The 144,179-nt window shown below is 43.8% G+C and overlaps 1 protein-coding gene and 1 long non-coding RNA gene across 2 annotated transcripts; both read right to left on the bottom strand.

Annotated features, from left to right (window-relative positions):
- Nucleotides 1–31,077: 31,077 nt before the first annotated feature.
- Nucleotides 31,078–93,150, bottom strand: LOC142889834 (uncharacterized). Its single transcript, XM_076028490.1, has 7 exons — nt 93,018–93,150; nt 91,977–92,818; nt 90,919–91,232; nt 34,982–35,143; nt 34,208–34,381; nt 32,689–32,862; nt 31,078–31,366 (listed from the first exon to the last, which is right to left on the bottom strand). Exons 1-7 carry the CDS (start codon nt 93,148–93,150, stop codon nt 31,078–31,080), a joined length of 2,088 nt encoding a protein of 695 aa, XP_075884605.1.
- Nucleotides 93,151–103,533: 10,383 nt separating this feature from the next.
- LOC142889855 (uncharacterized) lies at nt 103,534–106,247 on the bottom strand. The gene is made up of 2 exons (XR_012927011.1): nt 106,163–106,247; nt 103,534–104,075 (listed from the first exon to the last, which is right to left on the bottom strand). It is a non-coding gene; the product is annotated as an uncharacterized LOC142889855 (long non-coding RNA).
- Nucleotides 106,248–144,179: the final 37,932 nt, after the last annotated feature.

The following is a 144,179-nucleotide window of genomic DNA, read 5'->3' on the forward strand; positions in this document are numbered from 1 at the left end:
CAGCTACACTGGAGTCCATTAGAACTGCCACAATCAAAGATCCACTATGTTGTGCACTCCAGACTTACATATTGAAAGGGTGGCCCACAGCTACACAAGCAGTAGCTCCAGAACTGCGACCTTTCTACTACTCTGACTACTGGGAACTAGATGAACTTTCAGACACAACTAGTGATGTTCTCTCTGACACGGGGCTTCGAACCACGCCCCACAACTCGGTAGGGTTTGTTTCTGAAGCACTGCTCCGGAGCTTGCTTCAAATCACGTGACTGATGACGTTTGAACCACTTCACTGCTTCATTCAGACTGAATCAGCTGGCTGGTTTGGTTCAGTGGGCGAGGCTTTGAAAGACTGGCAGGTCTCAGTTGAGTTTAAAATGGATGAAACGGCGCAATGCGTTGCCTATCTGGTCGATACCTTTTGGATTGATTTGATCAGCTTTCGTATTGCTTTCGGTTTGCTTTCTTATTGCTCTGCAACGGAACCAACCAGGAAGAGATCTCAAGTCTGGGAGCATTTTGAAATCGTGCCGCCGAACAAGGTCATTTGTTACAAGCGTATTACTCAACTTATTCATACAATAACAAATAAAAGCCCTGAAAATGCTGAGTCAGCTGTGCGCCGGTTAAAATCTGAGTGTGCGGCATTGTTGCGGAATGTACCGCATGAAGAGGAGCCGCCATCTACTTCGAGAGCACAGCCAGAACCAGCTGCATCTTCCCAAGGTACAAAAATTATAGAATTTGGATCAATAGACTTTATTTGTATTTTTTCATGTACGGACTAAACTTTATCTAATGTTTCATTTTCAGCCATTGACCTGTGGAAGATGTTGGACCGGGACACTGAAGAAGCGAGGGCATCCAGCAATGCTACTGCTGATGCCATAGTGGAGGTGCAGTGTTATCACAGGACCCTCTGGTGTACTGGATGACACACAAAGCTGTATACCCAAACCTATACAAGCTAGCAAATGAGTACCTGGTGGAAGATGACTGGGACAACAGTCAAACAGACAGCAGACTCGAGCACATAGTTGGTGACAGGAGGGAAGGGGCTTCAGAACTAGAACGGGCTCCAGTGTTGACTGATGTGCCAAGTGTCCCCCAATCTGGACATTTAGGCCTCAAGCAGACCAGAACCAGATCCAACATAAAACCTCCTGAGAGGTACCGCAAAGACTTTGTTGTTTAAACTTTCTGAAGAAGGAATGTCATCTCTTGTTTATTTCTGTGCCACTTTGTTCATGTGGACTGTTCATTTTTTTTTTTTTTTTGTTTAGGAGAGTGAACTAGTCATTTCTGTTTAACCTGTAGCCAGCTATTGTTGTTGCTGGCCACGTAACTCTCATCCGGTCACTATTGTCCATTTTCAACTGCTTTCTTTCCATATGTTAAAGGAGATGTTACGAGAGTTAACCACTAGATGGCAGCCAAGTTCCATGCAATATGCAGAGACATCTGGTGCGAGTTGATGACGTTGGCTTCCGGGTGTTTTACCTGATGAGCACTGTTATAACTTGCGGCCATACAATAAAAGTAGCGTATCTACAAAGATTGCCTGACTGTATAAAAGAAAGAACGAAACAAGGACAGGAGTTGGGGAAAGAACACCTCACCCCATCAACAACCACAGAATCAACGAGGCAAACGTCCCTGTCACTGTCCCGCCACAAGGGGCGAAACGTCAATGAATGGTAGTTCATGGTTGATGACCCTGCAGCTGACCCGTGGGCACCGAAAGAAGTGCGACAGGCAGCAATGCCAAGCAGGAAATGTCTCCTACCTGTACATTTACAGTAAGTCATAAAATAGCTATATTGCATTTATTTTTCAGTGTTTTAAGAGTCCTTTCATTAAAAAGCTAAATACCACGAAGACACATATTTTGTGGAAACACACCCACTCCCACATTCAGGTGGAGGTCCTCCACCCCCGCGAGATGTCCCGGTGTTGAAACTGTAGAAGGCGGCGACTCTCACTGGAAGTGTCGGGATTGTTCTTCGCTGTAGGGGAGCGCTCCTCGTGGAGCAACTCTACTTCCGGTGTAGGGAATGCGTTATGCAGCGTTTTCTTGCTTTGCATCGCTCCTCTGATGAAGTGAATGTTTTTATGTCCTGCAGCGTGTTGTTTTTTTGTTTTGTTTTTTTGCGTTTGCACCACGATCCTTTTTTTGTACCGTTTTAAACTTGTATTTGTGTTTTGTGACTTTGCGTCGTTTCCGTGCTCAAATACGCGATTGTCCCGTATTTGGCAACTAAAAAAGCTGTCCCGTAATGAACTGAGACGGGACGCACTTGACTTTGTCTCCACTCCGCCGCTCCGGCAACCCCAGTGTCCACGCTGAGAACTCTGTCCTCCGCAGTTCTTGGCATTTCGGCTCGCATTCCCAGAGGTGGGCAATGGGCATTCATTGCTGAATGTTTTAAAAAGCTTCTGGCGCGTGGTGGTGGGGTTTAAAGCGGGTGCACTGGGCTTGGACATTAGCGCAGCCGGAGGAAGAACCCTGGTTGCGGGTGCCCGTTCATCGGCAGGTGGTGCTGTGTGTGCGTGATGGTTGTGCGTTCACCGCTTGGCTGTTAAAGCCTGGAAACTTTCTCTGCCTTTTGGACTCATACGGTGCAGCTGGAAGAAAAAAAAAAAAAAAATCATCATTCTGAAAGCGTAGCGGTGCGCCGCCTAATAAAAGCTCTAAAATTATTAATTAATACGTTTCTGTTGAATTTTATTTTATGTGCTACATAGATTTCCTTGTGCGCTGAGAATGTGCAAGTAGTGCGCGATTGCGCAAGCAAGCAGCTTAGAGGGAACATTGGTTATGATGCAATAAAGTAAATAGACTATGAGTCAGTAAAGTACCCGTTCTCTACTTGTTCTGTAAAATAGTGGTGTGTGTGTGTGTGTGTGTGTGTGTGTGTGTGTGTGTGTGTGTGTGTGTGTGTGTGTGTGTGTGTGTGTGTGTCAGATAAATATCAGCTGTTTCCCACATTGACTGATGTGCTTTTGAAACTTTGATCTTGTCTTCATGGTGTTGACTTTCTAAATGTCTGTGGTGAATACATGGAGATCTTGACAGAAGAGAAATCTACTAACAAGCAGAGACTTTATCTGGATTGTCTTGTTGCTTTATTGCTTCAATTCAACACTTGATCATTGACTTGACATTGTTATGCAGTATAGACTGATGGTATATTTCATGACTTATTGATTGACTGTTGTCACATTGAGCCAACAAGCAGAATCAAAAGACAAAATTCTCTCACAATATTTACATGCATTCATCTGATTGTTGACAAACGGATCAACAGTCAGAAGGTTGATCAGATGGGTGAGTTGTTGAAAGGTCAAAGGTCAGGGCGGAAAGCTCCAGAGTGGAAACAGACCTCAGCTGTGTTTCCACAGTAATAAAGTTGTCATGTGGACTAATGACACATTATTAATCTGCGGGATGAATGTGCTGCAGAGGAAGAGAAACAACGTGGCACAAACATCCAGCAGGTGGACAACAGTCACCAGGAGCACCAACAGGAAGTAGCGTCCAGGCCCCGCCCACCCTGTGATTGACAGCCGGAGACACTGGGTAACAAACGTGAAGACAGAAGAAGAATCAAAGGTGAGAATTCAGCTCAGAGTCTCTCTGACGACTTCAGTCACACTTTCATCAACTCAGCTGAAGAACTTTCATCAACTCAGCTGAAGAACCTGAAGGAACATAAAGTCCAACATGTAGCGGCTGAGTGAAGGAGGTCTGGACTCTGTGGAGGAGCTCCATGGTTCCAGAGACGCTGTAGAAGGACAGAAGACCTGCTCTGTGGTCCAGGTACACTCGCACTCTGGAGGACCGAGGACCTGAGACACGAGTACTCATGTTGTTGTGACGAAACCAATATTCACCTGGGTAACAATATAAACTCCAGGATTTGTCATTTGCTGTGTCTCAATTCAGGTTCTGCACCCTTGAGGCCGAGTGTCCTCCGTCTGAAGGAAGCGTTCTTAGAGTTCCCAGCCTAGAAGGACGGACCAAACCGCCTCCCCGGTAACCACTCGGGACGGTCTAGCCTTCGGCGTATTTCCTCGTTTCGTCACCGCCGTTCCCTCTGGCTGGCCAACCCCGGAAGTGACGTTTCTATAGTATCACGCTAACCATTGGTTTGCCATCTAACGATGCCGTTGAATGTTCAAATAAATAAAATCCTACCTTAAAAACTGGATACTTTATGTGAAACGTCAATATTTAGATTTATATGTCGTGTCTTAACCAGTACATGCCGCTAATTTCAGCTGACTTCCCAGGATCCCACGATGCTTTGCAGCAGCACGCAAAGCATCATGGGATACCCAAGTACGCAAAGGATAGTAGCGGTGTATCCTTGGAATCGGCTAAAACGAGTGCGTATTTACAAGTGCGCATTTTCCTAAACACCCTCGGGAATTGGGACAAGCCTTTGCGCAGTGCGATGACGCAACTTCCTTTCAAAATGCGCACTTCAAGGATGCAGAACCTGAATTGAGACACAGGAATTGAATCCAAATCTACTTTCCTCTGACCTTCCTGCTCTGCCAATGTTCCTGTAGGCCACTGCTACACCAACCCCCTAAAATAAACCACAGAAGTCCCTCCCCCTTCTCCACTCAACCTCCCAGTAACATCGTCCAGTCAGACCTTCTCTACTCAGGACCTGCTTCTTGTCAGTGAATCTGTCTGGATGATCACAATAAGACTGAACTTCCTCCATGAATGTCACTTTTCTGTTCTCCTCAGATAATAACAGACGTTTGTGCACTGTGCAGAACTTGCTGTATTTCATCTCTCAGCTTGGTCCAGCTGCTGCCACGTCCTCAAAGTATCTCAGAGGACGGATCTCCAGGCTGGAGGAGTCTGGAGACGGACTGAGTGCTGGCAGTGAGGAGAACCTGTGGAGAAACTGGCTGTGGTCCAGTGTGTGTGAGATCTTCTCCAGCTCAGCGTCTCTCCTCTTCAGCTCCATCATCTCCTGCTCCAGCTTCTTCTCAAGCTCTTTGACTCCACTCACTGCTGCCCCCTGTGTGGATCTGACCTGCTGCTGCACCTCAGAGCGTCTTTTCTCCAGCAGACGGATCATCTGGGTGAGGATCTTCTCGCTGTCCTTCACTGCTTTATCAGCAGAGCCGTTGATGGACTCCACCCCCTTCAGGTCTTCCTCTGTGTGCTGGATCTTCTGCTGGATCTTCTGCCTGGTCTCCTCCAGCTCTCTCTGCCTCCCAGGCCTCTGTACTGCTGCTGACACTGTCTGATGACCTTTATGTTCATCCATACAGCATAAAGCACAGATGATCTTCTGATCAGTGCGGCAGAACATCTTCATCACCTCATCATGACGAGGGCAGATGTTCTCCTGGAGCTGCTGGCTGGGTTCCACCAGCTTGTGTCTCTGTAGGGGAGCAGCATCACGATGAGGCTGGAGGTGAGAGTCACAGTAGGAGGCCCGACAGACCAGACAGGACTTGAGGGCCTTCAGTTTCCTCCCAGTGCAGACATCACAGGCCACATCTCCAGCTCCAGCATAGCAGTGATCAGCAGGAGCATCTTGGAGTCCAGTCCCCCCCCCCCGCAAAGAAACTTGGCACGTTAACTTTGCCGACACGTTAGCGTAGCACGACAGCGATAGCGTGCTCCCCCCCCCGTCAACGTTAGCGCAATTTCCAACCAGCACTGCAGAGAGAAAGGCAATATCCAGGTGGAGTGAAAATACATCCCAGTGCCCACCATCACAGGCATATAGACGTAGATAAGATACATTTACATAAAATACCAGAATGTTTGTCAATTTTTCATTAAAACATATTTTATTTATTTAGTTAGATAAAAATGTTTCCTCCCAGCACAATATGTATTTGTTAATTTAACTCACATTCCTGCCATCATCTTAACACAATTCAGTGTCACTTTTAAGTTGGAAAAGCATAATAATTAAATTACTTAAATGGCACATTTCAAGTAAAACAGTTGCTATTTAGTCTATTTGTGGTGGTATGTGAGTTATACTTCCCATAAAAAGACTTCCTTTTACATCAAGAATATTTAAATTTTTCATAGATGACTCCCAAAGAGACAGACATATTCTGTCAAGTTCTAACCTGAAGACCACTCTGTCTGGTCCAAAAAGAATTATATTGAATTGAGAGCAGCTGTTCTTATTTTCTCTTTTTTGAGAGATTTGCTCAGATTTTCAGTTGACCTGTTGATTTGATTTCTCTGATTAAAATTAAAACAAAGTCTGATATTTGGCAGCTTGTTTAATTCTTATACATAGGTATAAAATACATTTTTTATAATAACATTCACGAGTTTTCGTTGTAAAAGTCATCATTTTCATATACACAAGTTGGACATCTAAAAGTATCGGTATCTGTATTGGTATCGGGATACTAGCCTTGGTATCACCTGGTATCGTATCGAAAGGAAAAATAGTGGTATCGCACATCCCTACTTCCACACACACACACACACACACCATACTGTAAATGGCTGCAGTTTCCTTTACAAAAGTGCTACAGACGTCATTCAAACATCCATGTGTTTGTCTCATCAAGACCTATATTTTACATTTGACAGCCACTTAAAAAAAAATGCAGGTCAAAAATATGCATCATTTGCATACACAGGCATATGATGATTAGACCTCTTCTCCCTCTTTGTCAACACACAAATGCCTGCAGTTTCCTTTAGAAAAGTGCTACAGACGTCATTCAAATACCTACGTGTTTGTCTCATCAAGGCCAATATTTTACATTTGACAGCATCCTCAAAAAAAAAAAATGGAGGTGAGAAATTTGCATCATTTGCATAGACTTCTTTCAGCAGATGTCGCCAGGCGTCGGCAGAGGACGGGGGTCAATTGCGGGCGTCAACAGGGGTCAGGCGTCATCGGGGGTCATCGGGCATCGCGTCGGCCACGGCGGCTCAGTCCCGCAAACGCTGCTTGCAGCTTTAATTTATTGTTTTGATTTAATTTAATTTATTAGTGTTAATGGCTGCTGAAAAAAGGGGATGAATAGTTCAAATTCGAGTTGAAAGTAAAATATACAAATGTTGGTAGTACTAGTAATCATTACTAAGTACAGTTATGCCCATCTGTTATCTTTGTTGGGCTTGAGTTTATGATTATTTTTTTTACCCTGTGCATCTTTTTTTTGTTAGTAGTACTTGTCATTGCTCCAACACGAATAAACATGTTGCGTCCCACTAGATGGCGCATTTGCCTTATTTACAAGCACCACGGTCATCGGAGCTGATCGCTGCCACTCTCAGCAGCGTGCGTCTACTAAGGTCTACTAAGATTCCACAATCTATTACACCTCGTGAGCAAAACAGGCTACAGGTAAAATTAAACATCTTCAGTTGAGCAACTCAGGCAATTTAAAGTGATTTAAAAACAAACAAACACTATAATACTAGGAAAAGAATCGTCTATATGTCAATAAATACAACAGATTGAGTATTCATAAAAAAAAAATGCTTACTTTCAATAAGAAAATCCAACAAACCAACAAGTGCAACACTAAAAAGCAAACCAACAATTAAAATAATGTTTAATTGCCTTAGCTTCGTCCCACACTTATCAGCTTAGCTACTAAGAATAACACACATTATTCACCTGGACAGAAGGAGGTTCTGAGGAACGTGTTGGTCCTGGAGCTTCCTGGTCAGGATGTTCGGGAGATCCCTTGGGCTCAATGTCTGCAGCGCCAACATATTTTAGAATTGCTCCTGCAGAGACAAAGCTCACTCGATCATCAAGCAAAACAGATCAGAAGCACATTTTCCTATTTTATTATTACAGTGATGTTGCAGTAATATAGGAAAATTAAAAATGTATTTGTTTTTAAATTAAACATTATGATTGCAGTGTCCCTTTAAAGCTTTTACCCAATTACAAAACTGTCACTTTTAAGAGTTGTTGGCATTACTTTACACACTGTACTAGTTAAAGTAATAAAACTAAGATAAATGACCCACTACCACAATAGTCTAAAATAGTCAACACCATGCCAAATAAAGTATTTCCATAAAATATTTCTTTGAATTATAAAACAGTAGCACATTTCTAATGAAGGGCCTACAAAATACAAACTAAGCTTAGTAAATTCATCCTAAGTTAAGGCTAAAATAACATTAAGAGTCAAATATGTGAGAGACAACTTCCACTGAACAATAACAGGGGACTGACTACAACAACAACTACAACATGCCCTCCCTCCCTCCCTCCCTGTTAGAATGTGAATGAACGGGTGTGGAGTCAATCAGTCATTCCCAAGGCAAGATAGGCCAACTTGACAGGATATGGTCAACTTTCATAAAACAAACAAAAACGCTGATTCATGACAAACAAATATTAGCCAGCCAGCTAACATTTATCCGACGCTAGCTAGCTGGCTAGCAGGACAAATAAACAAACTTGGGGGGGACAACAGCGTTTCACCTCCACCTCTCCTGCCCACATCACAAACAAATAACTTACCTTTCCCCTTTGCAAGTTTTTCTTGATCAGTTTTCTTTTCCTTCCGTTTTTCCGCACCGCTGGGATAAGTCCATTTTGATGCCTTCATGGTGTCTGTTTGTTTTTAATCCTCTCGCTAACGGGAACGAATGGTAGCTATCAATCATTCACATCATACCTGTCGGCGTCGCCGGCCTGCTACGTCACAACCTGCATGACAGTGCGGCAAGCCCCCAGAGTCCAAGATGGCGTCCCATTCCTTTCAATGAAGTTGCTCACCCAGCGCATGGCTCCCAAAAACCTTTTGACTTCCGCATTGATGGGATAATAGAGCATGTGCAGTTGTGTCAGTGTGGAGATCGTCACTGACAGACGTGCGCGCTCACGAACAGTACAAAATTCAACATGGAAATGAATTTTTTTTTTACGGAACAACTGACGATTGTTGTTTCAAAATTTTATCAATAATAATGATTATTATTATTATTATCATTATTATTGTTATTATTATTATTATTATTATTATTATTATTATTATTATTATTATTGTTATTATTATATTAATAAAATAGTATTATTATAATAATATACTATTATTTGTGTATTAAACAAGTGAGCAATGTGCCACTGAATAATAAATGATAATTCTTTGAAGCAACTCTCTATGGACCATAACAGCACTGCCACACATATTTTTTTTAATTAATAACCTCTTTAGAAAGCAGACAAAGTAATGAAATGATTGGTCTATTTATTTCATCAGAACTAAAAAAATAAAAAATAAAAACTCAACGATCTTGAAAGTTCCTCCCTTTCTCTTGCACCTGTCGATGTGTGTAGCTAACACAAATTTGCAAATATTTTGTTGTCCTCATGGAATTAAACAGTATACCATGTTAATTTATCAGCGAGTGATCTCTCTTTTCTTGCAATTCATCACTCTTAACATGTAATGCTGAATCATGAAAGCTATGGAGCAAAAAATAATAATTACATAAACCACGAGTGAAATAAAATGTGTCATTCATTCAATAAAGATTTCATTCATTCATTCATTCATCTTCTATACCCGCTTATTCCTATTCAGGGTCACGGGGGTCTGCTGGAGCCTATCCCAGCTGTCTTAGGGCGAAGGCAGGGTGACACCCTGGACAAGTCGCCAGTTCATCGCAGGGCCACATAGAGACAAACAACCATTCACACTCACATGCACACCTACGGACAATTTAGAACGTTCAATTGACCTCACATGCATGTTTTTGGAGTGTGGGAGGAAGCCGGAGAACCCGGAGAGAACCCACGCAGACACAGGGAGAACATGCAAACTCCACACAGAAAGGTCCCAGGTCCGGGCCCCGGAATCGAACCCACGACCTTCTTGCTGTGAGGCGGCAGCGCTTTTATTTCATTTAACAAAGCATATCATTATTTCATCATGCATTTAATTGTTTTGTGGTCCTGTGTTTTAGTGCTTCATAATTGTATTCTGTTGTCAAATTTGCCCATCAAAGTCAGATTAGTAATCCTGTACATCAGTTTAAGGAAAACCAATTCTAGGTAATGGATTGCAGATCTGGTAGTGACCTGTTACAATGGAAAGAAATGTATACATAATAAGTACGTCTGTGTGCCCGATATTTTAGCTAACACTAAACTTTCTGCACAACTGTCTGCATTGTGTTTAAGTTTAAATTAGTTAAATATGTTTGCATACCCAATTTTAAGTAAAATTACACAAAAAAAAATATTGTACATTTATTTTTGGAATGTTTTGCTTTTTACAGCTTTCCTTTTGGGGACAGAAAAAGGTTGCACAAATGGGTGGAAAATGTGAGAAGAAAAAACTGGATACCCAATGACAACTCCAGGCTGTGTGCTCTTCACTTTGAGGAGAAATCTTTCATTTTGCGTGGTGAGAGAAAGTGCCTAACTTCAACAGCTGTCCCAACCATTTTTAGTTTCTTCAAATCAGGTAAGAGCATGTCTACCAAACAAAAGGTAAGTGAGTCACACACACACACACACACACACACACACATGATTTTGATCAAATCTTTGACCGCACATATTCTAAAAAATGTAAAGAGGTGTCAGAGATCTTGGAAGAAGACAGTTTTCTCGTGATTCAGGAACCATGTGACAGCCATACTGTGTCTGATGTAGATGTAGAGGTCACAAATGATGTACAGATCACCAATGATGAAGAGGTCACAAATGATGAAGAGGTCAGAGCAACAATGAAGGGATTTTACATTGACTGTTCAGTTAACATGTTCAATGTTAAAATATTCACATGAAAAAAACTTGAAAATCATTACGGCAGACGTAAAAAAAAAAATTGTAAGAAAGTGTTGAAAGTTATCTTGAAATCATTTATGAGGATATTCATTATAATATTGATGAAGTGTTATTTCATGTTTTGTTGGCTGTTTCAAGGGTTTATTTTGTTTGTTGTGACACAATCTAAGGTTCAATTTGTAAAGAAATAAAAGTTCTTGTGAAAAAAGATAGTGGTCAAAGTGATATTAGTGTTATTTGTGTTTGTGTTTTTTGTAGTCGTGTCTGGATTTGTCCTGTTCGTTTCTGGTCTGTGTTTGTGTTCCCACTCTTGGCCTGCACCTTGTCGTGGTGAGTGGGCTTTTAACTAAGACAGGCCAATTATATATATTGTGTGAAGCCAGCAAAACAGTCATTATTATGAGAATTATAACTGAAGCACACTAAATAATACACCATCAGTCACATTTTGCTTTTCTGTTATTAATCTAATGTGTGTTATGTCAAGCCTCCACAGTGGCATGCTGCAGTCAGGATGAGACGAACAAGGTGAATGGATGGACGGATTGATGAGCCCAGCGAGCCTCCACCATCCACAGACAAACCAGTCCCATTTTCCACCCAGAAGGATGTCTCTTCCATCTATCTTTGCCTGCCAGGGAAATGCAACCAAACATAGTAATTACAGATGGTGTTGTCTCTGTTAAAGTGACACATGAAAAAAAAAAAAAAAAAACATATATATATATATATATATATATATATATATATATATATATATATATGTATATATATATATATATATATAAATATATATATATATATATATATATATATATATATATATATACATATATATATATACATATATATATATATATATATATATATATACACATTTTTTGCGGTTTTATATTAAAGCAGATAGTCAAACGTAAATGTAGCGTGGTAATGTTGCGAAGACACATTTATTTTTGTTTTTCTTTGTTTCTTTAGAAGCTTTTATTTTGGTTTTCTGTGGAAGCACAACAGACAACACACATGTTAACGTCCGCTACTACGTCATAGGTCTCACGAGCCACTTGAGAGACTTCCTCTCGAGCGTTATCTACTTTTTACATTTCAAAACACAGATCCATACCCGACTTCGACTTGAACTTATTAATCATGTCGTTTCCCACATTCAATCTTACTCGTATACATTTAAATATTCACATTTCTACTGAATAAACATCCCATAACGTTAAACGAACACTAACGTAACCGAGCGTCAACCCCGCCTCCTGGTAACCTAGCAACGGGCTAGCCGTTGTTTCCTCTTCGCTAGGTAATCACTCGGAGACGATACATTCAAAACGTAAATTTAACTCACATACCCTCGATCTCAGACTTCAATTACGAAACAGCCACACATACATTTGCTCTTATTTTCAACCATTTCCCCTTCTCACCTGTGGAAGCACAACAGATAACACAGACGTTAACGTCCGCTACGACGGTTCGCTCCACATAGGTCTCACGAGCCACTTGAGAGACCTCTCTAGTGTTATTCCCCGGGGCGAACACGACCTCCACTGATAGAAGTGGGTAACTGCATCCTGCTCACTGATCACTCTCACACACGCCACAAACCACAACAAAAGCAGGAACAGTGCTTTGCCACAATTATGCTACATAAACACGTCCTGGTCCCCTCTGGATCCTCTTTTCCGGTCCTCGCGATCACTCTCTTGGCTGCGGTGGGCATGGTTCTGCCTGCGGTGTCTTCCTTTGTCAGGGCATTCTCTGGCCCAGTGACCCATAGAGATGGACATATTAAAATAACGCGCAACGGAGACCTTTTTAAAAAGGGTAGTGCAGCAAATGCAGGGCTCCGGCTTTGCGCACCCCTGAACAAATACGTATTCCTTCGTATTTATATTTCTACCTTTTCGTTCACATTTTTTGTAAGTTAGAAGAATTTTAACTTTGTAAATAAAAGCACAGCAAAGAGATGTTTTCCTGATTTGTTTTTATTTGGGTAATTTCGCTGTTATTCTGCTGGAAACGGCGTGCAGCGGCATCAGCTTCCTCCACGGTCGGCACTTTAATGAGCGTGTGTATAACTGAAGACACCGTTCCTTTGCAAAACCTGTACACAAACTCACCCACCAGTCTGCTCCGAACCCGAATCCAACAAGAACGAGAGTTTGGGGTCCGTAGCGACGGCACAAAGCCTAGCATTGAAGTGTTGTTGTAGCCCTCCAACAGCAAACAACGTTCTTGTCTGCCTTTTAAAATAACCAGGAGCACAAGAAATAGGGTACACCTTATCTGCAAAGCAAGTAACACGTACATTATGAACTATCGTTCCATATCATAATAGATTTAATATGTCAACCGAAAGCAGCTGACCGGCTGAAAAGACTCACTCCACCCCCTAGTGTTGGGAGGAGGACCCGTCAATAATTTGAATTTCTCAGCTGCATGTATACGGGGACCAAGGTGAGAACTCCGATTGGACAAGAAAACCAAATGATTGCTTAGTCCGATTAAGCTCTGCATGTAAACGCACTGATTGATTAACATGGGCGCTGAATGGAAGCGTTTGGCGATTCGCAGCGCTTCGCTTCGCGGCGCTTCGCTTCGCGGCGCTTCGCTTCGCGGCGCTTCCGCGTCCTGTGTGAACCGGGCGTAACTTTTCAACATTTTGACGTGGCAGACGCGGGATGATCGTTTTCTATCAGGAGTGTGCACTACATAATCTGTATCGGAAAATTTGCGCTCCACGACATACGGACCAGAAAAACCAGCCTGCAAACCGGAACCGGGTAACGGCAACAATACCAACACACAACGCCTGTCTCAAAAACTCGAGCCACAGCTTTCTTGTCAAACTGCCGCTTCATTTTAGACTGGCTGGCGACAAGAGTTTTGTGAGCAGTTTCACAAGCACGATGCAAGCGTTCACGGAAAAAAAATTACGTCATCTAACACATTATTCTCTACTCGCTTCACATCGGAAAGCCACTTACCCCTTAACAGACGCGAGGGTCCTCTCACCGAACACTAAATCAGCTGGGCTGAACCTGAGGGACTCCCACACATACAATCGACGACTGAAGATACACTTTATGCTGCGGAACCATCACTGTGCTCATTTTAACCCCCCCCCCCACACACACACACACACACACTAAAATATACGAATTGCAGTAGGTTGGTTTTGTTGCTCTTGGTTGTCCGTTACTTTTTTGAGAGTTAGTAGTAGATAGATCCCTAGATAGTAAGTTTGATAGATGGATAGAAATAGATAAGTTAGTTAAAGTTACACACACGCACATATATATATATATATATATATATATATATATATATATATATATATATATATATATATATATATATATATATATACATATATATATTAACCTCTTTCAATGAACTCCAAAACATACATGGTCAAAATCCATATTATTATTATGTTGTTGTTTTTTTAAATGCTCATACAAAACAAAAAAAAAGTGTCACATCCACTTGTAGTGCATTATTTTTGCCAGCAAGCTTCTCTTGTTACGACTGACCACATTGACCCATATTTTCCATATACTCACCTGAATCAGTTACCCTGCAAGGGCAACGACCTTCCCCGAGGTGATCGGTGGAGTGACGCGCAACCAGCACGTGACCTCTACGACGAGCTTCCACCCACGGAAGTGCCATGGGAGGACACGGATTAAATAGTATGGCTTGTCCACCAGAAGGCTGTATTATAGTGTACATAATATAAAACTTCTGCCCAGTTCTGCTTGTATTGCAATGGTTGGTGTTCCTGAAGTTTCATTTTTCGTCCCTTTTTATTTTTTACATCCATGTTTGTGATGAAATAGTATTGTGAATCGCTAGCTCGCATTGCATGCTGGGAAACAGCGTCACACAAGGAAGTTTTGGCTTCGCTGACATGGTCCTGAAGGGAAGTGGGTTTTAGTGCACTGGAACGGGATGAATGTGTTCAATCAAGCAGTACAAACCTGATTAATTGTCTTAATACTTCACTTCGAATGGCCATATTTTTCCTAATGGAAGTGCTCTCTTTACGTTGGATTTTTCTCATAATTATTTGAAGTGTAGGCCTGTAGTTGATGAGGAATCACGGTGTGCTAACGCTACTCAAACAGCTTCGATGAAAAAAGGGAGTGTGATTTGGGTTTGTGGTACATTATGACAATCTTGGACTTGCAAGACTGAAGCGACGGTTCAATTCCCATCAACGTGTATTATATATGTGTTATTTAGCTCATCTATTCTACATTTTAAATAGATCACATTTGACATCTGACCCACTGAACACTTACTATTGAACATCTTTTTAAACTATGGGCTATTTAGTCTTGTTTTAGGATATAATATAATTCATTGCACAAACTGTCAGGCTAAGTATAGAGCTATAGTCTACTACAATCAGTCAATCAGTGCCAAAAAAGAGACATTGTCTTTATTTTTCATTTTTATTTTATTGTGTCAGCATTGAACCGTACAACCATGTAGTGTTGTCCAACAAGAATGCATGGCGAATCAAATCCCAAACAACCTATGAAACGATGAACACGTTTCTATTGCACTTCATCTTATTGAGCACTAGATGACCTCCTCGAGCACTGTGTCATTGAAGCCTCGAGTAATGAACCATTTTTTGAAACAAGTGTCGAAGCTTCAACAAAGCCTCCATCGGCCATCACTACCTACGGCTGCGTGCTCTAACACCATTTCAGAAGTGACTAACTGCAGACTTGGGAGCGGAGGAGGGATGACAGTCAGGCTGGCTCGACTGCTCCTCCTTCTCAGCCTGGCGCGTCCAATCAGCAGCCGACATCCAGGACCGCACCTGCAAGGCGTCATCCACTCTCTCTCTCTCACACACACAAAATAAATTGTGTTCAATCATGTTAAACTTGGTTGGGGCACAGCCATGGCTCTTTATATTTTATTTTTATTTTATTTTGTATTTTATTTTGAAGTTAGCGCTTTGCATTCTGGGCGATCCTCAGTACAGAGGAAGCCCATGAAGCAGGTGAGAAGGTCTCCTCCCTGCTGAGACAGAAATTAATGCAATAAGTTGAGCTATGCTTCATCTAACTGTGTTTCAGTGTTTAAATGTGTGCTGGTGTCTTTCATTTAATTTTTTTTTTTTTTTTTTTTTTTTTTTTTTTTAGCAAAGTTCGTTGTTTTTGTTTTTATTGCTATTAAAAACGATTAGCATGCTAGCATGTCCATTAGCAGCACAGAGCTCTCATACGGAGCACGTTGTCTCTGCAGGAGGTGACCAAGTTTCACGGAGCAAGTTATGGTTGTGTCCCATTCTGTTTCAGGTATGTGTGTGTAACTGGAAGAATGTTACAGTGTATAAAAATGGAGCTTTAGGGAGCGAATTATTGAAATTGCGAATGTCATTTTTTTGTATTTTGTAGAAAAATGTATTTTATTTTTAATATTATTTGTATTGTAGAAACAACAACTATACGATCACTACTTCAGTACAGAGGAAGCCCATGAAGCAGGAGGTGACCAAGTTTCACGGAGCAAGTTATGGTTGTGTCCCATTCTGTTTCAGAGAATAAACTGCTGCTCCACACCTGACTTCTGCAAGTCTTCATTATACAGCAAGCAGGACAGAATAGGAGAGGTCACATTGGTGCCGTGACTCGAGACTCTTTTGTTGTGCTACCGATGCTGCAGAGCAACCCGGGGACTGTTCTGCTGCTGCTGTTCATCTGCGGTCACTGAAGTCGGTCAGATGTGTTGCTTTTGTGCAGTGTTAGACATCAGATAGAGGGTTTATGTACTTTTATTTGATTTTTTTTTTTTTTTTTTTCAGTTTCCAGTCTAGGCCTTTTGTGGTTTCATCCTTTTGTTTTGTGGTATTGTGTTTTGTTAAGTTTTTGGAAAGATGAGTAATCCTCAGGGTAATGTTTTTGTAACTCCTTTTGGTGCTGGCAGAGGGAGGGGTTTTATGCATCCTTCAAGTTTACTGTTTGAGAGTCCTGTTCAGGGGGGTGGTGTAGTGTTGGGTAATCAGTGTACACCTGGGCGCCCCTTGCTCAGTACTGGTGTTATCCCTCCCCCCAACTCAGATGCAAACCCTCATGCCCTTGCTAGCCAGGGCACGCATTCCCCTGTCCCGGACAGGCACAGCATGTTATTGCACCTACCCCTGATGTTATTGCTGCTAGTATTGTAGGTCAGATGGGTGATGCATTGATTCAACAGGTCAGCCAGCGGGTGGCACAGGACATTATCTCTCACCTCAGTGCATCTGTCACTACCCCTTTACTCAGTGCTGCCCCTTCACCTGCCCATGCTGATATGCTAGCCAGTTCCCCTTTACATAGTGCTACCCCTCGACCTAGCCATGCAAATGTGTCTGCCACAAATGCTTTTGACGTGTCCCATTTGCAATATGTCCCTCATCGAAAGCTGAAGGAGCCCCCCTGCTTCAGAGGAGACAACTCAGACTCTGTTTCCGTCCAGGAGTGGGAGGAGCTCATGAGGAGTTTCATTAAGAGGGGGAATCTGCAACCTGAGGAACAAGCGGAGGAGATCCTTGTTCATCTTGGTGGCAAAGCAAAGGATATTGTCAGGTTTGGGACCAGGAACAGTGGTATTAACATCACCTGTAACCCCGATGCCATTTATGGTCTCTTGCGGAAGCACTTTGATTCTGTTCCGTGTTCACCACTCCCATTAGCAGACTTTTACACCACTCTTCCTGGGAAGGGTGAGGATGCCTTTGACTACTGGCTTAGACTGAACCGCGCTGTTGACTTGGCCATTGAACGTCTGAAGGAGCAAGGAAAGTCACTGAATGACTCAGTGATCCCAACAGCTGCACATCTGGATCATCAACAGGGAGAAATGACTCTGAATATGACATTTACACCATGGAAGAAATCAAATATTGATTCTTTATTCAGGCTGGAAAACTGCTGGTTGACAAAGCTCAGCTGTGATTGGCTGCTCTCAGCTCTGAAGTCCAACCCCTCCCACCTCAGAGAGCTGAACCTGAGTTGGAACCACCTTAAGGATTAGTCAGTGAAGGAGCTGAGTGGTTTTCTGCAGAGTCCAGACTGTAAACTGGAGACTCTGAGGTCAGTTCACCCTCTTCACTCTCCAACTTCTATCACTCTTGTTGTTGTCGTCATGATTTTCACTTCACTGCTGTTGGAAATTCAATTTGCAGTCACTGGTTTGTGTTTGAAATGAGTGGAACTGGGTTTGAAGCAGGGGTGTCCATTAGGTCAATCGTGTGGAGTCCTCGTCACTTCCAGCAGGTAGAATGGTTCAGGCAGGAACTCAGTGATCTTGGTCATAATGTACGATGTGCTGGATTTTGTTTTTATATGTGCTGGATTTTACAGTCAAAGGTAAATGAGACGAATCGGCTTCTGCACCGCTCAGATCAAATAAAGAGACATAAAGCAGATTTCATTTTAAATCTGAAACTATAATAATTGTTAAAATCAATGTATACTTCAGATACCTGCATTCTGTATGAGAGCAGACAGGGACAGCAAAAAGAGTTTAGCTGTTGTTTTCTTTAAATACACGCCAAACTACCGGGGTTGTTGCGTGAGCCTGCAATCCTGGCGTAAACTGACGGAGACGCCTCACTCACAAAATACGCTTCAAAGTCACGCACAGCAGAAGCACCGGAGATCCTGGGAGATGCTGCTAGCAAAACATCTGCGTTCCACACACACACACACACACACACACACACCGATTGTATAGTAGGTAGATCTTTTTGACTTGGTCATTTTAAAAGTAGCTCGCATGTTGAAAAAGTGTGAGCACCCCTGGTTTAAAGGTACAGAGTGTAAAATCCTGCCATCTGGTGGTCAGATTTCAGCGCTCATTCACTCACCCTCTCTCCTTTGTTGAGTGTCAGATTCTAAAGTCGACTTTTGACTTTGATTCTCAGAGTGAAGACACCCTGGAAAAACTCTCCATCATTATAAACTCTCCTTCATTTCTTCTTTATTCAGGTTGTGGAGGTGCAGTTTGTCAAAGCTCAGCTGTGATTGGCTGCTCTCAGCTCTGAAGTCCAACCCCTCCCACCTCAGACACTTGGACCTGAGTTGGAACCACCTTCAGGATTCAACAGTGAAGGAGCTGAGTGGTTTTCTGCAGGGTCCAGACTGTAAACTGGAGACTCTGAGGTCAGTTCACCCTCTTCACTCTACAACTTCTATCACTCTTGTTGTTGTTGTCATGATTTTCACTTCACTGCTGTTGGAAATTCAATTTGCAGACACTTTTTTTTTGATAATGAATGAAAGGGCGTGTTTTCATTGCCTCACCTCGCCTCGCCATGGTATGGTGTTAGGGTGTTTGCACTGGCCGCTGCACAGTTGTAGGGGGCGCTGTTTTGCTACCTCAATCCCCCAGGGTCCGAGCAAGACGAAGCGAGTTTAGTGGTGACGTAGCGACGAGCAGGGCACTGGATTGGCTCCGTGTCCGCGTCGATGTTCCCTGTCAGAGCGGACATCCACGCCAACTCCTTTGACACAGAACGTCCGTGTCAGGTACATTTTACCGTGAATACAAGTAGCTACTATTGGTGTTGTACAAATACATTTATGTGTATACAGTTTTTGAAAACAGCTTTTTCAATACATGTTTACTTTCGTCTTTTGGGGAGAGGCAGGCGAACCGGGAATGCCCTCGACGTCGCGAGTGTGTTCAACCATATTCGCGAAAACGACAAACGGCAAATGGCGAAGCGCTCGGTAAAGAAAACAAATCGAGTTGCTCCTGCGTGAGGCGCGGTAAGCTAGGGAACCCCAGGAGTCTTGAGGAGAGAAGAAATACTGATTCGTTGAGAGGACGTGGCTCTTGGCCGCGAGGAAGCCTCAAACACCGCGGCATATAACAAAGTCGTCCTTGGCTCGCGAGGGCAGCTATTTCAAATAAGGAGGCGTGTTTACTGTCTGTTTTTCTGTTTGTTTGTTTTTAAATAAACGCTATTTCCCGTTGTATCCGTCTCGTGTTTACTTTTGGTGAAAATATGAAGGTTGAACTACACATTTGCTCGCATGGAAAACGAAACAATAAATTATAAATGTTGCTGCATAAATGATCAACTGTGACTTCAGTGAGGGAAAGTGTTCTTTCTTGAACAGAAAAGCAACCACAGACCGAGCAGCAGGTATGAAACAACTTCTACTTTGTCCATCGCTGCGCTGTTGTGTATGGCACAGAAGTGATGCTGGGGAAAACATTGTCCCGCTTTACCGTGTCCACTCCGCCCACGGTCTCGTAATCACAGAGCCAATGAAAACGCAATCGTACCGAGGCGAACCGTGGTGAGGCGAGGCAATGAAAACACGCCCTAAACTGGGCTTGAAGGTACAGTGGGTAAAATCCTCCCATCTAGTGGTCAGATTGCCGACTGCTTTTGTTGCAGATTCTGAAGTCGACGTTTCACTTTGATGTTCAGAGTGATGACACCCTGGTAAAATTCCATCGTTATAAACTCCATCATTTCTTCTCTATTCAGGTTGGAGTACTGCTGGTTGTCAAAGCTCAGCTGTGATTGGCTGCTCTCAGCTCTGAAATCCAACCCCTCCCACCTCAGACACCGGGACCTGAGTCAGAACCAGCTGCAGGATTCATCAGTGAAGGAGCTGAGTGGTTTTCTGCAGAGTCCAGATTGTAAACTGGAGACTCTGAGGTCAGTTCACCCTCTTCACTCTACAACTTCTATCACTCTTGTTGTTGTCGTCATGATTTTCACTTCACTGCTGTTGGAAATTCAATTTGCAGACACTGGTTTGTGTTTGAAATGAGTGGAACTGGGTTTGAAGCAGGGGTGTCCATTAGGTCAATCGTGTGGAGTCCTCGTCACTTCCAGCAGGTAGAATGGTTCAGGCAGGAACTCAGTGATCTTGGTCATAATGTACGATGTGCTGGATTTTGTTTTTATATGTGCTGGATTTTACAGTCAAAGGTTAATGAGACGAATCGGCTTCTGCACCGCTCAGATCAAATAAAGGAGACATAAAGCAGATTTCATTTTAAATCTGAAACTATAATAATTGTTAAAATCAATGTATACTTCAGATACCTGCATTCTATATGAGAGCAGACAGGAACAGCAAAAAGAGTTTGGCTGTTGTTTTCTTTAACTACACGCCAAACTACCGGGGTTGTTGCGTGAGCTTGCAATCCTGGCGTAAACTGATGGAGACGCCTCACTCGCAAAATAAGCTTCAAAGTCACGCACAGCAGAAGCACCAGAGATCCTGGGAGATGCTGCTAGCAAAACATCTGCGTTCCACACACACACACACACACACACACACACACACACACACACACACACACACACACACACACACACACCGATTGTATAGTAGGTAGATCTTTTTGACTTGGCCATTTTAAAAGTAGCTTGCATGTTGAAAAAGTGTGAGCACCCCTGGTTTAAAGGTACAGAGTGTAAAATCCTGCCATCTGGTGGTCAGATTTCAGATTGCAGCGCTCATTCACTCACCCTCTCTCCTTTGTTGAGTGTCAGATTCTAAAGTCGACATTTGACTTTGATTCTAAACTCTCCATCATTTCTTCTCTATTCAGGTTGGAGGGCTGCAGGTTGTCAGAGCTCAGCTGTGATTGGCTGCTCTCAGCTCTGAAGTCCAACGACTCCCACCTCAGACACCTGGACCTGGGTCAGAACCAACTGCAGGATTCATCAGTGAAGGAGCTGAGTGGTTTTCTGCAGAGTCCAGACTGTAAACTGGAGACTCTGAGGTCAGTTCACCCTCTTCACTCTACAACTTCTATCACTCTTGTTATTGTTGTCATGATTTTCACTTCACTGCTGTTAGAAATTCAGTTTGCAGTCACTGGTTTGTGTTTGAAATGAGTGAAACTGGGTTTGAAACAGGGGTGCCCATTAGGTCGGAGAGAGAGAGAGAGAGAGAGAGAGAGAGAGAGAGAGAGAGAGAGAGAGAGAGAGAGAGAGAGAGAGAGAGAGAGAGAGAGAGAGAGAGAGAGAGAGAGAGAGAGAGAGCTTTAAGAGTGGAGTCCTCGTCACTTACAGCAGGTAGAATGGTTCAGGCAGGAAGTCAATGATTAGAAAACACGGTGGTTGTGGTTGATCTTGGGGTGAATTCCAATTCCTCCCTTAACCCTCAATCTCAACCCTCAATCTCAAAAATGCGCGCTCTCTGCTAGGTGCAAATGCTGTCCCGATTCTAAGAACGTCCAGTTGAGGGAGGAGATTAAGGGCTGTATCGCCCTCAATATTGAGATTCTCCGGGACCACCCTTGGCAGTGAGGGCTACCCAGAAGGCATTGCGTATTTTCGCCAAGACATCTTCGAAAAAGATGGCGACGAAAAAGCGAGCTACAAATGGAAGTATTTTCTTAGTTAATAAAGATATAAATATTACGAAACCATTTTATTGTCTTAGTTTAAGAGTTTTTTATGGATTATTGACATTGTTGTTGCGTAACATTTTTATTTTTTTTACTTTACGATGTTTGTCAGCCGGACCGGCGGTCCCGGCTTCACGTTACTTGTGTACCTCGTTGTGTAGCGACGGAGGACTTCTTCTTTTTCATCGTCTTTTTCTTCTTCTCCTTCTTCTTCGTCGTTGTCGTCTTCTTGACAGACTGGACTTAGCTTTGGCGTACGGCAGCCCCCCACAGTCTGAAGACGTAACTGCACTTAAGGGGTGTCCCATTTCTAAGCCCTTACACTTATTTTTGAGGGCCAAGATTGAGGGCCAAAGATTGAGGGTTAAGGGCGAGGGTTGAGATTGAGGAGTTAAGGGAGGAACTGGAATTGGCCCTTGGTCATAATGTCCGATGTGCTGAATTTTGTTTTGACGCCTCGCTCGGAAAATACGCTTCAAAGTCACGCACAGCAGAAGCACCGGAGATCCTGGGAGATGCTGCTAGCAAAACATGTGCGTTACACAAACACACACACACACACACACACACACACACACACACACACACACCGATTGTATAGTAGGTAGATCTTTTTGACTTGGTCATTTTAAAAGTAGCTTGCATGTTGAAAAAGTGTGAGCACCCCTGGTTTAAAGGTACAGAGTGTAAAATCCTGCCATCTGGTGGTCAGATTTCAGCGCTCATTCACTCACCCTCTCTCCTTTGTTGAGTGTCAGATTCTAAAGTCGACATTTCACTTTGATTTTCAGAGTGAAGACACCCTGGAAAAACTCTCCATCATTATAAACTCTCCATCATTTATGCTCTATTCAGGTTGGAGTATTGCAGGTTGTCAAAGCTCAGCTGTGATTGGCTGCTCTCAGCTCCGAAGTCCAACCCCTCCCACCTCAGACACCTGGACCTGAGTGAGAACCTGCTGCAGGATTCAGCAGTGAAGGAGCTGAGTGGTTTTCTGCAGAGTCCAGACTGTAAACTGGAGACTCTGAGGTCAGTTCACCCTCTTCACTCTACAACTTCTATCACTCTTGTTGTTGTCGTCATGATTTGCACTTGACTGCTGTTGGAAATTCAATTTGCAGACACTGGTTTGTGTTTGAAATGAATGAAACTGGGTTTAAAGGTACAGTGTGTAAAATCCTCCCATCTAGTGGTCAGCTTGCAGATTGCAGATTCTGAAGTGGACATTTCACTTTGATTTTCAGAGTGATGACACCCTGGAAAAACTCTCCATCATTATAAACTCTCCATCATTTATGCTCTATTCAGGTTGGAGTATTGTAGGTTGTCAAAGTTCAGCTGTGATTGGCTGCTCTCAGCTCCGAAGTCCAACCCCTCCCACCTCAGACACCTGGACCTGAGTGAGAACCTGCTGCAGGATTCAGCAGTGAAGCAGTGAAGGAGCTGAGTGGTTTTCTGCAGTGTGTAAAATCCTACCATCTAGTGGTCAGATTGCAGATTGCAGATTCTGAAGTGGACATTTCACTTTGAGTGATGACACCCTGGAAAAACTCTCCATCATTATAAACTCTTCATCATTTATTCTCTATTCAGGTTGTGGTGCTGCAGTTTGTCAGAGCTCAGCTGTGATTGGCTGCTCTCAGCTCTGAAGTCCAACCCCTCCCACCTCAGACACCTGGACGTGGATGGGAACCAGCTGCAGGATTCAGGAGTGAAGCCACTAATGGATCTTGTCCACAGCAGAGACTATCAACTGGAGAGTGTGAGGTTAGTACTGGTTTGGAACCATTGGATGATGGTTCCAGCACCAAAGCCAGTTGATCCCACAGCAGAGGTCCAGTGTTCCCAGTCACAGTGTGAGAGGAGGATGGTGACGTCCAGCTGCTCCTCATTCATCCAACATCTGCTGCCAAACTGCTTCTTCTCTCAGTTCACCACCCAATTATTGATCAGTTCATCTTCATCAGGCCTCAGTATCAGTCCAACACTCCATGGTCACATGACCTTCACATGTTCCACACTAGACATGTGACTGAGAGTCTGCTTCTTCTCACCAGTCACTCCACCATCTCCATCAACAGTCAGCGTCTCTGTGATGATGCGTTCAAGGACCGTGAGTCCTGACTCCTGCTGTCTCTTCTTATCTTTACAGGTGGAGGTGAGGGAGGATGAGGAGGAGACTGAAGTGGAGCGCTCCATCTAGTGGTGGCTGACAGAACTACAACAAGTGGAGCCAAACAGCAAGCTGTGTGTCATGACTAGTGATGGTGAGGTGAAGCCTCATGAGGCATTGAACCACTTGAGCCAACTGGTTCGAAGCTTCATGTGCACACGAAACCACCTACTGGCCAAATGTACAATCACAGGCAAGCTGTGTCTGAACCACATGTGATGCATTGAATTTTTGTGTCTGTTATGTCTGTTGGGAATGACTATGAATTGCAAAAAATGAATGACCAAATAATTACTGTACATAAATTATATATATATATATATATATTTTTTTTTTTTATTTATTTTTTTCTCACTTATTTATGATTATTTTTATGGGTACTGATGCCAGTGGTTATGGGGATGCTCCAAACAAATTTTGTTGTTAACTTTGTTCAACAATGAAAATAAATAAATAACTTGACTTGATAACTATGTGTATGATACATTTTTTTAATGTATTCTGTTTGTGCAATTTTTTTCTGAAAATGGCATGGGTGTAATCAGGCAGATGATAGTGAAAGTGATTGTGGGACTTGGAAAAGGGCATAGATCAGGGGTGCTCACACTTTTTCAACATGCAAGCTACTTTTAAAATGAGCAAGTCAAAAAGATCCACCTCCTATAAAACAGGAAAACATATTCATTCAGAAATATATTTGTAGTCCAATGATAAAGAAAGAAAGGATTAAATGGGTCAACATGTTCCCATGTGCATTTATGCTCATCATTGCACAGAAAACTCATGGTTTAAAATTGTTTAGGTTATATCTGCCTATGTTTTATTTTATCAATAAAAGTGTGTTTAAGTTAAGATGTTTTGCTGTATATTTTTGTGTTTTCCAGCGCATAGGTTAGGGATAATTGGTGTGTGTGTGTGTGTGTGTGTGTGTGTGTGTGTGTGTGTGTGTGTGTATATATATATATATATATATATACATATGTCCACTTTTCTGCTGCAGCTGGCCATTTTCCTTTTACACCGTCCAAATTTACAGCTCATTGCGCTGGGACGAATTCCAAATTGTGTGCAGATACAGGCCTACACTTCAAATAATTATGAGAAAAATCCAATGTCAAGAGAGCACCTCCATTAGGAAATAGTCAACATGAAATTTCGTCTTCTACTGACACCTGCTGGTCAAATTGAATAGTTGCAAATATTGTGAACAAGTTGTCATCTAATTCTAATCCTAAACAATATGGCCATTCGAAGTGAAGTATTAAGACAATTAATCAGGTTTGTACTGCTTGATTAAACACATTCATCCCGTTCCAGTGCACTAAAACCCACTTCCCTTCAGGACCGTGTCAGCGAAGCCAAAACTTCCTTGAGTGACGCTTTTTCCCAGCATGCAATGCGAGCTAGCGATTCACAATACTATTTCATCACAAACATGGATGTAAAAAAATAAAAAGGGACGAAAAATGAAACTTTAGGAACACCAACCAATACAATGCAATACAAGCAGAACTGGGCCGAAGTTTTATATTATGTACACCATAATACAGCCTTCTGTTGGACAAGCCATACTATTTAATCCGTGTCCTCCTACGGTACTTCCGTGGGAGGAAGCTCATCGTAGAGGTCACGTGCTGGATGACTCGTCACTCCACCAATCACCTCGGGGAAGTGAGTTAGTCAACGGAACAGTCGTAACTTCTGGAAATAATACGGTGAAAGTGGATGTGACACTCACTGAACCCAATTCAGACAACTCACCCTCCACCTTTTTTTGTTTTGTATGAGCATTTAAAAAAAACAACACCATAAATAATGTGGATTTTGACCATGTATGTTTTGGAGTTCATTGAAAGAGGTTAATAAAAATATATATATAATATATATATTATATATGTACATATATGTGCGAGTGTGTGTGTGTGTGTGTGTGTGTGTGTGTGTGTGTGTAACTTTAACTAACTTATCTATTTCTATCCATCTATCAAACTTACTATCTAGGGATCTTGATATTGTGTTGGCAGATGCATTATCACGTGTACATGTGGACGAGCTGCGAAATTCTTATTTCGGGGAACTGAGGGTTTTCTTGTTTAGTTTTGTTTGTCGGTATGTTAATAGGGTTTGGTTCTTAAGGGAGGGGGTGTTATGACCCACGGGTGGGTCTAGGTGCCTCTATGTTTGTGTCTGTGTGTGTGTGTGAGAGTGGATGACGCCTTGCAGGTGCGGTCCTGAATGTCGGCTGCTGATTGGACGCGCCACAGCTGAGAAGGAGGAGCAGTCGAGCCAGCCTGACGGTCATCCCTCCTCCGCTCCCAAGTCTGCAGTTAGTCACTTCTGAAATGGTGTTAGAGCACGCAGCCGTAGGGGTGGGCTGCCATTTTCTTTGTCCCCTCTTTTCTCCTGTTTATTAAGTATGTAGGGAGGTTAGCCTTTCTGTATTTGGCTTCTCTTTCTTTCTTTAGTTAGTTCTTAAGGCGAGCTAGTTGGAGTTTGTTTATTATTTTGGCCTGGGCCCACCCTGAAGCCTTTGCTGCCCACCGGTTAAGTTGTTTTGTTTCTTTCATTTACTGATTCATAAATGTTTTTGTTGAAAACCGCCAACTGCCGTGAGAAATTAATGAGGCTTGGGAGTGGGGGAAGGTGTGCCACACGTTGCGTCTCGGTCCCCCTCGACGGGACGTAACACGGAGTTTTCACCGTGACAGCAGGTTGAGCTCCTACCGTTTTACAAGTGACGTCGTCACGTTAGCCTGTTCCATCCCTGCTAAATTCTTTAAAGAACTACCGTTAGTAAAGTTTTAAATTATAATACACTCTACACTAATTGTAATTTCCTGCCCGTGGTTCTATATTGCAACAGTTGACGGCTCATATCAGCAGATAAGCAGCAACAATCTGGGCATTGCGGGTGATTCCTAAATATGTCATTTCTTATTAATTAGCCCATAAGTGTTGTACACCAGTGTGACACCAAATGCTTGTTGCTGACAGCAGTGAAGAAATGACACTCTAGTGGTTCTGCACATTAGTATAAATAGAGTGATTCTCTATCATTACATGACAGGACGGCGGCACTCTGACAGATTCCATGAACCTGGACACTGATGATCCAGACTCCGGTCCAGATGAGCCAACAGGCCACAGTGGAAACGGGTCAGAACATGGACTGGCTGCTGAAAGGATACAGGTAGGTGGCGCTGTCATCCCAAGTTGTGTGGTCTGGAGGATCAGGGCCAAAGTTCCAGATGCTCACAGATGTGACTGTGGATTCAGGAGGAGTGTTTGAAGGCTGGACTCCCAACAGTGATTGGCTGCTGAGGACCTCTCAATCACAATCAGGTTTTTTCGTGGCTGTGAGATTGAAAGTGAGATTGCATTGTCCAGGTAGGAGGACAGCAGTCAGCCATGTTTCACCTCCAGTCAACACGCAGTGGTTCACATGAAGGTCCAAGAGGCCTACAGACCTACACTGAGTCTGGACGTGCCAGTACAGTTGGATCATTGTCTTTGTTGTGTTGTTTGGTCATTGTGATCCAATGTAATGTGAGAGAAGGACGAGTGTAGTTATATTGGAGTGAGTTATTTCGAGTGTAATAGAAGTTATAATGCAGAGTCTGTTTTTATGAAATGTTCTATCACCTGGCATCCATCCATCCATCCATCCATCCATCCATCCATCTTCTACTGCCGTATCCGGAGTCAGGTCTCGGGGGCAGCAGCCTCAGCAGAGACCCCCAGACTACCCTGGACCCAGTCACCTCCTCCAGCTCCTCCAGTGGGACCCCAAGGCTTCCCAGTCCAGCCCAGAGACCTGGTCCCTCCAGCAGGGTCTCCTCCTGGTGGGACACACCTGGAACACCTCCCCCTTGTCCCAAACAAGACCCCGAGATGCTGGAACTCCTCCCCCTGAGGCAGGGCCTCCCCACCGACCCAGAGAGGGCAAACCACCTCATATCTTGCATTGATTTATCTGTTGGTGATTAATTATAATGTATCATTTATTTTATTTAAATTATATTTGAACTGAATTGGATTTGTTTGTAAAAGTGAGATTTATTTTCATTGATTCATGTGGTTTATGTTGAGACCTAGTGGAGAAGTGGGTATGGCCTACAGAAGGTTTGAGTACACAAGTTATTCAGATATGGAGAATCCCCATGGTAGGACTTCAGGAGATATATAATCAAAGTGTTAAAGCAGCAGAAATGAAATGTCAGTTGAGGTCAAAGTCACACAGGTTGTGATGGCTTTTATTGTCAGAATATTGAATCATTGAAATATAATGTTTGAGCTAGTAACAAAGTTAGGATGATATAACATAATCACATAAAATAAATGATCTGGTTTCCTTCTGATTCATTGATGTCCTTCTGAAATCTCCACACAAACATCTGGCAAGCATCAAAACCATGAATTATTTTGAGGGAAACTTCTTTTGTCTTACTTATGATTCAATAATGATTTGAGTTCCCATCACAGGTGTTGTGAATCACTTTATCTTTTCCACATGATTTCCTTATTTAAGATCATGAAGCAGAAATAAAGTCTCTTGAAAAGTATTTTTCACCTCCAAAATGAAGATGTTATAGAAGTCTGAAGTGAGAGCAGAGCAGTGTGTTGTTGATGTGTGGAACCTTCATGCTGAGATGTTCCAGCCGTGGATGATGAGAGCAGAAGCAGTGGTTGTGTTGCTGCTGCCTTCACTGAGCAGCTGCTCCAAGTCCTGCTTCTTCCACTGAGGATTCAGCTCCACCAGTGGCTTCTGGGACGTCTCTCCCAGTAACCACAGCAGCTTGTAGGGAGAAGCAGTCCGCCAGCCACCAGGCTGCACTGGGGTCAAAGGTCGTGACACGCCCACACAGTGTTGGTGCGTGCAGCTTGCTGTTTGGCTCCACTGGTTGTAGTTCTGTCAGCCACCAGTAGATGGAGCGCTCCTCTTCACTCTCCTCATCCTCACCACCACCTGCAAAGATAAGAAGAGACAGCAGGAGTCAGGACCAGGACGGTCCTTGAACGCATCATCACAGAGACGTTGACTGTTGATGGAGATGATGGAGTGACTGGTGAGAAGAAGCAGACTCTCAGTCACATGTCAAGTGTGGAACATCAGAAGTTCATGTGACCATGGAGTGTTGGACTGATACTGAGGCCTGATGAAGATGAACTGATCAATAATTGGGTGGTGAACTGAGAGAAGAAGCAGTTTGGCAGCAGATGTTGGATGAATGAGGAGCAGCTGGACGTCACCATCCTCCTCTCACACTGTGACTGGGAACACTGGACCTCTGCTGTGGGATCAACTGGCTTTGGTGCTGGAACCATCATCCACTGGTTCCAAACCAGTACTAACCTCACACTCTTCAGTTGATGGTCACTGCTGTAGACAAGATCCATCAGTGGCTTCACTGATGACTCCTTCAGGGGGTTCATATTCAGGTCCAGCTCTCTGAGGTGGGAGGGGTTGGACTTAAGAGCTGAGAGCAGGCAATCACAGCTGAGCTCTGACAAATTGCAGCCCCACAACCTGAATAGAGAATAAATTATGGAATTTATAATGATGGAGAGTTTTTCCAGGGTGTCATCACTCTGAAAATCAAAGTGAAATGTCCACTTCAGCATCTGCAATCTGCAATCTGACCACTAGATGGGAGGATTTTACCCACTGTACCTTCAAGCCCAGTTTCATTCATTACTATCACAAACCAGTGTCTGCAAATTGAATTTCCAATAGCAGTAAAGTGCAAATCATGACGACAACAACAAGAGTTATAGAAGTTGTAGAGTGAAGAGGGTGAACTGACCTCAGAGACTCCAGTTTACAGTCTGGACTCTGCAGAAAACCACTCAGCTCCTTCACTGATGAATCCTGAAGATAGTTCTCAGCCAGGTCCAGCTCTCTGAGGTGGGAGGGGTTGGACTTCAGAGCTGAGAGAAGCCAATCACAGCTGAGCTCTGACAACCTGCAGCCCTCCAACCTGAATAGAGAAGAAATGATGGAGAGTTTAGAATCAAAGTCAAATGTCGACTTTAGAATCTGACACTCAACAAAGGAGAGAGGGTGAGTGAATGAGCGCTGAAATCTGACCACCAGATGGCAGGATTTTACACTCTGTACCTTTAAACCAGGGGTGCTCACACTTTTTCAACATGCGAGCTACTTTTAAAATGACCAAGTCAAAAAGATCTACCTACTATACAATCGGTGTGTGTGTGTGTGTGAGTGTGTGTGTGTGTGTGTGTGTGTGTGTGTGGAACGCAGATGTTTTGCTAGCAGCATCTCCCAGGATCTCCGGTGCTTCTGCTGTGCGTGACTTTGAAGCGTATTTTGCGAGTGAGGCGTCTCCAGGATTGCAGGCTCACGCGACAAGCACGGTAGTTTGGCGTGTATTTAAAGAAAACAACAGCCAAACTCTTTTTGCTGTCCCTGTCTGCTCTCATACAGAATGCAGGTATCTGAAGTATACATTGATTTTAACAATTATTATAGTTTCAGATTTAAAATGAAATCTGCTTTATGTCTCTTTATTTGATCTGAGCGGTGCAGAAGCCGATTCGTCTCATTTACCTTTGACTGTAAAATCCAGCACATATAAAAACAAAATCCAGCACATCGTACATTATGACCAAGATCACTGAGTTCCTGCCTGAACCATTCTACCTGCTGGAAGTGACGAGGACTCCACACGATTGACCTAATGGACACCCCTGCATCAAACCCAGTTCCACTCATTTCAAACACAAACCAGTGTCTGCAAACTGAATTTCCAACAGCAGTGAAGTGAAAATCATGACAACAACAACAAGAGTGATAGAAGTTGTAGAGTGAAGAGGGTGAACTGACCTCAGAGTCTCCAGTTTACAGTCTGGACTCTGCAGAAAACCACTCAGCTCCTTCACTGATGAATCCTGCAGTTGGTTCTGACCCAGGTCCAGGTGTCTGAGGTGGGAGTCGTTGGATTTCAGAGCTGAGAGCAGCCAATCACAGCTGAGCTCTGACAACCTGCAGCCCTCCAACCTGAATAGAGAAGAAATGATGGAGAGTTTAGAATCAAAGTCAAATGTCGACTTTAGAATCTGACACTCAACAAAGGAGAGAGGGTGAGTGAATGAGCGCTGCAATCTGAAATCTGACCACCAGATGGCAGGATTTTACACTCTGTACCTTTAAACCAGGGGTGCTCACACTTTTTCAACATGCAAGCTACTTTTAAAATGACCAAGTCAAAAAGATCTACCTACTATACAATCGGTGTGTGTGTGTGTGTGTGTGTGTGTGTGTAACGCACATGTTTTGCTAGCAGCATCTCCCAGGATCTCCGGTGCTTCTGCTGTGCGTGACTTTGAAGCGTATTTTCCGAGCGAGGCGTCAAAACAAAATTCAGTACATCGGACATTATGACCAAGGGCCAATTCCAATTCCTCCCTTAACTCCTCAATCTCAACCCTCGCCCTTAACCCTCAATCTTTGGCCCTCAATCTTGGCCCTCAAAAATAAGTGTAAGGGCTTAGAAATGGGACACCCCTTAAGTGCAGTTACGTCTTCAGACTGTGGGGGGCTGCCTTACGCCAAAGCTAAGTCCAGTCTGTCAAGAAGACGACAACGACGAAGAAGAAGGAGAAGAAGAAAAAGACGATGAAAAAGAAGAAGTCCTCCGTCGCTACACAACGAGGTACACAAGTAACGTGAAGCCGGGACCGCCGGTCCGGCTGACAAACATCGTAAAGTAAAAAAAATAAAAATGTTACGCAACAACAATGTCAATAATCCATAAAAAACTCTTAAACTAAGACAATAAAATGGTTTCGTAATATTTATATCTTTATTAACTAAGAAAATACTTCCATTTGTAGCTCGCTTTTTCGTCGCCATCTTTTTCGAAGATGTCTTGGCGAAAATACGCAATGCCTTCTGGGTAGCCCTCACTGCCAAGGGTGGTCCCGGAGAATCTCAATATTGAGGGCGATACAGCCCTTAATCTCCTCCCTCAACTGGACGTTCTTAGAATGGGGACAGCATTTGCACCTAGCAGAGAGCGCGCATTTTTGAGATTGAGGGTTGAGATTGAGGGTTAAGGGAGGAATTGGAATTCACCCCAAGATCAACCACAACCACCGTGTTTTCTAATCATTGACTTCCTGCCTGAACCATTCTACCTGCTGGAAGTGACGAGGACTCCACACGATTGACCTAATGGACACCCCTGCTTCAAACCCAGTTCCACTCATTTCAAACACAAACCAGTGTCTGCAAATTGAATTTCCAACAGCAGTGAAGTGAAAATCATGACGACAACAACAAGAGTGATAGAAGTTGTAGAGTGAAGAGGGTGAACTGACCTCAGAGTCTCCAGTTTACAATCTGGACTCTGCAGAAAACCACTCAGAACCTTCACTAATGAATCCTGCAGCTGGTTCTGACTCAGGTCCAGGTGTCTGAGGTGGGAGGGGTTGGATTTCAGAGCTGAGAGCAGCCAATCACAGCTGAGCTTTGACAACCAGCAGTACTCCAACCTGAATAGAGAAGAAATGATGGAGAGTTTATAACGATGGAATTTTACCAGGGTGTCATCACTCTGAACATCAAAGTGAAACGTCGACTTCAGAATCTGCAACAAAAGCAGTCTGCAATCTGACCACTAGATGGGAGGATTTTACCCACTGTACCTTCAAGCCCAGTTTAGGGCGTGTTTTCATTGCCTTGCCTCACCACGGTTCGCCTCGGTACGATTGCGTTTTCATTGGCTCTGTGATTACGAGACCGTGGGCGGAGTCGACACGGTAAAGCGGGACAATGTTTTCCCCAGCATCACTTCTGTGCGATACACAACAGCGCAGCGATGGACAAAGTAGAAGTTGTTTCATACCTGCTGCTCGGTCTGTGGTTGCTTTTCTGTTCAAGAAAGAACACTTTCCCTCACTGAAGTCACAGTTGATCATTTATGCAGCAACATTTATAATTTATTGTTTCGTTTTCCATGCGAGCAAATGTGTAGTTCAACCTTCATATTTTCACCAAAAGTAAACATGAGACGGATACAACGGGAAATAGCGTTTATTTAAAAACAAACAAACAGAAAAACAGACAGTAAACACGCCTCCTTATTTGAAATAGCTGCCCTCGCGAGCCAAGGACGACTTTGTTATATGCCGCGGTGTTTGAGGCTTCCTCGCGGCCAAGAGCCACGTCCTCTCGACGAATCAGTATTTCTTCTCTCCTCAAGACTCCTGGGGTTCCCTAGATTACCGCGCCTCACGCAGGAGCAACTCGATTGTTTGTTTTCTTTACCGAGCGCTTCTCCATTTGCCGTTTGTCGTTTTCGCGAATATGGTTGAACACACTCGCGACGTCGAGGGCATTCCCGGTTCGCCTGCCTCTCCCCAAAAGACGAAAGTAAACATGTATTGAAAAAGCTGTTTTCAAAAACTGTATACACATAAATGTATTTGTACAACACCAATAGTAGCTATTTGTATTCACGGTAAAATGTACCTGACACGGAAGTTCTGTGTCAAAGGAGTTGGCGTGGATGTCCGCTCTGACAGGGAACATCGACGCGGACACGGAGCCAATCCAGTGCCCTGCTCGTCGCTACGTCACCACTAAACTCGCTTCGTCTTGCTCGGACCCTGGGGGATTGAGGTACCAAAACAGCGCCCCCTACAACTGTGTAGCGGCCAGTGCAAACACCCTAACACCATACCATGGCGAGGCGAGGTGAGGCAATGAAAACACGCCCTTTCATTCATTATCAAAAAAAAAGTGTCTGCAAATTGAATTTCCAACAGCAGTGAAGTGAAAATCATGACGACAACAACAAGAGTGATAGAAGTTGTAGAGTGAAGAGGGTGAACTGACCTCAGAGTCTCCAGTTTACAGTCTGGACTCTGCAGAAAACCACTCAGCTCCTTCACTGATGAATCCTTAAGGTGGTTCCAACTCAGGTTCAGCTCTCTGAGGTGGGAGGGGTTGGACTTCAGAGCTGAGAGCAGCCAATCACAGCTGAGCTTTGTCAACCAGCAGTTCTCCAGCCTGAATAAAGAATCAATATTTGATTCCTTCCATGGTGTAAATGTCATATTAACAGTAATTTCTCCCTGTTGATGATCCAGATGTGCAGCTGTTGGGATCACTGAGTCATTCCCTCAAAGGAGTCATTGTGCCAGTGGGTAGTCAACACAATAACAACAGCAGTGTGTCAGTCAGTGTGCAGCCAATCAGCAGTGAAGATGGAAAATAATCAGTGAGTCCTTTGTGTGCTTGTGGCTGTTTTCAGTCATCAGAGTCTCGTTACTAGTCAAACACATTCAAAGGACAAGATGAAGAAATACTGCTGCACTATTAATCTGCCTCTAATATTTCTTCACAGGATCTTCTGCTCAGTCATGTGACCTTCATCTCCAATCAACAACTTCCATTGAGCTCCAAAGTGACTGGAGACATTCTCCACACTTTCTTCCACCATCCAAAGTCTTTTCTGGCTGCAGATTGTTGACATGAAAATATCAACAACATCCACTTTGTCTAGATGAGTCTTTAATATCTGCTTCAAAGTCTTCACACTGAGCAGCGTTACACACCAGTTGTCATCTGCTGACACACACTGTCCACCAGTAGAAAGCAGGAACTGACCTGAGAACTTCCAGTCTGCAGTTTGGACTCTGCAGTCCAGCACAGAGCAGCTTCACTCCAGGATCCCTCAGGAAGTTCTCACTCAGGTCCAGCAGTGTGAGGTGGGAGGGGCTGGACTGCAGAGCTGAAGACACCACTGCACACTCAAGCTCTGAGAGTTCACTGGATGAAGGAGAGCAGAGAGAGAAGTTGTGGTCGACATGTGAGATTCTAAAGACAGTGAAAGTGAATCAAGACTCATTAATGTCTGATCATCATCATCATCATCATCATCATCACCATCACCATCACCATCATCATGTAAATGGAGGGAAGTCCCGCGGTGGTGCAGCATGTGTTTACATCTGTGGTGCGTGGTGCCGGGACACTGCAGTGGTATGCAAACACTGTTCACCACTGGCACAGTTGATGATCATCATCATGTCTTCAATGTCCGTCCGTCATACCAGCACCACTACATCATTCATAAATTGATGAGACGTGGGTTCCATTTAACTCGTTTATTTTCCTTCTTGAGTTTTTGGTTCGAGGCAACACAGACAACGTGAGGTCAAAAGAATTTTTGGCTCACCAACCACTCTGGCTTGACCCGATTTCCATCAAACAAACATTTCGGCCATTTTTTTTTCTCGACCTAAAATAGCTGCGGGTCACCTTTCAAAATAAAATAACGGCTTCAGCATCAGAATCGGATGGTCTTGGTTCCCTTTCTTGAAGAACTTGGCAGTTGTCAGCCGGAAGGCATCTTGCGCTGTACCCCTGACGATGCCATTAACTTCGTCCAGCAGTGCAACGTAGGGCTCTTTCATCAGACGTTGACTGATACATGACTGAACGAATGGCTCGCGGCTTAGCGCATCAGCGACAACGTTCCTAACGGCAGGGACATACTTCAGATCGAAATTGAATGCGGCAAGCTTAGCAACCCATCTTTGTTCACATGCGTCCAAACATGGCTTTGTTAAGATGTAGGACAATGGGCAATGACAATGACCAAACTTGTCACAAATGGCCCATTTTAACGGCAGGAATTCCAACCTGTGCGCTGGATAGTTAATTTGTGATCGGGACAGTGTCTTGCTGGCGAAAGCGACAGGTCGAGCAACAGTCTCACCTGGTGGCACTTGAGACAGGACTGCGCCAATGCCATCAAACGACGCATCAACAGCGAGAACGAAGGGCTCACTGAAGTTGGGGTGGGATAAGGTGACATTGCAAGCTAATTCATTCTTCAGGGTCTGGAACGATTCTTTGCATGCAGCAGTCCAGTCGCTTGCCATAAGCGCTGGTGGAGCAGATGATCGCTTTTTCACCTTCCTGCCTCTCATGGCCTTATGCTGCACCTGCCTTCCAGAGAGAAGTCTGAACAAGGGTTTTGCTTTAGCAGAGCAGTCAGCTATGAAGTGCTGATAGTAGAAGATTAGGCCCAGGAAAGAATTAATCTTCCTCCAGGAAGGGGTCACACCATCACTCTCCATCAGGTCAGCCTCTCCCACATCCATGATGGCTTTCATCTTGTCAGGGTCCTTCATCACCCCGTCCCCACAAATGACATGTCCCAGGGACCTTACTGACCTCCGCAAGAGATGACACTTCTTGGGGGCCAGTTTGAGTTTGTGACTTTTCAGACGGGAGAACACCATCTCTAGACGCTCAAGCGCCTGCTGTTCAGTTGGGGCAAAGACCATCAGGTCATCAAGATAGCAGAGCAGACTAGTGAAGTTTTCATCCCCGAAGATTGACATCATCATTCGCATGAATGTTGCAGGACTGTTGGACAGACCTTGTGGCATTCTGTTGTACTAGTGGAGGCCAAAAGGTGAAGAGAAAGCTGTGTATTTTTTGTGCTCTTCATGGAGTGGCACATTGTAGAAGCCAGACGTCAAGTCCATGGTGGAGAAGAAGACATTTCCTCCAAGTGCAACCCACTGATCCTGGGGTGCCTTGGGCCAGGCCGTCGAGTCGGACCATGAACAGGACTGTTTGAAGCTGGGGAAGATCTTTGCAGGAGCACCTTCTCCAGCATGTTAATAAGGCGGTTCAGGGCATCAGGGTCAGTGGCCTGTGGCTGCAGTGGGCTCTGTTCTTCAGCAGGTGGTGCAGGTGGCGAGACAGCAGCAAGAGCATTCACTGACACCCTTTCTCTGGAAGTTCTGTTCACTGACATCATTTCAGAATGATATTCGTTCAGAATGTCTTGGACTTCACGAGCAGTCCACTTGTCTATCGTCTTCGACCTGAAGGTCATGGCGAGCTCAGTAGACGGGCAGTTCTTTATGAACATTCGAGTCACCTCAGTGCTGGGGCTGTCCAGTGACTTTCCTTGCTCCTTCAGACGTTCAATGGCCAAGTCAACAGCGCAGTTCAGTCTAAGCCAGTAGTCAAAGGCATCCTCACCCTTCCCAGGAAGAGTGGTGTAAAAGTCTGCTAATGGGAGTGGTGAACACGGAACAGAATCAAAGTGCTTCTGCAAGAGACCATAAATGGCATCGGGGTTACAGGTGATGTTAATACCACTGTTCCTGGTCCCAAACCTGACAACATCCTTTGCTTTGCCACCAAGATGAACAAGGATCTCCTCCGCTTGTTCCTCAGGTTGCAGATTCCCCCTCTTAATGAAACTCCTCATGAGCTCCTCCCACTCCTGGACGGAAACAGAGTCTGAGTTGTCTCCTCTGAAGCAGGGGGGCTCCTTCAGCTTTCGATGAGGGACATATTGCAAATGGGACACGTCAAAAGCATTTGTGGCAGACACATTTGCATGGCTAGGTCGAGGGGTAGCACTATGTAAAGGGGAACTGGCTAGCATATCAGCATGGGCAGGTGAAGGGGCAGCACTGAGTAAAGGGGTAGTGACAGATGCACTGAGGTGAGAGATAATGTCCTGTGCCACCCGCTGGCTGACCTGTTGAATCAATGCATCACCCATCTGACCTACAAAACTAGCAGCAATAACACCAAAAGGAGTTACAAAAACATTACCCTGAGGATTACTCATCTTTCCAAAAAGTTAACAAAACACAATACCACAAAACAAAAGGATGAAACCATAAAAGGCCTAGACTGGAAACTGAAAAAAAAAAAAAAAAAAAATCAAATAAAAGTACATAGGAAGTAGTCAACATGAAATTTCGTCTTCTACTGACACCTGCTGGTCAAATTGAATAGTTGCAAATATTGTGAACAAGTTGTCATCTAATTCTAATCCTAAACAATATGGCCATTCCAAGTGAAGTATTAAGACAATTAATCAGGTTTGTACTGCTTGATTGAACACATTCATCCCGTTCCAGTGCAGTAAAACCCACTTCCCTTCAGGACCGTGTCAGCGAAGCCAAAACTTCCTTGAGTGACGCTGTTTCCCAGCATGCAATGCGAGCTAGCGATTCACAATACTATTCCATCACAAACATGGATGTAAAAAATAAAAAGGGACGAAAAATGAAACTTCAGGAACAGCAACCATTGCAATACAAGCAGAACTGGGCCGAAGTTTTATATTATGTACACCATAATACAGCCTTCTAGTGGACAAGCCATACTATTTAATCCGTGTCCTCCTATGGCACTTCCGTGGGTGGAAGCTCGTCGTAGAGGTCACGTGCTGGTTGCGTGTCACTCCACCTATCACCTCGGGGAAGGCCGTTGATTCAGGTGAGTATATGGAAAATATGGGTCAATGTGGTCAGTCGTAACAAGAGAAGCTTGCTGGCAAAAATAATGCACTACAAGTGGATGTGACACTTTTTTTTTGTTTTGTATGAGCATTTAAAAAAAACAACAACATAATAATAATATGGATTTTGACCATGTATGTTTTGGAGTTCATTGAAAGAGGTTAATATATATATATATATATATATATATGTGCGTGTGTGTAACTTTCACTAACTTATCTATTTCTATCCATCTATCAAACTTACTATCTAGGGATCTATCTACTACTAACTCTCAAAAAAGTAACGGACAACCAAGAGCAACAAAACCAACCTACTGCAATTCGTATATTTTAGTGTGTGTGTGTGTGTGTGTGGGGGGGGGGTTAAAATGAGCACAGTGATGGTTCCGCAGCATAAAGTGTATCTTCAGTCGTCGATTGTATGTGTGGGAGTCCCTCAGGTTCAGCCCAGCTGATTTAGTGTTCGGTGAGAGGACCCTTGCGTCTGTTAAGGGGTAAGTGGCTTTCCGATGTTAAACGAGTAGAGAATAATGTGTTAGATTACGTAATTTTTTTTCCGTGAACGCTTGCATCGTGCTTGTGAAACTGCTCACCAAACTCTTGTCGCCAGCCAGTCTAAAATGAAGCGGCAGTTTGACAAGAAAGCTGTGGCTCGAGTTTTTGAGACAGGCGACCGAGTGTTGGTATTGTTGCCGTTACCCGGTTCCGGTTTGCAGGCTGGTTTTTCTGGTCCGTATGTCGTGGAGCACAAACTTTCCGATACAGATTATGTAGTGCACACTCCTGATAGAAAACGATCATCCCGCGTCTGCCACGTCAAAATGTTGAAAAGTTACGCCCGGTTCACACAGGACGCGGAAGCGCCGCGAAGTGAAGCGATGCAAATCGCCAAGCGCTTCCATTCAGCGCCCATGTTAATCAATCAGTGCGTTTACATGCAGAGCTTAATCGGACTAAGCAATCATTCGGTTTTCTCGTCCAATCGGAGTTCTCACCTTGGTCCCCGTATACATGCAGCTGAGAAATTCAAATTATTGACGGGTCCTCCTCCCAACACTAGGGGGTGGAGTGAGTCTTTTCAGCCGGTCAGCTGCTTTCGGTTGACATATTAAATCTATTATGATATGGAACGATAGTTCATAATGTACGTGTTACTTGCTTTGCAGATAAGGTGTACCCTATTTCTTGTGCTCCTGGTTATTTTAAAAGGCAGACAAGAACGTTGTTTGCTGTTGGAGGGCTACAACAACACTTCGATGCTACGCTTTGTGCCGTTGCTACGGACCCCAAACTCTCGTTCTTGTTGGATTCGGGTTCGGAGCAGACTGGTGGGAGAGTTTGTGTACAGGTTTTGCAAAGGAACGGTGTCTTCAGTTATACACACGCTCATTAAAGTGCCGACCGTGGAAGAAGCTGGTGCCGCTGCACGCCGTTTCCAGCAGAATAACAGCGAAATTACCCAAATAAAAACAAATCAGGAAAACATGTCTTTGCTGTGCTTTTATTTACAAAGTTAAAATTCTTCTAACTTACAAAAAATGTGAACGAAAAGGTAGAAATATAAATACGAAGGAATACGTATTTGTTCAGGGGTGCGCAAAGCCGGAGCCCTGCATTTGCTGCGCTACCCTTTTTAAAAAGGTCTCCGTTGCGCGTTATTTTAATATGTCTATCTCTTTTAGAAGAGAAAGCATCGCCCCGGTCTCATCCTCTCTCCAAATGTCAACATTCTTATTCGCGTTTGCCAGGTTGTTTCGCGCCGTCTGTTTTGTTAGACGACGTAGTTGTGCGGTCATGAGTCGCGAGAGCGAGGCGTGGCGCATGCGCACTCGCATTGTCCAGTTAATAGTCCGATTAAGGCGTATACATGGCAGAGAAATTCGAATTCCAATCGCATTATCTGGGTGTCTCAATCGGAGTTCTCCGATTCCAATCGGAGTTCTCAAACTCCAATCATAATCGGAGTAAGGTGTTTACATGCACGTGAGTTCTCCGATCATAATCGGACTAAGGCAATAATTCGATTTTCTCTAGTGCCATGTAAACGCACTGAATGTAGTGGTTCAGACCAGACGCGAACAGGCGCGCGGCTCGTGCCATTCATTTCAATGGAAGCGGAAGCGCCGCGCCAACGAATTTCGCGAGCGAGGCTCCAACTGGTTCACACCAGACGCGAACAGCTCCGCGACGGTCGACAAGCGCTTCTGCTCAGCTGCACTCTTTTTTTCACTCCCACTTTTTCACTTCTTTTTTTTTTCTTTAAAAAAAATAAAATAAAAAAAATCATTTTCGTCATTGCCCCCCCTCGCCCCGTAGCCAGCCCGCTCCATAGCTCACTTTTGTGCGTGTGTGTGTAAATAAATAGAAACACGCACTCAGGTGTCCATCTCAAGACAAGACCTCTTTCACAATGATCATTGACCGGCATCTCTAGGATCAAACTGACGTATTTTGATCAAGTCTTCCTGTGTGTGTGTGTGTGTGTGTGTGTGTGTGTGTGTGTGTGTGTGTGTGTGTGTGTTTAAACTCTCTCGCACTCTGATACAATGTACTGACAAATATAACATACAAATATGATATATGATCGAATTTGTCATTGGGTTTTTATTTTGAAAATTCACCGGATTTTCTCGTTTTTATTGAGCGACTTCCTGTACTATTGACGAGGACCGCTCGCGGCTCGCGCACGAAATAGAGCAGACGCCGAAACAACAAATGCATGCCGCGAGCCGCGCAACCACCACATTGATTAACGTGGGCGCCGAATGGAAGCGCTCGGCGGCGCTTCGCTTCCACGTCCAGTGAACTGACGTTAAATGCATGGCGCGATCCGCGAGGGGAGCCGCGCGCCTGTTCGCGTCTGGTGTGAACTACTACATTGCTTAACATGGGCGCCGAATGGAAGCGCTCGGCACTTTGCGGCGCTTTGTGGCGCTTCCGCGTCCAGTGTGAACCGGGCGTTACGTCGCTAGGAAAAATGTGTCGCCTGAGCCTCCGCCCCATCCGTGCCCATTGGCGGAGGGAGGGCTCATGAAAAAAAAAAAAAAAAAAAAAAAAATCGGTGTTCATTCGGCGCGCCTGGGAAACTCTGAAATTATGAATAACTTAAGCTTGTTTTTGTCCCATTTGCCTGCATCAGCCCGTCATGATATTGTTAAATTAATTGAGAGCCACCCACTATTGTTTTCTGACCACCCCCGCCGTACGTCAGTTTTGCACCATGACATAGAAGTAGAGGGACATGCCACAACTAAGCAGCACGCACACAGAGTCAATTCTGGGAAGTTAAGAAAGAAGCTTTGGCTCTCCTTCTGACAGTGCCCATCTTGATGTTAATTTGGGGTCAGGTTTTTACAGACTATGATGCCCTCGTGGTCCTGGATAGGATGCGCAATCAAACCAGCCGTAGATGCGGTGGTCTATGCTCCTGCAAGACTTCAATCTCCAGATTTGCCACAGGAAGGGGGGTTGATAATGTGTTGGCAGATGCGTTATCACGTGTACATGTGGACTAGCTGCGGAATTCTTATTTCAGGGGAACTGAGGTTTTTCTTGTTTAGTTTTGTTTGTAGGTATGTTAATAGGGTTTAGTTCTTAAGAGAGGGGGTGTTATGACCCACAGGTGGGTCTAGGTGCCTCTATCTAAATAACTATTACCAATTTTAAACGTTTAGTTTTTTACTACTACACAAATGTAAAGTCAAACAACATACGCTTACAGAAACTCACACAACAAAATATAAATTAAAATGTGTAAAACAAAAAGAAAAAAAAAATCATCATTCAGATAACAGTTTTGTCCTTTAGTGAAGATTGACAATGAGAAAAACCAAGAGCCTCATCTTTGTGCGGCTGATCCTGTTTCTTCTCTCTGTAAATATCTGCCCTGTTTTGGAGAAGATTCTCTCTGAGGGGACTGATGTTGCTACAATGCACAGTCTCCATGCCATCACATGTGTAAGGCGTCGGTAAATTGAAGCCTGCAGTTTGCAGTTGCAGCTGTTGCACGACAAAACGGGTCAACCAACCCGACAAACGAGCCGGGTGATAATCGGCTCCGATCGGCTTGCGATGGAATTGGGACACCCGGGACAACACCACCTTTTTTTTTACCTGCCGCACGGAATGACGTTGAGCGTAACGTACGCTAAATCATAATATCGCGCCAGTCAAGGTCATATCGCGGGCCTGTCCCGCTCACCAGATATCCAAGAAGGTTGGTGAGGGCTGAGCGGGCAAAACCTTTGGTGACTAAGTACCGAAGGGGTGAATTTTTTCTCGACCTTTTTGCGCCTGATTAAAAAAAGGGGGCACAGGGACGCCTGTGCAGCTACAAGTAATAAGTCTAGACAGGGATGGGGAAGAACCAGCGCAAAGTGGCTGCTGCAGTTCCCCAGGGGGGACAAATTGTGGACGACATTCGGAAAAAATACGGTCCAGATTGTCTTGATATGTCGGATGTTTGGGTTGAAAAGTATGATTTCCCAGCAGGGGGATCACTGAGTATGGAGGAATTGAGAAACCTCCGGGATAAATTGAAGATAGCAGAGGGAAAGGTTACAAAAAAGAAAAACCCAAACAGGTGGGAGATTCAAATCATCAAAGATCATGAAAGGTGTTTTTCATTCTGGAAACCTGAAGCAGAGGTCAGGGACAGGAAACAAGTAAAGAAAGGTGTGAACAGCGCTGGGCGCTGGAGCACAGGGGTGACAGAGATAACGGCAGAGGGTGCACACACTCACACACACTCCCCAGAGGAGGGAGAAAAGGAGCCACTCACACACGAGCATTCAAATGCACCAAATTGTCTGTATCCTTCTCTTACAGGCCCGAGGGACCCTCTCCTGGACATGCCTGTCTTCCCTCCTCCCGCCTGCCCTCATCCAACGCTACCACCGTACAACCCTGCGCACTCCAGCACCGACGCCGCAGCGTCGCCACGTTCATCAGGACTGCCGTCAACCAAACGGCCAGCCTCATCACTGCTTTCAGACAAGGGCTGCTCCCCCAGATCGCCAAAGCAGTTAACAGAAGCTGCTGCGTGGGGATTGAAGATGCCCGGCTGACAGAGGTCCGACGTCATGCAGTGCACGCTGAGAGGCTTCTGCAGGAGGCCAGCGATGCAGAGGACAAGAAGATAAAGCGTGCCTCCCTCACCATGATGAAGCACCTCAGTGACACGGCGAGACGGCCCTACAGGAACAACGACAACCGACGAAGGGCGACTAGCGGAGACAGAGGCGAAAAGGGGGCGTGCCACATCTGCGGCCGCATGGGTCACTGGGCCAGAGAATGCCCTGACAAAGGAAGACACCGCGGGCAGAACCATGCCCACCGCAGCCAAGAGAGTGATCGCGAGGACCGGAAAAGAGGATCCAGAGGGGACCAGGACGTGTTTATGTAGCATAATTGTGGCAAAGCACTGTTCCTGCTTTTGTTGTGGTTTGTGGCGTGTGTGAGAGTGATCAGTGAGCAGGGTGCAGTTACCCACTTCTACCAGTGGAGGTCGTGTTCGCCCCGGAGAATAACGCTAGAGAGGTCTCTCAAGTGGCTCGTGAGACCTATGTGGAGCGAACCGTCGTAGCGGACGTTAACGTGTGTGTTATCTGTTGTGCTTCCACAGGTGAGAAGGGGAAATGGTTGAAAATAAGAGCAAATGTATGTGTGGCTGTTTCGTAATTGAAGTCTGAGATCGAGGGTATGTGAGTTAAATTTACGTTTTGAATGTATCGTCTCCGAGTGATTACCTAGCGAAGAGGAAACAACGGCTAGAACGTTGCTAGGTTACCAGGAGGCGGGGTTGACGCTCGGTTACGTTAGTGTTCGTTTAACGTTATGGGATGTTTATTCAGTAGAAATGTGAATATTTAAATGTATATGAGTAAGATTGAATGTGGGAAACGACATGATTAATAAGTTCAAGTCGAAGTCGGGTATGGATCTGTGTTTTGAAATGTAAAAAGTAGATAACGCTCGAGAGGAAGTCTCTCAAGTGGCTCGTGAGACCTATATGGAGCGAACCGTAGTAGCGGACGTTAACATGTGTGTTGTCTGTTGTGCTTCCACTGAAAACCAAAATAAAAGCTTCTAAAGAAACAAAGAAAAACAAAAATAAATGTGTCTTCGCAACATTACCATGCTACATTTACGTTTGACTATCTGCTTTAATATAAAACCGCAAAAAATGTGTTTTATAATTTTCTTTATATAATCTACAAACGTATTAGTATGATCCATGGAAAATTCCATGTTTGTTTGCGAAACTCATTGGAAGAATGAAGAAAATCTGTTCGATTGTTATTGTCATGAACATGAATCACAAAACATATATATATATATATGTATATATATATATATATATATATATATATATATATATATGTTTTATTTATTTATTTATTTTTTTTTCATGTGTCACTTTAACAGAGACAACACCATCTGTAATTACTATGTTTGGTTGCATTTCCCTGGCAGGCAAAGATAGATGGAAGAGACATCCTTCTGGGTGGAAAATGGGACTGGCTTGTCTGTGGATGGTGGAGGCTCGCTGGGCTCATCAATCCGTCCATCCATTCACCTTGGTCGTCTCATCCTGACTGCAGTACGCCACTGTGGAGGCTTGACATAACACACATTAGATTAATAACAGAAAAGCAAAATGTGACTTATGGTGTATTATTTAGTGTGCTTCAGTTATAATTCTCATAATAATGACTGTTTTGCTGGCTTCACACAATATATATAATTGGCCTGTCTTAGTTAAAAGCCCACTCACCACGACAAGGTGCAGGCCAAGAGTGGGAACACAAACACAGACCAGAAACGAACAGGACAAATTCAGACAAGACTACAAAAAACACAAACACAAATAACACTAATATCACTTTGACCACTATCTTTTTTAACAAGAACTTTTATTTCTTTACAAATTGAACCTTAGATTGTGTCACAACAAACTAAATAAACCCTTGAAACAGCCAACAAAACATGAAACAACAACACTTCATCAATATTATAATGAGTATCCTCATAAATGATTTCAAGATAACTTTCAACACTTTCTTACAAATTTTTTTTTACGTCTGCCGTAATGATTTTCAAGTTTTTTTCATGTGAATATTTTAACATTGAACATGTTAACTGAACAGTCAATGTAAAATCCCTTCATTGTTGCTCTGACCTCTTCATCATTTGTGACCTCTTCATCATTGGTGATCTGTACATCATTTGTGACCTCTACATCTACATCAGACACAGTATGGCTGTCACATGGTTCCTGAATCACGAGAAAACTGTCTTCTTCCAAGATCTCTGACACCTCTTTACATTTTTTAGAATATGTGTGGTCAAAGATTTGATCAAAATCACGTGTGTGTGTGTGGGTGTGTGTGTGACTCACTTACCTTTTGTTTGGTAGACATGCTCTTACCTGATTTGAAGAAACTAAAAATGGTTGGGACAGCTGTTGAAGTTAGGCACTTTCTCTCACCACGCAAAATGAAAGATTTCTCCTCAAAGTGAAGAGCACACAGCCTGGAGTTGTCATTGGGTGTCCAGTTTTTTCTTCTCACATTTTCCACCCATTTGTGCAACCTTTTTCTGTCCCCAAAAGGAAAGCTGTAAAAAGCAAAACATTCCAAAAATAAATGTACAATATTTTTTTTGTGTAATTTTACTTAAAATTGGGTATGCAAACATATTTAACTAATTTAAACTTAAACACAATGCAGACAGTTGTGCAGAAAGTTTAGTGTTAGCTAAAATATCGGGCACACAGACGTACTTATTATGTATACATTTCTTTCCATTGTAACAGGTCACTACCAGATCTGCAATCCATTACCTAGAATTGGTTTTCCTTAAACTGATGTACAGGATTACTAATCTGACTTTGATGGGCAAATTTGACAACAGAATACAATTATGAAGCACTAAAACACAGGACCACAAAACAATTAAATGCATGATGAAATAATGATATGCTTTGTTAAATGAAATAAAAGCGCTGCCGCCTCACAGCAAGAAGGTCGTGGGTTCGATTCCGGGGCCCGGACCTGGGACCTTTCTGTGTGGAGTTTGCATGTTCTCCCTGTGTCTGCGTGGGTTCTCTCCGGGTTCTCCGGCTTTCTCCCACACTCCAAAAACATGCATGTGAGGTCAATTGAACGTTCTAAATTGTCCGTAGGTGTGCATGTGAGTGTGAATGGTTGTTTGTCTCTATGTGGCCCTGCGATGAACTGGCGACTTGTCCAGGGTGTCACACTGCCTTCGCTCTAAGACAGCTGGGATAGGCTCCAGCAGACCCCCGTGACCCTGAATAGGAATAAGCGGGTATAGAAGATGAATGAATGAATGAATGAAATCTTTACTGAATGAATGACACATTTTATTTCACTCGTCGTTTATGTAATTATTATTTTTTGCTCCATAGCTTTCATGATTCAGCATTACATGTTAAGAGTGATGAATTGCATGAAAAGAGAGAGCACTCGCTGATAAATTAACATGGTATACTGTTTAATTCCATGAGGACGACAAAATATTTGCAAATTTGTGTTCGCTACACACATCGACAGGTGCAAGAGAAAGGGAGGAACTTTCAAGATCGTTGAGTTTTTATTTTTTATTTTTTTAGTTCTGATGAAATAAATAGACCAATCATTTTATTACTTTGTCTGCTTTCCAAAGAGGTTATTAATTAAAAAAATATGTGTGGCAGTGCTGTTATGGTCCATAGAGAGTTGCTTCAAAGAATTATCATTTATTATTCAGTGGCACATTGCTCACTTGTTTAATACACAAATAATAGTATATTATTATAATAATACTATTTTATTAATATAATAATAATAATCATTATTCTTGATAAAATTTTGAAACAACAATCGTCAGTTGTTCCGTAAAAAATACATTCATTTCCATGTTGAATTTTGTACGGTTCGTGAGCACGCACGTCTGTCAGTGACGATCTCCACACTGACACAACTGCGCATGCTCTATTATCCCATCAATGCGAAAGTCAAAAGGTTTTTGGGAGCCATGCGCTGGGTGAGCAACTTCATTGAAAGGAATGGGACGCCATCTTGGACTCTGGGGGCTTGCCGCACTGTCACGCAGGTTGTGACGTAGCGGGCCGGCGACGCCGACAGGTATGATGTGAATGATTGATAGCTACGATTCGTTCCCGTTAGCGAGAGGATTAAAAACAAACAGACACCATAATGGCATCAAAATGGACTTATCCCAGCGGTGCGGAAAAACGGAAGGAAAAGAAAACTGATCAAGAAAAACTTGCAAAGGGGAAAGGTAAGTTATTTGTTTGTGATGTGGGCTGGAGAGGTGGAGGTGAAACGCTGTTGTCCCCCCCCCCCAAAGTTTGTTTATTTGTCCTGCTAGCCAGCTAGCTAGCGTCGGATAAATGTTAGCTGGCTGGCTAATATTTGTTCGTCATGAATCAGCGTTTTTGTTTGTTTTATGAAAGTTGACCATATCCTGTCAAGTTGGCCTATCCTGCCATGGGAATGACTGATTGACTCCACACCCGTTCATTCACATTCTAACAGGGAGGGAGGGACGGAGGGCATGTTGTAGTTGTTGTTGTAGTCAGTCCCCTGTTATTGTTCAGTGGAAGTTGTCTCTCACATATTTGACTCTTAATGTTATTTTAGCCTTAACTTAGGATGAATTTACTAAGCTTAGTTTGTATTTTGTAGGCCCTTCATTAGAAATGTGCTACTGTTTTATAATTCAAAGAAATATTTTATGGAAATACTTTTTTTGGCATGGTGTTGACTATTTTAGACTATTGTGGTAGTGGGTCATTTATCTTAGTTTTATTACTTTAACTAGTACAGTGTGTAAAGTAATGCCAAAAACTCTTAAAAGTGACAGTTTTGTAATTGGGTAAAAGCTTTAAAGGGACACTGCAATCATAATGTTTAATTTAAAAACAAATACATTTTTAATTTTCCTATATTACTGCAACATCACTGTAATAATAAAATAGGAAAATGTGCTTCTGATCTGTTTTGCTTGATGATCTAGTGAGCCTTGTTTCTGCAGGAGCAATTCTAAAATATGTTGGCGCTGCAGACATTGAGCCCGAGGGATCTCCCGAACATCCTGACCAGGAAGCTCCAGGACCAACACGTTCCTCAGAACCTCCTTCTGTCCAGGTGAATAATGTGTGTTATTCTTAGTAGCTAAGCTGATAAGTGTGGGACGAAGCTAAGGCAATTAAGCATTATTTTAATTGTTGGTTTGCTTTTTAGTGTTGCACTTGTTGGTTTGTTGGATTTTCTTATTTAAAGAAAGCATTTTTTTTTTTTAATGAATACTCAATCTGTTGTATTTATTGACATATAGAGGATTCTTTTCCTAGTATTATAGTGTTTGTTTGTTTTTAAATCAGTTTAACTTGCCTGAGTTGCTCAACTGAAGATGTTTAATTTTACCTGTAGCCTGTTTTGCTCATGAGGTGTAATAGATTGTGGAATCTTAGTAGACCTTAGTAGACGCACGCTGCTGAGAGTGGCAGCGATCAGCTCCGATGACCGTGGTGCTTGTCAATAAGGCAAATGCGCCATCTAGTGGGACGCAACATGTTTACTCGTGTTGGAGCAATGACAAGTACTACTAACAAAACAAAAGATGCACAGGGTAAAAAAAATAATCATAAACTCAAGCCCAACAAAGATAACAGATGGGCATAACTGTACTTAGTAATGATTACTAGTACTACCAACATTTGTATATTTTACTTTCAACTCGAATTTGAACTATTCATCCCCTTTTTTCAGCAGCCATTAACACTAATAAATTAAATTAAATCAAAACAATAAATTAAAGCTGCAAGCAGCGTTTGCGGGACTGAGCCGCCGTGGCCGACGCGATGCCCGATGACCCCCGATGACGCCTGACCCCTGTCGACGCCCGCAATTGACCCCCGTCCTCTGCCGACGCCCGGCGACATCTGCTGAAAGAAGTCTATGCAAATGATGCAGATTTCTCACCTCCATTTTTTTTTTTTGAGGATGCTGTCAAATGTAAAATATTGGCCTTGATGAGACAAACACGTAGGTATTTGAATGACGTCTGTAGCAATTTTCTAAAGGAAACTGCAGGCATTTGTGTGTTGACAAAGAGGGAGAAGAGGTCTAATCATCATATGCCTGTGTATGCAAATGATGCATATTTTTGACCTGCATTTTTTTTTAAGTGGCTGTCAAATGTAAAATATAGGTCTTGATGAGACAAACGCATGGATGGATGTTTTAATTTTAATCAGAGAAATCAAATCAACAGGTCAACTGAAAATCTGAGCAAATCTCTCTCAAAAAAGAGAAAATAAGAACAGCTGCTCTCAATTCAATATAATTCTTTTTGGACCAGACAGAGTGGTCTTCAGGTTAGACCTTGACAGAATATGTCTCTCTTTGGGAGTCATCTATGAAAAATTTAAATATTCTTGATGTAAAAGGAAGTCTTTTTATGGGAAGTATAACTCACATACCACCACAAATAGACTAAATCGCAACTGTTTTACTTGAAATGTGCCATTTAAGTAATTTAATTATTATGCTTTTCCAACTTAAAAGTGACACTGAATTGTGTTAAGATGATGGCAGGAATGTGAGTTAAATTAACAAATACATATTGTGCTGGGAGGAAACATTTTTATCTAACTAAATAAATGAAATATGTTTTAATGAAAAATTGACAAACATTCTGGTATTTTATGTAAATGTATCTTATCTACGTCTATATGCCTGTGATGGTGGGCACTGGGATGTATTTTCACTCCACCTGGATATTGCCTTTCTCTCTGCAGTGCTGGTTGGAAATTGCGCTAACGTTGACGGGGGGAGGGAAGCACGCTATCGCTGTCGCGCTACGCTAACGTGTCGGCAAAGTTAACGTGCCAAGTTTCTTTGCAGGGGGGGGGTGGGGGGGGGGGGGGGGGGGGGGACTGGACTCCAAGATGCTCCTGCTGATCACTGCTATGCTGGAGCTGGAGATGTGGTCTGTGATGTCTGCACTGGGAGGAAACTGAAGGCCCTCAAGTCCTGTCTGGTCTGTCGGGCCTCCTACTGTGACTCTCACCTCCAGCCTCATCGTGATGCTGCTCCCCTACAGAGACACAAGCTGGTGGAACCCAGCCAGCAGCTCCAGGAGAACATCTGCCCTCGTCATGATGAGGTGATGAAGATGTTCTGCCGCACTGATCAGAAGATCATCTGTGCTTTATGCTGTATGGATGAACATAAAGGTCATCAGACAGTGTCAGCAGCAGTACAGAGGCCTGGGAGGCAGAGAGAGCTGGAGGAGACCAGGCAGAAGATCCAGCAGAAGATCCAGCACACAGAGGAAGACCTGAAGGGGGTGGAGTCCATCAACGGCTCTGCTGATAAAGCAGTGAAGGACAGCGAGAAGATCCTCACCCAGATGATCCGTCTGCTGGAGAAAAGACGCTCTGAGGTGCAGCAGCAGGTCAGATCCACACAGGGGGCAGCAGTGAGTGGAGTCAAAGAGCTTGAGAAGAAGCTGGAGCAGGAGATGATGGAGCTGAAGAGGAGAGACGCTGAGCTGGAGAAGATCTCACACACACTGGACCACAGCCAGTTTCTCCACAGGTTCTCCTCACTGCCAGCACTCAGTGCGTCTCCAGACTCCTCCAGCCTGGAGATCCGTCCTCTGAGATACTTTGAGGACGTGGCAGCAGCTGGACCAAGCTGAGAGATGAAATACAGCAAGTTCTGCACAGTGCACAAACGTCTGTTATTATCTGAGGAGAACAGAAAAGTGACATTCATGGAGGAAGTTCAGTCTTATTGTGATCATCCAGACAGATTCACTGACAAGAAGCAGGTCCTGAGTAGAGAAGGTCTGACTGGACGATGTTACTGGGAGGTTGAGTGGAGAAGGGGGAGGGACTTCTGTGGTTTATTTTAGGGGGTTGGTGTAGCAGTGGCCTACAGGAACATTGGCAGAGCAGGAAGGTCAGAGGAAAGTAGATTTGGATTCAATTGCTGTGTCTCAATTCAGGTTCTGCATCCTTGAAGTGCGCATTTTGAAAGGAAGTTGCGTCATCGCACTGCGCGAAGGCTTGTCCCAATTCCCGAGGGTGTTTAGGACGCTCAAAATGCGCACTCGCAAATACGCACTCGTTTTAGCCGATTACAAGGATACACCGCTACTATCCTTTGCGTACTTGGGTATCCCATGATGCTTTGCGTGCTGCTGCAAAGCATCGTGGGATCCTGGGAAGTCAGCTGAAATTAGCGGCATGTACTGGTTAAGACACGACATATAAATCTAAATATTGACGTTTCACATAAAGTATCCAGTTTTTAACGTAGGATTTTATTTATTTGAACATTCAACGGCATCGTTAGATGGCAAACCAATGGTTAGCGTGATACTATAGAAACGTCACTTCCGGGGTTGGCCAGCCGGAGGGAACGGCGGTGACGAAACAAGGAAATACGCCGAAAGCTAGACCGTCCCGAATGGTTACAGGGAAGGCGGGGTTTGGTCCGTCCTTCTAGGCTGGGAACTCTAAGAACGCTTCCTTCAGACGGAGGACACTCGGCCTCAAGGGTGCAGAACCTGAATTGAGACACAGCAAATGACAAATCCTGGAGTTTATATTGTTACCCAGGTGAATATTGGTTTCGTCACAACAACATGAGTACTCGTGTCTCAGGTCCTCGGTCCTCCAGAGTGCGAGTGTACCTGGACCACAGAGCAGGTCTTCTGTCCTTCTACAGCGTCTCTGGAACCATGGAGCTCCTCCACAGAGTCCAGACCTCCTTCACTCAGCCGCTACATGTTGGACTTTATGTTCCTTCAGGTTCTTCAGCTGAGTTGATGAAAGTGTGACTGAAGTCGTCAGAGAGACTCTGAGCTGAATTCTCACCTTTGATTCTTCTTCTGTCTTCACGTTTGCTACCCAGTGTCTCCGGCTGTCAATCACAGGGTGGGCGGGGCCTGGACGCCACTTCCTGTTGGTGCTCCTGGTGACTGTTGTCCACCTGCTGGATGTTTGTGCCACGTTGTTTCTCTTCCTCTGCAGCACATTCATCCCGCAGATTAATAATGTGTCATTAGTCCACATGACAACTTTATTACTGTGGAAACACAGCTGAGGTCTGTTTCCACTCTGGAGCTTTCCGCCCTGACCTTTGACCTTTCAACAACTCATCCATCTGATCAACCTTCTGACTGTTGATCCGTTTGTCAACAATCAGATGAATGCATGTAAATATTGTGAGAGAATTTTGTCTTTTGATTCTGCTTGTTGGCTCAATGTGACAATAGTCAATCAATAAGTCATGAAATATACCATCAGTCTATACTGCACAACAATATCAAGTCAATGATCAACTGTTGAATTGAAGCAATAAAGCAACAAGACAATCCAGATAAAGTCTCTGCTTGTTAGTAGATTTCTCTTCTGTCAAGATCTCCATGTATTCACCACAGACATTTAGAAAGTCAACACCATGAAGACAAGATCAAAGTTTCAAAAGCACATCAGTCAATGTGGGAAACAGCTGATATTTATCTGGCACACACACACACACACACACACACACACACACACACACACACACACACACACACACACACCACTATTTTACAGAACAAGTAGAGAACGGGTACTTTACTGACTCATAGTGTATTTACTTTATTGCATCATAACCAATGTTCCCTCTAAGCTGCTTGCTTGCGCAATCGCGCACTACTTGCACATTGTCAGCGCACAAGGAAATCTATGTAGCACATAAAATAAAATTAATCAGAAACGTATTAATTAATAATTTTAGAGCTTTTATTAGGCGGCGCACCGCTACGCCTTCAGAATGATGATTTTTTTTTTTTTTTTTCTTCCAGCTGCACCGTATGAGTCCAAAAGGCAGAGAAAGTTTCCAGGCTTTAACAGCCAAGCGGTGAACGCACAACCATCACGCACACACAGCACCACCTGCCGATGAACGGGCACCCGCAACCAGGGTTCTTCCTCTGGCTGCGCTAATGTCCAAGCCCAGTGCACCCGCTTTAAACCCCATCACCACGCGCCAGAAGCTTTTTTAAAACATTCAGCAATCAATCAATCAATCAATCAAATTTTATTTATTTAGCACCTTTCATACAAAGGCTTGCAACTCAAGGTGCTTAACAGAAATTAAAATCAAATATTAGTGAAGATAAAAGAAAAATAGAGCAAATACCATCCACCCATGTCCTCCCAAATCACATACAGGTTACCACCCCCCCACACACACACACGCGCGCACATACAAACACACACAAAACATCCCAGAGAACAGTTTAAAAATAAGTAAGTAAATACATAAAAAATGTCAGTCAATCAGCACAATAAAAATTGAAATGGCAAGGCACTGAGAGACCTGTAGTAGGAAACAGCCACCCACGGGGATCATCCATACCGAGAGGGTCCCCAGAACGTGAGCTAGTGAGCAGGCCCCCTACAAGGAAACACTGGAGCTAAAAACAATACAGGAAAAGGAAGTTAAAAGAATAATAATAGTAACAATAATGAAAATAAATAAAAAATAAAATAAATAATATAAACTAAACTAAATTAAAAAACTATAAGATTGTAAAAAGTAAAAAGATATACAGGAAATAAGATAGTAAAGATAAAAATAAGATAAAATATTCAATAATCCTAAAAGCTTTAAAGCTAAAAAGCAAGACAAGTAAAATACAAATTAAATAAATCACTTAAAAGCCAAACTAAAAAGGTGAGTCTTAAGCCTCCCCTTAAAAACATCAACAGTCTCTGCAGTCCTGATTTCCTCTGGCAGGCTGTTCCAAAGTTTCGGACCGTAGTGGCTGAACGCAGCCTCTCCATGGGTTCTGGTCCGAACACTTGGAACAATTAATAGGCCGGTTCCAGAGGACCTCAAGATCCGCGAGGGCTGATAAGATAAAAGCATATCTGATAAATAAGATGGTCCAAGACCGTTAAGACACTTGAAAACTAATAAAAGCACTTTAAAGTCGATCCTGAATCGCACAGGGAGCCAATGCAGTGATTTTAAAACTGGAGTAATGTGATCCCGCCCCCTGGTCCTAGTAAGCACACGAGCGGCTGAGTTCTGAAGTACCTGTAAGTTACAGATAGTTTTTTTCGGTAGACCAGAGAGCAGGGCATTGCAGTAGTCTATCCGACAAGAAATAAAAGCATGCATCAGCACCTCTGTGTCTGCCTGGGAGAGAAACGGGCGGACTCTAGCTATGTTCTTAAGATGATAAAAACCCGTCCTTGTGACGTTTTTAATATGCGCAATAAAACTAAGCTCAGAGTCAAAAATGACGCCCAGGTTCTTTACAGATTGTGTTGGTTTAAAATGATGAAGTTTTGGTAAAAGTTTCTCTCTCTTGCCTTCAGGACCAAGAACTAAAACCTCTGTTTTGTCCTGGTTGAGCTGTAGGAAGTTCGCTGCCATCCATGACTTAATATCTAAAATACATTTTAAAAGGGTATCAATAGGCCCTGTGTCATCAGGAGACACAGCAATGTAAAGCTGTGTATCATCAGCATAAGAGTGGAAGGTGACGCTGTGTCTCCTGATGACATCCCCAAGGGGAAGCATGTAAAGATTAAAAAGTACTGGACCTAAAATTGACCCTTGGGGAACCCCACACTTAATTTTATGTTTTCCGGAGGAACACGCATCCAAACTTACGAAGAAATAGCGATCTGTGAGATAAGAACAAAACCAGTTAAGAACAGCACCAGAGAGGCCCACCAGGTTTCTGAGTCTGTTTAATAAAATGTGGTGATCTACTGTATCGAAGGCAGCGCTTAGATCCAGTAGCACCAGGACTGTGAGTTTATTTGAGTCCGCATTACACCTGATATCATTTAAAATCTGTCTCGGTGCTGTGGTTCATCCTAAATCCAGACTGATATTTCTCTAAGATGTTGTTTGTACTTAAAAAAGAATTTAATTGGTTAAAAACAAATTTTTCTAAAATCTTACTTAAAAATGGCAAGTTGGATACAGGTCTGTAATTGTCAAGAATAGTTTGGTCTAAATTGCTCTTCTTCAGAAGGGGCCTCACCACTGCCGTTTTAAAGGCAGCAGGGAAGACATCCGTCTGAAGAGAGCAATTTACGATGTATAAAATCTGTTCCTCAAAGAATCCATAAAATGTCTTTAAAAGTGATGTGGGAATTGGATCTAAAAGGCAGGTTGTTGGGTTTACCTGGGAGAAAACTCGACCAAGTGTCCTTGCATCAACCAGGGCAAAACTCTCCAGTGTTTCCTTGGATAAAAATGACAGTCCAGATGTATTAAAAGATACATTTTGATGCGCTAAAAGACTGGACCTGATGCCATCGATTTTACCTCTGAAGTGGCCTGCAAAGTTCTCGCAGAGAGCGTCAGACGGCATCTCAGGTTTTTTTTTTAAGATTATTATTAGTTAAAAGGTTGAAGGTGGAGAAAAGATACTTTGAATTATTTTTGTTTTCTATGATAAGTTTTGAAAAATGGGAGATTCTTGCCTGTTTGATTGTATTATTGTGACATTTTAGTTGTTCATGAAGAACTTCATAATGAACGGTGAGTTTGCTTTTTCTCCACCTTCTCTCTGCACTCCTGCATTGTCTTTTTGATTTTAAAATCTCTGGTTTATGTCTCCACGGGGATAAAAGCTACTTTGGTTTAACAGTTTTTGTTAAAAGTGGAGCCACAGAGTCTAATGTGGATTTAAGTTTGCTATTAAAATTTTCAACAATAAAATCACAGGGTGCAGGTAAAATTTCAGCAGGAGTGCATTTTAAAACCTCAATAAAATTTGCATCCACCTCAGAGGTAAGGCAGCGTTTCCTCACTGTTCTCACCGGGGCTTCCTGTTGGTTAAAACTGGCAATGTTAAAATACACACAATAATGGTCGGACACGGCCAGATCAACAACAGAGGACACACCAGTGGACAAGCCATATGTTATGAGTAGGTCCAGGGTGTGTCCCCTGTTGTGAGTAGGCCGTGTGACGTGCTAGTTAAAATTCATGCAGTTTAAAAGGTGTAAAAACTCTCTTGACAGTGGGTCAGAGTTGTTGTCGATGTGCAAGTTAAAATCGCCAGTTATTAAAATTCTATCAGTGTGATTGATAAAAGGTCGGAGAGCTCACTGATAAAAGCAGTTGAGTAATGCGGGGGTCTGTATACATTAATGCAAATAATTGGTGGACTGCTAAAAACAAAAGCGTGGTACTCAAATGATGAGTAACTGTTAAAAGAAACTTCCTTTGACATTAAATTGTTTTTAAATATTGATGCAGTTCCACCTCCTCTCTTACATCCCCTGATAGAAAATAAAAAGCTAAAATTTGGTGGGCAAGCCTCGGTGAGGACAGCTGGAGCCTCTGTGCCAAGCCATGTCTCTGTTAAAAGCATACCATCTAACTTATTATCTAAAATCAATTCATTTATGATAAAAGATTTGTTTAAAAGGGAGCGCACGTTCAGCACGGCCAGGTTAATATAAAAGATTGCTTCTGTTAAAACCAAATTGTCTGTATGTCTCGGGGGAAAGTCTGCCTGTAGCGTGGGTTGTGCGGTTGTGGGTTATGTGTTTGTTGCGTTTATATGGTCGATGATTCATTATTACAGGTATGGGAGCTGTTGGTGGAACAGCAGTAGCAAGCTCAGTCCTATCAGCACTAGGGAAGCGTGCCCTGTGGGAGGCGCTGCAGGAGGCAATGTCCACAGGGTGCTCCGTAGAGGAAGTGGTCGGCACTGAGCAGGGGGTGTGACGCGAAGACAGTCACGCAGGTGTGAGAGACGCTGATTGTATGGTGTAGTGGATGTTTGAGGTTAACGTGCGGCTACCTAATTTGTTTGGGTGAAGTCCATCATGACGGTAAAACGACGGGCGATTCCAGAATAAATTAAAATTGTCAATGAAGTTAAAACCAATGGTGGTGCAGGCGGCGCGGAGCCAGGAATGAAGTTGCAGGAGTCGACTGAACCGCTCTGCTCCGAGGCCAAGTGTCGGGAGAGGACCGCTGATGAAGATTGACATCCCGCAATTCTTCAGGGCCACAAACAGATCGTTAAAGTGACACTTTAGCAGCTCGGATTCCCGACGACGCACATCATTGGCTCCAACGTGCAGGACCAAACGTTTAATGGAGTGTGGGAACGACTGCAACAAGTCCGGGAGTTTGTTTTTAATGTCATTGACGGTGGCTCCTGGAAAACAATGAGTGGTGGCATTGAAGAAACGGACGCGATCTTCTGCGATTTGTGGATACAGCTGTCACACTCGTGTGGGGAGGTAAGTGGAGCCATGCGGGGGGCAGGCGGGACAATCTGGAAACCAGAAAAGAAACTCCGGCAGCAACAGTGTAGTGCAAAACGGCGTAGCTCGTAGCTCTTTTACTGGTGTTTATGGCTGTGGGCCGCAGTGGAAAACTTACACGTGAGGACTCCAAAGAGGAGTCCGCTGCGTTTTGTTGTCTTAGATCAGAGTGGGTTTAGATCCGGCAAACAGCGAAACTTACTAGCACAACTTTGCCAGGTATCTGCAGATACTCCGGTGTCCAGGAGTGGAACAGAATGTGAGCAACTGTTGGTGCTCTGTTATATTAGTGTCTGGTAAAAACTCTGGATGGTATTTGTGCTCAGGGTGGAGGTACAAACCGCGGCGTAGCAATATAGGTCAGAGCCGAGTGTGCTGAGTGTGCCTCACGGCGGCCATCTTGTCAACCTAGTCCTGATCCAATGAATGCGCATTGCCCACCTCTGGGAATGCGAGCCGAAATGCCAAGAACTGCGGAGGACAGAGTTCTCAGCGTGGACACTGGGGTTGCCGGAGCGGCGGAGTGGAGACAAAGTCAAGTGCGTCACGTCTCAGTTCATTACGGGACAGCTTTTTTAGTTGCCAAATACGGGACAATCGCGTATTTGAGCACGGAAACGACGCAAAGTCACAAACACAAATACAAGTTTAAAACGGTACAAAAAAAGGATTGTGGTGCAAACGCAAAAAAACAAAACAAAAAAACAACACGCTGCAGGACATAAAAACATTCACTTCATCAGAGGAGCGATGCAAAGCAAGAAAACGCTGCATAACGCATTCCCTACACCGGAAGTGGAGTTGCTCCACGAGGAGCGCTCCCCTACAGCGAAGAACAGTACCGACACTTCCAGTGAGAGTCGCCGCCTCCTACAGTTTCAACACCGGGACATCTCGCGGGGGTGGAGGACCTCCACCTGAATGTGGGAGTGGGTGTGTTTCCACAAAATATGTGTCTTCATGGTATTTAGCTTTTTAATGAAAGGACTCTTAAAACACTGAAAAATAAATGCAATATAGCTATTTTATGACTTACTGTAAATGTACAGGTAGGAGACATTTCCTGCTTGGCATTGCTGCCTGTCGCACTTCTTTCGGTGCCCACGGGTCAGCTGCAGGGTCATCAACCATGAACTACCATTCCTTGACGTTTCGCCCCTTGTGGCGGGACAGTGACAGGGACGTTTGCCTCGTTGATTCTGTGGTTGTTGATGGGGTGAGGTGTTCTTTCCCCAACTCCTGTCCTTGTTTCGTTCTTTCTTTTATACAGTCAGACAATCTTTGTAGATACGCTACTTTTATTGTATGGCCGCAAGTTATAACAGTGCTCATCAGGTAAAACACCCGGAAGCCAACGTCATCAACTCGCACCAGATGTCTCTGCATATTGCATGGAACTTGGCTGCCATCTAGTGGTTAACTTTCGTAACATCTCCTTTAACATATGGAAAGAAAGCAGTTGAAAATGGACAATAGTGACCGGATGAGAGTTACGTGGCCAGCAACAACAATAGCTGGCTACAGGTTAAACAGAAATGACTAGTTCACTCTCCTAAACATTAGGAAAAAAATGAACAGTCCACATGAACAAAGTGGCACAGAAATAAACAAGAGATGACATTCCTTCTTCAGAAAGTTTAAACAACAAAGTCTTTGCGGTACCTCTCAGGAGGTTTTATGTTGGATCTGGTTCTGGTCTGCTTGAGGCCTAAATGTCCAGATTGGGGGACACTTGGCACATCAGTCAACACTGGAGCCCGTTCTAGTTCTGAAGCCCCTTCCCTCCTGTCACCAACTATGTGCTCGAGTCTGCTGTCTGTTTGACTGTTGTCCCAGTCATCTTCCACCAGGGAATATATATATATATATATGTATATATATATATATGTGTATATATATATATATATATATATATATATATATATATATATATATATATATATATATATATATATATATATATGTATGTGTGTGTATGTATGTATGTATGTATGTATGTATGTATGTATGTATATATACATACATACATAGTACTTGAGTACTGGGTGTCATGTGATTAATTGCTTCACAGTGTCAACGGCAGATTCATGTTGTGATAGCCATGTCCACTCCACGTCCTTATCTGTCAGGCGTTGGAGAGGCTCGCACACATCTGAGAGATGAGGAAGAAATTTGGCAAGATAATTTACAAACCCCAGGAATCTCTGTAGCGATTTAACATCAGTGGGTGTTTGCATGTGTTGAAACGCTGCCACCTTCTCTGGGTCAGGGCGAAGGCCCTCTGTGGTGAGAAGATGTCCCATGTATTGGACACTGGATAGTTTTAGTTTCAGCTTCTTTTTATTGAGCTTTAGATTGACCTCCCTGGCCCTCTGCAGCAAGGCAGTCAGGTTTCTGTCATGGTCAGTTAGTGCCTCTTCTGAAGTGTCTCCACAGCCGTAGAGAAGAATGTCATCTGCAATGACACTTACACCGGTCAGGCCTTGCAACACCTAATGTTGCCTGCGTTGATATTCTTCTGCAGCTGGTTTTATGCCGAAAGGCATCCTTAGCCACCCGAATCTGCCAAGCGGGGTCCAAAAGGTGGTCAGATAACTGCTCTCTTCTTCAAGTTTGACTTGCCAGTAGCCATCTTTGGCATCAAGCACGGAGAATACTTTTGCTTTTGCAATGTCTGGAAGTATCTCCTCTATTGTTGGCATCTGGTAGTGTGACCGCCGTAGAGCTTTATTGAGTGCGCTGGGATCAATGCAGGTGCGCAGCTTTCCTGGCTTTTCTATGACAACCATGTTGCTGATCCATTGTGTTGGCTCTGTGACTCTTTTGATGATGCCATTCTTCTCCATGGATCGTATGGCTTCAGTGACTTTGTGTTTGAGCGGAATGGGAATTCGTCGTGGCACCTGATGCACAGGCCTAATGTCGGGGTCCACCTCGAGGTGTAGTTCACCAGGAAGACAGCCAAGGCCTTCAAACACGTTGTTGTATTTTGAGATGATGTCCTCTGTGGTGGTTGTGAAATGCATATCTGTCCCTGTTGTGCTGCGTGAGACCGCTGTAGATGACATATCTGTGTGGTGTATGAAATAGCAAGTTGAGTCTTTTGCATGTTTTTGCAGAAAGCAGAGGCATTTGTGACGTGTGTATAACTTGAAACTTCAGGTCGTGTGTTTGTCCATCATGGTCAGCTTTGAGGTGACACAACCCAGCTAGTTTCACTTGTGACCCATCATACAGTTTAATGGTGGCTTTGCTGGCTGGTATGTCTGGATTACCATCTTGTGTGATGAGCTGTAGATCTCTGAAGCTTATGGCGTTGGTTGTGGCTCCTGTGTCCAATTGACATGTGATTGTATGGCGATTGTATGTTTGATAGGAACCACACCTCTTCCATTTCTTCTTCCTGCTCTACTCTGTCTTCTCCAAGAAAGTTCACCCGTGTCTTGCGCTGGGCTTGTTTGCACACTCTTGCAGTGGCAAGTGGTTTTTCTTTCCACAGGCTTTGCAGATGACGCATGCACTGCTCCACAGTAACGACAGAGGTTATTATTTGGGCGTTTATCTTTGTTTGCATGTCCCATATGCTCTTTGTAATTATGCTGAGGTGCAAATGAGGGGCGCATCTCTGAGCGTTTGTCATGTGCAAAGTGTACATTCTCCCTGTCCCTCTCCTCCCACCCCACATCCTCCCTCTCTGTTACGGAGAGAGAGGTGAAACTGCTGCTCAGGAGTCAGAACCCCCGGAAGGCGTCTGGCCCGGATTCTGTCTCCCCCTCTGTCTTGAAGCACTGCGCTGAACAGCTCGCCCCGGTGTTTACCAACATCTTCAACACCTCACTGGAGCTGTGTCGTGTCCCAGCATGCTTCAAGGCTTCAACCATCATCCCCGTCCCCAAGAAGGCCAAGGTCACAGGCCTGAATGACTACAGACCCGTTGCCCTGACCTCGGTGGTCATGAAGGTCCTGGAGCGCCTTGTCCTGGCTCACATGAAGCGCATCACTGATCCTGAGCTGGACCCGTTGCAGTTTGCGTACAGAGCAAATAGATCCACGGAGGACGCCGTGAACATGGCTCTGCACCACACCCTAAACCATCTGGACACTGCCGGCAACTATGCCAGGATCTTGTTTGTCGACTTCAGTTCGGCCTTCAACACCATCCTACCATCCACCCTGGAGCACCAGCTGTCCCTGCTGCAAGTACCTGCCTCCACCTGCAGGTGGATTACGGACTTTCTGACCAACAGGTTTCAGCGTGTGAAGCTAGGGAAGAGCATCTCCAGCTCCAGGTCCACCAGCACCGGTTCCCCACAGGGCTGCGTCCTGTCCCCCCTCCTGTTCTCCCTGTATACCAACACCTGTGTTTCCATCCACCCCTCGGTCAAGCTCCTGAAGTTTGCTGACGACACCACCCTGGTCGGCCTCATCTCCAAGGGGGACGAGTCAGACTACAGGAGGGAGATCGAGCGGCTGCGGAGGTGGTGCAACCACAACAACTTGGAGCTAAATACACGAAAGACAGTGGAGATGGTGGTGGACTTCCGGAGGAGCGCAGCCCCACCCCCTCCCATCATGCTGGAAGGCACCCAGGTGAAGGCCGTAGAGTCCTACAGGTTCCTGGGTATAACCATCTCCCAGGACCTAAAGTGGGAACGTAACATCACGGCCCTCCTGAAAAAGGCCCAGCAGAGGCTGTTCTTCCTTCGGCAGCTGAGGAAATTCAGACTGTCTAGGGATATGATGACCCAGTTCTACACGGCCATCATCGAGTCCATCATCACCCACTCCATCATCACCTGGTTCCCCGCTGCAGCTGCTAAGGATCTTGTCAAGCTGCAGCGGGTGATTCGCTCTACAGAGAGGGTGATTGGCCGTCCCCTGCCCTCCCGAAAGTCCCTGCACGACTCCAGGGCACTGAGGAGGGCGAGGAAGATCATGGCCGACCCCTCCCACCCTGGTCACGGACTCCTCACCTTGCTCCCCTGTGGGAGAAGGATGCGGCTGCTGAAGGCCACTACAACTCGCCATAAACTGAGCTTCTTCCCCTCAGCCGTCAGGCTGCTCAATGACTCTGGCTTCCCTCCCTCTGCCCCTCCAGTGACACCAGTGACACCAGCACTCACCACCAGCAGTACATAAATACCTTGCACTAACTAATCCCAACATGCACTTTATCTATATATATATATATATTATTATATATATGGTCTTTGTTTACTTCCGCATTGCACTGTATTGTATGTTTGTTAGTTGATATATATGTGAAAAGAACTGAAATGCACACATGCATTGCCAAAACAAATTCCTACGTGTTTACACAATGGCAAATAAAGAAATCTGAAATCTGAAATCTGAAATCCTGTTCCACACCAGTTATTATCTTATTTTGAATTTGTGCTAGTTCGCTGACTCTAAACATGTCTATTGCTTTGGCAAGTGTGAGTTCTGATTCACGTAACATGAGTGCTTGTGTACTTGCATTTTTAGTCACAAGCACTAATCTGTCACGGATCAATTCATCTCGCAGTGGACCAAATTCACATTTGTCTGCTAGCTTTCTCAGGTTTGCAACATATTGCTCTGTTGACTCATGTTGACTCTGCTGTGCAGTGTTAAATACGTAGCACTCGTAGATTACATTTCTGGAAGGTTCAAAGTGTTTTTGTAGTGCATCCAGATTCTTCTGTGGATTGTCTCTGTCCTCCGCTGACATGTGAAGATGTCTTTGTATTATGTGACATTCTTTGCCCATTACTGTAAGCAGGGTGGCTACTCTTACGTTTGCTTCTTTTTTGTCCAGTTCCGTTGTTATCTCATAGTTTTCCCATTGTGCTCTAAAGAATGTCCAGTTGTTATATACGTCGCCCTTCATGTCCATTGCGTCTGGTACAGGAATCGAAAAAGCCATGGTTCGTCAGGTATTAGCTTAGCAGTTTAGCTCCATTGCAAGTTTCCGCTTCTGACACCATGTTTCGTTCTTTCTTTTATACAGTCATGCAATCTTTGTAGATACGCTACTTTTATTGTATGGCCGCTAGTTATAACCATAGATATATACAGAAGGCTAGATGTCTCACGGCGCAGAATCCAACGTCCGCACTGGCCGCCATCTTTCCACAGTCAGGCAGTCACGGTCTGATGTAGTGAATGTGAGGGAACGTGAGTGATCTGAACAAACATTAACACTCTGATCTCGCTGAAAACTTGACGGCTTTGCACACGGTTTGCTTTCTTACAAACGTTCATAACGTAGCAATAATTCTGGATGGTTGAACATGTTGAGAGTGCAGCTTTCTATTAGAAAAAAAACACAATGGTGCTATGGCAGCCTATCTGCACAAGTTAATACGACTGAGACCACTAAGATTTTCATTTCTTAAGTTAAGTTTAGCCAACAGCTATTTCAGGACAAACTAGTATTTTGTTCACATACAATATTTGTGGTGTCGGTTGTAGTTATTCGCTGAGGTGCGTTTCCTATAACGTTTCTGCTGCATGAACGCAGTCTCATCAGTTCATGCAGCAGAGACACGGTGATCAATGAACTAGAGCTGCTGATATCTCATCCCCCACCTGTTTGATTCAGAGTCGAACGGTGACAACCTGAGATTACAGGCCGTCTTTTTTCTTGTTGTGATAAAAGGGATTAGGATTGGTAGGTGTAAATAAAACAAGCAATTTGACATATGGAGAGACAGAATAGCTTTTTTTCTATATCATTTAACTTAATTCGCAAATGATTCACAATTGGATTGCTTTGCTACAGCATCATGCATTATGGTTTCTACAGGAAATCGGTGACTGAAAAAATGCCGAACTTCTGTGCCGCTTATGGTTGCAGCAATCGTCGCTGTCCACAAACAAAAGCTTGTAGGATCACATTTCATCTGTAAGCTATTGTTGGAGCTGTTTGATTAATGTTACGATTTAGTGCTGGTTTGTTTAGTTTAGCGTTTAGCATATGTTTTTATTAAATATGGGTGTGTGCGTGTTTTTGCTATTTTCACATGAAAGCCTATGGTTATAAATCATTAATAAGTATGCAGTATCATAACTATGCTTATAACCTTTGTAACAAACCAAACCGCTCGAAATTCGGTTGAAAATAGAGCAATTTAGGGCTATTTAAAAGAACATGCACAATAAGAATACATAGTTATGAGTGAGAGGGGCGGAGCGAGGTGACTGTGGCAAGATGGCTGCCAGTGCGGATGTTCGATTCCATTGGCCAGCAGCGCGGATAAGACATCTCGCCTTCTGTATATATCTATGGTTAGAACAGTGCTCATCAGGTAAAACACCCGGAAGCCAACGTCATCAACTCGCACTAGATGTCTCTGCATATTGCATGGAACTTGGCTGCCATCTAGTGGTTAACTCTCGTAACACTGTCCATTATGAAACATTTCGTCATCTACTCAAATCTTACAATAAAACTGTCAAACAGGCAAGAATAACCCATTTCGCCAACCTCATCACAAACAATAGCAAAAACCCTTGATTTCTTTTCTCTACCTTCAATCTTTTAACCAATACAAATTTTAATCAGGACGTACAGACACCAACAGATGCCCTCTGTGAGGATTTTGCAGACCACTTTGTAAGTAAAATTGATGTCATTAGGTCCAGTATTTTAATTAATCAAAATCAATTTTTCTACACATCTGGACAACCACTTTTATCTGAGGAAACACTGGAGAGTTTTGCTCTAGTTGATGCAAGGACACTTGGTCGAGTTTTCTCCCAAGTAAAGCCCACAGCCTGCCTTTTAGACCCAATTCCCACGTCACTCTTAAAGTCACTTTATGGGTTCTTTGTGGAGCAGATTTTATATATTGTCAATTGCTCTCTTCAGACGGGTGTTTTCCCTGCTGCCTCTAGAACGGCGGTGGTGAGGCCCCTTTTGAAGAGGAGCAACTTGGATCCAAACATTTTTAATAACTACCGACCTGTATCCAACTTACCATTTTTAAGTAAGATTTTAGAAAAACTGTTTTTTAACCAAGTAAATTACTTTTTAAATACAAACAATATTTTAGAGAATTATCAATCTGGTTTTAGAAAGAACCACAGTCCTGAGACAGCCCTTTAAAGATCGTCAATGATTTCAGGTGTAACGCAGACTCTCAGAAGCTGACAGTCTTGGTGCTACTGGATCAAAGCGCTGCTTTTGATACAGTAGATCACCATATTTTATTAAATAGACTCAGAAACCTGGTGGGCCTGTCAGGTACTGTTTTTAACTGGTTTCGTTCTTATCTCACAGATCAATGTTTCTTTGTAAGTATGGATACGTGCTCCTCCAGAATGCATGGAATTAGATGTGGGGTGCCCCAAGGGTCAATTTTAGGTCCAGTTCTTTTTAATCTGTACATGCTTCCCTTGGGGGACGTCATAAGGAAACACGGCATCAGCTTCCACAGCTATGCTGATGATACACAAATGTACATTGCCGTGTCTCCTGATGACACAGCGCCAGTTGTTGCCCTTTTAAACTGTATTTTAGATATCAAATCATGGATGGCAGAGAATTTCCTACAGCTTAACCAGGACAAAACTGAGGTTTTAGTTATTGGTCCTGAAGGCCGGAGAGAGGAACTTTTACCAAAACGTTGGGATTTTAAACCCTCGCAATTTGTAAAGAATCTGGGCGTTGTTTTTGATTCTGAGCTCACCTTTGTTCCACATATAAAAAATATTACAAAGATAGGTTTTTATCATCTAAAGAAAATAGCCAGAATCCGCCCGTTCCTCTCTCAGGCCAACACGGAGGTGCTAATGCATGCTTTTATTTCTTGTAGACTAGATTATTGCAATGCCCTGCTCTCTGGTCTTCCCAAAAAGAGTGTTTACAGTCTACAAATACTACAAAACTCAGTCGCACGTGTGCTGACTAGGACCAGAGGAAGGGAACACATTACACCGCTTTTAAAGTCGCTGCTTTGGCTCCCCGTCCGCTTCAGGATTGATTTTAAGGTTCTCTTATTAGTTTTTAAATGTCTCAACGGTCTTGGCCCATCTTATCTAACTGACCTGCTTTCATCATATCCTAGGTCTTCTGGCACTGGCCTGTTAACTGTTCCCCGAGTCAAAAAAAAAAAACCATGGTGAGGCTGCTTTCAGCCATTACGGCCCTACTCGGTGGAACAGCCTGCCAGAGAGCCTCAGGGCCGCAGAGACTGTTGATATTTTTAAGGGGAGGCTCAAGACGTACCTTTTTAACCTGCCGTTTAACTGACTTCTTTTACTCTTCTCTCTCTTACTCCACTAATTTTATGCCGTTTTACTATTTTTATGCCTTTTATTACCTTCAATTGATTTTTATACTTTTATAATGGTTACCCATTTTTATGCCACTGTTTCACACTTTATTTTTATGTATTTGGTTTATTTCTCATTATGATTATTCTCCCTTTTATACTTTTAGTGCCAGTGTTTCCTCATGGGGGGCCCTTCACTGTGGGAGCTATGCCTGGTCTGCCCATAGGGGCGCTGCAGGCCATGGTGCCCCCTTGTGTGGACGGCTCCCCATAGTGGCCTTTCCTCATCAGATTCTTCAGTGCCAAGCCGTGTTATCTAATGTCTGTGTGAATATGGGGGTGGGCGTTTGTCTGTGTGCGTTGGTGGGGAGGGGTGGGTACGTATGGGGTGGGGGGAGGGGCAGTGGAGCTTTTTATTTTTTCTCATTGTTATTATTATGATTGTTGTTCTTCTTCTTATTATTATTATTACCTTTCTTTGTTTTGTTTTGTTTTATTTTGTTAAGCACTGTGGGTTGCACATGTGTATGAGCAGTGCTATATAAATAAAGTTTATTGTTATTATTATTATTATAGAAACATGAAGACACATCAAAGAGTAACATGAGGTTGTTGTTGTGACACTGGACGGTAGAGAGTCTGAATCCCCGTCCCAGGCGCAAATCCTCATGGAGGCTTCTGAGGAGGTCAAAGATGGCCAATCCGTCAATCCCAGCTCCATAACGGGGGTCTATGGAAGGAAGCCGCGAGCATTGCGCACTGATCCAGGATAGCTTTCACCTGGCTTGATGGATCCGTGTCTTCTCATCCTGGATGGCTTTTAGTGCGACCCATGAAGCCTGGACACACGTGTTGTGGATTGGTTGAACGCTGAAGGCTTAGTGACTCATCTTGGATGACGCAATCCTACTTTGGTGCAAGGGGGCCCAGACAGCAACATCATCAAGAGCCAGTAATGGACTCCACAGTGCAGCACTCGTTCGCTCGCCCTCCCTCTCCCATTTTATTCTGTAGTGCCAGATTCTGAAGTCGATTTCACTTTGATTTTCAGAGTGATGACACCCTGGAAAAACTCATCCATCATTTATTTTGTATTCAGGTTGGAGTATTGCAGGTTGTCAAAGCTCAGCTGTGATTGGCTGCTCTCAGCTCTGAAGTCCAACCCCTCCCACCTCAGAGAGCTGCACCTGAGTTGGAACCAGCTGCAGGATTCATCAGTGAAGGAACTGAGTGTTTTTCTGCAGAGTCCAGACTGTAAACTGTAAACTCTGAGGTCAGTACTGGTTTGGAACCAGTGGATGATGGTTTCAGCACCAAACACAGTTCATCACACATGTTGAATAAACATTGAACTGAAGGTTGATTCATCTCAAAATGACATCTAGAATATGAAAACTTCATTCTGTTCATGTTTGAAGTAAAAAAAAAAAAAAAAAAAAGGAAAAGGAAAAACAGGTCATCAGTTGTCATGTGAGCAAACATCATTTCAACACACATTAGTTTTGGACAGAGGATTTAATTTCAAGGTGACATTTTCTGTGGTGTCAGATTCTGAAGTCGACGTTTCACTTTGATTTTCAGAGTGATGACACCCTGGAAAAACTCTCTATCATTATAAACTCTCCATCATTTATTCTCTATTCAGGTTGATTGACTGCAGTTTGTCAGAGGTCAGTTGTGATTGGCTGCTCTCAGCTCTGAAGTCCAACCCCTCCCACCTCAGAGAGCTGGACCTGAATATGAACCCCCTGAAGGAGTCATCAGTGAAGCCACTGATGGATCTTGTCTACAGCAGTGACCATCAACTGGAGAGTGTGAGGTTAGTACTGGTTTGGAACCAGTGGATGATGGTTCCAGCACCAAAGCCAGTTGATCCCACAGCAGAGGTCCAGTGTTCCCAGTCACAGTGTGAGAGGAGGATGGTGACGTCCAGCTGCTCCTCATTCATCCAACATCTGCTGCCAAACTGCTTCTTCTCTCAGTTCACCACTCAATTATTGATCAGTTCATCTTCATCAGGCCTCAGTATCAGTCCAACACTCCATGGTCACATGACCTTCTGATGTTCCACACTTGACATGTGACTGAGAGTCTGCTTCTTCTCACCAGTCACTCCATCATCTCCATCAACTCTGTGATGATGCGTTCAAGGACCGTGAGTCCTGACTCCTGCTGTCTCTTCTTATCTTTGCAGGTGGTGGTGAGGATGAGGAGAGTGAAGAGGAGAGCTCCATCTACTGGTGGCTGACAGAACTACAACCAGTGGAGCCAAACAGCAAGCTGCACGCACCAACACTGTGTGGGTGTGTCACGACCTTTGACCCCAGTGCAGCCTGGTGGCTGGCGGACTGCTTCTCCCTACAAGCTGCTGTGGTTACTGGGAGAGACGTCCCAGAAGCCACTGGTGGAGCTGAATCCTCAGTGGAAGAAGCAGGACTTGGAGCAGCTGCTCAGTGAAGGCAGCAGCAACACAACCACTGCTTCTGCTCTCATCATCCACGGCTGGAACATCTCAGCATGAAGGTTCCACACATCAACAACACACTGCTCTGCTCTCACTTCAGACTTCTATAACATCTTCATTTTGGAGGTGAAAAATACTTTTCAAGAGACTTTATTTCTGCTTCATGATCTTAAATAAGGAAATCATGTGGAAAAGATAAAGTGATTCACAACACCTGTGATGGGAACTCAAATCATTATTGAATCATAAGTAAGACAAAAGAAGTTTCCCTCAAAATAATTCATGGTTTTGATGCTTGCCAGATGTTTGTGTGGAGATTTCAGAAGGACGTCAATGAATCAGAAGGAAACCAGATCATTTATTTTATGTGATTATGTTATATCATCCAAACTTTGTTACTAGCTCAAACATTATATTTCAATGATTCAATATTCTGACAATAAAAGCCATCACAACCTGTGTGACCTTGAACCTCAACTGACGTTTAATTTCTGCTGCTTTAACACTTTGATTATATATCTCCTGAAGTCCTACCATGGGGATTCTCCATATCTGAATAACTTGTGTACTCAAACCTTCTGTAGGCCATACCCACTTCTCCACTCAGTCTCAACATAAACCACATGAATCAATGAAAATAAATCTCACTTTTACAAACAAATCCAATTCAGTTCAAATATAATTTAAATAAAATAAATGATACATTATAATTAATCACCAACAGATAAATCAATGCAATATATGAGGTGGTTTGCCCTCTCTGGGTCGGTGGGGAGGCCCTGCCTCAGGGGGAGGAGTTCCAGCATCTCGGGGTCTTGTTTGGGACGCCTCCCTGGGGAGGTGTTCCAGGCATGTCCCACCAGGAGGAGACCCTGCTGGAGGGACCAGGTCTCTGGGCTGGACTGGGAAGCCTTGGGGTCCCACTGGAGGAGCTGGAGGAGGTGACTGGGTCCAGGGAAGTCTGGGGGTCTCTGCTGAGGCTGCTGCCCCCGAGACCTGACTCCAGATACGGCAGTAGAAGATGGATGGATGGATGGATGGTTGCCAGGTGATAGAACATTTCATAAAAACAGACTCTGCATTATAACTTCTATTACACTCTAAATAACTCACTCCAATATAACTGCACTCGTCCTTCTCTCACATTACATTGGATCACAATGACCAAACAACACAACAAAGACAATGATCCAACTGTACTGCCACGTCCAGACTCAGTGTAGGTCTGTAGGCCTCTTGGACCTTCATGTGAACCACTGCGTGTTGACTGGAGGTGAAACATGGCTGACTGCTGTCCTCCTACCTGGACAATGCAATCTCACTTTCAATCTCACAGCCACTAAAAAACCTGATTGTGATTGAGAGGTCCTCAGCAGCCAATCACTGTTGGGAGTCCAGCCTTCAAACACTCCTCCTGAATCCACAGTCACATCTGTGAGCATCTGGAACTTTGGCCCTGATCCTCCACACCACACAACTTGGGATGACAGCGCCACCTACCTGGGTCCTTTCAGCAGCCAGTCCATGCTCTGACCCGTTTCCACTGTGGCCTGTTGTGTCATCTGGACTGGAGTCTGGATCATCAGTGTCCAGGTTCATGGAATCTGTCAGAGTGCCGCCGTCCTGTGATGTAATGATAGAGAATCACTCTATTTATACTAATGTGCAGAACCACTAGAGTGTCATTTCTTCACTGCTGTCAGCAACAAGCATTTGGTGTCACACTGGTGTACAACACTTATGGGCTAATTAATAAGAAATGACATATTTATGAATCACCCGCAATGCCCAGATTGTTGCTGCTTATCTGCTGATATGAGCCGTCAACTGTTGCAATATAGAACCACGGGCAGGAAATTACAATTAGTGTAGAGCGTATTATAATTTAAAACTTTACTAACGGTAGTTCTTTAAAGAATTTAGCAGGGATGGAACAGGCTAACGTGACGACGTCGCTTGTAAAACGGTAGGAGCTCAACCTGCTGTCACGGTGAAAACTCCGTGTTACGTCCCGTCGAGGGGGACCGAGACGCAACGTGTGGGACACCTTCCCCCACTCCCAAGGCTCATTAATTTCTCACGGCAGTTGGCGGTTTTCAACAAAAACATTTATGAATCAGTAAATGAAAGAAACAAAACAACTTAACTGGTGGGCAGCAAAGGCTTCAGGGTGGGCCCAGGCCAAAATAATAAACCAAACTCCAACTAGCTCGCCTTAAGAACTAACTAAAGAAAGAAAGAGAAGCCAAATACAGAAAGGCTAACCTCCCTACATACTTAATAAACAGGAGAAAAGAGGGGACAAAGAAAATTGCTGCCCACCCCTTTTTTTTTTATTAACCTCTTTCAATGAACTCCAAAACATACATGGTCAAAATCCATATGATTATTATGTTGTTGTTTTTTTTTAATGCTCATACAAAACAAAAAAAGTGTAGTGAGAGTCGTCTGAATTGGGTTCAGTGAGGGTCACATTCACTTGTAGTGCATTATTTCCAGCAGCAAGCTTCTCCTGTTACGACTTTTCAGTTCACTAACTCACTCCACCGTGGTGGAGTGACGAGCAATCAGCACGTGAAGTCTACGATGAGCTTCCTCCCACGGAAGCACCATAGAAAGACACGGATTAAATAGTATGGCTTGTCCACCAGAAGGCTGTATTATGGTGTACGTAATATAAAACTTTGGCCCAGTTCTGCTTGTATTGCATTGTATTGGTTGGTGTTCCTGAAGTTTCATTTTTCGTCCCTTTTTATTTTTTACATCCATGTTTGTGATGAAATAGTATTGTGAATCGCGAGCTCGCATTGCATGCTGGGAAACAGCGTCACTCAAGGAAGTTTTGGCTTCGCTGACACGGTCCTGAAGGGAAGTGGGTTTTAGTGCACTGGAACGGGATGAATGTGTTCAATCAAGCAGTACAAACCTGATTAATTGTCTTAATACTTCACTTCGAATGGCCATATTGTTTAGGATTAGAATTAGATGACAACTTCTTCACAATATTTGCAACTATTCAATTTGACCAGCAGGTGTCAGTAGAAGACGAAATTTCATGTTGACTATTTCCTAATGGAAGTGCTCTCTTTACGTTGGATTTTTCTCATAATTATTTGAAGTGTAGGCCTGTATCTGCACACAATTTGGAAATCGTCCCAGCGCCCTGAGCTGTAAATTTGGACGGTGTAAAAGGAAAATGGCCAGCTGCAGCAGAAAAGTGGACCCATACATATATATATATATACATATATATGTATATATGTATGTATATATATATATATATATATATATATATATATATGTATATATATATATATATATATATATACATATATACATATATGATCTATATATATATATATATATATATCTGCAATTCATATTTTAACGGTTTATATAGACCCCTCAGGCTCCATTCAAAATGGGGGTTATTGTAGGAGAGTTGCAGTCAACTGAGATTTGGAGAGAGTTTGGATTACTAGATTTTGGATAGCGTTTATAGTTTGGAGTGTTTGAGACTAGATAGCGTTTAGTTTGGAGATAGTTTTGAGAGCTTAGGGAGAGAGTGAGGAGAGGAGAGGTGATAGGATGGAGCCCCCTGTCCTGTACATCAATGTCCATGTTACACAAGCATCTATGCCAGGGGTGCCCATTACGTCCATCGCGATCTACTGGTCAATTGCGAAGGGAGTTTGGGTCTATCGCATGGAGAGAGAGAGAGAGAGTGAGTGTGTGTGAGAGAGAGAGAGAGATCCGCGTCAATTACAGCAGGTAGAATCGTTCAGGCAGGATTAGAAAACACGGTGGATCTGGTTGATTTTGGTCATAATGTACGATGTGCTGGATTTTGTTCTTACATGTGCTGTGCTTTACAGTGAAACGTAAATGTGACGTATCGGCTTCGGCACTATTCAGATCAAATAAAGACCAGACAGGGACAGGAAAAAGAGTTTCGCTGTTGTTTTACACGCAAAACTAACGGGGTTGTCGCGTGAGTTTGCAATCCTGGCGTAAACTGATGGAGACGCCTCGCTCGGAAAATGCGCTTCAAAGTGCGCACGCACTGCAGACACGCCGGAGATCCTGGGAGATGCTGCTAGCAAAACGTCACACACACACACACCAATTATCCCTAACCTATGCGCTGGAAAACACAAAACTATACAGCAAAACATCTTAACGTAAACACACTTTTATTGATAAAATCAAACATAGGCAGATATAACCTAAACAATTTTAAACCATGAGTTTTCTGTGCAATGATGAGCATAAATGCACATGGGAACATGTTGACCCATTTAATCCTTTCTTTCTTTATCATTGGACTACAAATATATTTCTGAATGACTTTTCCTGTTTTATAGGAGGTGGATCTTTTTGACTTGCTCATTTTAAAAGTAGCTTGCATGTTGAAAAAGTGTGAGCACCCCTGATCTATGCCCTTTTCCAAGTCCCACAATCACTTTCACTGTCATCTGCCTGATTACACCCATGCCATTTTCAGAAAAAAATTGCACAAACAGAATACATTCAAAAAATGTATCATACACATAGTTATCAAGTCAAGTTATTTATTTATTGTCATTGTTGAACAAAGTTAACAACAAAATTTGTTTGGAGCATCCCCATAACCACTGGCATCAGTACCCATAAAAATAATCATAAATAAGTGAGAAAAAAAATTATATATATATATATATATATATATATATATATATTTATATATATATATATATGTATATATATATATATATATATATATATATATATATGTATATATATATATATATATATATATATATATATATATATATATATATATATGTATATATATATATATATATATATGTATATATATATATATATATATATATATATGTATATATATATATATATATATATATATATATATATACAGACTCTCAGTCACATGTCTAGTGTGGAACATGTGAAGGTCATGTGACCATGGAGTGTTGGACTGATACTGAGGCCTGATGAAGATGAACTGATCAATAATTGGGTGGTGAACTGAGAGAAGAAGCAGTTTGGCAGCAGATGTTGGATGAATGAGGAGCAGCTGGACGTCACCATCCTCCTCTCACACTGTGACTGGGAACACTGGACCTCTGCTGTGGGATCAACTGGCTTTGGTGCTGGAACCATCATCCAATGGTTCCAAACCAGTACTGACCTCACACTCTCCAGTTGATAGTCTCTGCTGTGGACAAGATCCATTAGTGGCTTCACTCTTGAATCCTGCAGCTGGTTCCCATCCAGGTCCAGGTGTCTGAGGTGGGAGGAGTTGGACTTCAGAGCTGAGAGCAGCCAATCACAGCTGAGCCCTGACAAACTGCAGCACCACAACCTGAATAGAGAATAAATGATGAAGAGTTTATAATGATGGAGAGTTTTTCCAGGGTGTCATCACTCTGAAAATCAAAGTGAAATGTCCACTTCAGGATCTGCAATCTGAAAGCTGACCACTAGATGGGAGGATTTTACACACTGTACCTTTAAACCCAGTTTCATTCATTTCAAACACAAACCAGTGACTGCAAATTGAATTTCCAACAGCAGTCAAGTGAAAATCATGACAACAATAACAAGAGTGATAGAAGTTGGAGAGTGAAGAGGGTGAACTGACCTCAGAGTCTCCAGTTTACAGTCTGGACTCTGCAGAAAACCACTCAGCACCTTCACTGTTGAATCCAGAAGGCAGTTCCAACTCAGCTCCAGGTGTCTGAGTTGGGAGGGGTTGGACTTCAGAGCTGAGAGCAGCCAATCACAGCTGAGCTTTGACAACCTGCACCTCCACAACCTGAATAGAGAAGAAATGATGGAGAGTTTTTCCAGGGTGTCTTCACTCTGAGAATCAAAGTCAAAAGTCGACTTTAGAATCTGATACTCAACAAAGGAGAGAGGGTGAGTGAATGAGCGCTGCAATCTGAAATCTGACCACTAGATGGCAGGATTTTACACACTGCACCTTTAAACCAGGGGTGCTCACACTTTTTCAACATGCAAGCTACTTTTAAAATGACCAAGTCAAAAAGATCTACCTACTATACAATCGATGTATCGATGTGTGTGTGTGTGTGTGTGTGTGTGTGTGTGTGTGGAACGCAGATGTTTTGCTAGCAGCATCTCCCAGGATGTCCGGTGCTTCTGCTGTGCGTGACTTTGAAGCGTATTTTGCGAGCGAGGAGTCTCCGTCAGTTTACGCCAGGATTGCAAGCTCACGCAACAACCCCGGTAGTTTGGCGTGTAGTTAAAGAAAACAACAGCCAAACTCTTTTTGCTGTCCCTGTCTGCTCTCAAACAGAATGCAGGTATCTGAAGTATACCTTGATTTTGTTCATTATAGTTGCAGATTTAAAATGAAACCTGCTTTATATCTCCTTTATTTGATCTGAGCAGTGCAGAAGCCGATTCATCACATTTACCTTTGACTGTAAAACACAGCACATATAGAAACAAACTCCAGCACATCGTACATTATGACCAAGATCAACCACAACCACCGTGTTTTCTAATGACTGAGAGAGCGGTTCGTCTCTCTACCCCCCCCCACCCCCCCCACCCCCACCCCCTCGACCTAATGGGCACCCCTGCTTCAAACCCAGTTTCACTCATTTCAAACACAAACCAGTGTCTGCAAATTGAATTTCATGACAACAATAACAAGAGTGATAGAAGTTGTCGAGTGAAGAGGGTGAACTGACCTCAGAGTCTCCAGTTTACAGTCTGGACTCTGCAGAAAAACACTCAGCTCCTTCACTGATGAATCCTGCAGCAGGTTCTCACTCAGGTTCAGGTGTCTGAGGTGGGAGGGGTTGGACTTCGGAGCTGAGAGCAGCCAATCACAGCTGAGCTTTGACAACCTGCAATACTCCAACCTGAATAGAGAATAAATGATGGAGAGTTTATAATGATGGAGAGTTTTTCCAGGGTGTCATCACTCTGAAAATCAAAGTGAAATGTCGACTTCAGAATCTGCAACAACACTTATATCAGTAGACTCATCAAGTTGCAAGGCAAATTTCTTACTGATAGGGATCTTGTCCAAAACCACACTTTCGATGTCTGCAGACATCTCATTAATACGTCTGGAGATTGTGTTATCTGAGAGAGGGACTTTGGCTATTTCTTTAGCCGCTTCGGGTCCGAGCGTCTCATTTACAATGGCTTTGCAGGCGGGAAGTATTAATTGCTCTGCCACAGTGTGGGACTTTTTTGATTTAGCCACAAGTTCAGCGTAGTGTTGCCACCCGTCCCGTTTTTCCCAGAATTGTTCTCTTTTTTCACCACCTGTCCCGGGAAAAATAAAATCTCTCCCGGGACACAATTTGTCCCGTTTTTAAGGGAAAATGACAAAACCTCATTTGATTTCTGCCTGTGGTCTACTCCCGTAAAATACGCGATTGTCCCGTACTTGGCAACTAAAAAACCTGTCCCGTAATGAACTGATACAGGACGCACTTCACTTTGTGTCCCGTATATTTCGGTGACCCCCCCAGTCGACAGACTTGAGACACCCCCCCACCCCCCCAGAGGTCCCGGATTTGTAACTCTGGTAGGTGGCAACCCTAGTTCAGCGACGTGGTAGCTAGCTTTAAGGGCTCTCTCGTTTACTTTTGCGGTTTTTCTCATGAAAGTTGCCTGTTTCTCCGTGTGTTCACGCAGGCGAACAAAATACTCCACATTTTTCTTTTGAACTGAGGGCTGTTTCGTTTGGAGATGGCGTTTAAGCTTACTTTGGACCATAGCACTGTTGGAGAGCTTTTCACCACATACCAAGCACAACGGAGTCGGTGCCGTTGCATCTCCGGTAAAAGTAAATCCAAATGAAAGATAACTTTCATTGTATTGCCTCACGCCAGAAACTTTGCTTGACGTCACCGTCTTTGCCTCCACTCATACTAGGGCCTTCATCTGGGTCCGGATTTTGTCCAGGGTCCAGTTCAGAGTCAGCATTTTTCCTCTTCAAAAACTTATCCATCACTTTCAACCGTCGTCCCGCTATCCACAATCCACACACCTGTCGCTGCATCCATGCGTCACTAATTCGCTTGTCTCCAAGCGCAAGGCAATTAGCTACCTGCTGCTGCCACCTACTGGTATGGAAGAGTACTACATGATTACTCTGCCAGGCGCTAGACTGCACAGGCACACAAATGGGATAATTTCCCACGGCACACCTGACAATATCTCGCGGCATACAAACACTGGTTTACAGGAACGGGTGCGTATCAGAAAACGCTGGCAGTGTGTTTCCCGTGTCTTACTTCCGGTATAAAGTTCGCTTCAAAATTACAACAGAAATACTACCGAAAGATGCCAGTAGGTGGCAACGACGCTCTATAAATGCTTCTCTTAACGCAACAAATAAATGAAATGACTTTCATACTTACACCAACTGCTCTTAACCTATTTATTAAACAATTTAGACTTAAAGGCTTCTTTGTTGTTTCACCTTAACAGAACACTAATAATAATAATAATAATAATAATAATAATAATAATAATAATAATAATAATAATAATAATAATAATAATAATATTAAGAAATTGCCATTTACAAAACGTGCACATTTCTTTTAAACTTAAGTGTAGTTGTTTTCCATATCTATTGACGCAAATGACGTTAACCTTGCAATGAACGCAGCAACACTTGTACCTAATAACACTAATGATACAACAAATACACGTCAAAATGGTTGCAGTGAAAATGGACGCTTTTAATCATATATGTTTTGGCTCTTGCCAAGTAAAATTTCAGGAATTATTCTTTGTTTGTTTAGAATGTCGGACATGTATTCAGCGCTTTGTGATGAAGAGCTGGATGCCGTCATTGCAGAAATCCAACTCAGTCACCCAAACACAGGGTACAGAATGATGAGAGCATTCCTTCATGCCAGGGGATTACGAGTGCAAAGTAAGTTTGATATGAAGTTGATCCCCACATGAATGTATTCAGTAATCTGTATTGTGCATCAGTTTAACCGAAACAAACAAATATAATGAGCTTTATTTGTATAACGCTTTCCGTACAAAATGTAGCTAAAAGTGCTTACATGGATGATTAAAAAAAGAATGGCGGTATATTTAAAAAAAAGAAAGGGGGGGTATTTAATAAATGAAATCATACCTTTTGTCAGCATTAACCTGTGTTAACACGGATTTGTGCCTTTAATATTTTATGTAGTTTGTCTTTCTTTTTTTTTTTTTGCTGTTGTTGTAGTTCAAAGAGTACGTGATTCCTTAAGAAGAGTGGACCCAATTGGGACTGAAGTGCAAGCCTTGGCCAATCGCACACTAAGACGGAGGCAGTATTCTGTTCCTGCACCAAATGCAATGTGGCACATAGATGGAAACCACAAATGAATACGGTATTTTTCAAAACTGTTTTTAAATACTTGAACAAATGAAACATTGAGATTTTCTACCCACTCCAAATCTTTTCATCTTTGTACCATACCTTTTTTGTGTCAAATAAGCTGTGCATGAACCTTTTTCAATTAGCTATCTGATGCCTTATATATTTTAGATTTCTCTTTCCATCTTCTCTCCCTTTTTTACCAAAAGCTGGAGATTTGTCATTCACGGTGGAATAGATGGCTTTAGCCGTTTAATTGTTTATCTGTCTGCTGCAATAAACAACCGAGCATCCACAGTGTTGGAAACAGGGGCGGTCCTAGAATTTTTTTCTTGGGGGGGGCAAGCTCGGGGCACAGACGGGTGGCACACCGGAATGACATTTGTTTTGTTTTTTTAAATGCCCTATGCCTTAGGTAATAATAAATGGTAGGCGGAGGTATGAATAATATAACTATTTTATTTACCTAAATAATGCACAAAACAGTGTATCATCCAGCATTTAGTAATCTTATCTGACTGAGTAAAATGCTTTTTGTTTGTTTGAGTGGGTTGATCTGTGCTCCGGGAGAGTATACTGGTGTATCTAGTACTAGTAACCTAGTATTAGTTTCAGCAAGATAAACAAGTGTTTCATAGGTATCTATGTATCTTTGTTAACTTATAGAGATGGAAACCAACAACTGAGTTTAGTTATGAATGTTTTTTTTTTTTTTAATTCATAACAGGTACAAAGTGCATACACATGAAAAATCCCTTTGTGAGAATTATATTCAAGTTACCAAAGTTTGACTTATATTACAAGTACACAGTTTATGTGTATTATTTACAAACAGGATTATGACAGCTGAATACGCTTGTTTTGGTGTTGACTACCTGCAGAATGCTGAATTGCAGATGATGAGTCCTCAACTTCATCATTGGGAAAAGTTCCTGGGAAAAGTTGTATAAATTACTCATAATGTCAATACAAGTATAACATCAACTAAACTTTTAATACTTATTCAAATGTTATCGATTTTAAAGACACCCTGCTTCCTTTCTTGACAATGTGGACATATCCTATTCACTTCATTTAAGCGTCTTATGTTATAGGCCACTTGTCTATCCATTAGCTCATAAAACAACAACCACACTTCCATTCAGCACCAATAAAGAGCATTAAAATAGACATAAAGTAATAAAACAGAATGTAATTAGATTAAATTAATATTGCCCATTCCACAGTCCAGAACAAAGCAGAGGTGGTGTGCGACTTTGAGTGTGACTGATTCAGGATGCAGTGACTGCAGTGATGGTGAGGTGAAGCCTCATGAGGCATTGAACCACTTGAGCCAACTGGTTCGAGAAACGGTTCATTTCTCGAAGCTTCATGTGCACACGAAACCACCTACTGGCCAAATGTACAATCACAGGCAAGCTGTGTCTGAACAACGTGTGATGCATTGAATTTTTGTGTCTGTTATGTCTGTTGGGAATGACCAAAAAATGAATGACCAAATAATTTCTGTACATAAATTATATATATATATATGGTTTTTTTTTCTCACTTATTTATGATTGTTTTATGGGTACTGATGCCAGTGGTTATGGGGATGCTCCAAACAAATTTTGTTGTTAACTTTGTTCAACAATGACAATAAATAAATAACTTGACTTGATAACTATGTGTATGATACATTTTTTTGAATGTATTCTGTTTGTGCAATTTTCTTCTGAAAATGGCATGGGTGTAATCAGGCAGATGACAGTGAAAGTGATTGTGGGACTTGGAAAAGGGCATAGATCAGGGGTGCTCACACTTTTTCAACATGCAAGCTACTTTTAAAATGAACAAGTCAAAAAGATCCACCTCCTATAAAACAGGAAAAGTCATTCAGAAATATATTTGTAGTCCAATGATAAAGAAAGAAAGGATTAAATGGGTCAACATGTTCCCATGTGCATTTATGCTCATCATTGCACAGAAAACTCATGGTTTAAAATTGTTTATGTTATATCTGCTTATGTTTGATTTTATCAATAAAAGTGTGTTTACGTTAAGATGTTTTGCTGTATATTTTTGTGTTTTCCAGCGCATAGGTTAGGGATAATTGGTGTGTGTGTGTGTGAGTGTGTGTGTGTGTGTGATGCAGACGTTTTGCCAGCAGCATCTCCCAGCATCTTCGGCGCGTCTGCAGTGCGTGTGCACTTTGAAGCGCATTTTCCGAGCGAGGCGTCTCCATCAGTTTACGCCAGGATTGCAAGCTCACGCGACAACCCCGGTAGTTTTGCGTGTAAAACAACAGCGAAACTCTTTTTCCTGTCCCTGTCTGGTCTTTATTTGATCTGAATAGTGCCGAAGCCGATACGTCACATTTACCCTGGACACCCTTGTCCAGGGTGTCCCCTGCCTTCGCCCTAAGACAGCTGGGAGAGGCTCCAGCAGACTCCCGTGACCCTGAGTTCGGGACTAAGCGGGTATGGAAAATGAATGAATGAATGAATGTAAAGCACAGCACATATAAGAACAAAATCCAGCACATCGTACATTATGACCAAAATCAACCAGATCCACCGTGTTTTCTAATCCTGCCTGAACAACAATAACAAGAGTGATAGAAGTTGTAGAGTGAAGAGGGTGAACTGACCTCAGAGTCTCCAGTTTACAGTCTGGACTCTGCAGAAAACCACTCAGCTCCTTCACTCCTGAATCCTGCAGCTGGTTGTCACTCAGGTCCAGGTGTCTGAGGTGGGAGGGGTTGGACTTCAGAGCTGAGAGCAGCCAATCACAGCTGAGCTCTGACAACCTGCACCTCTCCAGCCTGAATGTAGAATAAATGATGGAGAGTTTATAATGATGGAGAGTTTTTTCCAGGGTGTCATCACTCTGAAAATCAAAGTGAAATGTCGACTTGACATCCAACGAGTGCTGCACTGTGGAGTCCATTACTGGCTCTTGATGATGTTGGTGTCTGGGCCCCCTTGCACCAAAGTAGGATTGCGTCATCCAAGATGAGTCACTAAGCCTTCAGCGTTCAACCAATCCACAACACGTGTGTCCAGGCTTCATGGGTCGCACTAAAAGCCATCCAGGATGAGAAGACACGGATTCATCAAGCCAGGTGAAAGCTATCCTGGATCAGTGCGCCATGCACGCGGCTTCTTTCCATAGACCCCGGTTATGGAGCTGGGATTAACGGATTGGCCATCTTTGACCTCCTCATAAGCCTCCATGAGGATTTGCGCCTGGGACGGGGATTCAGACTCTCGAACTTTCTTTTTTTTTGTAATTTATTGTTTATTTGGAGAAGCAAGTGTACAGACATTTCTCTTGCGTACAATATAAAGTCCACATCAAGTGTGGATATGAAAATATAATTGCTAATAATACTCCATTCCTTTTAACATAAAAAAGAAAGAAAGAAAAAAAAAAACACAGTAAAATGTGTATCATCTCATGAACCAGTCTAGCAGTGTGTATCATGACAATGATTTTACAGAGCAGTCAAATTCAGTTTACAGAAATTACAGCTTTTATATATTCCGTCCATTTTGTCCATATCCTGAAAAAGGAGTCTCTTTGACCTTTAAGACAGAATGACAATTTCTCTAGAATGTAAATATTCTGAACAATATCAATCCATTCATCAATTGTAGGTGCTTCAGTCCTCAACCATTTTCTCGTGATAGTTTTTTTGCTTGCTGCCAGAAGCATTGCCATGAGTTTTTTATCTGACAAATTCCAGTTATCCCATGAGATGTCTCCTAAGTACAGGACTTCACATTTACAAGGAATTTTCTCAACAAAAATGTTATTTAAGTGCATGCACAGTTGATCCCAGAATGGTTTGATCACCGGACAACCCCAGAAGATATGGTAATGATTTGCCTTGTCTGTCTTACATTGTCTCCAGCAGGTAGCACTGTTGCTGTGATGTTTTTTCTGGGCAGGGGTTACAAAAAACCGAACAATGTTCTTCCAACAGAATTCCCTCCATGAATTGGAGCTTGAGGTTGTCCATTGAAATTTGTGAATCTTTTCCCAGCTTTCAACTGAAATAATTAAATTTCCTTCTTTTTGCCATTTATTCCTTATGTAGTCTGTGTCAACTTGTTTGTACAGCTGAATACCATTGTATAACTTGGAGACAACTTTAGTACAGGAACCTGATTTCAACAATGACAAAAGCACTTCTAAGAATCCTGGTCCAGCTGTTTCCCAAGTTTCTTGTAGATTATGATTATAGTAAGACCTAACCTGCAGATATCTGAAGAAGTCATCCTTCTCCAACCCATTTGACCTTTGAAGTTCTTCAAAACTCTGAAACACCCCCCTCTTGATAAATGTAATAGGTGGTTAATCCTTTTGAGATCCATCCCTTGAATCTCCCGTCATTCTTGTTTGGTTTAAAAGCCGAGTCAAAAGCGCACCACTTGAACATTTTGATCTGGTTACCTAAATGGCAAATTTTCACTATTCTTCTCCAAGAGTTTAGCATTGTGTATAACATCGAGTCATGCGGTATCATCAAATCATCTTGTAGTTCTTTGTCCATCAACATCGATAAGAGAGGTACACCTTCCACTGAGGAACTCTCTATGTCTTTCCATCCTGCATTGTATTGTGGACAGCATAGATAGATTAATGGTTTCAGTTGAGCTGCAAGATAATATTCCTGTAGGTTGGGAAGACCCAACCCCCCTTTCTCTTTCTTCAACTGCAGTGTTCTGTACCTTATTCTGGCCTTTTTCCCTTGCCAGATATATTGTGATATTAATCTGTCCCACTCTGTAAATTGTTTCTCTGGAATCAAGATAGGTAAGCACTGAAATAGATATAACAAGCGTGGACTGACTCAACTCTGGAGTGTAAATTGAAAAAAGGGATCACATTCCATCTCTGTATGTCTATTTTTAGTCTTGATGGTAGGGGGCCATAGTTGGCATCGAAAGTCCTGGAAAATTCTTTTGTTAGAAAACCCCCCAAATGTTTTATGGAATCCGCCTCCCAATTCCATCTATACAAACTCTTAATTTTGTTTGGAGGGACATAATTCAGTGTTAAAACCTGAGTCTTGTTGATATTAATCTTGTAACCCGACAATGAACCATATTCCGCAATCATCTCCATTAATATGGGTATAGTTTTAGTTGGATTTGTTATAGTTAGTATTAAATCATCAGCGAACAGGGATAGCTTTTGTTCACCAGAGGCCATCGCAACTCCTGTTATGTCAGGCCTCTGCCTTATCCATTGGCTCAAAGGCTCTATAAAAAGGGCGAAGAGGAGAGGTGAAATACAAAACCCCTGCCTCGTACCTCTTTCCAAAATAAATGATTCCGATAGATCTCCGTTAATTTTTATCTTAGCTGATGGTTTCTCGTACAATGCCGCCAATACATCAATTAAGGACTGGTGGAATCCAAATTTATGCAACACTTTATACAGAAATGACCATCTGACCGAGTCAAATGCCTTTTCTGCGTCCAAACTCAGCATTGCAGTTTCTATTTTGTTTTGTTCTACGTGATTCAAGATGTGAAATGTTTTTCTGGTGTTGTCCTGAGTCATTCTGTGTTTGATAAAACCCGTCTGGTCCTTATGTATTATGTCGGGTAAAATCTTTTCAAGCCTCTGTGAAAATATGGCAGTAAATAATTTATAATCAATATTTAACACACTCACTGGACGGTAGTTACCACAATCCAATTTATCCTTCCCCTCCTTAGGAATTACTGATATTATTGCGTCTCTCCATGAAGGAGGGATTATTTTCTCTTTCAAAACGCAGTTAAACGCTCTCAATAAAGTAGGGATTAACTGATCTTGCATTTCTTTATACCACTCGGAGGTAAAACCATCCATTCCTGGGGATTTTCCTCCTTTTAACTTTCCAATAACTGCTCGTAGTTCTTCGTCGGTTATCTCCGATATTAATTTTTTATTTTGTTCACTCGTGACTGTAGGGAGAGTCAGGTGGGAAAGAAAGATGTCTATCTGATGATCGTTGTTTAATTTGGGTTGGGAATATAAGGTCTGATAAAAGTTTTTAAAACATTTATGAATATTTCCTAGTCCTGTCTCAACACCATTTGTATTTGTGTTTCGTATTTTATAAATAGTTCTATTTGACTGTTGTTTTCGTAATTTAAATGCTAAGAGCTTGAGCGATTTCTCCCCCCCTTCATAATATTTTTGTCTTGTAAGGAGAAGTTTCTTTTGTATCTCTAGTGTGTTTAACTCATCCAATTCTCTTTTCACTTCCTTGATTTTAATATTTGTTACCTCCCGGAAGGTTTTAGAATGCTCCTGTTGGAGTTTCCTTAACTCCTCCTCCAGTTTGTATTGTTTTTGTAATCTCATTTTCTTTTCGTTTGAGGAGATCGCTATTATTTTACCCCTGATCACCGACTTTAACGCGTCCCAGAGTATAATTGGCCCCACCTCTTCATTGTCGTTTTCATCCAAGTATCTTTTAATTTCTTCTTTCAAATTATTTTTAATAATTTTATTTTTCAGCAAGTTTGTGTTAAACCTCCAGAGAGTGAATCTGTTTTTCTTAGTCAGAAAAAAAGACATATAAATTGGACTGTGGTCCGAGTTAGGGCTCTGGCCGATTTCACATTTTTCTATCCTATGAATATCATCTTTGAGCATGAAAAAATAATCTATGCGTGAGTATACTTTGTATGGAGGGGAGTAATGCGTGTAATCCCGACGACATGGATTTTTAACTCTCCATACATCCACCAATCCAGTTTCTTCTAACATGTTTCTGATTCTTTTACTGATAGTTTGTGTATTAGATTTTCCATCAGACGAATCCAAATTCGGGTTTAATCTAACATTAAAGTCCCCGGCATATATCAATACCCCTTGAGTTTTTGTTACTGTCATTTCAAATATGTGTCTATAGAAGGTCCAGTCGCTACCAGGTGGAGCATAAACATTAATAAGAGTTATCAGGACGCCATCAATTTTCCCTGTAGTCAAAACAAATCTGCCTTCCTTGTCTTTATGTTCTGCAATATGTTCATAGTGCAGGGTACTTGATATTAAAGTTGCCACCCCTCTTCGCCTCCCCGAAGCATGGGAAGAAAAATACACATATTTATATCCCATCTTATTCAACTTGGCATGTTCGGAATCGTCTAGGTGGGTTTCCTGCAGAAAAGCTATTTGGACCTTTTCTTTCTTTAATTTAGATAAAATCTTCCATCTTTTTATCGGATTATGCATCCCATTTATATTGAATGAAACCACCTTCAGTTGTTTTCTTTCCATTTAAGTGATGTCTTCCATTTCACCAATCACATTGGAGAGCCCCCTCAAGCCCACTAGAACTAAAAGAACATGAACAGATAAAGCAAGAACATACATACTCACTGCACAATGAAAAAACAAAAAAACAAAAAACAAAACAAAACAAGCTCGGCTTCCAAACAGGGGTCCATAACCTAGACCCTGTTGAGCTTCTTGGTGACAGCCCGGAAGGGAATGTCCTCCCAAATCTATTGGTGAGGGCCCTTCAGGTGGCAGCAGCACAGTTCCGGATGGACCCTGACGAACCTTTTTGTGAAACTATCATCTTTAACTTAGCCTATGTAGAAATTTCTATCTGAGAAGTGTACCTCAAGAGGAAAAACATGGTATCCTTCAGTTCTCAAGGAGCTGGTGGTGATGTTCTCCTAAATGCCCGGAGCCTCTCTTTGTAGTTGACTTCTCTTGAAGAGCTGGAGGCGCCTTTCTCTCTTCTCCCTCCTGTCCTAGTTCAGGTCAGCCGCTCGATCTGCTCCTTCAGGGAATCAGGTGAACTGATGACTTTCACTTTGTAACCTCTTTTGACCATGTCCTCCATAGCCTCCTCTATGTTGTCGTAGGTTCTGGGCCCTTCTTCATATCTCACTCGCAATCTCGCCGGAAAAAGGGTCTGGAACGAGACCCCGTTCTCCTTCAGAGCCCTACGAACCTCCGTATACTCTCGTCGTTTTCTGAGAATGACTGGTGGGTAGTCGTGGTCGAGATTTATTCGCTTTTCACGCCAAAAGAGTCCCTTTTGTTGCCAAGCCTTGCGCAGTACAGACTCTTTCATTTTGAAGCTCGAAAACCTCACAAGTATTGAACGTGGTGATACATTCTTCGGGGGTTGCGGTCCCAGCGCCCGATGTGCTCTTTCTATCCGCACGTCTGCCGCGTTCTCGACCAGACCGAGCCCCTCTTTCAGTAAGGTCTCCACAAATGTAGTCATCGACTCTGAGTCCTTCTCGGACCCCTCCGGAACACCGTAGATCCTGACATTTTCCCGACGAGATCGACTGTCTAGGTCCGTTAGCTTTTCTTCCAGCTTCACGTGTAACTTTAGCAGCCCGGTTAACACTTCCTCCGTGTTTAGAGTCCTCTCTTCATTTTTCTCCACCCGCTCCTCCACTTCGCTGATTCTTGCATTCGTTTTATTAATTTCCTCCTTGATAGACTTCAGTTGTTCGTTGTTTTCCTGACGGAAACCTCTCAGTTCTTCTAGTAACACTTCTAAGCTAGCCATCTCGTCCTCGCTTCTTCGTTAGCCCGTGGCTTCACGGAGTTAGCTGTAACTACTTCCTTTCTCTCGCCGATTGTTATATAGAAGCAGGGGCTTCGTTTGTCGTCTTACCCCCTCTGTACGTTTACCGTGGTATGTGGAAATTATATTACTCAACTGGATGGGGGTAGGTCTGTGATTTCTTCGGTTCTTTCGGGAGCCGTTCTATCGAGCTGCCATCTCCATGAGTCTCCAGACTCTCGAACTTTCAAAGCTCGCGAGCTTGGAAGCCCAGACTCCCAGGTCATAGTCATGCGCACCAAGCATTCAGCATAAGGGATCTTCCCTTAGCCAAGCAGCCAGGGCGCATGATCAATTGGAGGCATAGTGACAGGACCGTCCACTGTCACAAAAACAAGCTCATGTTACTCTTTGATGTGTCTTCATCTTTCTATGGGATGTGTATTTTTATATAGGATGCATGGCAAAGTAGAAGTCATCTTAGAAATGATCCAATGATTGCAATATGATCTCAACTCATTTCTTTATCATGATTGAAATGAAATGATTCCAAAGCTTGAAATAATGACAGTGGCTGGAGGTGAATGTGATAACAATGTGCAGTGTTGAGTGGAAGAAGCACTGCCTTCCACTGGTGGTGACTGTTGACTGAGACAAGGATGAAATAGATCCTGGAACTCAGCCTGGTCTGGAGCAGCTCACTCCACACAATAAATCTCCATGGTAACTTCTAGCAGAACATATCTCACTTCCACCTATCCCACTGTTGTGCAACCACATCAAACATCAATTGATCCAGGATAACCAAGATATCCCGGCTTAATCCCTCATCCTAGTTTCCTGCAACAGGGCCCAGTCAAGTGAAAATCATGACAACAATAACAAGAGTGATAGAAGTTGTAGAGTGAAGAGGGTGAACTGACCTCAGAGTCTCCAGTTTACAGTCTGGACTCTGCAGAAAACCACTCAGCACCTTCACTCCTGAATCCTGCAGCTGGTTGAGACTCAGGTCCAGGTGTCTGAGGTGGGAGGGGTTGGACTTCAGAGCTGAGAGCAGCCAATCACAGCTGAGCTCTGACAACCTGCAGCTCTCCAACCTGAATGTAGAATAAATGATGGAGAGTTTTTCCAGGGTGTCATCACTCTGAACATCAAAGTGAAATGTGGACTTCAGAATCTGACACGACAGAAACAGAGAGGGAGGGAGAGAGGATGAGTGAGTGAGCGCTGCAATCTGAAATCTGACCACTAGATTGCAGTATTTTACACACTGGACCTTTAAACCCAGTTTCACTCATTTCAAACACAAACCAGTGACTTCAAATTGAATTTCCAACAGCAGTGAAGTGAAAATCATGACAACAATAACAAGAGTGACAGAAGTTGTAGAGTGAAGAGGGTGAACTGACCTCAGAGTCTCCAGTTTACAGTCTGGACTCTGCAGAAAACCACTCAGCTCCTTCACTGTTGAATCCTGGAGCTGGTTCTGACTCAGGTCCAGCAGTCTGAGGTGGGAGGGGTTGGACTTCAGAGCTGAGAGCAGCCAATCACAGCTGAGCTCTGACAAACTGCACCTCTCCAACCTGAATAAAGAATGAATATTTGATTCCTTCCATGGTGTAAATGTCATATTCAGAGTCATTCCTCCCTGTTGATGATCCAGATGTGCGGCTGTTGGGATCACTGAGTCATTCCCTCAAAGGAGTCATTGTGCCAGTGTGTTGTCAACACAATAACAACAGCAGTGTGTCAGTCAGTGTGCAGCCAATCAGCAGTGAAGATGGAAAATAATCAGTGAGTGCTTTGTGTGCTTGTGGCTGTTTTCAGTCATCAGAGTCTCGTTACAAGTCAAACACATTCAAAGGACAAGATGAAGAAATACTGCTGCACTATTAATCTGCCTTCACAGGATCTTCTGCTCAGTCATGTGACCTTCATCACCAATCAACAACTTCCATTGAGCTCTCAAGTGACTGGAGACATTTTCCACACTTTCTTCCACCATCCAAAGTCTTTTCTGGCTGCAGATTGTTGACATGAAAATATCAACAACATCCACTTTGTCTAGATGAGTTTTTAATATCTGCTTCAAAGTCTTCACACTGAGCAGCGTTACACACCAGTTGTCATCTGCTGACACACACTGTCCACCAGTAGAAAGCAGGAACTGACCTGAGAACTTCCAGTCTGCAGTTTGGACTCTGCACAGCACAGAGCAGCTTCACTCCAGGATCCTTCAGGATTGTCCAGCTCAGGTCCAGCAGTGTGAGGTGGGAGGGGCTGGACTGCAGAGCTGAAGACACCACTGCACAGTGAAGATCTGAGAGTTGAACACTGAATGAAGGAGAGCAGAATGAGAAGTTGCTGCTTCCATCATCATCATCATCATCATCATCATCATCATCATCATCATCATCATCATTACCATCATCATAATCTTCATCACCATCATCTTCATCATCATCATCATCATCATCACCACCACCACCATCATCATCTTCATCATTATCACCATCATCATCTTCATCACCATCATCATCTTCATCACCATCATCATCATCACCACCATCATCATCACCACCTCCATCATCCTCATCATCGTCATCATCATCATCATCATCATCATCATCATTACCATCATCATAATCTTCATCACATCATCTTCATCATCATCATCATCACCACCACCACCATCATCATCTTCATCATTATCACCATCATCATCTTCATCACCATCATCATCTTCATCACCATCATCATCATCACCACCATCATCATCACCACCTCCATCATCCTCATCATCGTCATCATCATCATCATCATCATCAACATCATCATCACCTCCATCATCATCATCATTATCATCATCATCAACATCATCATCACCACCATCACCATCATCTTCATCATGAATGATTGAAGAGTTGATTTTGGTTGACAGTGTAAATTCAATCAATCTTGTGCAATCAACTGACAACAATGAAAAAGAAGCTTCCCAAACAAATGTGCACATTATAAAGACTCACAACAACAAAAACATAACAACTGTGTGAAGGAAAAAGCAGCAGGCTGAAGCCCAAGCTGATTCTTGCCTGTCCTATACAGTCCATAAGATTAGCTGGAATAATTAGTCATACAAAATCAAAAAGGAAAAAAAGAGAAGTGCAACTCAACAAAATATGCTTGACATTATTCTTCATCATTGACTCACAATTCAACACACATACACACACACACACACACACACACACACACACACACACACACACACACACACACAGTGTTTACATACCTTACTGAACGTATCACAGCCTTCCTGCAGTTCCTCACAGCTGGAATCAGTCTCAATCTTCCCTCCCAGGTTGTGTTGTACTTGCTGGGGTCCAACTCCTCCATAACCTCCTCTGACATCTGCAGCATGTAGGCCAGAGCTGAACACTGGATGGCTGAGAGTCCCTTCTCTGATCTGTTCTCTGACTGCAGGAACTCTTGGACCTCCTGATGCACTGACTGATCCTTCACCTCCAGCAGACAGTGGAATATGTTGATGCTTCTGTCAGGAGAAACATCACCAGTGTTCAGCTCCTTCAGGTTGTTGATGACCTTCTGTAAGGTTCCTGTATGATTGTCAGTGAGACCCAGCAGGCCTCCTAAGAGTCTATGGTTGGATGCCAGACTGAGTCCATGGAGAAAGCGAACAAACAAGTCCAGGTGACCGTTTGGACTCTGCAGGGATTTCTTCATGATCTTCTGAAGGAACTCATCCAGGGATTCTCCAGAGTGACCATCTTCTGTCCTCTTCCAGTTGGTGTGACAGTGGAAGCTGAAGACTGCAGCCAGAAACTCCTGGACGCTCAGATGAACGAAGCAGTAGACGGTTTTGTGGAAGATCACACTCTCTCTTCTGAAGATCTCTGTACAAACTCCTGAGTACAAAGAGGCGTCAGTCACACTGAGACCACACTTCTCCAGGTCTTCACTGTAGAACATGATGTTTCCACTCTCCAGATGTTCAAATGCCAGCTGGCCCAGCTTCAGAAGAAGCTCCCTGTCAGCCTCCGTCAGCTCCTGTGGACCTCCTCCATACTTGTGCTGCTTCCTCTTGGTCTGGACCAGCAGGAAGTGTGAGTACATGTCAGTCAGGGTCTTGGGCAGCTCTCCTCTCTGCTCTGAGCTCAACATGCTCTCCAGAACTGTGGCAGTGATCCAGCAGAAGACCGGGATCTCACACATGATGTGGAGGCTCCTGGAGGCCTTGATGTGGGAAATGATCCTGCTGGACACATCTCCTCTATCTCTGAACCTCCTCCTGAAATACTCCTCCTTCTGGTCATCGGTGAAGCCTCGTACTTCTGTCAGCCAGTCCACACATGACGGAGGGATCTGATTGGCTGCTGCAGGTCTGGAAGTTATGCACAGCAGAGCCGAGGGAAGCAGATGTCCTCTGATCAGGTTTGTTAGCAGGACGCTGACTGACTTCTTCTGAGTGACGTCAGTCACCACCTGGTTCTTCTCAAAGTCCAGAGCCAGTCTGCTTTCATCCAGGCCGTCCAAGATGAAGAGAAGTTTGCAGACATGCAGCTGCTCTGCTGTGAGCTTCTCTAACGTTGGATGAAAAACATGGAGAAGCTCCAGAAGACTGTCGTGCTGCTCTTTGACCAAGTTGAGCTCCCTGAATGAGAGAGGAAGCACCAGATGAAGGTCCTTGTTCTCCAGGCCCTGGGCCCAGTCCAGAGTGAACTTCTGCACTGAGAAGGTTTTTCCAACCCCAGCGACGCCGTTGGTCAGCACCACTCTGACTCTGAGTCCCTGCTGCTCAGGTGAGGCTTCAAAGATCTGGCTGCACCTGATTGGACGGTCGTGGAGGCTCTTCTTGGTCTTCTTGGTCTCCATGGTCTCAGAGGTCTTGGTGGTCCTCTTGGTCTTCTTGGTCTTCTTGGTCTTCTTGGTCTTCTTTGTCTCTGTGGTCTTCTTGGTCTCTGTGGTCTTCTTGGTCTTGTTGGTCTCCAGCTGCCTGACCTCATGCTCTCTGTTGACCTCCTCACTCAGTCCCTCAGTGATGTAGAGGTCAATGTAGATGCTGTTGAGGAGGGTTTGACTTCCTGCTTCTTCACCTTCAGTCACACGTTCACATCTCCTCTCCAGACTGATCTTCTGCTGCTGTAGAAGCTCCTGCAGACCATCATCAGCCTCTGGAGCAGAGAAAAGGTTGGAGAAGAAAACATCAGTGTGACAGTGTGAGCATCATTTTCTCTCCACAACTTTTCAGCTGCTGTGGTGAAGCTGCTGTGTGACTGTTTGCTCTCAACGTCCCTCAGTGAATCTTCTCACTGGAGGTCCTGACGTGATCTCAGAGGGAGAAGTGAAGGAGGTGCTGGTGGACAGTCTTACTGTGATCAGTCTGGCTGTGACTGGCAGGTTGCAGTGCTGCTCCACACTGAAGACACGAGGACTCACCTGATGGAGCAGGCCGGTCCCAGAATGAGCCAATGAACCTTCTGTATAACGAGGACGTCCAGCTCATCCTGGCCTGCTGCTGCTGCTGCTGCTGCCGCTGTAGAAGCTCCTTCAGCTGCTGCTTCTCACCACCAGGACTCCCCTCCGTCTTCCTGTGGAGACACTTTGGCTTTGAGTGAGTGGATCAGTTGTTGGTGTCCATCACTTGTCAGCTGTTTTTCTGACTCCATCATTAGTTGGATGGAATCATTGTCTCCATCAACACTAACTGACAGCCTGCTGGCCTCCTAGTGGGCTCTTCACAAATCACTTCTTGTCTTTTGCTCTCTTTTCTAAATTCAATCCCTTCATGCAGCTTCACAATCAAAGAATTTGACCCACAAAGAATGGAGCGCAGCCGTTAATGACGGCGTCTTTTAGCCACCACGTTGCGCCCGTCATGGATTTGTAGCTGTTTTCTAGGCTGGTCTTGTCACATCATCTAATATATTATTAGATGACATATTCATCTATCAAATGTATATTTTCTATCTGGTGTGGTTGACACCTGGTGGGCTCTGGTTGAGCAGTGGCTCTGTGGAACTGGCCCTTTGTTTCTCAGCAGACAGAGACAGTGGAGTCACATTGCACTGAACTTTGGATTGAAATTCATCTCAGTGGAGTTGAGCTGCACTTTATGACAGAGCATCAAACATTCCTGCCACTGCATAAAGTTCAGTCTCAGAAAGGCTTTGCTGCATTTCAACATGATGAATGTGACCATGTCAAAGGGGGGGGGGAGACAGAGTGGGTGGGAGAAAGAGGGGGGGGCAGAGAGAGAGAGGATTGATTGATTTTCAGCAGTATTATTATGTTGACATAGTTTTTGTATTGGCTGGAAATGTCTTGTTGCCAGGCAGAAAGATCAACTCCCCACTATGATACAACTGATGCTTGCATTGTGGCTACAAACAAAACCAAACAAGCAAAAACTGGTCAAACAGTGCCCCTCAGTGGCAGAACTGGGAGCTGCGAGGACCGACGCGTCATAGGAAGGTTTGAAGGTTCAAGGCCACATTTGAACACATTGTGTTTCTTATTGACATATTATAGAGTGACCTGTCTGAAATATCTGCCTGTTAATCAATGTGTTATTTTTTCAGCATGTGTTCATTTCTCTGTAAAGTCTGCAGTAGAAGGTAGTTTTGACTCGAGGGCGCCCCCTGGCGGCTCTTTCCAGAACTACAGCTGCCATCACTTGTTGGCAGTCCATGATGACGGTGAGAAAAATGTGATTTCCTCTTTGAAGAGCTGCACCTGTTTCTCCCTGACGTGATGAGACTGGACACTTGTTGAGGGATGTGACACTTCCTGTCAGCTCCTGAGGACAACAAGGAGGCCGAGCCTCTAATGCCCCCTACTGGCTGCACTCTGGAAGAGCCCTCCCCCCATCCTCAGGACCAAGTGATCCTCCCTCAACGTGAACACATCACTTCCATGTGAGGAGAGAAGAAGAGACGGCAGAAGTCAGCACTCACACTTCAGTCCTTGAACGCATCATCAGAGACATTCACTGCTGTTGAGTGAAGATGATGGATTCACTGCTGATGAGAAGCAGACTCTCCGTCACATATGTGCTGTGTCTCAATTCAGGGTGTGCACCCTTCAGTCCAAGTGTCCTCCGTCTGAAGGAAGCGTTCTTCAAGGACCCAGCCTAGAAGGACGGACCAAACCCCGCCTCCCCGGTAACCACTGGGGACGGTCTAGCCTTCAGTGTATTTCCTCGTTGCGTCACCACCGTTCCCTCCGGCTGGCCAACCCCAGAAGTGATGTTTTTATAGTATCAAGCCATTGGTTCGCCATCTAACAATGCTGTTGGATGATCAAATAAGTAAAATCCTACGTTAAAAACTGGATACTTTATGTGAAACTTCAATATTTAAATTTATATGTCGTGTCTTTACCAGTATTGGCAGCGGGACGGCTTGACTGGTGAGAGGGGCATGATGGGAAATGACACTATTGAGCAGATCAGGACTAAAATATTGATCCGTCCAATACGTGGATTCTCAAATCAATACTCCAGTCATCTGAGGCCTTCCATTGTTTCTCTGGGGTACATTCATTCATTCATTTTCCATACCCGCTTAGTCCCGAGGTCAGGGTCACGGGGGTCTGCTGGAGCCTATCCCAGCTGTCATAGGGCGAAGGCAGGGGACACCCTGGACAAGTCGCCAGTTCATCGCAGGGCCACATAGAAACAAACAACCATTCACACTCACATGCACACCTACGGACAATTTAGAGTGTTCAATTGACCGCACATGCATGTTTTTGGAGTGTGGGAGGAAGCCGGAGAACCCGGAGAGAACCCACGCAGACACAGGGAGAACATGCAAACTCCACACAGAAAGGTCCCAGGTCCAGGCCCCGGAATCGAACCCACGACCTTCTTGCTGTGAGGCAGCAGCGCTAACCACTGCGCCACTGTGTCGTCTCTGGGGTACAGCCAGATAGAAATGCTCCAACTCTGAGGTGTGGGCGGGGCCAAGGCTGATGGGACCGACCAATAGCAAGGTGTTGATTTTTCAACATCAGGTGTTGATGATCAAGCAGGTGTTGTCATCAACAGCTCTGTTGAGTCAGCGGTTCATCTGTATTTCCGGGACAAAGGCCCCTCCTTCCAAGACTCAAAGGTCCAGATTTTAGACACAGAAGACAGATGGTTTGAGAGAGGAGTGAAAGAAGCCACCTGTGTCCACCTAGAGCGACCCTCTGTGAACAGAGAGGAAGACTCCTGCTGCTGCTGCTGCTGCTGCCTCCAGCCAACATGCAGCCAGACGGAGAAGCACTTGGACTTTGAGGTGCTCTTGGGATATTTTCTGATTCTTAGATTCTCTGATCAGTGTTTCTGCTCCCACTTCCCTGAAATCACATGACGCTGTGTTGAGCTGAAGTGCAGCCACGCCCCTCTCTCTCTGCCAGGGTGCATCCAGTGTGGCTGTGGCTCCCAGGAGCAGTTGGAGTGCAAGAGGTGAAGATGGTCTGGTCCTCAAGGAGCTGCTCACTCCATCAAAAGACAAGGGCAGCAAACATTGTGTCAGAAGCAGTGGCAGGAAAACAGTGGCAGAAACTGCACAAGGAGCAGAACACACTGCAGGACAAAGTAGTGATGGACAAATGAAGCTTGTGGGAAACATCCAAGCACTGGAGCCACTGCTTGCAAATGGCTGCAAATGACTGCAAGCTGCAGTAACACTGCCCTCTGCTGGCCACACACACACACACACACACACACACACACACACACACACACACACACACACACACACACACACACACACACACACACATCTCAATGAGCAGCATTAAGGATGCTGCATTTATTGTAGAGAAGCTTTGATGCTGAAGTATCATTGCTCTGATCACCTTTGACCTTAAAAAGCCTCGACTTGAAATAATCTCTGTCTCTCAGGGTCAAAGGTCAAGGGTCAGAGATCAAGGTAGGTCCATTACTACTGTTATTCTCATTGCTTTGTTAATTAAAAAAAGGTTTTAACAATAAATGTTGTACACATGTGTATTTTTGTAAGCATCTTTCACATGTGTATGTTCTTAAACGTGTATATTTCAATAACATTTTAATAATCCTTTGTGTTTGATCTTCAATGTCTTTTTTCAACACATTCTATCATCTGCATGCTTTACCATCTCTTTGAAACACATTCTAATAAATATCGCAGTGTTTTTCAACATATTTTTCAATGCATTGAAAGCTCCTCCAGTTCTCCAGTCAACTCATGTCTTCATTCTGAGGCTGCTGGTGCAATTCCTCCAATCAAATCATCAACACATCAACTGTAGTCAGAGACTTTCATCATCACTATGGACACTGTTGCTTTTCCCGCCGCTTCATCGTTCAACTTTGGCTTCACTTTCAATAGGATGCCGCACTTTTCACGCTCGCCTCCCCTGCAGTCCTCTGGCGCCCCCCAGTGGAGGCTTTGAAAAGCGCAGGGCCAGAGGGATCAGTGGCACTGTTCAAATCCACATTCACTGACTTTACCTTCCTGTTGTTGAGTTGAAACTCCGCCCACCCTCCCAGTTTCAGGGAGCCTGATTGTAACGGAACAATTGAATCAGGGGTCAGACGGTTGGAACCGGGTCAAAGGTCAAATTCATAGGTCAAAGACGTGTATTTCAGGAACGGAAGGTCATATAAAGATGATTCCACCTCTGGCCTGTTCAGAAGGGAGGAATTATGTCAGAGGATCCAGGTTTGAAGTCAAACTACGTCCCGGGGGCCATATGCGGCCAATTACACTCTCCAATCCGGCCGACCAAACTTGAAGGAATTATATTAATAGTCATTAAGTCATGAAATAGAAAACAATGAAAACAATTATTTTGTTGTGTTCATTATTTAATTGCCATTAAAGCAACATGTTGTCTACACATCCCCTGATATATGTCTTCCTCCAATGAGAAAGCGGCCCCTCTGTCATATTGTAGAAGCCATTATGGCCCACCAGTCAAACAGATTAGAGGCTCACTTAGTGTTGGAGTTGGGCTTGGTTCAAAGTAGCAAGAGAACAAAAGAGGCTTTGCTTCAGAATTGAACCAACAACCAGGATTGGAACCCTGGTTTTCAGCACCACAGTAAGCAGGCTAACCCACTGAGCTAAGCTGCTAAGCAGGTTCCTGAGGTCTGTGCAGGGATGTCACTACATCAATAGACAGCAGTGACTTGACATTGGTGCGTTTCAACACTGGACTCTGCAGGAGAAACAAACAGCCACAGTCACTTTGTACAAGTGCAACACAACAAGTGGAGCTGAAGCCTTTTAGATACAATGAAGAGGAAAGAAAATTCTCCTCACTCTTTGAAAATGGAATTCAAACAGAGTTTGAAAAGAGGGAAGGAGGAGCTCTGTGTTGGGAGTCAGCATTGGGCCCCACAAGACCGTCTTCAGCGCTGAGAAAGCAAAGAACTACAGAGGCCTCAGTGCTTCACCTGACACACTGACACACACTGACACACACACACTGACACACACTGACAAGCAGCGACACAGACACACAACAAAGGACAACAAGTTGCCAAAACCAAAGATTCTTCAACTCATTTCCTCATCAGTGATGAATAATAGAAGATCACCAGCATCAAATCAATCATATATAGGTCACTGTATGATATAATGACACAGTTTATAGTCACGTGTTTACCAGAAGCAGTGGGCTGTATAATAGGATGTATGAACAGGGTGACCTATTGACCTCCACAGTGCTAAGGCAAACAAGGTGGTTAGCTCAGTAGGCTAAATCTCTCACTGTGGTTGTAGAAGATGTGGCTTCAAATCCCACTTGGTACCACATGACCAGGTTTTTACTGTGTATATTTGTACTTTATACTATAGCATGTGTTTTTTTCTGGTTTTCAGACATGTTGAGATTTTGCTTGGAGTAGCGCCATCTCGTGCTAAGCTACCACAGGACTTTTTTAATAACTTTTAATGAAAGTATTTAAAATTCTTTGTACTTGGAAAAAAACAACATTGTATGCAGATTGTTCAGAGAAGAGCTTCAATCAGTTCTCCAGGAGCTGCATCCCATCAGCCCACAGATGGCTCAGTTAATAAGACAACTAACTGTGAATCACAAGGTTGTTGGTTCGAGTCCCACCATGGGCTGAGACTCCAACGGCCCCAAAAGATCAGTAGAAGTGACTTCAGAGTTTTCACGTAGCTCAGCATGAAAAGCAAAATGTCTCTGAATACTGGATGCTTCAATTGAGATGACAAATTGCTCCTCTTGAATTGAAAACACTAGTCCCTACTGAGTGACAAAACCTTTGCCAATACTCTTTCTTTGCACACTTTATGATTCTTCCTACCCTGGCTTGTGAGCTTTGATATACAATAAGACTCTGATCATTAAGATTCTGTTTGAAGACTTTCAATACCTTGTTTCTGCTTTGAATTGCCTCATCACAACCACCTGAGCCTTGGTGGTCAGCTTTTAACTAGCAAGCCCCTCCCTCTGGACCAACCCACAATGAAGTGGCAAATGACAAAAGCAGCCAATAGAAGGCCTTCAGTCAACATTAGAGGCTCCCTACCGTCACTCTCACAAGCAAAACAAAAATACACACAATTCCACTGCTTCCCCCTGACAAGTCAACCTCAAAGTCGTAGCACAACACTCCTGATTGGATGATTACTGAAGTACACGTGATGCTCCACTATCAGCAGCAGCCCTGTGCAGATGGCTACTTCCTGTTAGCTCTATCAGCAGCACTTGAGAGCAGCTCTGGTTCCGACCCAGTGACTGTGGAGGAGGGAGACAGCAGTTAACAGAAGCCCTCAGCAAACAATGAAAGGATGAGTGTGTATGAATCAATAACCTGACTGGCCTCAACACACACTGTGTGTGTTCTGCAAATATACTGACTGAAAAAACATCTCCTTATGTTTGAACTGTTCAATGTATTCTATATTGTTGTCTGTTGTTTGAAATGATTCTCTTCCTATGTTGACATTTGACTTTGGATTGATTGTAGATGATGGGAGTAGAACTCTGTTCAAGCCCTTTGGGCTTCGTTCCCTCCTTGTTTTAAATTGTGCTCAATAAATCAATACAAATACAAATATATGTGAGGGTAGGTGATGGTGTCAATGTTCAAATGTTTCTTGACAATGACAGAGGGGAATCTTTTTTTTCCCTTGTCCTGTCTGGCCATCATGAGCAGCAGAAGTGTGTCCGAATGTCTTCATGATGGCTGACAGATTTGATTCTCAAAGGCGGAGCTTGTGAGCCCAGGGTGTGAATGACACGGGTGGGTTCAGGAAGGACCTGATGACTGCTTTGATTCTATTTTGATGGATGAGTGATATTGTGGCCAGGACTGAGGGAGGGACAGAGAGAGAAAAAGAGAGAAAAAATTGGATGGAAGTGCGGGCTTGGGAGAGCAACTGGCAACAATGTACAGGTATTGTGTCCAAACAACAACAGATATTAGTTTACATAATTAATGATCCAAAAATGAACTCATTCAAATAGTAAACAGATGAACTCAGAGCTGGTGGGGAAGAGGTCCAGAGCAGTGAGCCCCCCTGGCCAGAGGCCACCAGCCCCCCAAAGAGCCAGGACCAGAGGGCTGGGAGGCAGACACCCCTGGATGGAGGACAGGAAGCACAACCTGGCCCCCGGATGGATGGGGACCCCCAGGACAAGAGAGTACCAGAACCAGGCCCTGGACCAGAACCCAGGCCCTTCACCCACTGGACAAGACAAGGCACGACAGAGAGGCTGGTCACATGGAGCAGCCTCTGAAAGACTGCTTTGACTCCACAGACTGGGACGCATTGCAGGGCTCTCACAACCACAACATGGACCAGATGGTTGACTGCACTACGGACTTTAGAAACTTCTGTATGGACGCTGTTGTTCAAGTTGGATCTGGACGCTGCTTTGCCAACAACAAGCCCTGGAGAACCAGCGACATCAAGGACCTTCTGAACCAGGAGAAGATCTTCAAAGATGCTGAGCGACAGGAGTTCCAGCGGGTCCAGAGGGAACTCAGAGTCCAAGTCAAGGAGGCGAGGGAGCAGCACAGAAGGAAAAATGAAGAAAGGATGCAGAACAACAATATGAGGGAGGTGTGGGAGAGGATGAAGACCATCACTGGCTGCAGCTCAAAGAGAGGTGGCCACTGTCAGAAAGCTCCCACACATGTGTTGTTTAGTGCTCACCACTTGGGGGCGGTGTTGTACCTCTGTTGGCCACCGTCATTCACTCATTTATTACGTCTGTGCCTGACTGCACCTGATAGCGCTGTCAGTTAGTTAGTCATCAGCCTCCCGGCACGTCACTGCCCCCTACCGATGCGGCGCAGTACTTTCTGCCTGGCCTGGTGTATTTTCACTTCGTTCACACGTATATCATTAGAAAGAATACACTGGTCACAAACACTCATTGAATGTATTAGACAGCCTGTGGAACTTCAGCAGATGTAGTACATCAGTAATAGTAGTAATCAAGCATGATAGATAGATAGATAGATAGATATTAATACATTTTATTTGTATGGCACATTTTAGAAACCTCAGACACTTTACAAAGTCATTAACATAATAAAATCAATAGTGTAGTGTGTCTGTTGATGAGCACCATGGTCTTGGCCTGGGCTTGAAGAAGCAATAATAATAATAATAATAATAAACTTTTATTTGTACAGCGCTAAATCACAGCCAAAGGCGTCTCAAAGCGCTTTATACAATCAGAGAGAACCAACCGGGCCCCCGGAGCAAGCAAGATGCGACAGTGGCTGGGAAAAACTCCCCTGTGGGAAGAAACCTAGGGCAGAACCAGACTCCAGAGGGCGATCATCTGCCTATGAGTAGTTGGGGTGAAGTATAAAGATAGAGGAGAGACAGAGAAAGAGAGAAAGGAGCAGAGTGAGCCAGGGTGGCAGACAGGACAGAGTGAAAAACAGATACACCAACCAGGCAAAACGGATATAAACACAAAGAATAGGAACTAATTCAAGGCTGCTGTCCATGTGGAGTGTAAGTGTCCATGCTTTGGAAGGCAAGAGCCTAGCTCGATGGACAATCTGCCGATAGGACTAGTCCAGGTCTTAAGCATGGTGGTGGGATGAAGCGATGACAGCAAGACCCTCAGGACAGCACAATCCAGCTCCTGGCGCAGTGGTCATCACCTGCCGGGGACACAGAGACTGCGGCAGTATCATGCATATCGAGCATACTGTACAAAGCATAATGAGAGCTTGGACAGAGTGGATAGAGTAAAAGATTGGATAGAGTAAAAGATTGATTGGGTGAGGAGAGTGATAAAGGTTCCGCCTGCACAGAGCAACGATCCCTGTAACGGGAGCGAAAGATCTCCCTCCACGGCGTAAGCCTACAGCAGCTTAACTGACAGTGGATGGAGTCTAACTATAAGCTTTAAGAAAAAGGAAAGTCTTAAGTCTACTCCTAAATAAACTAACTGTGTCTGCCCCCCTCACCGAGGCTGGAAGATGGTTCCAAAATAGAGGTGCCAGGAAACTGAAACACCTACCTCCTGATCTAACTCTAGAAATTTTTGGGATAACTAAAAGACCTGAATCCTCAGAGCGAAGGGCTCTTGGAGGATGATAAAGTTCAATGAGTTCCCTAATATAAGAAGGAGCCTGAGAATGAAGAGCTTTGTAAGTTAAAACTAGAATCTTAAATTCAATTCTAAATTTGACAGGCAGCCAATGCAAGGAAGCTAAAATTGGAGTAATATGCTGCCTCCTTCTAGTTCCGGTTAACAATCGTGCCGCGGAGTTTTGGATTAACTGTAATGTCCTAAGGGATGAATTTGGGCATCCTGCTAGTACCGAGTTACAGTAATCTAGCCTAGACGTAACAAAAGCATGGATTATTTTTTCCGAATCTTTGAAGGACAAAAAACTTCGAATTTTGGCAATGTTTCTTAAGTGGAAGAAAGCTGACCTCCCTACATTCTGTATATGAGAATTAAAGGTCAGGTCCTGATCAAAAGTGACTCCTAGGTTCCGCACGGTAGAACTGGGTGTAGTACCAAATAGACCACTTTGTCCATCAAAAACTCTGTCCCTACTCTCTCGCGATCCAAATATAATGACCTCAGTTTTGTCGGAATTAAGCAACAGGAAATTCTGTGTCATCCAAGTTCTGACATCACGAAGACAAGATTCCAATTTGGCCAACTGATGAGCCTCGTTTGCCTTAAAAGAAAAGTACAACTGTGTGTCATCTGCGTAAGAATGGAAACTGATGCTATGCTTTCTGATGATGTCACCAAGAGGTGACATGTAGATGTTGAAGAGGAGTGGCCCAAGTACAGATCCTTGCGGGACACCATGACTAACCCTCCTACGTTCTGACGAATGATTATGAACATGAACAAACTGAAAACGGTCAGACAAGTAAGATCCAAACCAGTCCAAGGCGCGATCCTTGATGCCGATAGTATCTTCTAATCTCCTAAGAAGAATGCTGTGGTCAACTGTATCAAATGCTGCACTGAGATCTAGGAGGACCAGAACAGAGAGAAGACCTTTGTCAGATGCACACAAGAGGTCATTACTTACCTTAAGCAATGCAGTTTCGGTGCTGTGACCAACTCTGAAGCCAGACTGAAAAGCCTCAAGTAGATTGTTGTCGTTCAAGAAGTCCACAAGCTGCCTAGCAACAACTTTTTCTAAGATCTTGGAGAGAAACGGAAGGTTCGAGATTGGCCTATAATTTGAAAGCACACTCGAGTCCAAATTGGGTTTTTTGATCAGAGGCTTGATTACAGCCACCTTGAAAGCATGAGGGACAAAACCTGTTGATAGAGAGTGATTAATAATTCTAAGAATGACACAATGAAGCAATGGGGAAACCTCCTTGAGAAGCCTGGTTGGAATTGGGTCCAGAAGACTGGTGGTCGACTTAGCAGAGGAGACAAGAGAATCAAGTTCCGAGAGTCCAACTTGCTGAAAACTCCCGAAATACACACTGGGGTTGCCATGTTGAGAAAGATCTGCCATGTGACCTGTGGAAGACAAAGAAGACAAAGAAGACGAAGAATTCCCAATCTCAGTTCTGATACCTTCTACTTTTTGCTGGAAGAAGTTCAGGAAATCGTTGCTTGACAGGCCAGTAGGGACGCATGGCTCAACACACTGATGGCTCCTCGTCAGCTTAGCAACTGTACTAAATAAAAACTTTGGGTTGTTCTTGTTAGAGTCAATAAGAGCAGAAAAGTAGGAAGTTCTACTGATACGCAGGGCCTTTTTATAGGACCTAAAGCAATCCTGCCAAGTCTTGAAGGATGAAGCTGTTTTTGACGAACGCCAAGTTCTCTCAAGCCTTCGCAAATTTTGTTTTAATTTGCGAGTAGAGGAAGTAAACCAAGGGGCTGATCGATCCTGCCTTTTCATACTTACCTTATAAGGGGCAAGATCATCCAATGTTGATTTCAGAATACAAGAAAAGCGATCTGTCAAGGAGTCCAGATCAAGATCAGTCAAGTGGGTGGTGGGAGAGGCCGGAAGCATGTCAAGAGGTACAAGGGCATCAAGCAGATCAGGAAGCCTCTCCTTAAATTCAGCAACAACAGAGTCCGAAATGTTTCTACTCATTATAGACCTTGCTTGGGGAATGTGATCCGCTACAATAAAGCCGAAAGTGATCAGAAAGTGGTCAGACAAAACGTCGTTTCGGGGAAAGATTGTCAGCTGCTCTACACCAAGTCCAAAAGTGAGCACAAGATCCAAAGTATGACTATGCTTATGAGTGGGTACATTCACAACTTGAAGGAAGCCGAAGGAGTCGAGGATAGATTTGAAATGAGAACTCAGACTGTCACTCTCAATGTCGACATGAATATTAAAATCTCCAATCACTATGATCTTGTCTTTAGTCAATGCTAAAGTAGACAAAAACTCTGAAAATTCATCTAAGAAAGAAGAATATGGACCGGGGGGACGGTAGACAACAATGAATTCAACGGAATCTGCTTGCCTATCAGGTGACAACGAAATAGACATCGCTAAACTCTCAAATGAACTATAAATAGAATGAGCCTTGAGATTGACTAACAAATTGGAATTATAAATAGCTGCAACGCCACCTCCTCGACCACTATCACGAGCCTTATGAGTATTAATATGACTAGGAGGAGTGGCTTCATTAAGACTAAAATATTCATCTTGACGTAGCCATGTCTCTGTGAGGCCGAAAATATCAACACTATGTTCACTAATCAAATCATTAACTAAAACTGCCTTGGAATGTAGAGACCTAATGTTAAGAAGGCCACATTTCACCATTTTGTTTGTGGGAGCCCCTGGAGCCCCCTTATTTCTACAATCTATTCGAACTAGGTTACTATGATCTATTGGAGATTTGCACAGTATAAGAGGTTTGGAGGTGCGAGGGACCGACACAACTTCTATTGGAAAAGACTGGCAGGGCTTCGGGGACTTACTAACGGCTGGGGACGGCAGTGAGAGAAGCCCAGAGTAGCGTATAGGACTACAACTCTGTTGCCTGGTCTCCACCCTGGAGCGTCAGTGAGTGGAAGCTAAAATTTTAACTATATTGCTAGATAAGAGAGCTGCACCTTCCCGGGTGGGATGAATGCCATCCCTCCTAACAAGACCAGGCTTGCCCCAGAAAGGCTTCCAGTTATCTACAAAGCCCACCGAGTTATTGGGACACCACCCTGACAGCCAACGGTGAAAAGATGACATGCGGCTAAACATCTCATCATTCCTAACATTTGGCAAGGGGCCAGAGAAAACTACTTCGTCCGACATGGTCTGAGCAAATGCGCACACCGAAGCTATGTTTAACTTAGTGACCTCGGACGATTTCAGGCGTGCATCATTGAAACCACAGTGAATTACAATCCGCCTAAATCTCCGTTTATTCTTAGCCATTAACTTTAAATGCCCTTCAATATCGCCCGCCCTGGCCCCGGGGATGCACTTCACTGTGGCCGATGGCTGTCCTAGGTTAACATGCCTCACTATAGACGAACCGATCACCAGAGTGTCAATCTCAGTCGGCGTGCTGCTGAGTGGAGCAAACTTATTCGAGACATGGACGGAGGGGGCCTGGTGCTGAGAATGGTGGTGGTGCCCGGCAGGCTTGTTAAGGCTACGCTTCCTCCTGACAGTCACCCAACCGACCTTTCCCGGCTGCTCGGGAGCCGCGAAGGGAGGGGAACTAGTGGGACCTAGAGACTCCGACGCTACGCTAGCGAATGAACGCTCCGCTCCAGCTAAGCTAACCCTACTAGCTACAGGACTACTATGCTCGAAGGAGCGAAGTCGTTCCTCAAGCTGGCTAAGTCTCGCCTCAAGCGCTAACATAGTACTACATTTAACACACATCCCTGACTCGGTAATTGAGGACGAGCTAAAGCTAAGCATCTGGCAGTGTGAGCAAGAAAAGACGGGAGGAGAGAGAGGAGGGACAGAGGAGAGGTGAGAGGGAGAAGCCATGGCTTCGACCGTCCTTATGCAAACAGATAGAGATAGGTGTATTGAGAAGATACTAAATAATTTGGAGAACGATCACCTTTTAAGAGAAAACAGTCCAGTGGTTCGCTCAGTCAGAGCTCAAGCTCAGGAGCGGCGTGGCTGGCTGGCCGGCTGTGCTGTCGCAACCATCTCTTTGAAATGTCCCACTGTGGGTCTCCACATGATCTTCTGTGCAACAGTTTGTCCTGTGAGCTCACTGGAAGAGTCTGCAGAGGAAGCAGAAGATGAGGGTGTCTACCTCTCAGCTGCAGCAGCTCACCATCTTCACCACTGTGCTGACTGGTGGAGGCGTCGCCACCATGTACTACCTACAGCAGAGTGAGTTCCATTCACTAACACCATTCACACCTTCACATCTCTGTGTGTAGGAAGAACTCTCTGGAGCTGCTTCAATGGACCACAGTGACAGACAAAACAAAGCATCCCAGCACTGCAGGCCACCAAACTACCAGTGGAGTTAGAATCAGGTTCTTGATGTCTGAAGATTCTGTCTGTCATGAACAGAGTGGATGATGCCTTGCAGGTGCGGTCCTGGATGTTGGCTGCTGATTGGACGCGCCGTGGCTGAGAAGGAGGAGCAGTCGAGCCAGCCTGACGGTCATCCCTCCTCCGCTCCCAAGTCCACAGTTAGTCACTTCTGAAATGGTGTTAGAGCACGCAGCCATAGGGGTGGGCTGCCATTTTCTTTGTCCCCTCTTTTCTCCTGTTTATTAAGTATGTAGGGAGGTTAGCCTTTCTGTATTTGGCTTCTCTTTCTTTCTTTAGTTAGTTCTTAAGGCGAGCTAGTTGGAGTTTGGTTTATTATTTTGGCCTGGGCCCACCCTGAAGCCTTTGCTGCCCACCGGTTAAGTTGTTTTGTTTATTTTATTTACTGATCAATAAATGTTTTTGTTAAAAACCGCCAACTGCCGTGAGAAATTAATGAGCCTTGGGAGTGGGGGAAGGTGTCCCACACGTTGCGTCTCGGTCCCCCGAGACGGGACGTAACACGGAGTTTTCACCGTGACAGCAGGTTGAGCTCCTACCGTTTTACAAGTGACGTCGTCACGTTAGGCTGTTCCATCCCTGCTAAATTCTTTAAAGAACTACCGTTAGTAAACTTTTAAATTATAATACACTCTACACTAATTGTAATTTCCTGCCCGTGGTTCTATATTGCAACAGTTGACGGCTCATATCAGCAGATAAGCAGCAACAATCTGGGCATTGCGGGTGATTCCTAAATATGTCATTTCTTATTAATTAGCCCATAAGTGTTGTACACCAGTGTGACACCAAATGCTTGTTGCTGACAGCAGTGAAGAAATGACACTCTAGTGGTTCTGCACATTATTATAAATAGAGTGATTCTCTATCATTACATGACAGGACGACGGCACTCTGACAGATTCCATGAACCTGGACACTGATGATCCAGACTCCGGTCCAGATGACACAACAGGCCACAGTGGAAACGGGTCAGAGCATGGACTGGCTACTGAAAGGATCCAGGTAGGTGGCGCTGTCATCCCAAGTTGTGTGGTGTGGAGGATCAGGGCCAAAGTTCCAGATGCTCACAGATGTGACTGTGGATTCAGGAGGAGTGTTTGAAGGCTGGACTCCCAACAGTGATTGGCTGCTGAGGACCTCTCAATCACAATCAGGTTTTTTAGTGGCTGTGAGATTGAAAGTGAGATTGCATTGTCCAGGTAGGAGGACAGCAGTCAGCCATGTTTCACCTCCAGTCAACACGCAGTGGTTCACATGAAGGTCCAAGAGGCCTACAGACCTACACTGAGTCTGGAAGTGGCAGTACAGTTGGATCATTGTCTTTGTTGTGTTGTTTGGTCATTGTGATCCAATGTAATGTGAGAGAAGGACGAGTGCATTTATATTGGAGTGAGTTATTTAGAGTGGAATAGAAGTTATAATGCAGAGTCTGTTTTTATGAAATGTTCTATCACCTGGCAACCATCCATCCATCCATCCATCTTCTACTGCCGTATCCGGAGTCAGGTCTCAGGGGCAGCAGCCTCAGCAGAGACCCCCAGACTTCCCTGGACCCAGTCACCTCCTCCAGCTCCTCCAGTGGGACCCCAAGGCTTCCCAGTCCAGCCCAGAGACCTGGTCCCTCCAGCAGGGTCTCCTCCTGGTGGGACATGCCTGGAACACCTCCCCAGGGAGGCGTCCCAAACAAGACCCCGAGATGCTGGAACTCCTCCCCCTGAGGCAGGGCCTCCCCGCCGACCCAGAGAGGGCAAACCACCTCATATCCAGCATTGATTTATCTGTTGGTGATTAATTATAATGTATCATTTATTTTATTTAAATTATATTTGAACTGAATTGGATTTGTTTGTAAAAGTGAGATTTATTTTCATTGATTCATGTGGTTTATGTTGAGACCTAGTGGAGAAGTGGGTATGGCCTACAGAAGGTTTGAGTACACAAGTTATTCAGATATGGAGAATCCCCATGGCAGGACTTCAGGAGATATATAATCAAAGTGTTAAAGCAGCAGAAATGAAACGTCAGTTGAGGTCAAGGTCACACAGGTTGTGATGGCTTTTATTGTCAGAATATTGAATCATTGAAATATAATGTTTGAGCTAGTAACAAGTAACAACAAGTTAGGATGATATAACATAATCACATAAAATAAATGATCTGGTTTCCTTCTGATTCATTGACGTCCTTCTGAAATCTCCACACAAACATCTGGCAAGCATCAAAACCATGAATTATTTTGAGGGAAACTTCTTTTGTCTTACTTATGATTCAATAATGATTTGAGTTCCCATCACAGGTGTTGTGAATCACTTTATCTTTTCCACATGATTTCCTTATTTAAGATCATGAAGCAGAAATAAAGTCTCTTGAAAAGTATTTTTCACCTCCAAAATGAAGATGTTATACAACTCTGAAGTGAGAGCAGAGCAGTGTGTTGTTGATGTGTGGAACCTTCATGCTGAGATGTTCCAGCCGTGGATGATGAGAGCAGAAGCAGTGGTTGTGTTGCTGCTGCCTTCACTGAGCAGCTGTTCCAAGTCCTGCTTCTTCCACTGAGGATTCAGCTCCACCAGTGGCTTCTGGGACGTCTCTCCCAGTAACCACAGCAGCTTGTAGGGAGAAGCAGTCCGTCAGCCACCAGGCTGCACTGGGGTCAAAGGTCGTGACACACCCACACAGTGTTGGTGCGTGCAGCTTGCTGTTTGGCTCCACTGGTTGTAGTTCTGTCAGCCACCAGTAGATGGAGCGCTCCTCTTCACTCTCCTCATCCTCACCACCACCTGCAAAGATAAGAAGAGACAGCAGGAGTCAGGACTCACGGTCCTTGAACGCATCATCACAGAGACGTTGACTGTTGATGGAGATGATGGAGTGACTGGTGAGAAGAAGCAGACTCTCAGTCACATGTCAAGTGTGGAACATCAGAAGGTCATGTGACCATGGAGTGTTGGACTGATACTGAGGCCTGATGAAGATGAACTGATCAATAATTGGGTGGTGAACTGAGAGAAGAAGCAGTTTGGCAGCAGATGTTGGATGAATGAGGAGCAGCTGGACGTCACCATCCTCCTCTCACACTGTGACTGGGAACAGTGGACCTCTGCTGTGGGATCAACTGGCTTTGGTGCTGGAACCATCATCCACTGCTTCCAAACCAGTACTAACCTCACACTCTCCAGTTGATGGTCACTGCTGTAGACAAGATCCATCAGTGGCTCCTTCACTGATGACTCCTTCAGGGGGTTCATATTCAGGTCCAGCTCTCTGAGGTGGGAGGGGTTGGACTTCAGAGCTGAGAGCAGCCAATCACAGCTGAGCTCTGACAAATTGCAGCCCCACAACCTGAACAGAGAATAAATGATGGAGCTTATAATGATAGAGAGTTTTTCCTGGGTGTCATCACTCTGAAAATCAAAGTGAAATGTCCACTTCAGCATCTGCAATCTGCAATCTGACCACTAGATGGGAGGATTTTACCCACTGTACCTTCAAGCACAGTTTCATTCATTACTATCACAAACCAGTGTCTGCAAATTGAATTTCCAACAGCAGTGAAGTGAAAATCATGACGACAACAACAAGAGTGATAGAAGTTGTAGAGTGAAGAGGGTGAACTGACCTCAGAGTCTCCAGTTTACAGTCTGGACTCTGCAGAAAACCACTCAGCTCCTTAACTGATGAATCCTGAAGATAGTTCTCAGCCAGGTCCAGCTCTCTGAGGTGGGAGGGGTTGGACTTCAGAGCTGAGAGCAGCCAATCACAGCTGAGCTTTGACAAACTGCACCTCCACAACCTGAATAGAGAAGAAATGATGGAGAGTTTATAATGATGGAGAGTTTTTCCAGGGTGTCATCACTCTGAGAATCAAAGTCAAAAGTCGACTTTAGAATCTGACACTCAACAAAGGAGAGAGGGTGAGTGAATGAGCGCTGAAATCTGACCACCAGATGGCAGGATTTTACACTCTGTACCTTTAAACCAGGGGTGCTCACACTTTTTCAACATGCAAGCTACTTTTAAAATGACCAAGTCAAAAAGATCTACCTACTATACAATCGGTGTGTGTGTGTGTGTGTGTGTGTGTGTGTGTGTGGAACGCAGATGTTTTGCTAGCAGCATCTCCCAGGATCTCCGGTGCTTCTGCTGTGCGTGACTTTGAAGCGTATTTTGCGAGTGAGGCGTCTCCGTCAGTTTACGCCAGGATTGCAGGCTCACGCGACAAGCACAGTAGTTTGGCGTGTATTTAAAGAAAACAGCCAAACTCTTTTTCCTGTTCCTGTCTGCTCTCATACAGAATGCAGGTATCTGAAGTATACATTGATTTTAACAATTATTATAGTTTCAGATTTAAAATGAAATCTGCTTTATGTCTCTTTATTTGATCTGAGCGGTGCAGAAGCCGATTTGTCTCATTTACCTTTGACTGTAAAATCCAGAGCACATATAAAAACAAAATCCAGCACATCGTACATTATGACCAAGATCACTGAGTTCCTGCCTGAACCATTCTACCTGCTGGAAGTGACGAGGACTCCACACGATTGACCTAATGGACACCCCTGCTTCAAACCCAGTTCCACTCATTTCAAACACAAACCAGTGTCTGCAAATTGAATTTCCAACAGCAGTGAAGTGAAAATCATGACGACAACAACAAGAGTGATAGAAGTTGTAGAGTGAAGAGGGTGAACTGACCTCAGAGTCTCCAGTTTACAGTCTGGACTCTGCAGAAAACCACTCAGAACCTTCACTAATGAATCCTGCAGCTGGTTCTGACCCAGGTCCAGGTGTCTGAGGTGGGAGGGGTTGGATTTCAGAGCTGAGAGCAGCCAATCACAGCTGAGCTTTGACAACCAGCAGTACTCCAACCTGAATAGAGAAGAAATGATGGAGAGTTTATAACGATGGAATTTTACCAGGGTGTCATCACTCTGAACATCAAAGTGAAACGTCGACTTCAGAATCTGCAACAAAAGCAGTCTGCAATCTGACCACTAGATGGGAGGATTTTACCCACTGTACCTTCAAGCCCAGTTTAGGGCGTGTTTTCATTGCCTTGCCTCACCACGGTTCGCCTCGGTACGATTGCGTTTTCATTGGCTCTGTGATTACGAGACCGTGGGCGGAGTCGACACGGTAAAGCGGGACAATGTTTTCCCCAGCATCACTTCTGTGCCATACACAACAGCGCAGCGATGGACAAAGTAGAAGTTGTTTCATACCTGCTGCTCGGTCTGTGGTTGCTTTTCTGTTCAAGAAAGAACACTTTCCCTCACTGAAGTCACAGTTGATCATTTATGCAGCAACATTTATAATTTATTGTTTCGTTTTCCATGCGAGCAAATGTGTAGTTCAACCTTCATATTTTCACCAAAAGTAAACACGAGACGGATACAACGGGAAATCGCGTTTATTTAAAAACAAACAAAAAGAAAAACACACAGTAAACACGCCTCCTTATTTGAAATAGCTGCCCTAGCGAGCCAAGGACGACTTTGTTATATGCCGCGGTGTTTGAGGCTTCCTCGCGGCCAAGAGCCACGTCCTCTCGACGAATCAGTATTTCTTCTCTCCTCAAGACTCCTGGGGTTCCCTAGCTTACCGCGCCTCACGCAGGAGCAACTCGATTTGTTTTCTTTACCGAGCGCTTCGCCATTTGCCGTTTGTCGTTTTCGCGAATATGGTTGAACACACTCGCGACGTCGAGGGCATTCCCGGTTCGCCTGCCTCTCCCCAAAAGACGAAAGTAAACATGTATTGAAAAAGCTGTTTTCAAAAACTGTATACACATAAATGTATTTGTACAACACCAATAGTAGCTACTTGTATTCACGGTAAAATGTACCTGACACGGACGTTCTGTGTCAAAGGAGTTGGCGTGGATGTCCGCTCTGACAGGGAACATCGACGCGGACACGGAGCCAATCCAGTGCCCTGCTCGTCGCTACGTCACCACTAAACTCGCTTCGTCTTGCTCGGACCCTGGGGGATTGAGGTACCAAAACAGCGCCCCCTACAACTGTGTAGCGGCCAGTGCAAACACCCTAACACCATACCATGGCGAGGCGAGGTGAGGCAATGAAAACACGCCCTTTCATTCATTATCAAAAAAAAAGTGTCTGCAAATTGAATTTCCAACAGCAGTGAAGTGAAAATCATGACAACAACAACAAGAGTGATAGAAGTTGTAGAGTGAAGAGGGTGAACTGACCTCAGAGTCTCCAGTTTACAGTTTGGACTCTGCAGAAAACCACTCAGCTCCTTCACTGATGAATCCTTAAGGTGGTTCCAACTCAGGTTCAGCTCTCTGAGGTGGGAGGGGTTGGACTTCAGAGCTGAGAGCAGCCAATCACAGCTGAGCTTTGTCAACCAGCAGTTCTCCAGCCTGAATAAAGAATCAATATTTGATTTCTTCCATGGTGTAAATGTCATATTCAGAGTCATTTCTCCCTGTTGATGATCCAGATGTGCAGCTGTTGGGATCACTGAGTCATTCCCTCAAAGGAGTCATTGTGCCAGTGGGTTGTCAACACAATAACAACAGCAGTGTGTCAGTCAGTGTGCAGCCAATCAGCAGTGAAGATGGAAAATAATCAGTGAGTCCTTTGTGTGCTTGTGGCTGTTTTCAGTCATCAGAGTCTCGTTACAAGTCAAACACATTCAAAGGACAAGATGAAGAAATACTGCTGCACTATTAATCTGCCTCTAATATTTCTTCACAGGATCTTCTGCTCAGTCATGTGACCTTCATCACCAATCAACAACTTCCATTGAGCTCCAAAGTGACTGGAGACATTTTCCACACTTTCTTCCACCATCCAAAGTCTTTTCTGGCTGCAGATTGTTGACATGAAAATATCAACAACATCCACTTTGTCTAGATGAGTCTTTAATATCTGCTTCAAAGTCTTCACACTAAGCAGCGTTACACACCAGTTGTCATCTGCTGACACACACTGTCCACCAGTAGAAAGCAGGAACTGACCTGAGAACTTCCAGTCTGCAGTTTGGACTCTGCAGTCCAGCACAGAGCAGCTTCACTCCAGGATCCCTCAGGAAGTTCTCACTCAGGTCCAGCAGTGTGAGGTGGGAGGGGCTGGACTGCAGAGCTGAAGACACCACTGCACACTCAAGCTCTGAGAGTTCACTGGATGAAGGAGAGCAGAGAGAGAAGTTGTGGTCGACATGTGAGATTCTAAAGACAGTGAAAGTGAATCAAGACTCATTAATGTCTGATCATCATCATCATCATCATCATCATCATCATCACCACCATCACCATCATCATGTAAATGGAGGGAAGTCCCGCGGTGGTGCAGCATGTGTTTACATCTGTGGTGCGTGGTGCCGGGACACTGCAGTGCTATGCAAACACTGTTCACCACTGGCACAGTTGATGATCATAAAGTGCCGTCCATTCTATCTGCCCTGGCAGTTTACTGCCATTTTGCTAGTTGCAGTTTACATCCCTCCCACCAACAACAGCAGTGAGAGGAACGCTGCACTCAATGAACTGTACCAGGCCATCAGTGATCAACAGACAGCAAACCCAAAAGCTTTACCATCCTCACTGGAGATTTTAGTCATGCTGACCTCAAGACTGTCCTTCCAAAAGTCCACCAGCATGTTGGATTTCCAACAAGGGGGGACAACGCTTTGTATGTGGAGGTGTTCCGAGGGAGGAGCAGGGCTCGTGCTCATGTGCGATCAATTCCACGAGGATTGGGACTCTCAAAGGAAATGGGTGTGCGTTTGTGCGTTCGCAACATTTTGAACATCCAGATTTTTTTGTTTCAGGATGAAATCCATGTACGTTTTTGTATATGAAGCCCCAGGTCCTCAGTGTCTCCACTACAGTGTCCTCAGTGCAGCTTCACACTCCAGTGTGTTCCAGCCACTGAGTGTCAACACGTCCTGTTGTGACTGACAGTGTTGCTCTGATCTGCTGCTTCAACTCAACATGATGCTCAGTTGTGTGTAAAGACACTGCAGCTTGGAGCTCCACTGGATCAGAGATCCTTCACTAGCGTCTCTTCGGACTCCACTGCATCTTTGATCCAACTGCTGTTTTTTTGTCTGCTGCCAAATGAAGGAAGGATGTGATGTGTTTGTGTGTTCAATGTGTTGATTGTGTTGATTGACTGTGTAGTTCCACAGTTTTCATTCATGTAGCCGCTCTTTACCTTTGACGCTCAGGTGTCTTCAATGTCCGTCCGTCATACCAGCACCACTACATCATTCATAAATTGATGAGACGTGGGTTCCATTTAACTCGTTTATTTTCCTTCTTGAGTTTTTGGTTCGAGGCAACACAGACAACGTGAGGTCAAAATAATTTTTGGCTCACCAACCACTCCGGCTTGACCCGCTTTCCATCAAACAAACATTCCGGCCATTTTTTTTTCTCGACCTAAAATAGCTGCGGGTCACCTTTCAAAATAAAATAACGGCTTCAGCATCAGAATCGGATGGTCTTGGTTCCCTTTCTTGAAGAACTTGGCAGTTGGAAGGCATCTTGCACTGTACCCCTGACGACGCCATTAACTTCGTCCAGCAGTGCAACGTAGGGCTCTTTCATCAGACGTTGACTGATACATGACTGAACGAATGGCTCGCGGCTTAGCGCATCAGCGACAACGTTCTTAACGCCACGGACATACTTCAGATCGAAATCGAATGCGGCAAGCTTAGCAACCCATCTTTGTTCACATGCGTCCAAACATGGCTCTGTTAAGATGTAGGACAATGGGCAATGACAATGACCAAACTTGTCACAAATGGCCCATTTTAACGCCAGGAATTCCAACCTGTGCGCTGGATAGTTAATTTGTGATCGGGACAGTGTCTTGCTGGCGAAAGCGACAGGTCGAGCAACAGTCTCACCTGGTGGCACTTGAGACAGGACTGCGCCAATGCCATCAAACGACGCATCAACAGCGAGAACGAAGGGCTCACTGAAGTTGGGGTGGGATAAGGTGACATTGCAAGCTAATTCATTCTTCAGGGTCTGGAACGATTCTTTGCATGCAGCAGTCCAGTCGCTCGCCATAAGCGCTGGTGGAGCAGATGATCGCTTTTTCACCTTCCTGCCTCTCATGGCCTTCTGCTGCACCTGCCTTCCAGAGAGGAGTCTGTACAAGGGTTTTGCTTTAGCAGAGCAGTCAGCTATGAAGTGCTGATAGTAGAACATTAGGCCCAGGAAAGAATTAATCTTCCTCCAGGAAGGGGTCACACCATCACTCTCCATCAGGTCAGCCTCTCCCACATCCATGATGGCTTTCATCTTGTCAGGGTCCTTCATCACCCCGTCCCCACAAATGACATGTCCCAGGGACCTTACTGACCTCCGCAAGAGATGACACTTCTTGGGGGCCAGTTTGAGTTTGTGACTTTTCAGACGGGAGAACACCATCTCTAGACGCTCAAGCGCCTGCTGTTCAGTTGGGGCAAAGACCATCAGGTCATCAAGATAGCAGAGCAGACTAGTGAAGTTTTCATCCCCGAAGATTGACATCATCATTCGCATGAATGTTGCAGGACTGTTGGACAGACCTTGTGGCATTCTGTTGTACTAGTGGAGGCCAAAAGGTGACGAGAAAGCTGTGTATTTTTTGTGCTCTTCATGGAGTGGCACATTGTAGAAGCCAGACGTCAAGTCCATGGTGGAGAAGAAGACATTTCCTCCAAGTGCAACCCACCGATCCTGGGGTGCCTTGGGCCAGGCCGTCGAGTCGGACCATGAACAGGACTGTTTGAAGCTGGGGAAGATCTTTGCAGGAGCACCTTCTCCAGCATGTTAATAAGGCGGTTCAGGGCATCAGGGTCAGTGGCCTGTGGCTGCAGTGGGCTCTGTTCTTCAGCAGGTGGTGCAGGTGGCGAGACAGCAGCAAGAGCATTCACTGACACCCTTTCTCTGGAAGTTCTGTTCACTGACATCATTTCAGAATGATATTCGTTCAGAATGTCTTGGACTTCACGAGCAGTCCACTTGTCTATCGTCTTCGACCTGAAGGTCATGGCGAGCTCAGTAGAAGGGCAGTTCTTTATGAACATTCGAGTCACCTCAGTGCTGGGGCTGTCCAGTGACTTTCCTTGCTCCTTCAGACGTTCTATGGCCAAGTCAACAGCGCGGTTCAGTCTAAGCCAGTAGTCAAAGGCATCCTCACCCTTCCCAGGAAGAGTGGTGTAAAAGTCTGCTAATGGGAGTGGTGAACACGGAACAGAATCAAAGTGCTTCCGCAAGAGACCATAAATGGCATTGGGGTTACAGGTGATGTTAATACCACTGTTCCTGGTCCCAAACCTGACAACATCCTTTGCTTTGCCACCAAGATGAACAAGGATCTCCTCCGCTTGTTCCTCAGGTTGCAGATTCCCCCTCTTAATGAAACTCCTCATGAGCTCCTCCCACTCCTGGACGGAAACAGAGTCTGAGTTGTCTCCTCTGAAGCAGGGGGGCTCCTTCAGCTTTCGATGAGGGACATATTGCAAATGGGACACGTCAAAAGCATTTGTGGCAGACACATTTGCATGGCTAGGTCGAGGGGTAGCACTATGTAAAGGGGAACTGGCTAGCATATCAGCATGGGCAGGTGAAGGGGCAGCACTGAGTAAAGGGGTAGTGACAGATGCACTGAGGTGAGAGATAATGTCCTGTGCCACCCGCTGGCTGACCTGTTGAATCAATGCATCACCCATCTGACCTACAATACTAGCAGCAATAACATCAGGGGTAGGTGCAGGGGAACACATGCTGTGCCTGTCCGGGACAGGGGAATGCGTGCCCTGGCTAGCAAGGGCATGAGGGTTTGCATCTGAGTTGGGGGGAGGGATAACACCAGTACTGAGCAAGGGGCGCCCAGGTGTACACTGATTACCCAACACTACACCACCCCCCTGAACAGGACTCTCAAACAGTAAACTTGAAGGATGCATAAAACCCCTCCCTCTGCCAGCACCAAAAGGAGTTACAAAAACATTACCCTGAGGATTACTCATCTTTCCAAAAAGTTAACAAAACACAATACCACAAAACAAAAGGATGAAACCACAAAAGGCCTAGATTGGAAACTGAAAAAAAAAAAAAAAAAAAAAAAAAATCAAATAAAAGTACATAAACCCTCTATCTGATGTCTAACACTGCACAAAAGCAACACATCTGACCGACTTCAGTGACCGCAGATGAACAGCAGCAGCAGAACAGTCCCCGGGTCGCTCTGCAGCATCGGTAGCACAACAAAAGAGTCTCGAGTCACGGCACCAATGTGACCTCTCCTATTCTGTCCTGCTTGCTGTATAATGAAGACTTGCAGAAGTCAGGTGTGGAGCAGCAGTTTATTCTCTGAAACAGAATGGGACACAACCATAACTTGCTCCGTGAAACTTGGTCACCTCCTGCTTCATGGGCTTCCTCTGTACTGAAGTAGTGATCGTATAGTTGTTGTTTCTACAATACAAATAATATTAAAAATAAAATACATTTTTCTACAAAATACAAAAAAATGACATTCGCAATTTCAATAATTCGCTCCCTAAAGCTCCATTTTTATACACTGTAACATTCTTCCAGTTACACACACATACCTGAAACAGAATGGGACACAACCATAACTTGCTCCGTGAAACTTGGTCACCTCCTGCAGAGACAACGTGCTCCGTATGAGAGCTGTGTGCTGCTAATGGACATGCTAGCATGCTAATCGTTTTTAATAGCAATAAAAAAACCGAACTTTGCTAAAAAAATAAATAAATAAATAAAATAAAATAAAAAAAATTAAATGAAAGACACCAGCACACATTTAAACACTGAAACACAGTTAGATGAAGCATAGCTCAACTTATTGCATTAATTTCTGTCTCAGCAGGGAGGAGACCGTCTCACCTGCTTCATGGGCTTCCTCTGTACTGAGGATCGCCCAGAATGCAAAGCGCTAACTTCAAAATAAAATACAAAATAAAATAAAAATAAAATATAAAGAGCCATGGCTGTGCCCCAACCAAGTTTAACATGATTGAACACAATTTATTTTGTGAGTGCGTGAGAGAGAGAGAGAGTGGATGACGCCTTGCAGGTGCGGTCCTGGATGTCGGCTGCTGATTGGACGCGCCACGGCTGAGAAGGAGGAGCAGTCGAGCCAGCCTGACTGTCATCCCTCCTCCGCTCCCAAGTCTGCAGTTAGTCACTTCTGAAATGGTGTTAGAGCACGCAGCCGTAGGTAGTGATGGCCGATGGAGGCTTTGTTGAAGCTTCGACACTTGTTTCAAAAAATGGTTCATTACTCGAGGCTTCAATGACACAGTGCTCGAGGAGGTCATTTAGTGCTCAATAAAATGAAGTGCAATAGAAACGTGTTCATTGTTTCATAGGTTGTTTGGGATTTGATTCGCCATGCATTCTTGTTGGACAACACTACATGGTTGTACGGTTCAATGCTGACACAATAAAATAAAAATGAAAAATAAAGACAATGTCTCTTTTTTGCCACGACTGATTGTAGTAGACTATAGCTCTATACTTAGCCTGACAGTTTGTGCAATGAATTATATTATATCCTAAAACAAGACTAAATAGCCCATAGTTTAAAAATATGTTCAATAGTAAGTGTTCAGTGGGTCAGATGTCAAATGTGATCTATTTAAAATGTAGAATAGATGAGCTAAATAACACATATATAATACACGTTGATGGGAATTGAACCGTCGCCTCAGTCTTGCAAGTCCAAGATTGTCATAATGTACCACAAACCCAAATCACACTCCCTTTTTTCATCGAAGCTGTTTGAGTAGCGTGAGCACAACGTGATTCCTCATCAACTACAGGCCTACACTTCAAATAATTATGAGAAAAACCCAACGTCAAGAGAGCACTTCCATTAGGAAATAGTCAACATGAAATTTCGTCTTCTACTGACACCTGCTGGTCAAATTGAATAGTTGCAAATATTGTGAAGAAGTTGTCATCTAATTCTAATCCTAAACAATATGGCCATTCGAAGTCAAGTATTAAGACAATTAATCAGGTTTGTACTGCTTGATTGAACACATTCATCCCGTTCCAGTGCACTAAAACCCACTTCTCTTCAGGACCGTGTCGGCGAAGCGAAAACTTCCTTGAGTGACGCTGTTTCCCAGCAAGCAAATGCGAGCTAGCGATTCACAATACTATTTCATCACAAACATGGATGTAAAAAATAAAAAGGGACGAAAAATGAAACTTCAGGAACACCAACCAATACATTGCAATACAAGCAGAACTGGGCCAAAGTTTTATATTACGTACACCATAATACAGCCTTCTGGTGGACAAGCCATACTATTTAATCCGTTTCCTCCTATGGCTCTTCCGTGGGTGGAAGCTCGTCGTAGAGGTCATGTGCTGGTTGCACGTCACTCCACCGATCACCTCGGGGAAGGTCGTTGCCCTTGCAGGGTACCTGATTCAGGTGAGTATATGGAAAATATGGGTCAATGTGGTCAGTCGTAACAAGAGAAGCTTGCTGGCAAAAATAATGCACTGCAAGTGGATGTCACACTTTTTTTTGGTTTTGTATGAGCATTTAAAAAAAACAACATAATAATAATATGGATTTTGACCATGTATGTTTTGGAGTTCATTGAAAGAGGTTAATATATATATGTATTATATATATATATATATATATATATATATATATATATATATATATATATATATATACATATATATATATATACATACATATATATATATATATATATATATATATATATATATATATATATATACATATATATATATATATATATATATATATATATATATATATATATACATATGTGCGTGTGTGTAACTTTAACTAACTTATCTATTTCTATCCATCTATCAAACTTACTATCTAGGGATCTATCTACTACTAACTCTCAAAAAACTAACGGACAACCAAGAGCAACAAAACCAACCTACTGCAATTCGTATATTTTAGTGTGTGTGTGTGTGTGTGTGGGGGGGGGGGGGTTAAAATGAGCACAGTGATGGTTCCGCAGCATAAAGTGTATCTTCAGTCGTCGATTGTATGTGTGGGAGTCCCTCGGGTTCAGCCCAGCTGATTTAGTGTTCGCTGAGAGGACCCTCGCGTCTGTTAAGGGGTAAGTGGCTTTCCGATGTTAAACGAGTAGAGAATAATGTGTTAGATTACGTAATTTTTTTTCCGTGAACGCTTGCATCGTGCTTGTGAAACTGCTCACCAAACTCTTGTCGCCAGCCAGTCTAAAATGAAGCGGCAGTTTGACAAGAAAGCTGTGGCTCGAGTTTTTGAGACAGGCGACCGAGTGTTGGTATTGTTGCCGTTACCCGGTTCCGGTTTGCAGGCTGGTTTTTCTGGTCCGTATGTCGTGGAGCGCAAACTTTCCGATACAGATTATGTAGTGCACACTCCTGATAGAAAACGATCATCCCGCGTCTGCCACGTCAAAATGTTGAAAAGTTACGCCCGGTTCACACTGGACACGGAAGCGCCGCGAAGCGAAGTGAAGCGCTGCGAATCGCCGAGCGCTTCCATTCAGCGCCCATGTTAATCAATGAGTGCGTTTACATGCAGAGCTTAATCGGACTAAGCAATCATTCGGTTTTCTCGTCCAATCGGAGTTCTCACCTTGGTCCCCGTATACATGCAGCTGAGAAATTCAAATTATTGACGGGTCCTCCTCCCAACACTAGGGGGTGGAGTGAGTCTTTTCAGCCGGTCAGCTGCTTTTGGTTGACATATTAAATCTATTATGATATGGAACGATAGTTCATAATGTACGTGTTACTTGCTTTGCAGATAAGGTGTACCCTATTTCTTGTGCTCCTGGTTATTTTAAAAGGCAGACAAGAACCTTGTTTGCTGTTGGAGGGCTACAACAACACTTCGATGCTACGCTTTGTGCCGTCGCTACGGACCCCAAACTCTCGTTCTTGTTGGATTCGGGTTCGGAGCAGACTGGTGGGAGAGTTTGTGTACAGGTTTTGCAAAGGAACGGTGTCTTCAGTTATACACACGCTCATTAAAGTGCCGACCGTGGAGGAAGCTGGTGCCGCTGCACGCCGTTTCCAGCAGAATAACAGCGAAATTACCCAAATAAAAACAAATCAGAAAAACATCTCTTTGCTGTGCTTTTATTTACAAAGTTGAAATTCTTCTAACTTACAAAAAATGTGAACGAAAAGGTAGAAATATAAATACGAAGGAATACGTATTTGTTCAGGGGTGCGCAAGGCCGGAGCCCTGCATTTGCTGCGCTACCGTTTTTAAAAAGGTCTCCGTTGCGCGTTATTTTAATATGTCCATCTCTTTTAGAAGAGAAAGCATCGCCCCGGTCTCATCCTCTCTCCAAATGTCAACATTCTTATTCGCGTTTGCCAGGTTGTTTCGCGCCGTCTGTTTTGTTAGACGACGTAGTTGTGCGGTCATGAGTCGCGAGAGCGAGGCGTGGCGCATGCGCACTCGCATTGTCCAGTTAATAGTCCGATTAAGGCGTATACATGGCAGAGAAATTCGAATTCCAATCGCATTATCTGGGTGTCTCAATCGGAGTTCTCCGATTCCAATCGGAGTTCTCAAACTCCAATCATAATCGGAGGAACATGTTTACATGCACGTGAGTTCTCCGATCGTAATCGGACTAAGGCAATAATTCGATTTTCTCTAGTGCCATGTAAACGCACTGAATGTAGTGGTTCAGACCAGACGCGAACAGGCGAACGGCTCGTGCCATTCATTTCAATGGAAGCGGAAGCGCCGCGCCAACGAATTTCGCGAGCGAGGCTCCAACTGGTTCACACCAGACGCGAACAGCTCCGCGACGGTCGACAAGCGCTTCTGCTCAGCTGCACTCTTTTTTTCACTCCCACTTTTTCACTTCTTTTTTTTCTTTAAAAAAAATAAAATAAAAAAAATCATTTTCGTCATCGCCCCCCCTCGCCCCGTAGCCAGCCCGCTCCATAGCTCACTTTTGTGCGTGTGTGTGTAAATAAATAGAAACACGCACTCAGGTGTCCATCTCAAGACAAGACCTCTTTCATAATGATCATTGACCGGCATCTCTAGGATCAAACAGACGTATTTTGATCAAGTCTTTCTCTGTGTGTGTGTGTGTGTGTGTGTGTGTGTGTGTGTGTGTGTGTGTTTAATCTCTCTCGCACTCTGATACAATGTACTGACAAATATAACATACAAATATGATATATGATCGAATTTGTCATTGGGTTTTTATTTTGAAATTAGTTTATTTTGAAAATTCACCGGATTTTCTCGTTTTTATTGAGCGACTTCCTGTACTATTGACGAGGACCGCTCGCGGCTCGCGCACGAAATAGAGCAGACGCCAAAACAACAAATGCATGCCGCGAGCCGCGCAACCACCACATTGATTAACGTGGGCGCCGAATGGAAGCGCTCGGCGGCGCTTCGCTTCCACGTCCAGTGAACTGACGTTAAATGCATGGCGCGATCCGCGAGGGGAGCCGCGCGCCTGTTCGCGTCTGGTGTGAACTACTACATTGATTAAAGTGGGCGCCGAATGGAAGAGCTCGGCGCTTCGCGGCACTTCGTGGCGCTTCCGCGTCCAGTGTGAACCGGGCGTTACGTCGCTTGGAAAAATGTGTCGCCTGAGCCTCCGCCCCCTCCGTGCCCATTGGCGGAGGGAGGGCTCATTGAAAAAAAGAAATCGGTGTTCCTTCGGCGCGCCTGGGAAACTCTGAAATTATGAATAACTTAAGCTCGTTTTTGTCCCATTTGCCTGCATCAGCCCGTCATGATATTGTTAAATTAATTGAGAGCCACCCACTATTGTTTTCTGACCACCCCCGCCGTACGTCAGTTTTGCACCATGACATAGAAGTAGAGGGACATGCCACAACTAAGCAGCACGCACACAGAGTCAATTCTGGGAAGTTAAGAAAGAAGCTTTGGCTCTCCTTCTGACAATGCCCATGTTGATGTTAATTTGGGGTCAGGTTTTTACAGACTATAATGCCCTCGTGGTCCTGGATAGGATGCGCAATCAAACCAGCCGTACATGCGGTGGTCTCTGCTCCTGCAAGACTTCAATCTCCAGATTTGCCACAGGAAGGGGGGTTGATAATGTGTTGGCAGATGCGTCATCACGTGTACATGTGGACTAGCTGCGGAATTCTTATTTCAGGGGAACTGAGGTTTTTCTTGTTTAGTTTTGTTTGTAGGTATGTTAATAGGGTTTAGTTCTTAAGAGAGGGGGTGTTATGACCCACAGGTGGGTCTAGGTGCCTCTATCTAAATAACTATTACCAATTTTAAACGTTTAGTTTTTTACTACTACACAAATGTAAAGTCAAACAACATACGCTTACAGAAACTCACACAACAAAATATGAATTAAAATGTGTAAAACAAAAAGAAAAAAAAAAATCAGCATTCAGATAACAGTTTTGTCCTTTAGTGAAGATTGACAATGAGAAAAACCAAGAGCCTCATCTTTGTGCGGCTGATCCTGTTTCTTCTCTCTGTAAATATCTGCCCTGTTTTGGAGAAGACTCTCTCTGAGGGGACTGATGTTGCTACAATGCACAGACTCCATGCCATCACATGTGTAAGGCGTCGGTAAATTGAAGCCTGCAGTTTGCAGTTGCAGCTGTTGCACGACAAAACGGGTCAACCAACCCGACAAACGACCCGGGTGATAATCGGCTCCGATCGGCTTGCGATGGAATTGGGACACCCGGGACAACACCACCTTTTTTTTTACCTGCCGCACGGAATGACGTTGAGCGTAACGTACGCTAAATCATAATATCGCGCCAGTCAAGGTCATATCGCGGGCCTGTCCCGCTCACCAGATATCCAAGAAGGTTGGTGAGGGCTGAGCGGGCAAAACCTTTGGTGACTAAGTACCGAAGGGGTGAATTTTTTCTCTACCTTTTTGCGCCTGATTAAAAAAAGGGGGCACAGGGACGCCTGTGCAGCTACAAGTAATAAGTCTAGACAGGGATGGGGAAGAACCAGAGCAAAGTGGCTGCTGCAGTTCCCCAGGGGGGACAAATTGTGGACGACATTCGGAAAAAATACGGTCCAGATTGTCTTGATATGTCGGATGTTTGGGTTGAAAAGTATGGTTTCCCAGAGGGGGGATCACTGAGTATGGAGGAATTGAGAAACCTCCGGGATAAACTGAATATAGCCGAGGGAAAGGTTACAAAAAAGAAAAACCCAAACAGGTGGGAGATTCAAATCATCAAAGATCATGAAAGGTGTTTTTCATTCTGGAAACCTGAAGCAGAGGTCAGGGACAGGAAACAAGTCAAGAAAGGTGTGAACAGCGCTGGGCGCTGGATCACAGGGGTGACAGAGATAACGGCAGAGGGTGCACACACTCACACACACTCCCCAGAGGAGGGAGAAAAGGAGCCACTCACACACGAGCATTCAAATGCACCAAATCGTCTGTATCCTTCTCTTACAGGCCCGAGGGACCCTCTCCTGGACATGCCTGTCTTCCCTCCTCCCGCCTGCCCTCATCCAACGCTACCACCGTACAGCCCTGCGCACTCCAGCATCGACGCCGCAGCGTCGCCACGTTCATCAGGACTGCCGTCAACCAAACGGCCAGCCTCATCACTGCTTTCAGACAAGGGCTGCTCCCCCAGATCGCCAAAGCAGTTAACAGAAGCTGCTGCGTGGGGATTGAAGATGCCCGGCTGACAGAGGTCCGACGTCATGCAGTGCACGCTGAGAGGCTTCTGCAGGAGGCCAGCAATGCAGAGGACAAGAAGATAAAGCGTGCCTCCCTCACCATGATGAAGCACCTCAGTGACACGGCGAGACGGCCCTACAGGAACAACGACAACCGACGAAGGGCGACTAGCGGAGACAGAGGCGAAAAGGGGGCGTGCCACATCTGTGGCCGAATGGGTCACTGGGCCAGAGAATGCCCTGACAAAGGAAGACACCGCGGGCAGAACCATGCCCACCGCAGCCAAGAGAGTGATCCAGAGGGGACCAGGACGTGTTTATGTAGCATAATTGTGGCAAAGCACTGTTCCTGCTTTTGTTGTGGTTTGTGGCGTGTGTGAGAGTGATCAGTGAGCAGGGTGCAGTTACCCACTTCTACCAGTGGAGGTCGTGTTCGCCCCGGGGAATTAACGCTAGAGAGGTCTCTCAAGTGGCTCGTGAGACCTATGTGGAGCGAACCGTCGTAGCGGACGTTAACGTGTGTGTTATCTGTTGTGCTTCCACAGGTGAGAAGGGGAAATGGTTGAAAATAAGAGCAAATGGCTGTTTCGTAATTGAAGTCTGAGATCGAGGGTATGTGAGTTAAATTTACGTTTTGAATGTATCGTCTCCGAGTGATTACCTAGCGAAGAGGAAACAACGGCTAGCCCGTTGCTAGGTTACCAGGAGGCGGGGTTGACGCTCGGTTACGTTAGTGTTCGTTTAATGTTATGGGATGTTTATTCAGTAGAAATGTGAATATTTAAACGTATACGAGTAAGATTGAATGTGGGAAACGACATGATTAATAAGTTCAAGTCGAAGTCGGGTATGGATCTGTGTTTTGAAATGTAAAAAGTAGATAACGCTCGAGAGGAAGTCTCTCAAGTGGCTCGTGAGACCTATACGGAGCGAACCGTAGTAGCGGACGTTAACATGTGTGTTGTCTGTTGTGCTTCCACAGAAAACCAAAATAAAAGCTTCTAAAGAAACAAAGAAAAACAAAAATAAATGTGTCTTCGCAACATTACCACGCTACATTTACGTTTGACTATCTGCTTTAATATAAAACCGCAAAAAATGTGTTTTATAATTTTCTTTATATAATCTACAAACGTATTAGTATGATCCAGGGAAAATTCCATGTTTGTTTGCGAAACTCATTGGAAGAATGAAGAAAATCTGTTTGATTGTTATTGTCATGAACATAAATCACAAAACATATATATATATATATATTTTATTTTTTTCATGTGTCACTTTAACAGAGACAACACCATCTGTAATTACTATGTTTGGTTGCATTTCCCTGGCAGGCAAAGATAGATGGAAGAGACATCCTTCTGGGTGGAAAATGGGACTGGCTTGTCTGTGGATGGTGGAGGCTCGCTGGGCTCATCAATCCGTCCATCCATTCACCTTGTTCGTCTCATCCTGACTGTGCAGCACGCCACTGTGGAGGCTTGACATAACACACATTAGATTAATAACAGAAAAGCAAAATGTGACTGATGGTGTATTATTTAGTGTGCTTCAGTTATAATTCTCATAATAATGACTGTTTTGCTGGCTTCACACAATATATATAATTGGCCTGTCTTAGTTAAAAGCCCACTCACCACGACAAGGTGCAGGCCAAGAGTGGGAACACAAACACAGACCAGAAACGAACAGGACAAATCCAGACAAGACTACAAAAAACACAAACACAAATAACACTAATATCACTTTGACCACTATCTTTTTTCACAAGAACTTTTATTTCTTTACAAATTGAACCTTAGATTGTGTCACAACAAACTAAATAAACCCTTGAAACAGCCAACAAAACATGAAATAACACTTCATCAATATTATAATGAGTATCCTCATAAATGATTTCAAGATAACTTTCAACACTTCCTTACAAATTTTTTTTTACGTCTGCCGTAATGATTTTCAAGTTTTTTTCATGTGAATATTTTAACATTGAACATGTTAACTGAACAGTCAATGTAAAATCCCTTCATTGTTGCTCTGACCTCTTCATCATTTGTGACCTCTTCATCATTGGTGATCTGTACATCATTTGTGACCTCTACATCTACATCAGACACAGTATGGCTGTCACATGGTTCCTGAATCACGAGAAAACTGTCTTCTTCCAAGATCTCTGACACCTCTTTACATTTTTTAGAATATGTGTGGTCAAAGATTTGATCAAAATCACGTGTGTGTGTGTGGGTGTGTGTGTGACTCACTTACCTTTTGTTTGGTAGACATGCTCTTACCTGATTTGAAGAAACTAAAAATGGTTGGGACAGCTGTTGAAGTTAGGCACTTTCTCTCACCACGCAAAATGAAAGATTTCTCCTCAAAGTGAAGAGCACACAGCCTGGAGTTGTCATTGGGTGTCCAGTTTTTTCTTCTCACATTTTCCACCCATTTGTGCAACCTTTTTCTGTCCCCAAAAGGAAAGCTGTAAAAAGCAAAACATTCCAAAAATAAATGTACAATATTTTTTTTGGTGTAATTTTACTTAAAATTGGGTATGCAAACATATTTAACTAATTTAAACTTAAACACAATGCAGACAGTTGTGCAGAAAGTTTAGTGTTAGCTAAAATATCGGGCACACAGACGTACTTATTATGTATACATTTCTTTCCATTGTAACAGGTCACTACCAGATCTGCAATCCATTACCTAGAATTGGTTTTCCTTAAACTGATGTACAGGATTACTAATCTGACTTTGATGGGCAAATTTGACAACAGAATACAATTATGAAGCACTAAAACACAGGACCACAAAACAATTAAATGCATGATGAAATAATGATATGCTTTGTTAAATGAAATAAAAGCGCTGCTGCCTCACAGCAAGAAGGTCGTGGGTTCGATTCCGGGGCCCGGACCTGGGACCTTTCTGTGTGGAGTTTGCATGTTCCCCCTGTGTCTGCGTGGGTTCTCTCCGGGTTCTCCGGCTTCCTACCACACTCCAAAAACATGCATGTGAGGTCAATTGAACGTTCTAAATTGTCCGTAGGTGTGCATGTGAGTGTGAATGGTTGTTTGTCTCTATGTGGCCCTGCGATGAACTGGCGACTTGTCCAGGGTGTCACCCTGCCTTCGCCCTAAGACAGCTGGGATAGGCTCCAGCAGACCCCCGTGACCCTGAATAGGAATAAGCGGGTATAGAAGATGAATGAATGAATGAATGAAATCTTTATTGAATGAATGACACATTTTATTTCACTCGTGGTTTATGTAATTATTATTTTTTGCTCCATAGCTTTCATGATTCAGCATTACATGTTAAGAGTGATGAATTGCATGAAAAGAGAGAGCACTCGCTGATAAATTAACATGGTATACTGTTTAATTCCATGAGGACGACAAAATATTTGCAAATTTGTGTTAGCTACACACATCGACAGGTGCAAGAGGTGCAAGAGAGGAACTTTCAGGGAGGAACTTTCAAGATCGTTGAGTTTTTATTTTTTAATTTTTTAGTTCTGATGAAATAAATAGACCAATCATTTTATTACTTTGTCTGCTTTCCAAAGAGGTTATTAATTAAAAAAATATGTGTGGCAGTGCTGTTATGGTCCATAGAGAGTTGCTTCAAAGAATTATCATTTATTATTCAGTGGCACATTGCTCACTTGTTTAATACACAAATAATAGTATATTATTATAAGAATTTATTAATATGATAATAATAATAATAATAATAATAATAATAATAATAATAATAATAATAATAATAATAATAATAATCATTATTATTGATACAATTTTGAAACAACAATCGTCAGTTGTTCCGTAAAAAATACATTCATTTCCATGTTGAATTTTGTACGGTTCGTGAGCGCGCACATCTGTCAGTGACGATCTCCACACTGACACAACTGCGCATGCTCTATTATCCCATCAATGCGGAAGTCAAAAGGTTTTTGGGAGCCATGCGCTGGGTGAGCAACTTCATTGAAAGGAATGGGACGCCATCTTGGACTCTGGGGGCTTGCCGCACTGTCACGCAGGTTGTGACGTAGTGGGCCGGCGACGCCGACAGGTATGATGTGAATGATTGACAGCTATCATTCGTTCCCGTTAGCGAGAGGATTAAAAACAAACAGACACCATAATGGCATCAAAATGGACTTATCCCAGCGGTGCGGAAAAACAGAAGGAAAAGAAAACTGATCAAGAAAAACTTGCAAAGGGGAAAGGTAAGTTATTTGTTTGTGATGTGGGCTGGAGAGGTGGAGGTGAAACGCTGTTGCCCCCCCCCCCCCCCCCCCCCCAAGTTTGTTTATTTGTCCTGCTAGCCAGCTAGCTAGCGTCGGATAAATGTTAGCTGGCTGGCTAATATTTGTTCGTCATGAATCAGCGTTTTTGTTTGTTTTATGAAAGTTGACCATATCCTGTCAAGTTGGCCTATCCTGCCATGGGAATGACTGATTGACTCCACACCCGTTCATTCACATTCTAACAGGGAGGGAGGGAGGGAGGGCATGTTGTAGTTGTTGTTGTAGTCAGTCCCCTGTTATTGTTCAGTGGAAGTTGTCTCTCACATATTTGACTCTTAATGTTATTTTAGCCTTAACTTAGGATGAATTTACTAAGCTTAGTTTGTATTTTGTAGGCCCTTAATTAGAAATGTGCTACTGTTTTATAATTCAAAGAAATATTTTATGGAAATACTTTTTTTGGCATGGTGTTGACTATTTTAGACTATTGTGGCAGTGGGTCATTTATCTTAGTTTTATTACTTTAACTAGTACAGTGTGTAAAGTAATGCCAAAAACTCTTAAAAGTGACAGTTTTGTAATTGGGTAAAAGCTTTAAAGGGACACTGCAATCATAATGTTTAATTTAAAAACATTTTTTTTTTTTTAATTTTCCTATATTACTGCAACATCACTGTAATAATAAAATAGGAAAATGTGCTTCTGATCTGTTTTGCTTGATGATCTAGTGAGCTTTGTCTCTGCAGGAGCAATTCTAAAATATGTTGGCGCTGCAGACATTGAGCCCGAGGGATCTCCCGAACATCCTGACCAGGAAGCTCCAGGACCAACACGTTCCTCAGAACCTCCTTCTGTCCAGGTGAATAATGTGTGTTATTCTTAGTAGCTAAGCTGATAAGTGTGGGACGAAACTAAGGCAATTAAGCATTATTTTGATTGTTGGTTTGCGTTTTAGTGTTGCACTTGTTGGTTTGTTGGATTTTCTTATTTAAAGTAAGCATTTTTTTTTTTATGAATACTCAATCTGTTGTATTTATTGACATATAGACGATTCTTTTCCTAGTATTATAGTGTTTGTTTGTTTTTAAATCAGTTTAACTTGCCTGAGTTGCTCAACTGAAGATGTTTAATTTTACCTGTAGCCTGTTTTGCTCACGAGGTGTAATAGATTGTGGAATCTTAGTAGACCTTAGTAGACGCACACTGCTGAGAGTGGCAGCGATCAGCTCCGATGACCGTGGTGCTTGTAAATAAGGCAAATGCGCCATCTAGTGGGACGCAACATGTTTACTCGTGTTGGAGCAATGACAAGTACTACTAACAAAACAAAAGATGCACAGGGTAAAAAAAATAATCATAAACTCAAGCCCAACAAAGATAACAGATGGGCATAACTGTACTTAGTAATGATTACTAGTACTACCAACATTTGTATATTTTACTTTCAACTCGAATTTGAACTATTCATCCCCTTTTTTCAGCAGCCATTAACACTAATAAATTAAATTAAATCAAAACAATAAATTAAAGCTGCAAGCAGCGTTTGCGGGACTGAGCCGCCGTGGCCGACGCGATGCCCGATGACCCCCGATGACGCCTGACCCCTGTCGACGCCCGCAATTGACCCCCGTCCTCTGCTGACGCCCGGCGACATCTGCTGAAAGAAGTCTATGCAAATGATGCAGATTTCTCACCTCCATTTTTTTTTTTTTTGAGGATGCTGTCAAATGTAAAACATTTGGCCTTGATGAGACATACACGTAGGTATTTGAATGACGTCTGTAGCACTTTTCTAAAGGAAACTGCAGGCATTTGTGTGTTGACAAAGAGGGAGAAGAGGTCTAATCATCATATGCCTGTGTATGCAAATGATGCAAATTTTTGACCTGCATTTTTTTTTAAGTGGCTGTCAAATGTAAAATATAGGTCTTGATGAGACAAACACATGGATGTTTGAATGACGTCTGTAGCACTTTTGTAAAGGAAACTGCAGCCATTTACAGTATAGTGTGTGTGTGTGTGTGTGGAAGTAGGGATGTGCGATACCACTATTTTTCCTTTCGATACGATACCAGGTGATACCAAGGCTAGTATCCCGATACCAATACAGATACTGATACTTTTAGATGTCCAACTTGTGTATATGAAAATTATGACTTTTACAACGAAAACTCGTGAATGTTATTATAAAAAATGTATTTTATACCTATGTATAAGAATTAAACAAGCTGCCAAATATCAGACTTTGTTTTAATTTTAATCAGAGAAATCAAATCAACAGGTCAACTGAAAATCTGAGCAAATCTCTCAAAAAAGAGAAAATAAGAACAGCTGCTCTCAATTCAATATAATTCTTTTTGGACCAGACAGAGTGGTCTTCAGGTTAGAACTTGACAGAATATGTCTGTCTCTTTGGGAGTCATCTATGAAAAATTTAAATATTCTTGATGTAAAAGGAAGTCTTTTTATGGGAAGTATAACTCACATACCACCACAAATAGACTAAATAGCAACTGTTTTACTTGAAATGTGCCATTTAAGTAATTTAATTATTATGCTTTTCCAACTTAAAAGTGACACTGAATTGTGTTAAGATGATGGCAGGAATGTGAGTTAAATTAACAAATACATATTGTGCTGGGAGGAAACATTTTTATCTAACTAAATAAATAAAATATGTTTTAATGAAAAATTGACAAACATTCTGGTATTTTATGTAAATTTATCTTATCTACGTCTATATGCCTGTGATGGTGGGCACTGGGATGTATTTTCACTCCACCTGGATATTGCCTTTCTCTCTGCAGTGCTGGTTGGAAATTGCGCTAACGTTGACGGGGGGGGGGGGAAGCACGCTATCGCTGTCGCGCTACGCCAACGTGTCGGCAAAGTTAACGTGCCAAGTTTCTTTGCGGGGGCGGGGGACTGGACTCCAAGATGCTCCTGCTGATCACTGCTATGCTGGAGCTGGAGATGTGGCCTGTGATGTCTGCACTGGGAGGAAACTGAAGGCCCTCAAGTCCTGTCTGGTCTGTCGGGCCTCCTACTGTGACTCTCACCTCCAGCCTCATCGTGATGCTGCTCCCCTACAGAGACACAAGCTGGTGGAACCCAGCCAGCAGCTCCAGGAGAACATCTGCCCTCGTCATGATGAGGTGATGAAGATGTTCTGCCGCACTGATCAGAAGATCATCTGTGCTTTATGCTGTATGGATGAACATAAAGGTCATCAGACAGTGTCAGCAGCAGTACAGAGGCCTGGGAGGCAGAGAGAGCTGGAGGAGACCAGGCAGAAGATCCAGCAGAAGATCCAGCACACAGAGGAAGACCTGAAGGGGGTGGAGTCCATCAACGGCTCTGCTGATAAAGCAGTGAAGGACAGCGAGAAGATCCTCACCCAGATGATCCGTCTGCTGGAGAAAAGACGCTCTGAGGTGCAGCAGCAGGTCAGATCCACACAGGGGGCAGCAGTGAGTGGAGTCAAAGAGCTTGAGAAGAAGCTGGAGCAGGAGATGATGGAGCTGAAGAGGAGAGACGCTGAGCTGGAGAAGATCTCACACACACTGGACCACAGCCAGTTTCTCCACAGGTTCTCCTCACTGCCAGCACTCAGTCCGTCTCCAGACTCCTCCAGCCTGGAGATTCGTCCTCTGAGATACTTTGAGGACGTGGCAGCAGCTGGACCAAGTTGAGAGATGAAATACAGAAAGTTCTGCACAGTGCAACGTCTGTTATTATCTGAGGAGAACAGAAAAGTGACATTCATGGAGGAAGTTCAGTCTTATTGTGATCATCCAGACAGATTCACTGACAAGAAGCAGGTCCTGAGTAGAGAAGGTCTGACTGGACGATGTTACTGGGAGGTTGAGTGGAGAAGGGGGAGGGACTTCTGTGGTTTATTTTAGGGGGTTGGTGTAGCAGTGGCCTACAGGAACATTGGCAGAGCAGGAAGGTCAGAGGAAAGTAGATTTGGATTCAATTGCTGTGTCTCAATTCAGGTTCTGCATCCTTGAAGTGCGCATTTTGAAAGGAAGTTGCGTCATCGCACTGCGCGAAGGCTTGTCCCAATTCCCGAGGGTGTTTAGGACGCTCAAAATGCACACTCGTAAATACGCACTCGTTTTAGCCGATTCCAAGGATACACCGCTACTATCCTTTGCGTACTTGGGTATCCCATGATGCTTTGCGTGCTGCTGCAAAGCATCGTGGGATCCTGGGAAGTCAGCTGAAATTAGCGGCATGTACTGGTTAAGACACGACATATAAATCTAAATATTGACGTTTCACATAAAGTATCCAGTTTTTAACGTAGGATTTTATTTATTTGAACATTCAACGGCATCGTTAGATGGCAAACCAATGGTTAGCATGATACTATAGAAACGTCACTTCCGGGGTTGGCCAGCCAGAGGGAACGGCGGTGACGAAACGAGGAAATACGCCGAAGGCTAGACCGTCCCGAGTGGTTACTGGGGAGGCGGGGTTTGGGCCGTCCTTCTAGGCTGGGAACTCTAAGAACGCTTCCTTCAGACGGAGGACACTCGGCCTCAAGGGTGCAGAACCTGAATTGAGACACAGCAAATGACAAATCCTGGAGTTTATATTGTTACCCAGGTGAATATTGGTTTCGTCACAACAACATGAGTACTCGTGTCTCAGGTCCTCGGTCCTCCAGAGTGCGAGTGTACCTGGACCACAGAGCAGGTCTTCTGTCCTTCTACAGCGTCTCTGGAACCATGGAGCTCCTCCACAGAGTCCAGACCTCCTTCACTCAGCCGGTACATGTTGGACTTTATGTTCCTTCAGGTTCTTCAGCTGAGTTGATGAAAGTGTGACTGAAGTCGTCAGAGAGACTCTGAGCTGAATTCTCACCTTTGATTCTTCTTCTGTCTTCACGTTTGTTACCCAGTGTCTCCGGCTGTCAATCATAGGGTGGGCGGGGCCTGGACGCCACTTCCTGTTGGTGCTCCTGGTGACTGTTGTCCACCTGCTGGATGTTTGTGCCACGTTCTTTCTCTTCCTCTGCAGCCCATTCATCCCGCAGATTAATAATGTGTCATTAGTCCACATGACAACTTTATTACTGTGGAAACACAGCTGAGGTCTGTTTCCACTCTGGACCTTTCCGCCCTGACCTTTGACCTTTCAACAACTCATCCATCTGATCAACCTTCTGACTGTTGATCCGTTTGTCAACAATCAGATGAATGCATGTAAATATTGTGAGAGAATTTTGTCTTTTGATTCTGCTTGTTGGCTCAATGTGACAACAGTCAATCAATAAGTCATGAAATATACCATCAGTCTATACTGCATAACAATGTCAAGTCAATGATCAAGTGTTGAATTGAAGCAATAAAGCAACAAGACAATCCAGATAAAGTCTCTGCTTGTTAGTAGATTTCTCTTCTGTCAAGATCTCCATGTATTCACCACAGACATTTAGAAAGTCAACACCATGAAGACAAGATCAAAGTTTCAAAAGCACATCAGTCAATGTGGGAAACAGCTGATATTTATCTGACACACACACACACACACACACACACACACACACACACACACACACACACACACACACACACACACCACTATTTTACAGAACAAGTAGAGAACGGGTACTTTACTGACTCATAGTCTATTTACTTTATTGCATCATAACCAATGTTCCCTCTAAGCTGCTTGCTTGCGCAATCGTGCACTACTTGCACATTCTCAGCGCACAAGGAAATCTATGTAGCACATAAAATAAAATTCAACAGAAACGTATTAATTAATAATTTTAGAGCTTTTATTAGGCGGCGCACCGCTACGCTTTCAGAATGATGATTTTTTTTTTTTCTTCCAGCTGCACCGTATGAGTCCAAAAGGCAGAGAAAGTTTCCAGGCTTTAACAGCCAAGCGGTGAACGCACAACCATCACGCACACACAGCACCACCTGCCGATGAACGGGCACCCGCAACCAGGGTTCTTCCTCCGGCTGCGCTAATGTCCAAGCCCAGTGCACCCGCTTTAAACCCCACCACCACGCGCCAGAAGCTTTTTAAAACATTCAGCAATGAATGCCCATTGCCCACCTCTGGGAATGCGAGCCGAAATGCCAAGAACTGCGGAGGACAGAGTTCTCAGCGTGGACACTGGGGTTGCCGGAGCGGCGGAGTGGAGACAAAGTCAAGTGCGTCCCGTCTCAGTTCATTACGGGACAGCTTTTTTAGTTGCCAAATACGGGACAATCGCGTATTTGAGCACGGAAACGACGCAAAGTCACAAAACACAAATACAAGTTTAAAACGGTACAAAAAGAGGATCGTGGTGCAAACGCAAAAAAACAAAACAAAAAAACAACACGCTGCAGGACATAAAAACATTCACTTCATCAGAGGAGCGATGCAAAGCAAGAAAACGCTGCATAACGCATTCCCTACACCGGAAGTAGAGTTGCTCCACGAGGAGCGCTCCCCTACAGCGAAGAACAGTCCCGACACTTCCAGTGAGAGTCGCCGCCTCCTACAGTTTCAACACCGGGACATCTCGCGGGGTGGAGGACCTCCACCTGAATGTGGGAGTGGGTGTGTTTCCACAAAATATGTGTCTTCATGGTATTTAGCTTTTTAATGAAAGGACTCTTAAAACACTGAAAAATAAATGCAATATAGCTATTTTATGACTTACTGTAAATGTACAGGTAGGAGACATTTCCTGCTTGGCATTGCTGCCTGTCGCACTTCTTTCGGTGCCCACGGGTCAGCTGCAGGGTCATCAACCATGAACTACCATTCCTTGACGTTTCGCCCCTTGTGGCGGGACAGTGACAGGGACGTTTGCCTCGTTGATTCTGTGGTTGTTGATGGGGTGAGGTGTTCTTTCCCCAACTCCTGTCCTTGTTTCGTTCTTTCTTTTATACAGTCAGGCAATCTTTGTAGATACGCTACTTTTATTGTATGGCCGCAAGTTATAACAGTGCTCATCAGGTAAAACACCCGGAAGCCAACGTCATCAACTCGCACCAGATGTCTCTGCATATTGCATGGAACTTGGCTGCCATCTAGTGGTTAACTTTCGTAACATCTCCTTTAACATATGGAAAGAAAGCAGTTGAAAATGGACAATAGTGACCGGATGAGAGTTACGTGGCCAGCAACAACAATAGCTGGCTACAGGTTAAACAGAAATGACTAGTTCACTCTCCTAAACAAAAAAAAAAAAAAATGAACAGTCCACATGAACAAAGTGGCACAGAAATAAACAAGAGATGACATTCCTTCTTCAGAAAGTTTAAACAACAAAGTCTTTGCGGTACCTCTCAGGAGGTTTTATGTTGGATCTGGTTCTGGTCTGCTTGAGGCCTAAATGTCCAGATTGGGGGACACTTGGCACATCAGTCAACACTGGAGCCCGTTCTAGTTCTGAAGCCCCTTCCCTCCTGTCACCAACTATGTGCTCGAGTCTGCTGTCTGTTTGACTGTTGTCCCAGTCATCTTCCACCAGGTACTCATTTGCTAGCTTGTATAGGTTTGGGTATACAGCTTTGTGTGTCATCCAGTACACCAGAGGGTCCTGTGATAACACTGCACCTCCACTATGGCATCAGCAGTAGCATTGCTGGATGCCCTCGCTTCTTCAGTGTCCCGGTCCAACAGCTTCCACAGGTCAATGGCTGAAAATGAAACATTAGATAAAGTTTAGTCCGTACATGAAAAAATACAAATAAAGTCTATTGATCCAAATTCTATAATTTTTGTACCTTGGGAAGATGCAGCTGGTTCTGGCTGTGATCTCGAAGTAGATGGCGGCTCCTCTTCATGCGGTACATTCCGCAACAATGCCGCACACTCAGATTTTAACCAGCGCACAGCTGACTCAGTATTTTCAGGGCTTTTATTTGTTATTGTATGAATAAGTTGAGTAATACGCTTGTAACAAATGACCTTGTTCGGCAGCACGATTTCAAAATGCTCCCAGACTTGAGATCTCTTCCTGGTTGGTTCCGTTGCAGAGCAATAAGAAAGCAAACCGAAAGCAATACGAAAGCTGATCAAATCAATCCAAAAGGTATCGACCAGATAGGCAACGCATTGCGCCGTTTCATCCATTTTAAACTCAACTGAGACCTGCCAGTCTTTCAAAGCCTCGCCCACTAAACCAAACCAGCCAGCTGATTCAGTCTGAATGAAGCAGTGAAGTGGTTCAAACGTCATCAGTCACGTGATTTGAAGCAAGCTCCGGAGCAGTGCTTCAGAAACAAACCCTACCGAGTTGTGGGGCGTGGTTCGAAGCCCCGTGTCAGAGAGAACATCACTAGTTGTGTCTGAAAGTTCATCTAGTTCCCAGTAGTCAGAGTAGTAGAAAGGTCGCAGTTCTGGAGCTACTGCTTGTGTAGCTGTGGGCCACCCTTTCAATATGTAAGTCTGGAGTGCACAACATAGTGGATCTTTGATTGTGGCAGTTCTAATGGACTCCAGTGTAGCTGTTGAAATATTCGTGTCTGCGAGGTGGTCGACTCGTTGTAGGTCTTCGGTGGTGAGGCCCATGGCATAGATGGTGGCAGGTGTTTGCATGTGGGCATGCTGTGTGTTTGGCTGTTAAGTCCTCGACAGAAAATCTGCCACATGAAGATCCTTCCCTTGCTTGTACACCACCTTTGCGCATATCTCTGTTCAGTAGGCGAATGCAACATGTTGCCCATTCTGAAGAAGAGCTGCACCTAGGCCTGTCTCGCTGGCGTCACACTGTAGTGTGACTTCTTCCTGCAGGTTGTAGTACTTGAGTACTGGGTGGCATGTGATTAATTGCTTCACAGTGTCAACGGCAGATTCATGTTGTGATAGCCATGTCCACTCCACGTCCTTATCTGTCAGGCGTTGGAGAGGCTCGCACACATCTGAGAGATGAGGAAGAAATTTGGCAAGATAATTTACAAACCCCAGGAATCTCTGTAGCGATTTAACATCAGTGGGTGTTTGCATGTGTTGAAACGCTGCCACCTTCTCTGGGTCAGGGCGAAGGCCCTCTGTGGTGAGAAGATGTCCCATGTATTGGACACTGGATAGTTTTAGTTTCAGCTTCTTTTTATTGAGCTTTAGATTGACCTCCCTGGCCCTCTGCAGCAAGGCAGTCAGGTTTCTGTCATGGTCAGTTAGTGCCTCTTCTGAAGTGTCTCCACAGCCGTAGAGAAGAATGTCGTCTGCAATGACACTTACACCGGTCAGGCCTTGCAACACCTCATGTTGCCTGCGTTGATATTCTTCTGCAGCTGGTTTTATGCCGAAAGGCATCCTTAGCCACCCGAATCTGCCAAGCGGGGTCCAAAAGGTGGTCAGATAACTGCTCTCTTCTTCAAGTTTGACTTGCCAGTAGCCATCTTTGGCATCAAGCACGGAGAATACTTTTGCTTTTGCAATGTCTGGGAGTATCTCCTCTATTGTTGGCATCTGGTAGTGTGACCGCCGTAGAGCTTTATTGAGTGCGCTGGGATCAATGCAGGTGCGCAGCTTTCCTGGCTTTTCTATGACAACCATGTTGCTGATCCATTGTGTTGGCTCTGTGACTCTTTTGATGATGCCATTCTTCTCCATGGAGCGTATGGCTTCAGTGACTTTGTGTTTGAGCGTAATGGGAATTCGTCGTGGCACCTGATGCACAGGCCTAATGTTGGGGTCCACATCGAGGTGTAGTTCACCAGGAAGACAGCCAAGGCCTTCAAACACGTTGTTGTATTTTGAGATGATGTCCTCTGTGGTGGTTGTGAAATGCATATCCGTCCCTGTTGTGCTGCGTGAGACCGCTGTAGATGACATATCTGTGTGGTGTATGAAATAGCAAGTTGAGTCTTTTGCATGTTTTTGCAGAAAGCAGAGGCATTTGTGACGTGTGTATAACTTGAAACTTCAGGTCGTGTGTTTGTCCATCATGGTCAGCTTTGAGGTGACACAACCCAGCTAGTTTCACTTGTGACCCATCATACAGTTTAATGGTGGCTTTGCTGGCTGGTATGTCTGGATTACCATCTTGTGTGATGAGCTGTAGATCTCTGAAGCTTATGGCGTTGGTTGTGGCTCCTGTTTCCAATTGACATGTGATTGTATGGCTAGGGTCATATGATACTGGTTCAGTCATGTACGGTGTTACTTTGAGGTTGACAAGCCATTTCTCATTTCCCTGTTCCATAGCGTTTGTGTTTGATAGGAACCACACCTCTTCCATTTCTTCTTCCTCCTCTACTCTGTCTTCTCCAAGAAAGTTCACCCGTGTCTTGCGCTGGGCTTGTTTGCACACTCTTGCAGTGGCAAGTGGTTTTTCTTTCCACAGGCTTTGCAGATGACGCCAAATGCAGGGCATTTCATTCTGTCATGCACTGCTCCACAGTAACGACAGAGGTTATTATTTGGGCGTTTATCTTTGTTTGCATGTCCCATATGCTCTTTGTAATTATGCTGAGGTGCAAATGAGGGGCGCATCTCTGAGCGTTTGTCACGTGCAAAGTGTACATTCTCCTGTTCCACACCAGTTATTATCTTATTTTGAATTTGTGCTAGTTCGCTGACTCTAAACATGTCTATTGCTTTGGCAAGTGTGAGTTCTGATTCACGTAACATGAGTGCTTGTGTACTTGCATTTTTAGTCACAAGCACTAATCTGTCACGGATCAATTCATCTTGCAGGGGACCAAATTCACATTTGTCTGCTAGCTTTCTCAGGTTTGCAACATATTACTCTGTTGACTCATGTTGACTCTGCTGTGCAGTGTTAAATACGTAGCACTCGTAGATTACATTTCTGGAAGGTTCAAAGTGTTTTTGTAGTGCATCCAGATTCTTCTGTAGATTGTCTCTGTCCTCCGCTGACATGTGAAGATGTCTTTGTATTATGTGACATTCTTTGCCCATTACTGTAAGCAGGGTGGCTACTCTTACTTTTGCTTCTTTTTTGTCCAGTTCCGTTGTTATCTCATAGTTTTCCCATTGTGCTCTAAAGAATGTCCAGTTGTTATATACGTCGCCCTTCATGTCCATTGCGTCTGGTACAGGAATCGAAAAAGCCATGGTTCGTCAGGTATTAGCTTAGCAGTTTAGCTCCATTGAAAAAACGTCCAGCCTTTATAGCGCCTTGTTGTTCTGTCTTCAGCCGCGGCGTTAAGTTTCTGCTTCTGACACCATGTTTCGTTCTTTCTTTTATACAGTCATGCAATCTTTGTAGATACGCTACTTTTATTGTATGGCCGCTAGTTATAACCATAGATATATACAGAAGGCTAGATGTCTCACGGCGCAGAATCGAACGTCCGCACTGGCCGCCATCTTTCCACAGTCAGGCAGTCACGGTCTGATGTAGTGAATGTGAGGGGACGTGAGTGATCTGAACAAACATTAACACTCTGATCTCGCTGAAAACTTGACGGCTTTGCACACGGTTTGCTTTCTTACAAACATTCATAACGTAGCAATAATTCTGGATGGTTGAACATGTTGAGAGTGCAGCTTTCTATTAGAAAAAAAAAACACAATGGTGCTATGGCAGCCTATCTGCACAAGTTAATACGACTGAGACCACTAAGATTTTCATTTCTTAAGTTAAGTTTAGCCAACAGCTATTTCAGGACAAACTAGTATTTTGTTCACATACAATATTTGTGGTGTCGGTTGTAGTTATTCGCTGAGGTGCGTTTCCTATAACGTTGCTGCTGCATGAACGCAGTCTCATCAGTTCATGCAGCAGAGACACGGTGATCAATGAACTAGAGCTGCTGATATCTCATCCCCCACCTGTTTGATTCAGAGTCGAACGGTGACAACCTGAGATTACAGGCCGTCTTTTTTCTTGTTGTGATAAAAGGGATTAGGATTGGTAGGTGTAAATAAAGCAAGCAATTTGACATATGGAGAGACAGAATAGCTTTTTTTCTATATCATTTAACTTAATTCGCAAATGATTTACAATTGGATTGCTTTGTTACAGCATCATGCATTATGGTTTCTACAGGAAATCGGTGACTGAAAAAATGCCGAACTTCTTATGGTGCTTATGGTTGCAGCAATCGTCGCTGTCCACAAACAAAAGCTTGTAGGATCACATTTCATCTGTAAGATATTGTTGGAGCTGTTTGATTAATGTTACGATTTAGTGCTGGTTTGTTTAGTTTAGCGTTTAGCATATATGTTTTTATTAAATACGGGTGTGTGCGTGTTTTTGCTATTTTCACATGAAAGCCTATGGTTATAAATCATTAATAAGTATGCAGTATCATAACTATGCTTATAACCTTTGTAACAAACCAAACCGCTCGAAATTCGGTTGAAAATAGAGCAATTTAGGGCTATTTAAAAGAACATGCACAATAAGAATACATAGTTATGAGTGAGAGGGGCGGAGCGAGGTGACTGTGGCAAGATGGCCGCCAGTGCGGACGTTCGATTCCATTGGCCAGCAGCGCGGATAAGACATCTCGCCTTCTGTATATATCTATGGTTAGAACAGTGCTCATCAGGTAAAACACCCGGAAGCCAACGTCATCAACTCGCACTAGATGTCTCTGCATATTGCATGGAACTTGGCTGCCATCTAGTGGTTAACTCTCGTAACACTGTCCATTATGAAACATTTCGTCATCTACACAAATCTTACAATAAAACTGTCAAACAGGCAAGAATAACCCATTTCTCCAACCTCATCACAAACAATAGCAAAAACCCTTGATTTCTTTTCTCTACCTTCAATCTTTTAACCAATACAAATTTTAATCAGGACCTACAGACACCAACAGATGCCCTCTGTGAGGATTTTGCAGACCACTCTGTAAGTAAAATTGATGTCATTAGGTCCAGTATTTTAATTAATCAAAATCAATTTTTCTACACATCTGGACAACCACTTTTATCTGAGGAAACACTGGAGAGTTTTGCTCTAGTTGATGCAAGGACACTTGGTCGAGTTTTCTCCCAAGTAAAGTCCACAGCCTGCCTTTTAGACCCAATTCCCACGTCACTCTTAAAGTCACTTTATGGGTTCTTTGAGGAGCAGATTTTATATATTGTCAATTGCTCTCTTCAGACGGGTGTCTTCCCTGCTGCCTCTAGAACGGCGGTGGTGAGGCCCCTTTTGAAGAGGAGCAACTTGGATCCAAACATTTTTAATAACTACCGACCTGTATCCAACTTACCGTTTTTAAGTAAGATTTTAGAAAAACTGTTTTTTAACCAAGTAAATTACTTTTTAAATACAAACAATATTTTAGAGAATTATCAATCTGGTTTTTAGAAAGAACCACAGTACTGAGACAGCCCTTTTAAAGATCGTCAATGATTTCAGGTGTAACGCAGACTCTCAGAAGCTGACAGTCTTGGTGCTACTGGATCAAAGCGCTGCTTTTGATACAGTAGATCACCATATTTTATTAAATAGACTCCTAGAAACCTGGTGGGCCTGTCAGGTACTGTTTTTAACTGGTTTCGTTCTTATCTCACAGATCGATGTTTCTTTGTAAGTATGGATACGTGCTCCTCCAGAATGCATGAAATTAGATGTGGGGTCCCCCAATGGTCAATTTTAGGTCCGGTTCTTTTTAATCTGTACATGCTTCCCTTGGGGGACGCCGCAAGGAAACACGGCATCAGCTTCCACAGCTATGCTGATGATACACAAATGTACATTGCCGTGTCTCCTGATGACACAGCGCCAATTGATGCCCTTTTAAACTGTATTTTAGATATCAAATCATGGATGACAGAGAATTTCCTACAGCTTAACCAGGACAAAACTGAGGTTTTAGTTGTTGGTCCTGAAGGCCGGAGAGAGGAACTTTTACCAAAACGTCGTGATTTTAAACCCTCACAATTTGTAAAGAATCTGGGCGTTGTTTTTGATTCTGAGCTCACCTTTGTTCCACATATAAAAAATATTACAAAGATAGGTTTTTATCATCTAAAGAAAATAGCCAGAATCCGCCCGTTCCTCTCCAACACGGAGGTGCTAATGCATGCTTTTATTTCTTGTAGACTAGATTATTGCAATGCCCTGCTCTCTGGTCTTCCCAAAAAGAGTGTTTACAGTCTACAAATACTACAAAACTCAGTCGCACGTGTGTTGACTAGGACCAGAGGAAGGGAACACATTACACCGCTTTTAAAGTCGCTGCATTGGCTCCCCGTCCGCTTCAGGATTGATTTTAAGGTTCTCTTATTAGTTTTTAAATGTCTCAACGGTCTTGGCCCATCTTATCTAACTGACCTGCTTTCATCATATTCTAGGTCTTCTGGCACTGGCCTGTTAACTGTTCCCCGAGTCAAAAAAAAACCCATGGTGAGGCTGCTTTCAGCCATTACGGCCCTACTCGGTGGAACAGCCTGCCAGAGAGCCTCAGGGCCGCAGAGACTGTTGATATTTTTAAGGGGAGGCTCAAGACGTACCTTTTTAACCTGCCGTTTAACTGACTTCTTTTACTCTTCTCTCTCTTACTTCACTAATTTTATGCCGTTTTACTATTTTTATGCCTTTTATTACCTTCAGTTGATTTTTATACTTTTATAATGGTTACCCATTTTTATGCCACTGTTTCACACTTTATTTTTATGTATTTGGTTTATTTCTCATTATGATTATTCTCCCTTTTATACTTTTAGTGCCAGTGTTT

Source organism: Nelusetta ayraudi, unplaced genomic scaffold, assembly GCF_046127955.1.
Source record: "Nelusetta ayraudi isolate G7.1 ecotype Tasmania unplaced genomic scaffold, CSIRO-AGI_Nayr_v1 ptg000024l, whole genome shotgun sequence".
NCBI classification, from domain to species: Eukaryota; Metazoa; Chordata; class Actinopteri; order Tetraodontiformes; family Monacanthidae; genus Nelusetta; species Nelusetta ayraudi.

Coding starts and splice junctions, on each gene's coding strand:
- LOC142889834 (XM_076028490.1), bottom strand. CDS start 93,150: ATGAGCTGGACGTCCTCGTTATACAGAAGGTTCATTGGCTCATTCTGG. Junction 35,144..90,918: donor GCTGTGATACGTTCAGTAAG/GTATGTAAACAC, acceptor TCCTTCATCCAG/TGAACTCTCAGAGCTTGAGT. Junction 31,367..32,688: donor TGTAAACTGGAGACTCTGAG/GTCAGTTCACCC, acceptor TTCTCTATTCAG/GTTGGAGGGCTGCAGGTTGT.